The following is a 116,757-nucleotide window of genomic DNA, read 5'->3' as shown; positions in this document are numbered from 1 at the left end:
TCCAAAGCAGACTCTCAGGTGGGCTTTGGGGGTTGTTCACTTGTACGAGGACATGAGGGCCCTTGCTGATGGGATATGGAGAGGTGACAACCAGCCTATGGAGGCCTCACCAAAGCTGAATCTGAAGCTAAGTATGGCTTCAGGGGTGCATAAAAGGGGATGTTCTCCAGAATGGCATTTAAAGAAACGCTCTTGCAGCCAGGGGCAGAACATGCTGAAAATTGGCCCAAGGATCCCAGAGAAGACCTGTAGGTTTGACCGGCAGGTCTCGAGAGAACCTGTCCCAGGCCTCTCCCAGCTCCTGCTGCTACCGGCCATCCTCACCGTTACTTGGCTTGTAGGTACAGCACCCTTTCTCTGCCTCCATCTTCCGGTGGTATTCTTTCCTACGTCTGTTTGTGTTCCTACAGAAGGACACCCATGGTTGGATATAGGATCCATCCGAATCCAGGGTGACCTCATCTGACATCTTCAAAGATCCTATTTCCAAACAAGGTCACTTCTACAGATTCTAGAGTTAGGGCTTGAATTGCTTTTGAGAAACACCATTCGACTGATTATACTTGTCTCCTTCAGAATCTGTCCTGCCTTTTCCCACTGCACCCAGGACCAAGAAGTCGGACCAAGCTTCAGCACAGCCTCACAGCTGCGGGCAACCACTGACTGCTCCTGCAGGCTTGGGTGACCTGCCCTGGCAAGAACTTCCTAGGGTCAAGGGTGAGAATGGCGTGGAGGATGTCGGTGGGGGCAGGCTTATTGATAAGAAAGCCCTCACGTCTGACTGAGAGTTGAGCATCCCAGCAAGGTGGAATGATTCCTAGTTCTTGGGAGGCAGCTCTGCAAAGCTGAGACATGATGACAGCCAACACACCAGGTGGAGACGCTAGCTTTCAGTGTGGCGGTATTTGGAGGTGGGGCCTTTGGGAGGTGTTATGGAGGCCATGAGGATGGAGCCTTTGTGATGGGACTTCTAAGACGCCAGAGAGGTTTGCTCTCTTTATACCATGAGAGGGACAGTAAATGAGTTGTCCATTGGCCACCAGAAGAGGGTGCTCCAGAAGCAGACCCTGCTGGGACCCTGACCTGACCTGGGACTTCAGGCCTTTAGTGTGAGAAATAAACCGCCCAGTCTATGGTGTTCTGTTCTAATAGCCTGAATGGACAGAGACAGCCCTGAGCTCCAGTAAGCCTATTGGAAGGGGACTTCAGAACCTCAGAACTCAGCACCGGCAGAACCCACTCACTGTTTCCTGGCCTGTGGAGTAAGAGCCCTAGTGGTCAAAAGGGCCAGGTCCAGCCTGCATCTGCGCCACCTGGGCAGAGAACAGCTGAGAACAGGGCTCGCTCCACAGTCCTGAGGAGGTGGGCCGGCAGGAGTAGCCCTTCTGGTGGGGAGGCCTGGTTAGCACAAAGAGCTCATGGGGACCAGAAGGAGAAACCTATCAAAGTTCTGTGCTCCGTGGACACAGGGTGGGCAGCTGTCCCACTGACCGCTGGGTGAGGATGAGGTGGCCGAGGCCTGCCCCTGACAGACCTGGTCACTGCACCAGACACACGGAGACCTGCAGGAGTGCTGGCCAGGGATGGGTGGGGTAGAGATGAGCCCAGTGTGTCCTTGTGCTATGGGGCTACCTGCAGCCATCTGGAAAGTCCTGCCAACCTTCTGCTATCTGCGTGTGTGTGTGTGTGTGTGTGTGTGTGTGTGTGACTGAGAATGAAACCCAGGGGCATTCTACCTCCAAGCTACACCTGCAGCCCTATTTTTTTTTTTATTCTTCATTTTGAAACAGGGTCTCACTGAGTTGCAGAGGGCCTCACTAAGTAGCTGAGGCCGTCTGCGAACTGCACTCCTCCCGTCTCAGCCTCCCGAGTGCTGGGATGACGAGCGTGCCCACCACGCCTGGCCATTTTTGGTCCCCATTATTGCTATGTGGCCATCACCTTGAGAAGCCAGTCCCAGATGAGCTTAGGGGCACCTGAGTCGACCTAAACCGTGCAGGGGGTGGGGGGCTCCCAGTCGCCCGAGGGCCGCGGGGCTGCGTCTCATTCAAACAGCACCATGGGGAACAGACTGTGCTTACTGGCAGTGCCAGGTCTATCCAGGGACGACACTTAGCTGCGCTCAGTGGGGGAGAGGGGGAGCTGGGGTAGATGCCCCATGGGACTGGGCCCTCCCTGCCCCTGGTCACGAAGCGCTTCTCCAGCTATCCGCCTTCCCCGACCTTCCCTCTCTACACTCTGTGGCTGCTCCTGGGGTTGCCCTCTGGACGGAGTGAAATAGCATCCCCAGAATGCTGTCCACCCAGATCCTCAGGATGTGACTTGATCTGGAAACAGGGTCTCTGCAGATGTGGCTGTCTGAGACAAGGCCACGCTGAAGAAGGGTGGGCCTTAGATACAGTGAGAGGCCTGGCAAGAAGGGTAGTGAGAGACTGACACGGGTGGGCAGTGTGGCAACCAGCAAGGGACACCAAGATGGCTGTGATGCCAGGGGCTCGAGAGGCTGCAGATCCCCCCCAGGCATGGAGCCTGCCTGCATCTGGGGCTTCGGATCCAGGGCTCAGAGAGAGTGCACTCCCTTTGTTTTAAGCCCTCTAATTTGTGGTACTTCATTACAGGAGCCCGAAGAAACCGAGATCCCCACCCCAAATAAACTTCCTGCCCCAAGTCCTTGTCTAGGCCCTGCTTGAGGGGGACACCCCTTCTGTGTGGGCCCCATGCCTCACTTGGAGAGGAAGGGCAGGGCGGGGGCTTGTCTTGCCCTTGAAGCAGAGAGAGGCTGGGCGCTGCGCCCCAGGCCCTTACCCGCCTGCAACCCAGGGAGCTTTAGGAGCCATTATCACAGCACACCTTCCTGGCTCCAACAGAGGAAGCCAGCAGCCCCCAGAGGCCTGTTCCTGCTGGGAGGAGGTGCCTCCTGCCCACCACCCTCTACCTCAGGTCCCCCCATCAGGGAGCACCAGCGTCCTCTTCCGAGCTGGCTCCTCTCAGCTGCAAACTTTGATCCGCCCCTGGCCTTCAATCTGCTCTGTCATCTCCACCGGAATAGAAGCCAGTGTTTGAAAAGCATCCGTCCTTCCCCTCCTTCCTCCTGGCCCTGTAAATATGTGGGCAGAAATAGCAGCCTGCAGGCTGGAGGGAGTGATTGCTGGTTGCGGAATCAGGCGAGGGCTGCTGCCCGGGTGGGCCTGGCTGCGTGGGAGCCCAAGGCAGTCTCAAAGGCCGGCTTTAAATAGCTCCCCGTGGGTACACGCTGCAGAAACAGGGCAGCCTGCGGGCGGCGAGGAGGCAGGGCAGCTCCTGGCATTGGAGGGGCGTCAGCCTGCTGGCCTTGGGTCCTGGTGAGCCTAGCAGCTCCTTGAACTTGAGCCCACCCCTCTCCACACAGGTCCAGAGCAGGAGCTGACCCTGCCTGCCTTCCCTGGGGCAGAACCCTGGGTGACTCTGGGGTGGGGATGACGGTCAGCAGTCGCAGACCCCACGTGGGGTGGGGAGCTGCAGTGCGCGCCCTCTAGGGCTTGGGCCTCCAGCCCTGGGCAACTCTTAGATTTGCAGAGGTGGAAACCGTAACCCTGCAGGAGGCACAGAGCAGAGTGTCGAGGTGGAGAAAGAGCCCTGCCCCTGGACCAAAGCGGGGACGGCCTGTCCTGGCCATCAGAAGGTGCCTGGGGCTCCCGCTGACCCAGATCCGGCTCTGCTGCCGCTCAGCCACCTGCCCTCTGCTGGATCCGAGGCCCACTCCTGGTGTGCGGCTCCTGGTCACACTTGCTTCAGTGCAGCCCACAGGGCTGCCTGGGAGGGGTGTGAGGAGAGGTCCTTCAGCGGGGAGGGGTCTTTGAGCTGGAGGAGGAGGGGTAAGCACCGGGCTGTGGTCCAGGTAAAGAGCCCAATGCCTTCCTCTGCCCTTCGGGAAACAGCTCGGCCCTGTGTCCCTGGCAAAATACCCGAGCCCTGGGTGGCTTCACGACTCTATCAGCTACAACGTCCTGGGTCGTGAGAGCCGCTGACCAGGTCATGCCGTGGGCAGTGACCAGCAGGCCTCTTGCCGGTTCACAGTCGCCACTAGCTCCTCCACCCTGTGCGGTGCCGCCCTGGCCAGGCAGGTGCTGACCTGGCTGCTTGATCACCCCTCGCTGCCTCTGCAGGGCCCTGCAGCAGGGTGGGCAGCTACTCTGCTAATTGTGCCCAGCTTCTTCCAAGTCAAATGATCCAGAGCCATGGAAGAGCTGGACTCCCTTATTAAGAGCTGCCCGGCACATGTCCAGTGGCCTTGGGATCCTCAGCTGCAATGTCGTCACGGGGGCCTTGGTGGCAGCAGCAGGTAGAAGGGGCGGGGTGTTTGTGTGTCCTCGGGAGGGCCCTGGACTCCATCGGCTCAGCCGGCAAGGTGCTGGAGCGGTGCCCTGAGCAGGTGGAATGCCCAGGGACCAAGGGGTGGCGACTCCGCGAGCCTCCTCCAGGCCCCTGCACCTCTGATGTCCCTGAGGCCTGGACATGGCCGTGCGGCTCCTCCTCCCGGGCCCTGGGCCCCTCTGGCCCCAAGTCTGTCCCCAGCCTTGAGATTTCCGGAAAGTGTCTCAAAAGCTTGTGGCACCCTGAGCCAACCCTGAGCCTGGGCTCCCAACTCATGGGCTTGGGCCTGGCTCTGCGTTTGAGGGCACGGCTTCGTCACAGCCCAGAGACAGGGAGCAGAGGGTGCCAAAGGTATGAGGCCAGGATCACCCACGCTGGTCCCACTCCTTCCTAAAGCCCCCAGCCCACAGCCCTGGCCAAGACCGGCCCCTGCTCAGACCCCTACCCACATACTGCCCATGGAGCCTGCAGTGGGAGGCGTGCACTCGAGCCCTGCACAGCTGCAGCAGCAGAGACCGCCACCCTGCCAGATCAAGGCTTTATTTCATGCTGGGACCAAAGAGGGCACACATGCCCTTCTCCACCACGACAGAGGCCATCCATCCGCCTGCTCCCTCTCTCTGATCTCAACCCCACAGAGCAAAGCCCTGGAAGTCAGGATCTGTCTGAGTCTAAAAATTCATGGCCTGGCTAGGCCAGAGGGTCAGGCCGGCTCCGCCCCTCTGTCGGAAACCATCTCAGTCTGCGGGGGCGCGCTGGCTGGTCTTGCCCGCAGGGATGGGGTAGCTCAAGGAGGCCGCTCCCTCTGGTCTTGAGTGGCCGTCATCCCATCCTGGGACACAGAGAGGTCCTGGCCCCTCCTCCTGAGAGCAGAGCCGCCCCGCCTGCACCTCACATGGTGTATGCCGCCCAGTAGATGACGTTGACGGCCGCAAACGCCGCAGGAAACACGGCGCGGGCGTAGATGTCAATGGTGTCCGCATCGATGGGCTTGAACCTGGCGCGGAGGCCGCCGGGGCCCCCCGGCCGGGGCCCCCCCTCCTTCTTCGCCTCCCCCGTCTCCACCTCCACTGACCTGTAGGAGCCCATGAGGTTCCCAGAAACACGACACTGCCGGCGGGACAAGGCCAGTCCCTGGGTGACCCCGGCCGCGGAGAGGGAGAAGAGGACGATGGCGTTCCTCACGTCGATCTGCACGGGGCGGGGTGGGGGTGCTGAGGACTGAACCACAGCTTCCAGGGCCCTGGCTGGCCAGGACTCTATGCTGGACCCCCGATGGGCGGCAGCATCGTCCCTGCCTGCACTCAGCAGGGACCTCTGCGACCTACACGCTGGGCTGAGGAGCTCAGTGCAGAGCCCTGGGGCCCAGGGTCCAAGTGACCTCCCAGGGCCGGCGGGCAGAGTGGCCTGGGCAGACCCACAGCTCATTCCCCTTCCTTGGGCCAGGAAGGGGTTCCCCTTTGGTTCTTTTTTTTCTTTTTTTGTAGTATTAGGGATGGAACCCAGGCATTCTACCTCCAAGCTACACCCCCCAGTCCTGTTTTTTTAATTCTTTATTTTGAAACAGGGTCTCACTGAATTGCAAAGAGCCTCACTAAGTAGCTGAGGCTGTCCCTGAACCGTGATCCTCCTGTCTCGGCCTCCCAAATGCTGGGATTACAAGTGAATGCTGGGATTACAAGCGTGCACCACCATGCCCGGCATTCGCCCTTGGTTGTGAACCCCAGGACATGCCCACCTGCCCCTCACCTCTGCTCGGGGCTTTGTGACCTTGACTCTGGCCTTCCGCGTCTTCCTGTAGTCAGCATTGAAGTGGGCAAAGGCATACTCCACCAGGGCAGCAAACACGAAGACGTAGCAGATCCAGAAATACACGTCCAGCGCTTTGATGGCCGACGCCCGCGGCAGGGAGGAGCGGGCGCTCACCATGAGTGTGGTCATTGTCAGCACGGTGGTGATGCCTGGCGGGCACAGGCGAGCCATCATCATGGCGCTGCCCTCTCCCCTCCCGCTCCCTGCTCGGCAGGGCTGGGGCTCCAGAGAGGGAGAGCCCACCGCCACCACCCTCCACCCCACCCCGGGGGCCAGGCCCAGGCCAACTGTCCAGTACCCAGGACAGAGGGAATGGGGGCCGGGGCCAGGCCCAGGCTGTTGGAGACCTTGCTCCAGTTCGACTCCCAGCTCCCAGGGAGGAAAGGCGACCCTGCTCCCTCACCTAGAGACACCCTGGCGGGTACTGCTGCCTGGCTAATCCAGAAGGAGACCCAGGACATGGCGACCAGGAGGATGGAGGGCATGTAGGACTGGATGATGTAGACACCCCGGTTCCTCCGTAGCTGGAAGTGCAGGCTGAGCCGGGGGAACTGGCCGGCTGCAGGGACGCCCGCGGTCGGTCAGGCAGTCCGCCTCCACTGCCCCACCCAGCCACCCACTCTGCAGGACTGGGGGGAGGATCTTGGCACACACTCCGACCATGGGGAGGCTCAGAGGGAGGCTAGAACCCAACCTTCCCCATCCACCCCAAACAGCCTGATGGATGAATCAGGGATCCCTAGGTCTGGCCACAAGAGACGGTGGCCAGCCACGGGGTCACCCAGGGGGAGAAGGAGCGAGCTCAACCCTGCTTCTGAGCCTGAGTCTGCTGAGTTGGCCTGAGGACTGCTCCTAGCTGGGGAGGGTTTTTTGGTTTTTTGTTTTTTTGGTTTTTTGGTTTTTTTTGCAGTCCCCCCAACCACCACCCTGGCACAGCCAGCCTCTAGAAGGACACAGTGGCCATAGGCCTGAGCCCTACAGGCCTGGGCCCCAGGGCCCACACGCCTTCAAGGTTCCACAAGCCCAAGGAATAGAAGATGGGAACCACGTGGGACTGACTGGAGGGCAGATCCCAGTCCCATCCGGGCCTGGCCCGCACCGCTCAGCAAGCAAGCGCTACTCAGCGGTTTTCCAGCTGCACCTGTGAGCCCTCAGAGCCGGCTGGCGGCTCAGGCAGAAAGCAGGAGCGGCCACAGCTGGCTCATAGGAAGCGGCCCCGCATTACCCGATTTGAAGTTCATAGACTCCGTGGTGAAGTGGTAGCTGGTGATGGTGAACTGGGCCAGCTGCAGCCTGTCCAGCCCGTGGATTTGCTCCTGGTTTTCCGACCAGTAGTAGACAATGTCCTCGGAAGAGTAGCCATCTGCAGGAGAGCCCACAGGTCTGCGCCGAGGCCGGGCCCAGCCCCTGGCAGGCTCTCCACATAGGGAGGCCAAAGGTGGGGCTGGCCAGCGGCAGGGCCAGGGCACAAGCCCAGCCAGGATCTCAGAGGCCTGGGCTCCGGGACCACAGCCCACACCTCTGGGCAGGCAGGTGGATGGGGCCGGAGGTGTTGGCAAAGTGGAGCCACTGTGTCAGGAGACACGGAGGGATGCAGGCTGGCCAGATCCACACCGTGGGCCACAGCACAGCTCTCCCCGGCCCTGCCCAGCTGAGCATGGTCCTTCTCCTCCTGCCCGGGATGCCCACTCATAGACGGGCCCTATCCTGAGTGCCTCCCGTCCTGTGAGCCGTGCCAGCCTTGTTCAGGCCCCAGCCACAAAGGCAGCTGTTTCAGAGGCCCCTGCCCCACTGAAGAAGCCAGCTCTCCTGCGCGCCCCGGCACCCACTTACAGCTCTCCAGGTCCAGCATGCACTCCTGCTCGTCCATGGGATACTTGGCCAGGTCCATGTCACAGGCCACCGTGGAGGTGATTCTGAGCAGAGGAGAATGCTGTGAGGGGTCGGCACCTGCACCCCACAGACTGAGATGTTCCTACATCAGCCCAGGGGGCCACCTGCTTGCCCACGGCCACCCAGCACACCAGCGCCTTCTCGGGCCGTTTGCAAGCTGCCTGGCATCTGGGCAAAACCTGAAAACTGTCATCTTTAGAGATGTTTAAGATTCTTCCTTAAGGACTATTGAGAGCTGGCATGGGGTGCTAAGAGGTCTTGCCAGAAGAGGCCAGATCTTTGGATTCTGATGCAAAATCTCTTGGTTGTTAGTTTTTCTTTCTTTCTTTCTTTCTTTCTTTTTTTTTCTTTTTTTTTTTTTTTTTTTTTTTGGTGGTACTGGGATTGGAACCCAGAGGCTATCTACCTTCGGGCTATATTCCCAGGCCTACTTTACACTTTATTTGGAAACAGGGTCTCACTAAGTTGCTGAGAGCCTCACTAAGTAGCTGAGGCTGGCTTCGAACCTGTGCGATCCTCCTGTCTCAGCCTCCCAAGCGCTGGGATTACAAGCATGCGCCACCACACTCAGCTCTCAAAATATCTTGGTTTTTGAAGTCTTGGTAGCTAACTCCATTTTTTGAAGGCACAGATCTGAAAAATGTGTTCAACAAATATATGTGCATGTGTGTTCACAGCAGCACTACTGACAACAGCTAAGAGATAGAGGCAACCCAGCATCTGTCAGCCCTTGAACGGATGCACAAAACACGGTCATTTGCTGGGCGTGGTGGGCACGCTTGTCATCCCAGCACTGGGGACTGAGACAGGAGGATCGCGGTTCAGGGACAGCCTCAGCTACTTAGTGAGGCCCTCCACAGCTTAGTGAGATCCTGTTTCAAAATAAAGAATAAAAAATAGGGCTGAGCCAGGCATGGTGGCACATGCTTGTAATCCCGGCATTTGGGAGTCAGAGATAGGAGGATCACAGTTCATGGACAGCCTCAGCTACTTAGTAAGGTCCTTTGCAACCCAGTGAGACCCTGTTTAAAAAAAAAAGAATAGCCGGGCGTGGTGGCGCACGCTTGTAATCCCCGCACTTGGGAGGCAGAGACAGGAGGATCGCGCAGGTTCGAAGCCAGCCGCGCGCGCTGGCTTAGGAGACCCTGTTTCCAAATAAAAAAATGTAAAAATAGATCTGGGAGTGTAGCCCGGAGGTAGAAGGGCTTCCAGGAACCCCAGTACCACAATAATAATAATAATAATAATAATAATAATAATAATAAATAAAATAAATTTAAAAAATTTTAAAAAAGAATAAAAAACAGGGCTGTCGGGAGTGGTGAGGTGGCCCGGGCCACCCTCCCCCCTCATGCCATTTTGGCATGGGGCTATAACTATTTTCTGTATTTCTATCTTTTTAATAAACTTCTTTAAATCTTAAACAAAACAAAACAAAACAAAACAGGGCTGGGGTGTAGCTCCGAGGTAGAATGCCCCTGGTTTCCTGGTTTCAATCCCCAGTACCACAATAAAGAAGAAATGGGGCACTGCCACCCCACAACTCACGAGGACCCTGAGGACAGGGTGCTGCGCGAGAGGGAAGCCAAGCACAGCGGCCACCTAGCGTGGGTTCCGTTTGTGGGAAACGTTCAGGACGGCCAAGCCCATGGAGACAGACAGGAAGCTGGTGGTTGTCAGGGGGTTGGAATAGAGAAACGAGAGGGACTGCTTTCCGTGGCGTCAGGTCTCCTGGGGTTGGGATAGAGAAACGAGAGGGACTGCTTTCCGTGGCATCAGGTCTCCTTTTTGGGGTGATGAGACATTTCAAAGCTACAGGTAACCTAGTGGTTGTACGCCTCTGAACTGTTCACCTTAAAGTGGTCAATTTAGTTATATAAAGTGTGTGTGTGTGTGTGTGTGTGTGTGTGTGTGTGTGTGTGTTACTGGAGATTGTACCCAGAGGCATTCTACCTGAGCTACACTCCCAGCCCTATTTTTTATTCTTTAATTTGAAACAAGGTCTCACTAAATTGCGGGGGGCCTCACTAAGTAGCTGAGGCTGGTCACAAACTTGAGATCCTCCTGTCTCAGCCTCCCAAGTGCTGAATTACAGGCATGTGCCACCACACCTGATATGTTATGAATTGTGCATATGTGTGTGTGGGGGGGGGGTAACGGGAGCCACACTCCCAGTCGTATTTTATATTTTACTTTGAAACAGGATCTGGCTAATTTGTTGAAGGTCTTGCTAGGTTGTTGGGCCTGGGCTTAAACTTGGGATCCTCCTATCTCAGCTTCTCAAGTACTGGGATGTCAGGCATAGGCCACCAGGCCTAGCTATGTTATATAAATTTAACCTCACTTAAATTTAACCTCACTTAAGAATCAAAACACACTGTCTCTGGCCAAAAGCCTCTAGCTTCCTGCCAGCAGCCCTGGAGTCGGTGCCCCTGAGCAGCCGCTGGGAGCTGGAGGCTGTAACTGGCACCACGGTCTCCTGGTTCTCCGGCCTGGGAGGGCCTCGTGCGGCCGCAGGACCTGCAGCCCTGGCTCACCGGACGCTGTACAGGATCACGCCATCGGGCTGCAGGCGGATGAGCTTGTTCTCCACGGTCACGTCATGGAACCACGCAGACTTGGCGTTCACAATGAAGGTGTCCGGGAGCCAGAGCTTGTCCACAAAGCGGCTGTCCAGGCCCAGCGTCTCGTTGGTGTGGTTGTAGGAGAGCCTGCTGTCCCTCCAGCTCTGGTGCAGGAACACGGTCATGGTGTATTCCTGCCGAGGGGAGCGGTCAGCCACTGCTCCACTCCTGGGGACCCACAGCCCAGGAGAAAGTGCTGGCACTTACCATGTTCGCCTCTGAGATGTGATCAATGCTGGCCACCTCCAGGGCAAGTGCCACGTTCACGGGAGGCCCTGCGCGAAGGAGCAGGCCGAGGCGGGTCTGAGGCCACGCAGCACGGCCCGCAGCCCAGCACTCCAGGCACCCTGCAGGCTGGGCTCTCCACCCAAGCCCAGGGAGGAAGGCTGGGAGGGAGCGCTCCTTTGGTCACGACCTGGGAGATCCACCTCTCTGACTCCATGGAAACCTGAGGCTTGCGGCGCGACGGACCCTCGGGGAGCACCAGGCCCCCCCTTTACCAACCCAGACACCAGCAGGTCCACATGCATAGCTGGCGCAGGGGCGGCCTTCTCTGCCAGCCCGCACCCCCTGCCCCCGCAGCCGCCCTCACCTCCGATGCCCGGCCGGAAGTTGCGGGCATAGCCCTCCATCAGGCCGTCCAGGTTGGGAAGCCAGGATATCTCCAGGTTGGAGCCCACGTAGTCCCCGATGTCATTCATTGCTCTAAGAAAGCAAGGCCGGTGGTCACGGCGAGTCAGGGCCCTCCAGGGACGGGCCGCTGTCCTCCACATCTGGGCCAGGAGTGCGGGGAGACCAGCTGTCAGCCCCTGCGGGTGGCTTGGCTGGGCCAGACCTGGGAAGCCCGGGGCTTCAGCTCTTTTACCTGGCCTCCCGCTCTGCTTCCTGCTCCTCCTCTACCCACCCAAGGGGGCTCCCCGAGGCCAGGAAGACGGCATCCCCAGTCTCCACTCCTGACGTTCCTCCCCAGAGAGGAATCAGAAGACCCCACAAGAGTAGCCGGCCTCCATGTCTGCTTCTGAGACCGAGGCTTCCCCAGGAGGTGGCTTGGAAGAAGAGAAGTGTGTCCAGGGCCTGAGGCCTCCTACTCCATCTCCTTGGAAAGGCCCCAGATGGCCTGGCTCCGCAGGAGCTGGGGGTGAGCTAATTTCACAGCAGCCCGCTTTGGCCTTGCAGTCCCTGCAGGGCCACAGTGGACCCCAACATGGTCCAAGACAGAACACATGGAGGCACCTTGCCCCCCACACACTGCCAGGACACAGTGGCCCTAAGCCCACCTACCATCCCTCTACCCTAGAGAATCCCCCCAGGACCCATGTCCACCTGCCGCCTCAGAATGTGGCCTTGTTTGAGAACAGAGTCTCTGCAGACATCACGAGTTAAGATGGGGCCACAGTGGATTCGGATGCGCCGTCTGTGCAGTGACTGTCTTTATCAGAGGACAGATGCCCCAAGAGAGGGGATGTGAAGACAGAGGCAGAGGCCCGGGTGACGCGTGGACAGACGTCCCCCCAGACCTTCCAGAGAATTCTGGACGTTTGACCTCCAGAAGTATAAGAGAATGACCTTGTGAATGACCTTGTGTGGTTTTAAGCCGCCCGCCTGTGAAGGTTTGTTACAGCAGCCCAAGACACTCCTGGCCGTCTGCCGCCCACAGGCAAGGCCTCCCTGCCCTGGGGAGGGTGGCCTCCTGAGAGCGGGAAGTGGAGGCGCATTAACTTATCTGTGTACGTTGGCTCCTCCTCCAGCTTCTCCCCCGGCAGCCTCTGACCCTACAGACCTCTAGCCCCTCCCCTCGTTCCCAAAGGCCACCCCCCAATTCTGCATCACTGTGAGACACAGCACCGTCACCCTCAGGAAATTGTCCCCAACCTCCGTCTGTCCACAAGTATCACAGAGTGACCCCCGGACCAGGTCGCCCTCTGGGCACACGGCTGGGTGTGAGCCCAGGCCACACGGAGGCCAAGCCTTGGAAGCTGACCCAGCAAGTGGCTTCAGGTGTGACGAGAGCTCAGGCGGTCAGGACCTGGCCGGGCTGGGCTCAGAGCCAACAGGGAGCACACGCGTGTCCAGGGGAGAGGAGGGCAGAGGAGGTCCCGGCTATGGGGGAGGCAGGGACAGGCCGTGGAGGGCCCTGTGCACCGGACACACCTGGGGTCTCCACGTGGAGTCAGGAAAGGGCTTCTGGACGAGGGGTTGTGTGAGTAGATTAATGGGTTTTAGAGCTAGAGATTGAATCCAGCGTGTTCTACCTCTGAGCTACACCACCCAGCCCCATTTTATTTTTCATTTTGAAACCGTGTCTCCCTTAGTTGTTGAGGGTCTTCTTAAGCTGCTGATGCTATCCTCCCAAACCTACAATCCTCCTGTCTCCGCCTCCCACCTGCTGGGATCACAGGCGTCCGCCACCACGCCCAGCTCTAAGCCAGTTTTCTTCCGTCTCCTTCATTTACTGGCCTTTTGAAGAGGCTGTCTTTTTTTTTTTTCCTGCTGGTACTGAGGGTGGAGCCCAGGGGCTTTTCTACCTCTGGGCTATACTCCCAGACCTATTAAATATATATATATATATATATATATTTTTTTTTTTTTTTTTTTTTTTTTGGTTTGGAAACAGGGTCTCACTAAGTTGCTCAGAGCCTTACTAAGTAGCCAAGGCTGGCTTTGAACCTGTGTGATCCTCCTGTCTCAGCCTCCCAAGCGCAGGATTACAAGCGTGCGCCGCCACGCCTGGCTTGGAAGAGGTTGTCTTTGAACCGAAACTTCCTTCGCTGATGAAATTTTGCAGATCTCCGTTCTATCCTGTACCACCACTGGTGCGTCACTGCAGGCCGGACACGGCATCCGGATCCGCTGCCTGCTCCAGACAGGCTCACTGCTCCCCATCGGCCCTCGCCCAGGGCAGACCAGAACAGGGCTGGGCACAGGGCAGGCCCTAGGGTAACAAGGTGTAAGGCGGTACTAAATTAAGTCCTGGCTCCTCGCAAAGCAGGATTAAGAATGCTAGTGGAGGCACCCGAAGGCCAGGTGTCCAGGGGTTTGGGTTAGGTTTTATTTTTGGACCAGCCCAGCTGCCACAGCGCCAGCCAGGCTCAAGGTCACCGGGGGACACTGTCCTTCCTGGGCCCCGTTTCTTGTCCATCCCCACCAGTGCTGTGTGTGTGTTCTTCCTCTACCCAGTCCTCCGTCCGGTCCGCGGGGGGCTGGAAGGCAGGCGATGAGGAGGAAGCCACAATGCTCACCTTGCTGCGGCAGGGAGATAGCATTTGCCACCTGCTGGGAGTTAACAGGAAATCGCCCCTGCCCTGTGTCCTTTCTCTCCTAGGAGAGAGGTTGGGACCCCGCTGAGGGGCCTGGGCACCGAGAGGCATGCACGCCATGCCAGGTTCTGGGTCCTGGAGCCCCCACTTCCCCTCACTCCAATCAGGAGACTCAGGGCAGACGGAACTGCAGCGGGCAGGAGGGCACACACCCTGCCCCGGGAGCTCAGCATGGGCAAGAAGGTCTCCACTCAGACTGGCAAGTTACAGGGCCCTTCGGAGGCTACTGGCTCCTCTGGTGGCCTCGGAGCCCGGGCGGCCTGTGGCTGAGGTATTTTGGGGGCAGATGGACAGAAGCTCAGAGCCGCGTGCCAGGCTCAGGGTCTACACACTTGAATTTGGGAGTTCAAACTCGTGGAGAGGAGTGGGCACCACGAACGCGCAGGAGCTGCCACCGTAGGCTGCTCCTCCTATGTCTTCGAGCCTCCCTCCCCTCCTGACCCTGCTGCGGGGCAAACCTGCCTCTGCCGCTCGACTCTGCCTCTGGGGACGGAAGGGAAGGTGGGCGCAGCTGCGCAAGGCAGCGGGGTGCTCCTCCTGCAGGATCCATCCACGGTGCACACACAAGCCCACGGATCCCGACAGCTCTGCTTTTAGAGCTTCACGAGCCTCGCGAGCATCCCAGTTACCAAGGCAAAGCGGAGCCCCGCCACCATCGCATCCTGGGAGACGGAGGTGCCGCAGCCCGGGAGGGACACCCACACAGCGAGCGGACCTGAGCTCGGTGCTGCCGCGTGTGTGCGCCCCGCGCTCGGGGGCTGACCCACAGATGCGGTGCACTGCGCTCCCCTCGTATCCCACCAACTCTTTCCCACGAAATCCCACTGGGATCCCGGCAGAGAAATGAGCCAGACAGGTCCCACTGTCCCCCTATGCCACTCCAGGGACAAGGACCTGGAGGCTGGGCAGGAGGGGTAGCTGTCTAGAGTGGAGTGGACAGCAAGCTGAGGGAAGGAGGCCCTGCGTGGACCGCACCGCAGGAGGCTGAAGGTCGCCACAAGGGCGGAGCTGGCAGCTGCATTCCCAGTCCTCTCCACTTCGGGGACAGCCTTCAGCCCTGCCCCGTGCTGTTACTGCCAGGACAAAGCCCAGAGCAGGAGGTTTGGGACTGACTTTAAAATTGGCAAAAGGGTGACTGTTTTACATTAGACAATGAGAGGGGAGCTTAGCAAAGCACCAACCACCACACAGGGTGCTCGCCAAGGCCAGGCCCAAAGAGGAGGCTCAGCAGCCCCTCCCAGCTGGGGCAGGGGCTCTCGGCCTTCCTGCCCGGCAAACAGGTACACAGTCCCTCCCCCACACTCTGGATTCAGGATTCACAGCTTTTCAGATTTTAGGAAGGAGATATGCTGCATATACCCACTGGGAGCAGGTGTGGGTGGGGGGTGTCTGGAGACCTTCCCAGCAGGAAGTCTATCCAGGGCCTGTAAATGGGACAAATGGGCAGAGAACGAGTCCCATGCCACTGAAGGGTGGGAGTGCCACGAGTCCCATGCCACTGAAGGGTGGGAGTGCCACCAAGGGAGTTTTGGTGTCAAACTTGAGCTCAGAGTCTGGGGCTCAGAGCCATTTGAACATCAGACTTTCAGCTGAGTGGTGAGGGCCGGCGGTGGGCGGTGGACCTCAGGCCCCCTACACGCATCTCAGCAATACCTCCACGCTACGCCCATCCGGTCAGCTTAACGTTGGCAAAGGAGAGGGGCAAGTCCATCAGGACAGATGAAAGAACACAGCCCTCCCGGCAAGGTGGCTCAGAGGTTTGTGGTCAGTGCCAATTCTGTGGGCTGCAGGCCGATGGCTGGCCACATCTGCCATGGGTCCTAGCCAGGCATTCTGGGCCTGTCCCCCACCCACCAACAGGGAAACTCTGATCCCCCCCCCCATTATATGCTCCTGAGTGCCTGCAGCCAAAACGCAGGCTGCTGTCCAGCCCTTTGTGTTTTCTAAGCGTCTCCCATACCCATGGGTCAGTAGACCCTGAAACCCAGAAGGCTGGGGACCTGTTGTTGCCATTTTTCTGCAGGCCTGCACCAGGATGCTTTCCCAAGACTCCCCATTGCCCCTCACAACTCCCAGCCCAGTGCGGGGCCCACCCACGATGCACGGTGCCCATGCCAGAGAGGAGCAAGCCAGCCGGGGCAGGGGCTCCTTTCTCGGCCTCCTCGCTCTCTCCCCTGCAGCAAGCCCCTCCTCCCCCAGGAGTTAATAATAAATCTAGAGTCCCCCTTTCTGCTGCGGGGGGCCCCTGGCTGCCATCCCCCTGCCCATGCAAGAGTTCACCCCATGAAATTTGAAGCGGATCCTGAAAGGAGCCCCCAGTGCCCCGGCCCGCGCCCACACAGCCTGCCCTCTGGGCTGCGCCCTCGCCGGTCCAGTCCGCAGGCAGCCCCCCCCCCACCGCTCAGGTCCCCCTCCCGCCCGCCTGCAGCTCGTCCTGCCTGCCCAGCCTGGAGGGGCTCGGGCAGCCGAGGGCCGGAGGGGCGGCGGGCTGGGTGTCCCCGCGTCCAGCACCGGGCGGGCGGACAGCGCGCGGGGCGGGCCGGGTGGGGGGCACCGCGGGGGGCTCACCTGGCTCCGCGCGGCGGCCGGGCGCACAGCAGCAGCAGCGGGGCCAGCAGCCGGGCCAGCGCGTCCATGGCCTCGCGGGCTGCGCGGGACGGTCCGGCGGCTCCGCGCACGCAAAGTTGCTTCTCCCGCGGGCGGGAGCGCAGGGCTCGCGGGGGGAGGGCCTGCAGCCGCCCCGCCCCGGGCCCGCCCCCCGTCAGCCCGCCCCGCCGCGCGCCCGCCCGGCCGGGACGCCTGCACCGCCGCCCCGCCGAGCGGTCCTGCTCACCCTGGGGCCCGCGAGCCAGTGGTCCAGCCCCATCGTACCTGTGCAGGTGTCCTGAGAAGACCTCGAAGGTGGCCGGGCCCTAGAAGGATGGATGAGACCCGCCCTCCACGCCCCCAGGGGCGACAGGCCTCACACAGCTTGTTTATGGATGTGTTTCTTTATTTTTATTATTATTTTTTTTATTTTGGTGGTACTGGGAATGGAACCCAGGGGCCTTCTACCTCCAGGCTACACTTCCAGACCTATTTTATATTTTCTCTTTGGAAACAGAGACTCACGGAGTTGCTGAGGTTGGCTTTGAGCCTCTGATCTTCCTGTCTCAGTCTCCCAAGTATTGGGATTACAGTCAGGTGCCACCATGCCCGGCTTATTTTAATTCTTTAGAAAGTAAAATTTTGCACAATTTCCTGTAATGCTCTAACTGCAAATATTAATCATCCTTCCATCTCTTTTCATTTCTTCTAGGAATCCATCAGTCCACAGTATAAGATAAACTTCTTGCAAAAGTGTTGTGTGTGTGTGCACGTGTGTGTATGTGTGTGTGTGTGTGTGTGTGTGTGTGTGTGTCTTTCTAGAAATGAAAACGGGTATTCTACCTTTGAGCTTCACCCCCAGCCCAATTTTTTTTTTTTTTTTTGGTGGTACTGGGGTTCCTGGAAACCCTTCTACCTCCGGGCTACACTCCCAGACCTATTTTACACTTTTATTTGGAAACAGGGTCTCCTAAGCCAGCGAGGCTGGCTTCAAACCTGCGCGATCCTCCTGTCTGCGTCCCAAGCACGGGGTTTACAAGCTTTCGCCACCACACCCAGCCCCCCAGCCCAATTTTATTGGTCTTGCTAGGCTAATGAGAGTCTCACTACTTGCTGAGGCTGTCCTCAAACCTGTGACCCTCCTGTCTCAGCCTCCCAAGTTCTAGGACTACAGGTATAATCTTAGCTGTGAACACATTTAAAAAGAGCAAACCTGATCGCTGAGTGAGCCAAGTCCCCTCTGATGACTGGCCCCAGGCAGAGGCCAGGGCTGGAGGGACGTAGGAAGGGCTGTTGCTGCGGACCTGCAGCCCATCCCCAAGATGGAGGAAGGCAAAAGTAGGCTCCCAGCTCGATTCCCAAACGCAATAACCAGTCTCCAAGACGGGGCCGGACTCAGCCTCGGCCCCTCCGGCACGCCTGCCCCACCTGGAAGCACTCGCCTCCCTGCGAGGCTCCTGAGTCCTCAAGGGGCAACGCAAGGAGCTAATGCATGAAACAGATCTGAGCCCAGCCTTGCATCAGCAGGAGCTGTGGCGCCGGCCATGTTGTTTTTATTATCCCCCACTACAACAGGGCTTCCCCTCACAGTGCCCTCCACCTAGCAGCCCCCGGCGCCAAGAGGTGCTTAATTAGTCAGGAAGACTCCGAAGCCAGCACAACTGCTTTGGTCCGCATCTCCTTACACCGTGCTTTGGTACCACGCAGCGAGTTGGGCGTGCAGAGATCTTAGGGCCGATGGCCTCCGAGAGATGATACAGACCTCCACTCACCTGACCCAGTTCTTTCAGGGCGAACCAGACTCCATGGCTATTTTATTCACCTCCGTTATCTGGGGCAGTGAAATGACACTGAACTTTCACTGGAGCTGGACCATTTCTGCACCACTCAGACCAGGCTGCACAGACATCTCAGCCATCGATCTAGATGTCCAGGGATGTCAACTTATCAACTTGATTCTTCTTCCTTGGGTCCTGGAGGCAAATGTGTTCCAAAGCCATGTGGAGGAGCAGGTTAAAAAAAAAATCACAGACAGGTTTTTTTTTTTTTTAATTTACTCTTTATTTTGAAACAGGGTCTCACTGAGTTGCAAAGGTCCTCACTAAGTAGCTGAGGCTGTCCGTGAACCCGGATCCTCCCGTCTCAGCCTCCCAAGTACTGAGATTACAAGCGTGTGCCACCACGCCTGGCTCAGACAGGTGTTTTGGTGCACACCTGTAATCCTAGTACTGGGAGGCTGAGACAAGAGGGTCACAGATTTGAAAGCAGACTCAGGAACTTAAGGTGGCCCTCAACAACTTAGAAAGACCATGTTTGTTTTAAGATTAAAAAAAAAAAGTTGGGTGGGTGTGATGGTGTTCACTTGTCATTACAGTACTTGAGAGGCTGAGACAGGAGGGTCACAGGTTCAAGACTAGCCTCAGCAATTTAGCAACCTACGTAGGACCCTGTTTCAAAACAAAGATAAAAAAGGACTAGGGGTGTAGCTCAGAGGTAGAACGACACTGGGTTCACTTCCCAGTATCACACACACACACACACACACACACACACACACACACACACACACGTCCCACACAGACCCAGTGCCCATGATATTTACCCAACTTGAAGGAAACGCTTGATTTCCCACAGTCGGCACATTCCATCCTGGTTCTGCACCGTCCCTAATTGGCGTTTCAATCTAGAGTAAAGAGTGGGAATTTTCATATTCCTTCCTCTTCAAGATTTTTTAGGAATTAGTTTGCCTCTATTTCTGAGCTCCGGTCCCATCCCACAGCCATGCGTAACCAGACCTCCCCAGCCTCGTCTCTAGCTCTACCCAGGGGAGCTACAGCTGCCCTAGTACTGGAAGGCCAGCCAGAAACAGGCTCACCCAAGTGCCAGGACCAAAGCCTTGGTCCTACGTGGGCTGCCGGGGGCGGGGGCAAGCCCCACGGCAGGAATTCCACGCCCTTCGGACCAAAGAGCCCACCGCTCCCTCCCTTTGAAAGCTCAGGAAATGTTCCCTGCCCTAGAGGTCTGGGTGCTCCTCCCAGCTGCTCCAACCAGCTGTGTGACCTCAGAGGTGTGTTTTTCTCCTCTGTGTGTGTGTGCGTGCGCGTGTGTGCGTGCATGCGTGCGTGCGCTCTTTCTCTCTCCCTCTGTCTTTCTCATGGTATGGGTGTTGAGCCCAGAGGTGTTCTATCACTGAGCTACATTCTCAGCTCTTTTTTCCCTTTGGTACTGGGAGTTGAACTTGGGCATTTTTGGTGCTGGGGACTGAACCCAGAGGAACTCTATGTTCCAGCTATACCCCAGCCCTTTCTTAAATGTTTTAGTTTGAGGCAGGGTCTCACTAAGTGGACAAGGCTGGCCTCAGAAGCCTGTGATCCTCTTGTCTCCACCTCTGAAGTGGCTGAGATCACAGGTTTGCTCCACTGGAGCTCGGGGGCTTTGTTCTCTCCATGTACAAAACGAGGGGGTGGAAGAAGCCCACAGGGCCAAAGCCTGTTAAAAAGAGTCTCAGAAAGCCAGGTGTGGTGGGCACGCTTGTAATCCCAGCATTGGGAGGCTAAGACTGGAGGATTGCAGTTCTCAGACAGCCTCAGCTACTTAGTGAGGCCCTCTGCAACTTAGTGAGACCCAGTTTCAAAATAAAGAATAAAAAATAGGGCAGGGGGTGTAGACGGAGGTCGAATGCTCCTGGGTTCTGTCCCCAGACCACAATAAATAAATAATAAAGAGTCTCAGAGCTGGATGTGGCGATGCACCCCTCTAACCCCGGTACCTGGGAGGCAGGAGGATTACAGGTTCAAGGCCACCCTCAGAAAATTAGCAAGACCTTATTTCAAAAGAAAATAAGGCTGGGGTGTAGCTCGGAGGTAGAATGGCTCTGGGTTATATCCCTAGTACCATTAAAAAAAAAAAAAAAGAGGAATCTCGGCTGTTTTCATCAAAAACAACAGTTTACTCGCAGGTGCATGGCCGCCTCCCTCTTGGCCGACACTGCCAATCCTTCCCGTGCTCACTCCAGTCCGTGACTGTGCCGTGGGAGAACCCCACCTTCCACGAGCAACTCTGGAGAAACTGAGATCGGGCCTCTCTGTCTCAGAGGCGCGCGCCCCTCGCAGACTCGGCGATCCCTCGTCAGCTCGGCGTCGCGGAGCAGTGGTGGCCAGCTTCTGCAGGGCCTTCGTCACGCCCAGGCCTCGGGCCCGCACATCTCTCGCCGCTCCCGCGGCCTGGCTGCGGCTCGCGTGAAGCTCTGGCTCCTGCAACAGAGGCAGGGAGGCCGTATGCTCTCCCAGATGGCACCGGGCAGGAAGCATGCCCTCGGCCCTGCAGGTGTAGCACCCTGCCTCCGTGCCCCAGGAGTCGCAGGCCCTGACGGCACGGTTGACGGGGGCAGCCCGGTTCTTCAGGTAGCCAGCGCACCCTCCTGTGCCTGTTCCTCTCGGGTAGCTGCTCTGCCGACGTCCACAGCACAGGACGGCACCAGGAGCGAGGCTTGGGTGGAGAGCTGGCCGGAGTCCATGGCGCACTCTGCGGCAGCAGGCTGGGCCCCGGGAGGCGGAGGGGAGTCACGCGGGCCTGGGAGAGGAAGCTGCCTTCGCTAAATTTAAAATCCCTGCCTGCTGCATGTGCGAGGTTGCTTTGTGATTTTCCTGGGAAAGCGTACTGCACGGAGAAAACGGCAGCGACACAGAGAAGGGTTTTATTGAGCCGGGAGTGTAATTATTAGTCCTGTGATTTTCGGATGGAATCCATTCATCTGGATAAGCAGAGGAAACTTGGCAGGCAGGATCAGGAGCAAAACACCGGGAGCAGCCCGAGACCCGCCATCGACTCACGCAGAGGATGCAGCCCGCTTGGCAAACGGGCCGCCTTGTTCCTGTTTGCAGTCACCCAGGGCCTGGGAACCAAGGGACAACCGGATTTGGGCACGGAGACTGTTTTCCCTCCGCTTGGGCCAGATAGATGTCCAACACAGTTACTCCTGTTTAAGGTGGAGACGCTGGAATTCCATTCTTGCATTTTATGTTTTTGGCATTTTGAATTCTTTTGTGTGATAGAAAACGTTCAACACAATATCATTTCTAACAAAGGGCTGTCAATCACGTGAGGATGATTCCCGCGACAGACATGAACCAGCGGGACTGACCCGCCACTGAGGGTCAGGGTCAGACACCGGGCTCGCCTCGCCACGGGGTGGACCTGGGTGCGCACCATACACGCACGGCGGCGCCTGCAAGGAAGGCAGCCGGCCTCCCTCCGCCCCCCACACCCCAGTCCGGGCCGCTGAGCCTTCATGCATGTGTTTGGGAACTAACAGCAGGGCTGCTGCCAGCTTCTACATGCTTGAGACTGAAATATATCATTAACCTTCCTGAAGAAAGTGCCATACACGATCGGCGCATATAACAAATACTGGCAGATTAGTAACCCTCTATGTGACAGGAAGTGGTCTCCATGTTGGATGTGAATAAGAGATAAAAGATCGTGGCTGGGCGTGGGGGCACACACTTGTAATCCCAGCATTCGGGAGGCTGAGACAGGAGGATCAAAGGTTCAAGGCCAGCCTCAGCTACTTAGTGAGGCCCTTTGCAACTCAGTGAGAGAGACCCTGTTTCAAAATAAAGAATAAAAAAGAGGGCTGGGAGTGTCGCTTGGACGTAGAATGCCCCTAGGTTCCACCCCCAGTACCACACACACGCAAAAAAAAAAAAAAAAAAAAAAAAAGAGAGAGAGAAATAAAAGATCTCTGCCCCCAAGAAGATGGACAATGGATCACTAAACAGAAGAGAGAAAGAGAGAGGTATTTCACAAAATAATGTGCACTGTGGGGAGGACTTGGGCAAGAACCCAGGCAGAGTCCAAGAGGAAACACAGATGGTGCAAAGGCCCTGCGGCAGGAGCCTCCTGGCAAGCCCAAATGGAAGCAGAGCCAAGCTAGTGTGGGCCTGGGTTGAGCAGCCGGGGAGTGCTGGCAGATGAGGGCGGGCAGAATCAAGTCAGACAAAGCCCATTAGCTCATGGTCTGGGTTTTAGGCATGGGTGTGTTTGTGATCCTGGGGATTGAACCCAGGAACATTCTATCTCCAAGCTACACTCCCTGCACTATTTTATTTTTTAGTTTGAAACAGGATCTCACAAAGCTGTGGGGGCCTCACTAAGTAGCTGAGGCTGCCCGTGAACTGCAATCCTCCTGTCTCAGCCTCCCAAGTACTAAGATTACAAGTGTACTTACCATGCCCGGCTAAAATCACTATTTTTTTTCCAGGTCTGGGGATGGAACCCAGGGGCATTCAACCTCTGAGCTACGCCCCCTACCCTATTTTTTATTCATTATTTTGAAACCGGGTCTCAGTTAGTTGTGGAGGGCCTCACTAAGTAGCTGAGGCTGTCTGAGAACCGCGATCCTCCGGTCTCAGCCTCCCGAATGCTGGGATTACAAGCGTGCGCCACCACGCCCGACTATCACTAATTTTTAAGTCTACAATTTGGCAGGTTCTGAGACGTGCATAGGATTATAAAAGCACTACCATAATCTTGATGTTGTAGGCTTCCATCACCTTAAAATATTCCCTTCTGTTGAGTGAAGTGGCACACACCTGTAACTCCAGCTACCTGGAGGTAGGAGGATCACAGGTTCAAGGCCAGTCTGAGCAACTAGCAAGACCTGTTTCAAAATAAAAATAAACATACTGGGGGATGTAGATCAGTGGTAAAGTGTTTGCTCAATACACATGAGACCCTGGGTCAAACCTTAGTACCGCGGTACCATCGCCAACACCACCAAAAAAAAAAAAAAAAAGAATATAATGTTTAACTGCCATATACCCATCACACAACTTCAATATTAATTAGCAACATTTTTAGTTACTTACATTTTTTTGGCTGGTTCTGGTGGTATGCACCTATGACCCTAGTACTTGGGAGGCCAAGAAGGGAGAATTTCAGGTTTAAAGCCAGCCTCAGCAATTTAGCAATACTTTGCTTCAAAATAAAAGTCAGGCCGGGCGTGGTGGCGCACGCTTGTAATCCCCGCACTTGGGAGGCTGAGACAGGAGGATCGCGCGGGTTTGAAGCCAGCCTCAGCTACTTAGTGAGGCTCTCAGCAACTTAGTGAGACCCTGTTTCCAAAAAAATATAAAAAAGGTCTGGGAGTATAGCCCGGAGGTAGAAAGCCTCTGGGTTCCATCCCCAGTACCACCAAAAACAAAAAAGAAAAGAAAAGAAAAGAAAAGAAAAGAAAAGAAAAGAAAAGTCAGGCATGATGGCACTTGCTTGTAATCCCAATATACAGGAGGCTGAGACAGGAGGATTGCAGGTTCGAGAACAGCCTCAGCAAATAGTGAGATTATCATCAACCCAGCAAGACCCTGTTTCAAAATAAAAATAAAATAGGGCTAAGGGTGTAGCTTGGAGGTAGAATGCCCCCAGCTTCAATCTCCAGTACCACAATCAATCAATCAATCAATAATAAAAAGGGCTGGGAGTGTAGCTCAGTGGTAGAATGCCCCTCAGTTCAATCTCCAATATAATAAATAAATAAATAAACCATTATTTTGGAGGCTGAGACACAATGATTGCAGGTTTGTGGACAGCCTCAGCTACTTAGTGAGACACTCTGAAGCTTAGTGAGACCCTGTTTCAAAATAAAAGAGTAAAAAAAATAGGGCTGAGGATGTAGCTTGGTGGTAGAATGCCCCTGGGCTCAATCCCCAGTACTGCACAATTAACTAATTAATTAATTAATTAATTAAAATAAAAGCTTCGGAAGCCAGGCATGGTGGCACAAGCTTGTAATCCCAGCATTTGGGAGGCTGAGACAGGAGGATTGTGGTTCATGGACAGCCTCAGCTACTTAGTGAGGCCCTTTTCAACCCAGTGAGACCCTGTTTCAAAATAAATAATAAAAACTAGGGCTGGGGGTGCAGCTTCTAAGTAAAATGCCCCTGGGTTCCAACCCCAGTACCACAAAAAATAAAATAAAATAAAATCTTTGGGCTGAGGGTGTAGCTTAGTGGTAGAGAGCACTAGCCTAGCTTGCTCAAAGGTATTGGGTTCCATCCCCAGCACTGCAAAAAAAAAAAAAAAAAATTAAACAACATGTCCCTCCTGCCCTTGGCAGTCCGCCTGGTCTTCCAGCCCCTGCTGAGTGACCTCTGGCGCTGCCTTCTGCCGCTCTGTTCTGCTTCTCTGAAATAGCACCTGAATGGACTCCAGAGAGCTGCCAGAGCCCTGCCTCCTGCCTGTGCGCCCGCTTCCCTGGCACGCGGTCTGGACCCGGTGGCTCGGATGGCCGGCCGGGAGTGACCCTCAGTCGGGGTCAGTGCGCAGGCGCGGTCTCGCTCCTCTGCCCAGGCCCGCTGGCTGTGAGCCGGTGCAGAGCTGGGCAAGGACCCCAGCGCAGCGCAGCCCCCGGGCAGCCGGGAGCTACCCCCCCCCCACCATCCATCCCGATGAGCTCAAAAGCGGATCCTGCCTGGTGAAACTCGAGCTCCTGAACCTTCAGATGGAGCCTGCCTGCAGAGCCGAGACCTGCCTGCCAGCCAGTAATGAATGTGGTTTATTTATTTTTTATTTTTTGTGGTACTGGAGATGAAACCCAGGGGCTACCCCAGACCTATTTTATATTTTATTTGGAAACAGGGTCTCACTAAGTTGCTGAGAGCCTCACTAAGTAGCTGAGGCTGGCTTCGAACCTGCGCGATCCTCCTGTCTCAGCCTCCCAAGCGCGGGGATTACAAGCGTGCGCCACCACGCCCAGCCTGAATGTGATTTAAAGACCCTGAACCACCAGGCTAGTGACCAAAAGTGCATTGCTGTGTGTGTCAGGATTTTGTTTTATTTATTTATTTATTATTTATTTATTTTTGCAGTATGGGAGAATAAACCCAGGGGCATTTTACCTCTGAGCTATACTCTCAGCCCTATTATCTTTTTCTTTTCCTTTTTTTTTTTTTTTTTGGTCTGGGGATGGAACCCAAAGGCATTCGACCTCCAAGTACACCCCCTGCCCCATTTTTTAATTCTTTTTTGCGTGTGTGGTGGTACTGGGGTTCCTGGAAGCCCTTCTACCTCCGGGCTACACCCCCAGACCTATTTTTACATTTTTATTTGGAAACAGGGTCTCCTAAGCCAGCGCGCACGGCTGGCTTCGAACCTGCGCGATCCTCCTGTCTCTGCCTCCCAAGCACAGGGATTACAAGCGTGCGCCACTATGCCCGGCCTCTCCCAGATTTATTTTATGCTCTATTTGGAAACAGGGTCTCACTAAGTTGCTGAGAGCCTCACTAAGTAGCTGGGGCTGGTTCAAACCTGTGCGATCCTCCTGTCTCAGCCTCCCAAGCGCGGGGATTACAAGTGTGCACCACCACGCCCGGCTAGATACAAGTCTTTTGTTAGCTATGTGTTTTTTAAAATATTTTCACCTGTCAGGGATTGGCCTATTCATTTTCCTAACAGCACTCCCCCCCCCGGGGTACACTGGGGATGGAACCTAAGAGCGTTCTACCTCAACCCTATTATATTTTTTATTTTTGAAATGGGCCGAGCGTGGTGGCGCACCCTTGTAATCCCCGCACTTGGGAGGCTGAGACAGGAGGATCGCACAGGTTCAAAGCCAGCCTCAGCTACTTAGTGAGGCTCTCAGCAACTTAGTGAGACCCTGTTTCCAAAGAAAATATAAAATAAGTCTGGGAGGATAGCCCCGAGGTAGAAAGCCCCTGGGTTCCACCCCAGTACCACCGAAAAAATAATAATAATAATAATAAAAAGAAACAGGGTCCCACCAAGTTGCTGAGGCTGCCCACGAGCCTGTGTTCCTCCTGTCTCAGCCTCCCAGGTGCTGGGATACAGGTTTGTGCCACCAGGCTCAGCTCTGACTGCGTTTTCTGAAGAGCCAAAGCTTTTAATCGTGCTGACATAATCCATCGTATCCAGTCCGTTCTACCTGCTCCCCGTTTCTAGCCTGGCCTGGACACGTCCCCAGGCAGGAAGCTGGGGTCATCTGGGGGCACTGGCACCCTATTCCTTCCTGGGCCATTGTTCTTGGTCCCCTGATGTCCAATAACTTGAGAACTCGGTCCCCATAGGCTTTGTTTAGTTTTTTAGCTGTCTCAGAAGGAAGTAAACCTGTCCGTTACTCCTTCTCAGCTGAAAGTAGAAATTCACCTTTTTAAATTCATTTTGCAGAGTGGGACGTGTGTGTGTGTGTGTGTGTGTGTGTGTGTGTGTGTGTTACTGGGGATGGAACCCAGGGCCATCACCTCCGAGCTACACCCCCGTTTTTATTTTTAGTTTGTAAAAAGACCTTACCAAGTTGTGAGAACCTCGCTACGCTGCTGAGGCTGGGCTCGAACCTACAATTCTCCTGTCTCAGCCTCCCAAGTACTGGAATTACTGGAGTGCTTCTGCAGGGCTTCCTGGAGATCTCCTGGGATAGAACGACACCCCCAGGGCAGAAAGGTCGTCCCAGGCCTGGCTGCACACCGGGGGCCGCCCCTTTCATCCCGAGCTCGCTCGCCCGGGCCGTCAGGACCGGCCTCCCAGGGCTCGGGGACAGGCAGAGGCGCCGAGGATCCGCAGCTCACGAGGATGGAGGCGCGGGAGCAGGTCCGGAGGGGGCGCCGGCCTCTGCGCCTGCGCGGGGAGGTGTGGCCGCGGCGCATGCGTGAGCTTCCGTTGCTAGGCAGCCGCCGCGTTGCCAGGAAGCCGCCGCCGCCGCCGCCGCCGCCGCAGCCAAGGGCCACGGAGGACCAGTGGCGAGGGCCCACCGCGAGGGCCGCCGCTGCCGGGCTGCCCCAGGAACAGCCCCCCACACACAACCGCCGGAGAGGTGGGTCCCGCCTTGGCAGTGCCCGCCTGCCTTGGTTCCCCGTAGGTCAAGCCTGGTATTTATGTGTGTTAGGAGCAGAACTGCATCCCCTAAAAGTCCACAGAAGTCCTAAGCCGGTGTGTGAGAACCAGTCTTATTTGGAAATAGGTTGTTGGTTATAAGGAAAGTTGAGACTATTCTGAGACTAATCTTTCTGTATACTTATAAAAAAGAGAAATTTGTCTGGACGTGGTGGTGCACGCTTGTGATCCCAGTACTTGTGAGGCTGAGACGGGAGGATCATGGGTTTAAAGTCGGCCTCAGAGAGCCGGGCATGGTGGCGCACGCCTGAGACAGGAGGACCGCACAGGTTTGAAGCCAGCCGTAGCTACTTAGATTCTCAGCAACTTAGTGAGACCCTGTTTCCAAATAGAATATAAAATATGTCTGGAAGTATAGCCCGGAGGTAGAAAAGCCCCTGCGTTCCACCCCTAATACCACAAAATAAATAAATAAAAATATAAAAGAATAAAAATAGGGTTGGGAGTATAGCTCAGAGGTTGGATGCCCCTGGGTTCAATTCCTAGTACCGCAAAAAGTAAAATAATTAATAAATAAATAAATAAATAGGGACTCCTGAGTGTGTAGGTCAGAGGTAGAATGCTCCTGGGTTCCATCCTCATTACCAAAAAAAAAAAAAAAAAAACATATTATCAAAGAGACAGGCGCATCTCTGGAGGCAGGGTTCAGCTGTACCGCTCCACACAGGACTTTGATGGCCTTAGTACCTGCGGTTTGGGGGGAACCCATACAGGAAAACCCAGCGAGGGTCGCTGGGGGAGGCATAGCAGCTGCGACTCCGGGCTGCAGTGTGGATCTGAACGCAGTGAGACTCCTCGGTTACCTGACCTGCAGAACCGTAAGATGGTAGGTCTGTGCTGTCTGAGCCACCGAGGGCGTGGTAGTTTGTTGTAGACGCCACAGGAAAAAGAGAGGTGTGTAATTTTTAACTCGGCTGGCTCGGCCCCCTCCACGGCCCAGCGGTCTCGCCCTCGCGGGCGCCCCCTGGCATCGGCTCTTTACCCAGGCCGCTCACTGTGGCCGGGGTGGGCGTCGCCTTCTTTGCAGACCGCAGGGAGCAACTTTCCTTGCTTTACTGCCGTAGATTGTGAGCATCCAGAGGAGGCCCTGTTAGTCCTGCGGCGCGAGCAGATGCTGTTGGGCTGTGTGTGGGTGGGCTCGCGGATGGCCCTTACCGGCCCTGGCTGCCACCAGAGCCTTTCGCCAGCTCCCCTGAGGGAGTCGTCTGAGAAGTTTGTTTATGTTTTGTTTTTGTTTTTACAGTACTGGGAATGGAACCCGGGGGCATTCTATCTCCAGGCTACTGAATAAGGGTTTCGCTACGCTGCAGAGAGCCTCCCTAAGTTGCTGAGGCTGGCAGCGAACCTGAGGTCCTCCTGTCTCGGCCTCCCAAGTACTGGGATTCCAAGTGTGCACCCCCACACCCCCGCTGAAGAGAAGGGCTTTGTGTTTTGTTTTGTTGGTACTGGGAATGGAACTCTTCTACCTCCAGGCTACACTCTCAGACCTATTTTATATTTTATTTGGAAACAGGTCTCTCTCTCAAGCCAGCTGAGGCTGGCTTCGAACCTGTGCGGTCCTCCCGTCTCCGCCTCCCAAGCGCAGGGATTACAAGCGTGCCCACCACGGCCGGCTTGATTTCTGAGGCTAGTCTCACACCTATGGTCTTCTTCCCTCAGTCTCCCAAGCACTGGGATTGCAGGCTGTGCCACTACATCTGGGGTTGTTTTTAGCAAGAGTAAGAAGAAGAACATAGCAGAAGCTGGATATGGTGGCCCACGCCTGTAATCCTAGTACTTGGGAGGTTGGGACAGGAGGATCGCAGGTTCAAAGACAGCCTCAGCAAGTAGTGACACACTCAGCAACCTAGGGAGACCCCGATTCAAAGCAAAAAAATAAAAATCGGGCGGAGGAGGGTGAAGCTGGAAGGTAGAATGCCCCTAGGTTCAATCTGCGGTACCCCCACACAGAATATAATAGACCCCGCCTGCCACCCGCTTCGGCAGGTACCAGCCGTCATTTCTGTTCCAGTGTGGGCTAAGGCTCCGTAAAGAAGACCCAAGGCGTCACCCCTTCTCATGTGCACGCTTCAGTGCACACCGCTCACAGACAAAGGCTCACTATTAACATCCCCATAAAAAACCATGGACGCCAACAAAATCAACAGTCACTTCTTAATACAAATTGTTGTTTCCACTTTGTGCTGGTTTTCAGGGTTATCTCAGAGAATGTCACTTACAGCTGTTTGCTTGAGTTGGGACCAAGCTCCAGCCGCCTGGCCGTGGCCGCTGGTCCCGGAGGCCCTGTGCGTCCGCACCGAGCGGCCGCCTCGCCTGTACGCGCTCCCCTCGGGCTGATTGTTGCAGAAACTGGGTCATTTGTTCCACTTACCCCTTTGCAGGCCTGCTCCGTGCCGCCGCGGGGCTCCTCCGGCTCGTCTGGCTCGTCTTTTGTTATATTTATTCTTAAAGTCCTGTTTTTTTGATGTGATTATAAATGGTAACTTTTTCAGATCCTGCTTTCCCATGACTTGTTCTGATAAACAGGAACATATTTGGCTTTTATTACTAAAGTTTTAGTACCTAGTAGCATTAGTAAGCTTTCTCAGTAAAGTTATAGTTAATATTCATTTGGATTTTCCACATGTATGATCATATTATCTAAAAATAATGCCCTTCACCAAGCACAGTCTGAATGTATACCATTTTCAGTATGTTCCACATATAAATAAGAAATAAAAGTAAAAATATTAAAATCCAATAATGTCCTTTCCCCCTTCACTTCCAGGCCTTTTACTGCTCATGTTTGGTTGCTCTGGTTGGTGACCTAGTGAATGTCTCGCGTTAACCCAGGGGCGGCCCCAGGCCAGCATTCTATCACCCAGCCCCGCCCCAACCCCTCTTCTCAGTCCTTAAAGGGATGCTTTTATTTTTTAAATTGATTTATTTTTATTGGTGCACTACAGTCTCACATCATAACGTGGATCATTTGACAATGGCAGATATTCACATAGTACTCGGTGCCCCTGCCCCGCTTCCCCTCCCTCCCCAAACTGAGTGTCCAGGGTCCTTCTTTATAGCTGAGTAGAATTCCATTGCATGTATTTCCCATAATTCTGCAGCCCATTCATCCACTGATGGAGACGTAGGTTGGTTCCATATTTTTGCTATTGTGAATTGTGCTGCTATGAACATGGGTATGCATATGCGACTGCAGGTCTCTGATTTCAACCCCTTTGGAAAGTAAGGGCTATGATTAAGTTGAGTAAGAATTTAAGTATAATAAGGTAGTGTCTGGTTGAGATGAGGGCTAGTGGTATAGTAGGATTCTTGTAGTTAGTACAGATTATTTTGGTGTGGAGATATGAAGTAGCTTGAGTATAAAACAAGGAGATACAGAAAGGGAAAAAAAGTCTTGAGAGTAGATAGGATAGAGGAGGAAGCGTGTGAAAGAAATGGGGAGAGAGCGAAGAAAGGTGCATATAATAGCAAAGCAAGCAAAAAGCTAACAGCATAAGAGTAAATCAGAGACAAACAAACAAACAAAAACTAGCAACAGTGAGAAAGAAAAGAGAAACAGTATGGCCACATACTGTGTGTTTGCTGTAGTAGATCCTGGAGCCTGTTACAGTATCTCTCATTTTCTCTGTAACCTATTGTCAGGTTTTGGACCCACTTTAGGAGTGTTTGTGCCCCTCTCTCTGGCGTCAGGGTGGCGGGTGTCAGTGAGTTCTGCGTAAGGCAGGGCTCTGGCCTCCCGGCCCTGACCCGCACCTCCCACCCCACCCACCCCACCACAGAGGGTCCAGTGTGATCTCAGAGGACCCCATGCCCCGAGCAGCACTGCCCCGGGCACTCTGCCTCCCTGTGTGTGTAGGTTCTGACCCAGCACCTCGGTGGGCCGCGAGGTCCCCACACCACCCTGGGTGGTGTCCGCCAGGCGCGGTCACCGTACTGTCCTGTGTGGGCCCGGAGGGCACAGCGCCACTGCAGGTGCGGCTTCTGGGGAGCACATGGGCTTTGGATCCTTTTCTCCGTCCCTGAAGCATGGTGCTGGTGGCTTAGGATGTTGGCATTCTGCGCTGCCTACTTGGCTTCTTGGTTTTCTTGCCAGGATTCCTGAGGCTACGGGGCCGGCCCGGGCTCTGCTGTCGATTGTGTTCTGACGAGGGCTTTATTCCACCATGGTTCCCTTTTTTGTGTCTTTGCTGGTTTGGATCTTCTCTGCCTTGTTTTTCTTGTCAAGGAGCTGCCTTCTCTGTAGTTGATTTTTGCTTGTTACAGCTACTGAGATGTGCCGCGTCCCACAGTCGCCATTTTCTGTAGATCCACTAAGGGATGCTTTTAATGTTCATGATTAAGCTGGATGTTTAAGACTTTTTAAATTGCAAATCAATAATTTATAATTGCATAAGTTTATGGGGCACAAAGTGATGTTATTATTTATGAATACCATGTGGAAAAGTTAAGTCAAGCAGTTAACATACCCATCACCTCAAATACTTAGCTCTTTTTGTATACTCGCAGTAATTCTGAAATATTCAATATGAATTCTGTTCACATGCTCTGCACTAGAACTAAAAAATGCCTCCCTTCTAACTGATATTTTGTAACCTTGGACCCCCATCTGCCCCCCCCCCATCCCAGCCTCTGCGGCCTCCATTCTGCTTCCTGCTCCTGAGAGCTCAGTTGTTTTGGATTCCACGAATGAGTAAGACTCGGGGCACTTGTCTTTCTGTGTCTGGCTCATTTCACCTGGTGACATGTCCTCCGATTCCATCCATGTCCTCACAAATGATGGAATTTCCTTTTTTCTAAGGCTGGGTAGTATTCTGTTGTGTATATAAGCCACACTTTCTTTCTCCGTTCGTCCACTGATGGGGGCTTGGGCAGGCTCTGTAACTTGGCTCTGGTGAGTAGAATTGCAGTGGCCGTGGGCTGGCGTCTCTGGACAAACTAACTTCAGACCTATTGGGGAATGCCCAGAAGAGGGAATTCTGGATCTGCTGGAGGGGTCTTTCATATACACCCTCTTATTCATTTTTTTTTTTTTTTTTTTTTTTTGCGGGTTTGGGGATGGAACCCAGGGGGCATGTGACCTCCGAGCTACACCCCCTGCCCCACTTTTTATTCTTTATTTTGAAACAGGGTCTGAGTTGCAGAGGGCCCCACTAAGTAGCTGAGGCTGAACCACGATCCTCCAGGTCTCAGCCTCCCAAATGCTGGGATTACAAGCATGCGCCACCACGCCTGGCTCTCTTATTCATTTTTAAAAAGTTCATTTCAGCCGGGCATGGTGGCGCACGCTTGTAATCCCCGCTCTTGGGAGGTGGAGACAGGAGGATCGTGCTGGTTCGGAGCCAGCCTCGCTGGCTTAAGAGACCCTGTTCCACATAAAAAAGTTAAAAAATAGGTCTGGGAGTGTATCCCGGAGGTAGAAGGGCTTCCAGGAACCCCAGTACCACAAAAAAAAAAAAAAAAGTTCATTTCAAGCTGGACATGGTGGTGTGCGCTTGTGGCGTGCGCTTGTAATCCTAGTAATTGGGAGGCTGACACAGGAGGATCCCACAGGTTCAAAGCCAGCCTCAGCTACATAGTGAGATCCTGTTTCCAAATAAAATATAAAATAACTCAGGGATATAACCTGGAGGTAGAAGGCCCCTGGATTCCATCCTTAGTATCACGCGTGCATGAGTGTGTGTGTATATGTGTTACTGGAGATTGAACCCAGGAGCATTCTATGTCTGAGCCAGAACCCCAGCCCTATTTTTTATTTATTTATTTATTTATTTATTTATTTATTTATTGTAGTACTAAGGGTGGGACACAGAGGCATTCTACTTCTGAGCTATACCCCCAGCCCTATATTTTATTAATTTTTAAACAAGGTCTCACTAGCCAGGCATGGTGGCGCAGGCTTGTAATCCCCACGCTTGGGAGGCTGAGACAGGAGGATCGCACAGGTTCAAAGCCAGCCTCAGCTACTTAGTGAGGCTCTCAGCAACGTAGTGAGACCCCGTTTCCAAATAAAGTATAAAATAGGTCTGGGAGTATAGCCCGGAGGTAGAAAAGCCCCTAGGTTCCACCCCAGTACCATCAAAAAATAAAAATAAATAAACAAGGTCTCACTAAGTTGCACAGGGCTAAGTAGCTGAAGCTGGCCGCGAACCCATGATCCTCCTATCTCAACGTCCCAAGTACTGGGATTATGAGCAATGTCACCACACCCAGCTCCTATTTTTATTTTTATTTTTATTTTGAAACAGGGTCTCGTTAATTTGATGAGGCTGGCCTTGAACCTGTGATTCTCTTGTCTCAGCCTCCCAAATATTGGGATTACTAGCATGTGCTACCACACCTGGCTTTGTTTGTTTCTTTGTTTGTTTGTTTTAAGGTACTAGGGATTGAACCCAGAGACATGCTACTTTCAAGCTGCACCCTTCGCCCTTTTTTTTTTTTTTTTTGACACTAGGAATTGAACCCAGGGGCATTCTAACTCCAAGCTATACCCCAAGTCCAATTTTATATCTTATATTTGGAAACAGGATCTCCCTAGGTTGCTGAGAGCCTCTCTGAATTGCAGAGGCTATTTTTGAATCTGTGATCCTCCTATCTTAGCCTCCCAAGTAGGGATTACAAGTACACACCACCATCCTCTGCTCTTTTTTTTTTTTCTAGGACAAATTTTTATTGGTGCATTGTGTTAGGTTTGGCGCAGTAAAAAGGCTAGAGAGAGCTGGGCGTGGTGGCGCATGCTTGTAATCCCCACACTTGGGAGGCGGAAACAGGAGGATCGCGCTGGTTCGAAGCCAGCCTCGCTGGCTTAAGAGACCCTGTTTCCATTAAAAAATATAAAATAGGTCTGGGAGTGTAGCCCTGAGGTAGAAGGGCTTCCAGAAAAAAAAAAAAAAGAAAAAAAAAGCCAAGAGAGACCGGGTATGTGAGAAGAATTTTAATGTGGTCTTCTCTTGGGGCTAGGGGCTGGACCAGTCCTGGAGACCTCGAGCCTCTGTTTCTAAGGTTTACGTCTCATGGGTGGGGCTATGCGTAGGAACGCCGCCCCTCTCAGGACATTGCCTGTGATATCGCCTAGCAGAGGCTCCTCCGCCTTCTCCAGGGTTCCGCCCCTGCATGGAAGGACCCAACCTGTCATCCCGGCCTTTTGGTGACAATGGGTGGAGATTCTAATCTTTTTTTTTTTTTTAAGATTTAAAGAAGTTTATTAAAAAGATAGAAATACAGAAAACAGAAATACAGAAAATAGTTACAGCCCCATGCCAGAATGGCATGGGGGGAGGGTGGTCCGGGCCAACTCACCACCCCCCCAAAGGAGATTCGAATCTTAAACTACCTCCCGCTGCCAAGGGGCGTCGTAAGGGGGCCCCTCGGCCGGAAGAGGTCGGGTCCTCCAGAAGTGGGCAGGTGGGAGTACGGCTGCGGCGTGAGGCGGAGGTTACCCTGGACAGCTTGGTGATGTGTGCTCGAGGAGACTTTAGCAGACGAGGAGTTATGACAGTATGGCATCTGAAAAGGGAGAGCACCATAGTATGTGAACAAGTGGATCTGCTAAAATAAAACATCAAAGAGAATTATGCCAAGAAAAACGAAGCTTAGTAGGGCCAACACTGTGCAAGAGAATTTGTCATGGGACTGACGTAACGGAGCACTTTTTTTTTTTTTCAGTAGTGAATTTCTTTTTAAAAGTGCATACATGGATAAAACCAAAACTAGAAATATGATAAATGGTAAAATCACCTACATCTGATAATAATATGCTAAATTATAAGTTAAAAGGTACACAGAAAATTTCCCTTTCATTAAAATTTATGCTTTCCCATTTAAGACATGAAATATAAAATATATTTTGTAAAATCTTGGTATTGGTGACAATATTTTTTTCCATTTTATTTTATTTATTTATTTTTAATTGGTGCATTGTAGTCATATATCAAATCACATTGGAGTACAAGACTTGAGAGGATATACAAGCACACATCATCCAATTAGCCCTCATCCAGCCCCCATCCCATTCCCTCCCCCTCCCTTGATCCCATGCTTGTTTGGTGATTAACTTTGATACATTTGTTTATGTATCAAAAAAAACCCTGCATTTTAAAGAGGCTCCATCCTCCACTATTCCATACCCTCTGATTGGTCACCTTAGTTGCTTCACAATAGGGCCCTTTCTATAGCTCGACCTCTTCCTGTTGCCCCTTTCCTCCTAGTTTTTGCTGATTAGGGGAAGCATCTGATTTTTATTTTCTGCGATATTTCTCTGTGCATGCCGCGTTGCAAGTACCGATCCCACTCTTGACGGCCCCAGTAGTGGCCTGGCTACCCGGTGGACTGATCCAGACCTCACTGGCTCAAGCAGCAGCCTTGCCTCATGGGAGGCCCCGATTCTGATCTCGCTGGCCCTGACACCAGCCTAACCCCTCGGCTGGCTCTGATCCCGGCCTCGGAGGCCCCAGTAGCAGCCTTGCCTCACAGCAGGCCCCAATCCCAACCTCGCTGGCCCCAGCACCGGCCTAATGCCTCGGTAGGCTCCGATCCCAGCCTCGGAGGCCCCAGCACCGGCCTTGCCTCATGGTGAGCTCTGATCCCAGCCTTGCTGGCCCCGGCACCAGCCTAACCCCTCAGCAGTCTCCGATCCCGGCCTCGGAGGCCCCAGCACCAGCGTTGCCTCACGCCAGGCTCGTAACAGAGCACTTTTTAGCTGGGTAAGATGATGCCAGTTGGGGTCCCCCAGCAGTTTGGCTGCGGTAGGTGTGGTGAGGATCACTGTGAAGGGCCCAGTCCGCCGTGGTTGGAGATGTTTTGGTTGAAGTGACTTGAGGAGGACTTGATCCTCTGGCTTAAGGGCCTTGACTGCAGGGTGTGGAGCTGCTTTTTTAGTCCTGGGTTGGGGAGATACCGGTCAGCATGTTCCCTAAGAAGGTGCCTGAGAAAAGACAAGTAAGGAAGATAGGAAGGCAAAGGAGGGGAATCTGAAGAGAGAGCGTGATTAAGCAGGAAAGGGCGACCGTCCAGCAATTCAGAGGGGCTCATAAAGGTGGGGCTTTGAGGGGTGGCCCTCACACAGGCCAGAGCTAGTGGCAGGAGTTCAGGCCATGACACTCGCAGCTCTAGAGAGAGTTTTGTTAGGTGGTTCTTAAGGATCCCATTCATTTTTTCTACCTTTCCTGACGTCTGTGGTCGATATGGGATGTGGAGCTTCCATGAAATGCCAAGAGCTTGTGCCACCTGTTGAGTAACCTTAGAAATAAAAGCTGGTCCATTATCAGACTGTAAGGAATTAGGGAGTCCAAACCGAGGAATGATGTCCGAGCATAGAACATCAGCCACCGTGCTGGCTCTCGTCCTTTGAGGGAAAAGCCTCTACCCAACCTGCTAGGGTATCTACCATGGTAAGAAGATATTTTAGTTTTTTGTGAGATGGCATATGGGTGAAGTCGATTGGCCAGTCCTGTCCTGGCAAGTGTCCTCTCATTGGGTGGGTAGGAAAGGAGGGGCAAAGGCCTCCCTGGGGAGACACAGCAGTGCAAGTAGAACAGGAGGCCCTGACTTTACTAACCAGCCGCTTCAGGAGAGAAGAATGAAAGAAGGGGCTCAGGAAATGCTTCAGCGCCATAGGTCCCACGTGGAGGGAGTCGTGTGTTAGGCAGATACACGGCCTGAGCCTCAGGCAGAGCAATCTTATCCTGTATCATGAGCCAACCATTTCCTGTGCTGGACACCCCAAATTTGATCAGGTGTTTTTGTCCAGCCAAGCTGTAATTAGGTGCCATTGAGGGGAGGGTTAAAAACAGTACAGAGGCAGGTGGGTTGGTTGAGATTCTTGTGTCAGCTGTCTTGTGTATAATCAGCTTTACTGTTTCCTTTGGCAACTAAGGAAGATTCTGTCTGGTGGCTCTGACAGTGGATGATGGCCAGCTCAGATGGTAAAGAAAGGGAATCGAGGAGTTTCTTAATCAAGGTGGCATGAACAATGGGTGAACCCTTGGTGGAGAAAAATTTCTCTCTCCAAATTGAGGCATGGCAATGTGCTATTAAAAAGGAGTATTTGTGCTGGGTGTGGTGGTGCACGCTTGTAATCCCCGTGCTTGGGAGGCGGAGACAGGAGGATCGCGCAGGTTCAAAGCCAGCCTCACTGGCTTGAGAGACCCTGTTTCCAAATAAAAATATAAAATAGGTCTGGGAGTGTAGCCCAGAGGTAGAAGGGTTTCCAGGAACCCCAGTACCACCAAAAAAAAAAAAGGAATACTTGGAATCGGTATATACGTTTACCCACTTGTTTTTTGCCAGGTGTAGAGCTTGATTTAGGGCAATCAGTTTAGCCTTTTGAGAGGTAGTACCATCCAGCAACCTGGCAGCCTCAATGACTTGAGTTAGGGTGACCACTGCATAAGCTGCCCTTTTCTTACCTCTGGGGTCAGTAACAGAGATGCCATCAACGAAATAAGTAACATCTGGATTAAGAAGGGGGTGTCCTGGAGGTCCTCACGAGGTTTAGCTAAAGCTTCAATTATATCAACACACGAGTGAACATCGTTAGGTGAACACGAATCGGGGCCTGACCCCTGGCTCACTGGTAACAGAGTGGCCGGGTTAAGGGCCGGGGAATGAGACAGTTTAATATCTGGATTTTCCATGAACAATAAATAAAGTCCCTGAATGCGAGAAGGTGACAGAAGAGGGAGTGCTCGAGGAGAGAGCAAATCCTGGAGTCTGTGTGGGGAGAAAACCTGCAGGGGCATCCGGAGACAAATTTTAAGAGCCTCTTTTGTGAGCGTGGCTGCTTCCGCCAGAGCCCTGAGGCAGGGTGGCCAGCCTCGAGTGGTAGGGTCAAGCTGTTTAGATAAACAGGCCACTGGTGCCTGGGTTGGTCCCTGGGGTTGAGAGCACTCCTGTGGCTATCCCTCGCCTCTCATCAGTATATAACAAGAAAGCTTTAGTGGGATTGGGGAGTGTCAAGGGGGGGATTTAAGGAGGGCTTCCTGGAGAGCCAGGAAGGCTTGGCGAATGACTGAGGGCGAAGTGAGGAGGCCAGCCGGGGTTTCCTTAATTGCCTCATGCAATGGCTTAGCCAGAATGGCAAAGTTGGGGATCCAATGTTGGAAAAATCCTATAAAACCCAAGAAAGATTGGATCTGGTCAGCTGAGGTGGGTGGCTGCAAGTCTCGTAAGGCCTTGACCCGGTCAACAGTTAGTCCTCGGGTGTTTGGGGTGAGATGTAGGCCTAAATACCGCACCTCAGGCACTGACAACTGGGCTTTATGTGGGGCCACCCTGTAACCCCTGCTTCCAAGGAAATTAAGGAGAAGGGCAGTGTGCCGTTTGGACACTTCCAGGGAGGGACTACAAAGTAAAAGTCATCCACATATTGTAACAGAGAACTAGGCTCCAAGGGCACTGGAGGAGGTCCTGTGCTAGAGCCTGTCCAAAGAGGTGTGGGCTATCTCGAAAACCCTGGGGGAGGACGGTCCAGGTTAGTTGTTGAGCAACCTGGGTATCGGGGTCCTCCCAAGTGAAGGCAAAAAGGGGGTACGACTCAGGATGCAGAGAAATTGTATAAAACACATTCTTTAAGTTGAGAACTGAAAAGTGGGCGGTATTGGGGGGAATCTGAGATAAGAGGGCATAGGGATTAGGGACAACTGGGTGGCTTGGGACCACCGCATCATTAATTAAATGGAGATCCTGGACTAAACGATAAGTCCCATTAGGCTTTTTAACTGGGAGAATGTGGATATTATAAGGGGAATTAGTAGGAATAAACAGTCCCTGGGCCAGGAGATGAGAAATAATGGGTTTAAGCCCACGTTGGTGAAGGAGGGGTATGGGAAACTGGGAGCAGGCAGGGAAAATAGTGGGGTCATGTAGGACAATCTGGACTGGGGTCTGGTATGTAGCCACAACTTGAGCACTGGTATTCCATACTATAGGGTCAACCAAATCTATTGGAAGGGGAGTTTGGCTTCCCGGTCATCAACTGTAGCTGTAGCCATTAAAAGTATATTAGTGGAAACAGAAGCCATGGAGAAATTAAAGTTCAGCCCTAATTTTGGTTAAAAAGTCTCTACCTAAAAAGGGGGTAGAACATGAAGGGATAAATCAGGAATGGATGGTTAACCATAAAGGTCTATAAATGGCATAAAAGGGGACCTGTAGTATGTGGGCAAGAGGGCATGCCGTCAATCCCCTGAACCTTGATTTGGGAAAGGAAACTAGGTCCTGAGAAGAAAGGGAGAAAAGAGTAGGTAGCAGTCGTATCAATCAAGAAGGAGATTGGCTTACCTGATACCTGGAGAGTTACCTGAGCTCAGCTTGAAGCCATAGTATTATGTGTTTTGTCTTTTTTATTCCCTGGCCCCTGTCATTATAATCCCAGTGGGGATCCTCAGAAGGAACTGCAGCTGTTCCGGTAGGGAGCTGTGGATTGGTTAGGCTCCAAACACGGCCTCGGCCCGGAGCAGGCTCCGGGCCCAGACTCGCTGGATCCAGACTCAGCCTTGCCGCATGACAGGCTCCAGGTTCGGCCTTGCTGGCTCCAGAACCGGCCTCGCCCTGCAGCAGGGTCCAGGCCCAGCCTCACTGGCTCCAGACCCAGCCTTGTCCCGCAACAGGCTCTGGTCCCTGTCACTGTGGGCAAGACATTTACAGAGGTTCCCATTTTTCCCTCCATATATATATATATATATATATATATATATATATATATATATATATATATATGTGTGTGTGTGTGTGTGTGTGTGTGTGTGTGTGTATATTTTTCTTTAATAGCAATATATACATGCTATTAATAGCATGTATTCTTTGAGAAGCTGGGAGCCCAATTCCCTAGCAGCAGTGGATTTTATCTCCCCACTGAAAGTGGAGGCTCTCAGCCTCACCAGGGAGAGCAGGATCCGCTGCTCTAAGCATACCCTAGCCCCCAGTGCAGCGCAGACCGCCATGAGCTGAGGTCTCCCAGGACACCTGGCACAGCGAGCCAGCCAGCAATATGGGCGGGGCTCCCTCCGACTTGCCCCAGACATTTTTCTTACAGAGTATGTTGTCCAGAGTTCCTGCACATGTGTGGCAGGAACAGTCTACTTTTGGGGAGATTTCTTCGAAAATTCAAGGTGGATTGGATTGGATATGTCTGTCTCTCCCGAATACTGGCCGCCGCGGCTACCGCCATCTTGGTCTGTCTCCGCGAAACTTTTTCTTACATAGTATGTTGTCAAGAGTTCCTGAGCATGTGGGGCAGGGACAGTCTACTTTTGGGGAGATTTCTTAAAAAATTCAAAGTGGATTTGGTTGGATCAGTCTGCCTCTCCTGAATACTGGCTGCCGCCGCCGCCTTCTTGATCTCTCCTAGAGTGTGTTGTTGTTAAGTATTCCTGTGCATGTGTGGCAGGAGCAGTCTGCTTTCTGATCTCTTCTGGGATATCTCTCCAAAAATCACTTTTCTTGCAGTGGCGGGCACCGTGCTACCATCTTGCCTCTAATTCCACCATTTTCCACTCTCTCTCCTATATTTCAGGTAGGAAGTCATGACTGGAAATGTTTCTGTGTGTTGTCCCAATCAGCTATTAAATCAAAATCTGTTGTCGGGCGTGGTGGGCACGCTTGTAATCCCCGTGCTTGGGAGGCAGAGACAGGAGGATCACGCAGGTTCGAAGCCAGATGCACTGGCGTAAGAGACCCTGTTTCAAAAATATATAAAAAAAATAGGTCTGGGAGTGTAGCCCAGAGGTAGAAGGGTTTCCAGGAACCCCAGTACCACCAAAAAAAAAAATCAAAATCTGTTGTCCAGGGTTTCTCAGAGGGATGCATGTCCTATTCAGCCACTGTCAACCTACACCGCGCTGGCCATGGTTGCCTCTGCAGCTGCAGCCGCCACCATCTTCCTCCCTCTTCAATACTTTTTAATAAAAGAAAACAGTACGTGTCTTTTGCAGGAGTTGGGGGCCCAAGTATTTAGTAGCAATGTGTTTTATCTCCCCGCCAAGAGCGGAGGCCCACAGCTTCACCATGGAGAGCAGGTTCTGCTGCTCCGAGCGCACCCAGCCCTAGTGCTGCGCAGAGGAGCGCAGCAGCCAGGCGCACCCTTGGTTCTCGGGATGCGTGGCGCCAGCCCACCCGCTTATGGGGGCTCCATCTGACGCACCCCAAACATTTTTCTTTTTTCTTTTTTTTTTTTTTTTGCGGGTCTGGGGATGGAACACGGGCACTCTACCTCTGAGCTACACCCCCTGCCCTATTTTATATTCTTTATTTTGAAAATGAGTCTCACTGAGTTGCAGAGGGCCTCACCAAGTAGCTGAGGCTGTCCACAAAACGCGATCCTCAGGTCTCAGCCTCCCGAATCCCGAATGCTGGGATTACAAACATGCGCCACCAAGCCCAGCTCGAACATTTTTCTTACATAGTATGTTGTCCAGAGTTCCTGAGCATGTGGGGCAGGTGCAGTCAACTTTGGGGGAGATTTCCTCAAAAGTTCAGGGTGGATTAGAATGAAACTACCTACCTTTCCCTGATACTGGCCGCTGCCACCACCATCTTGGCCCTCCTCCCGAGCATTTTTCTTACATAGTATGTTGTCCAGAAGTCCTGAGCATGTGGGGAAGGAGCAGTCTTTTTTGGGGGGGATTTCTCCAACAGTTCAAGGCGGGTTGGATTGGATTTATCTACCTCTCCCGAGTACTGTCTGCTGCTGCCATCGCCGTCTCCGCCATCTAGGTCCATCTCTTCTCTCATATTTTGGGTGGGAAGTCATGGCTATAAGTGTCTCCATATGTTTTCCCAATCAGGTATTAAACCAGAATCTGACGTCCGGGGTTGCTCAGAGGAGTACGCGTCCTATTCATCTGTTGCCATCTACCTTTGTGCTGTCTTAGCCCCCTCTCTCCACCTGCTCCTTTTTTTAAAGTTTTATTTTGAAACAGAGTATCACTACTTGCTGAAGCTGTCCTCAAACCTACAATCATCCTGTCTCAGCCTCCCAAGTACTGGTGTTAAAGGCATGCACCACCAGGCCCTGCTGTTTTTTTTTTTTTTTTTTTTTTTTTGTGGTACTGGGGATTGAACCCAGGCGCATTCTACCTCCGAGCTGCTGCACCCCAGCCCTATTTTTATTCTTTATTTTGAAACAGCTTCTCACTGAGTTGCAAAGGGCCTCACTAAGTAGCTGAGGCTGTCCTCAAACCCGATCCTTCAGTCTCAGCCTCCCAAATGCTAGTATTACAAGCGTGTTTGTTTTTGTTGTTTATTTATTTTGTGGTACTGGGTGTGGAACCCGGGGGCTTTCTACCTCTGGGCTACACTCCCAGACCTATTTTATACTTTATTTGGAAACAGGGTCTCACTAAGTTGCTGAGAGCCTCACTAAGTAGCTGAGGCTGGCTTCGAACCTGTGCGATCCTCCTGTCTCAGCCTCCCTGGTACTGGGACCACAAGCGAGCGCCACACAACAGGGCTTCACTAAATTGCTGAGGCTGGCCTTGAACCTATGGCTCTCCTGTCTCAGTCTCCTGCACTGGGATTGCAGGGGTGCACTGCCACGTCCAACCCAAGGAGATTATCAAAGCTGCGCAAGTCCCTGGGAGTGCAGTACAGAGATTTCTCCTTTAGGGGTCGCAATTTCACTCATGGTTATTGTGCGTGCAGATCTGGAGCTGTGGCAGGGCACGGTGAACTCACTGTCGCTGCTGGCAATATGGCACCGCTGCCACGCCCTCTGCTGTGAGGCTGGCACTGCTGGCAATATGGCACCGCTGCCACGCCCTCGGCTGTGAGGCTGGTGTATTTCTTTTCTGGTTTTGAGCTCCGTTCTGAGTGTCTGGAAGGTGTGATGAGCTCGGCCACTGGGAGTTTTAGGCATTCTTTGCGCTGAAAGAACTGCTGAATTCCACCCGAATGATCCGCAGCTGCTCACTTCAGCTCCTTGCTTACCTTTCCTCTCTGGAGCCTGGTGCTGTGAGGGAAGATGGCGCCAGCGAGGCTCTGCTGCCGCATTGCGGGCTTGATTTCTGGTCTCTGGTTGTTCTTCTAGTCTTTTTTTTCTCTGTCCCTTGTGTTTACATTTTTTATTTCTCTGCTGATGGTGTTTTCTGGCTATGAAAAGCGCTGATTTTGTGGCAGCAGAGATTGAGTTTTAGCAGGGCTCATAAACGCTGCTTTTCTTGGTCGCCATCTTCCTGAAAGTCCGCTAAAAATTGTTTTTGACCCTTGGTACTGTGTGTGTGTTCTGTCAAGGTAACATTAACATGCAGTGGAATGCATGATGGTAAATGTTCAATTTCTGGCTCTCACACACACACGTGTGTGCGTATGGGTGTGTGTGTGTGAGAGGGAGAGAGGGAGACCGGGACTGAGCCCAGGGACATTCTACCTCTGACCTACACCCCCAACTCTATTTTATTCTTCTTTTTGAAACAGGGTGATGGTAGGTTGCTGAAAGCCTCCCTGTTGCTGAGGCTGTATCTGACCCTCATCCTCCTGTCTCAGCCTCCCAAGTGCTGGGATCACAGGCGTGTGCCATCGTGCCTGGCTGCCCACTGTGGTTTAATATGCTTCTTCTTGCTGACTGTAGATGATACACAAAGTGTCCGTGTTCATTGGCATCTCGGCATCTCCTTTTGTCATGTCTCTAAATCTTCTGACTTTTGAGATTGGAGTGTGGTGGCGCAGGCTCGTCATCCCAGCACTCGGGAGGCCGAGACAGGAGGATCCAGGTTCACAGGCAGCCTCAGCTACTTAGTGAGGCCCTCTGCAACTCAGTGAGACTCTGCTTCAAAATAAAGAATAAAAAATAGGGCAGGGGATGTAGCTTGGAGGTCAAATGCCTCTGGGTTCCATCCCCAGACCCGCAAAATCATATATATATGTGTGTGTATATGTGTATATGTGTGTGTGTGTGTGTGTGTGTGTGTGTGTGTGTATATATATATATATATATTGCTGGGGTGTAGCTCAGAGGTGGAGTGCCCCTGGATTCCAGATTCCATCCCCAGTACCGCCAAAAAAAAAAAAAAAATTGCACTTTGGACTTTATGTTGTTGATAACTTATGAGATTTTCTGGATACAAGACCTTTGTCAGATAGTCATGCTACAAATATTTTTTTCCTAGCCTGTGATGTATCTATTCATTTCCTCAATGTATTTTTATTTTATTTTGTGTGTGGTTCTGGGGATTGAACCCAGGGGCATACTACTTCTGAGTTACACCTCCAGCCCTATTTTATTCATTTTTGTTTTGAAACAGGGTCTCACTAAGTTGCAGAGGGCCTCACTAAGTAGCTTAAGCTGACCACAAACCTGAGATCCTCCCATTTCAACCTCCCGAGTACTGGGATCACAAGTGTGTGCTACCATGCCCAGCTCCCCAATGTCTTTTTTTTTTTTTGACATTTACTTTTATTTATTTTTTTCTGAATGGACATTCTCTAAAGATGATATACAACTGGCCAACAATTGTATAAAAAGATGTCCAACATCACAAACCATTAAGGAAATGCAAATCAAAACCACAATGAGATAATATTTCTCTACCATTAGAATGAATGTAATAAAAAGATAGAAGTTAGCCAGGCATGGTGGCAGCATCCTCCCAGTACTCGGGAGGCTGAGACAGGAGGATCACCAGCCCTCTGCAACTTAGTGAGACACTGTTTCAAATATAAAGAATAAAAAATAAATAATTAGGGCTGACAATGTAGCTCAGAGGCAGAATGTCCTTAGGTTCAATCCCCAGTACAGCAAAAAGAAAAAAAATAGATGTTGGTGAGGACACAGAGAAATCAGAACCCCTCCTACCTCGCTGGTTAGAATGGGAAATAGCACCTCTGCTGTGGAGAACAGTTTGGCGGGTCCTCAAAGGTTAAACATGGCGTTACTGTGGGACTCAGCCCTTTATTTTTATGTACTGGGGATGGAACCCAGGGACATTCTACCTCTGAGCTGAGCCCCCAGACCCATTTTATTTTTAGTTTGAAACAGGGTCTTGCCAGGTCGCTGAGAGTCCTGCTTAGTTGCTGAGGCTGTCCTCCAACCTGCGATCCTCCCGTCTCAGCCCCTCGTGCACCAGGATCACAGGTGTGCGTTACCATGCCTGGCTCAGCAGTTGGACTTATAAGAACAGACCCCAAAGAAATAAAAACAGGGAAACGTGTGTCCAGATGTTCACGGTGTGGAAGCAGAGAGGCTCGGTCTGGTCTCGCCAGCTCTACCCCGTAACTGAACCCCCCTCCCTCTTCCTGTGGTGAGCGGCAAATCTAAAGTTTAACCGCGTTCCTCCAGGAATGACCACGCTACTCCCAGAAGGAAAGAGACTACCCCTTCCCCCAGCAGGGCTCATCTCTACCTAAAATTCCTGTGTGGTGTCCCCTGCCCCAACACCTCCTAACCGGGACTTCTATAACCCGCCTGCCTACCTTTCATAAGCCCCCACCCCGGGCAGTCGGGCGCCCCTCTGCTCTGATTTCAGACGGGGGCTCTGCCGCTGGCCAGCTAATGAAGGCTTCAGTTGGCACATTCCCTGGGGCTCTCATCCCTCTCAAACTCTGCATACAACAGCACTTCTATTCATAATCGCCTCAAGTACACACAGCCCAGTGTCTGTCAGCTGATTAGTGAGATGTGGTCCATCCATACAGCGAAACAGCATTCACCAATGAACAAGAAAGAACTGCGGTGCTTTAGCAACCGCACGCTAAGTGGAAGGGGACCTTCACAATAGATATAGGTTTATTTTTAATTTTTGCAGTAACAGGGACGGAACCCAGGGGCATTCGACCTCCGAGCTACACCCCCAGCCCTATTTTTTTTTATTTTTTATTTTGAAACAGTGTCTCACTGAGTTGCAGAGGGCCTCACTAAGTAGCTGAAGCTGTCCGCGAACCACGATCCTCCGGTCTCAGCCTCCCGAATGCTGGGATTACAAGCGTGCACCACCACACCTGGCTAAAAAACATTTATTTTTTAATTGGTGCATTGTAGTCATGCATCTTAGTGGGATACAAGACGTAGAGGCACACATGCACACAGCACTCATTTACCCCTCCCCACCGCCCACCCAACCCCAGCCCTCCCCTGTCCTCCTTCTCCTGTTTGCTTAGTGATTGACTTTTTTTTTTTTTCTTTTTGTGGTACTGGGGGTGGAACCCAGGGGCTTTTCTACCTCCAGGCTACACTCCCAGACCTATTTCATACTTTATTTGGAAACAGGGTCTCACTAAGTTGCCAAGAGCCTGGCTAAGTAGCCGGGGCTGGCTTTGAACCTGCGATCCTCCCGTCTCGGCCTCCCAAGCGTTTGGGATGACAACCGTGTGCCACCACGCCCGGCTTAGTGATTGACTTTGGTACCTTGACGTCTTTTATAAGGAAATTATTGTCACAATAGAGAGCTTGCTGATCTATGTCGTGTGTTTTTCCCAGCTAGTTCCTGTCTCCCAGCATGGAGGAGGTGGCCAGCGCACTGTATAGGAAGAAGCCTGTGGACAGCGCCGCCGTCGCGGAGGATGGTACTGGAGGCCCGGCCACGAGTGACACGCGTCCCACCACGAGGCCTCGCGGCCGCCCTCACCCGGACAGGCTGTGCCCACTAAATCCATGCTTTGCCTTAGCAAGGGAGCTTCTATTTTTGTTTTTAGCTAAAAGAAAGATACATTGTGGCTGAGACTGTTGACAGTGGCAGCAGGGCTTTCTAGTTCCCAACATCACTACTGAGAAACTGGATGCCATTTTTATCCCAGTCCTTTGAAAGTGACCTATTTTTATTTTCTTTTCCTGGAAGCATTTAGTTCCTTTTGCGTTTTCTGATGATCTAAGGTCTTTCCGAGCTGTCCTTGAGTTGGGTCTTGTGTTGGGCCCAGGCAGCTGTTGTCTGCACACTTGGGTCCCTGCCCACCGCACGTTTCCCGCCCGGCCCTGGCTCCGCCCGGGCCCTGGCTCCTCCCCGGCCCTGGCCCCTCTCTTGCTCTCCTTGGGGTAGTACACAAACACCCTTTTATTTTATTTTCTTATTTATTTGTTTTTATGTGTATGGTACTGGGGATTGAACCCAGGAGCCTTCTACCTCCAAGTTACACCCCAGCCCTTTTATGATTTATTTATTTATTTATTTATTTATTTATTTATTTATTTTGAAACAAAGTCTCGCTGGGTTGCTGAGAACCTAAATTGCTGAGGCCGTCCTCCTCCAACAGCGATCCTCCTGCCTCAGCTGCCCAAGTATGGGATTTATAGACGTGCACCACCATGCCGGGCTGACCCATGCTATTTTATTTATTTATTATGCAGTATTGGGGGGGGACCCAGGAGGATTCTACCTCTGAGCTTCAGCCTCAATATACACCTGTTTTATCTTTATTTTGAAACAAGGTCTCATTAGGTTGATGAGAGTCTCACTGCTTGCTATGGCTGTCCTCAAAGCCACGATCCTCCTGTCTCAGCCTCCCAAGTACTGGGATTACAAGTGTGTGCTAGCACGCCTGGCAACTCATACCTTTTTAAATTTCCTTTCAGTCGTTTCAGAGACTTAGTGGAGGCATGGAGAGACCCCCAAGAGTTCAATTTGACATGTTTTACTAAAAGTCTGTGATACTTTCGTGTGTGAGTGTGCGCGCACGCGCGTGTGTTACTAGAGATTGAACTCAGGGACATTCTATCTCTGAGCTACATCCTCCCAGCCCTATTTTATTTTTTAGTTTGAAACAGGATCTCACTAAGTTTCCAATGGCTTCACTAAGTTGCTGAGGCTGGGTGGGAACCTGTGATCCTTCTGTTTCAGCCTCCTAAGTACTGGGATTACAGGCGTCCACCACCATACCTGGCTCTGTGATGATTTTCTAAGACAATGATTCTTAAAAGTTTTGTCTGAGAAGCTCTGTATTCTTTTGTGAGTTTTTGTGATACTGGGGATGGAACCCAGGGGCATTCTACCTCTGACCTACACCCCCAGCCCTGTTTTTTATTCTTTTTTTTTTTTTCTTTTGGTGGTACTGGGAGTGGAACCCAGGGGCTTTCTACCTCTGGGATATACTCCTAGACCTATTTTCTATTTTATTTGGAAACAGGGTCTCACTAAGTTGCAGAGGGCCTCACTAAGTAGCCGAGGTTGGCCCTGAATCTGAGATTCTCAGCCTCCCAAGTACTGGTATTACAAGCGTGCGACACCACGCCCGGCTAGAACACCTGTATATTCTTGAAAATTAATATTAGAGACTCAAAGATCTTTTGGAGCTGGCCATGGTGGCGCACACTTGTAATCCCAGCATTTGGGAGGCTGAGAAAGGAGGATCGCGGTTTACGGCCAGCCTCAGCTACTTAGTGAGGCTCTTTGCAACTCAGTGAGACCCTGTTTCAAAATAAATAACAGGGCTGGGGTGTGTCTCAGAAGTAGAATGCCCCTGGGTTCCAACCTTAGTACCACAAAAATAAGCTTTTGTATATGTTGGTTATGTCTTTCCACATTTTCTATGTCAATAAGTAAAGCCGAGCCAGGCGTGGTGAAGCATGCTTGTAATCCTAGTGCGTGGGAGACAGACAGGACGGTCGCAGGTCCTCAGCCAGCCTCAGCTACTTAGTGAGGCCCTCCACAACTTAGTAAGACCCTGTTTCAAAATAAAGAATAAAAATAGGGCTGGTAGTATAACTTGGAAGTAGAATGCCTTTGGGTTCAATCCCCAGTATTGTTAAGAAAAAAGAGTAAAACTGATAGCTAGACATGGTTGCACATGCCTATAATCCCAATACTTGGGAGGCTGAGACAGGAGGATCACAGGTTTGAAGATCGCCTCAGCAAATAGTGAGATTCTCATTAACCTAGTGAGACCCTGTTTCAAAATAAAAATAAAATAGGGGAGAGGTATAGCTTAGAGGTCTAATGCCCCTGGGTTCAATCCCTAGTACCACACCAAAAAAAAAAAAAAAGAAAGAAAAAAAGTCTGACCCAGTGTGGTGGCACACACCTGTAATCCCAGTAGCCTGAAGGTTTAGACAGTAGAATTATGGATTTGAGGCCAAGAAAAACTTAGCCAGACTCTATTTCAAAATAAAAAAATAAAAAGTCTAGTATAGCTCAGAGGTTAAATACCCCTCCATGGATTTAACCCCCGGTACACACACACACACACACACACACACACACACACACAGGAAACAGTTTAACATTTAGTCATTTACAATAGAAATAATAAACTATTAGAAGTAACATAGAAGGCTGAGCGTGATGGCGCACGCTTGTAATCCCCGCGCGTGGGAGGCTGAGACAGGAGGATCGCGCAGGTTCGAAGCCAGCCTCAGCTACTTAGTGAGACCCTGTTTCCAAATCAAACATAAAATAGGTCTGAGAGTATAGCCCGGAGGTAGAAGAGCCCCTGGGCTCCACCCCAGGACCACACACACAAAATAAGTAACAGAAGCCAGGCTTGTCAATACATGCCTATAATTCCAGAACTTAGAAGGCTGAGACAGGAGGATCGCAAGTTCAAGGCCAGCCTCAGCAACTTAGCAAGACCCTGTTTCCAAATAAGAAAATTTAGAAAGGGGTCTAGAGATCTCGCTCTGGAGGTAGATGCACCTGGGTTACAAAAAAAGAAAGTAATATAGAGCCTGGTTCAATAGAAGATAGCTGCGCGTGCACGCATTGCGTGCTCGTGCACTCACGTAGACAGTTTTAGTGTGCAGGCTCCTTGAAAGCGTCTCGGGGACCCCCAGGACTTTGAGAACCACCTGCCCGCCCAGGCTAAGCCACTCAGGATTTACCCTGAACTTCAGAGTTGAATGTTTGACTTGTTTGTTTTTAACTCTCTAGAAAGAGGTGAACCGGAGGATTCGGGGTTTGAGGTGGCTTGTTTTCCTCAGGGGGCAGAGAAGGCCGCGGAACACTGCTGGTAATTCCGGGAAGGGTCCTCATCCAGGCTGCCACTGCCGCTGCGGGGGGACAGGCCACTGGCAGGCCAGTGGGCGGCATGGGTGGCAGCTGCTGTCCTTTTTATTTCAAGTTCAGTGAAAGATGCTGGAGACAAGAAGACAGCAGCTGGCAAAGACAGGTTCCAGGAGTTTCACCTGAAGAGGAACTTGGACTTGCTAGGCACGATGCAGGAAGAGAAGGACCTCTTCATTCAGAAGACAAGGTGAGCCTGCCCACCGCGGGCGACGCCCCGCCCAGGCCCAGGGTCCCGGCTCGCTGCGCCCCTGTCAGCCCTGTGCAGGCAGGCCCTGAGAGCCCTCAGGACGGCTCCTGCCAGGGGCGGCCAGCGTCGCTCCAGGCCTCAGCCCCCTTTCCTCCCCGGGGCCCTGGAGGGGACCTGGCTGCTGGAGAACCACGGTACTCCCGGGTCCCACCGGGCCAGTGCTGTCCGTCTCCTGTGTGGGCCAGGCGTGGTGGGGCCCTGTGGGCCGCATTCTGCCCGTGTCCTGCGGGCCGGTCTGCGCGAGTGTCTGCTCGGGTCTCCCTGCCCGCTTGGTCAGCAGCAACACTAAATGGGTTCCCAGCATCTAGAAAGAAAAATAATCTCAAACAAACAGAAAAGTTGGAAACTAAGAGGACAACTGTCCCCGCACACCACCCGCAGGTGACTGCGTTCCCCTTCCTGGTGTGCTGAGCGCGGTGCCGCAGGTGTGCTCCTGTGAGCCCCTGGGAAACACACCACGGGCTCCTGGCTCCCCAGACTGCAGCACGCGAGGCACCCGAGGACACGCGCGTTTGCCCACGGTCCCTGCACCTGGCGCTGACCTGCGGCTCCCCGTCCTCCGAGTGTCCTTTAGAGGGCTGTGTTCTTTTTTTTTTTTTTTCAGTACTGGGGATGGAAACCAGGGACATTCTACCTCTGAGTGATACTCCCAGCCCTATTTTTTATTTTTTTTTTTAAACAGGGTCTCACTGAGTTGCAGAGGGCCTCACTAAGTAGCTGAGGCTGTCCGCGAACCTCAGTCCTCCTGTCTCAGCTTCCTGAATGCTGGGATTATAGCATGCATCACCACACCTGGCTTTTGTGTGTGTGTATGTGTGAGTGTGGTGCTGGGGACTGAACATGCTAAGCTAGCACTCAGCCACTGAGCTACATCTCCAGCCCTGTTCTTTTTTTTTTTTTTTTTTTTTTTTTTTGTGGTACTGAGGATGGAACCCAGGGGCATTGCACCACCGAGCTATACCCCAGCCCTATTTTTTATTCTTTTTTATTTTTTAAATTTATTTAGAGTGTGTGTGTGTATGTGTGTGTGTGTGACTAAAGGGGGAACCCAGGGGCTTTTCTACCTCCGGACTATATACCCAGACTTATTTTTATACTTTATTTGGAAATAGAGTCTCACTAAGTTGCTGAGAGCCTCACTAAATAGCTGAGGCTGGCTTCGAACCTGTGAGATCCTCCTGGCTGGGATTACAAGCATGTGCCACCAAGCCTGGCTTCTTTTTTAGTTTTGAAACAGTGTCTCACTGAGTTGCGAAGTTGCCTAAATTAAGTAGCTGAGGCTGTCCACAATCCCATCCCCGTCTCTGCCTCTGGAATGGTGGTGCACACTCGTGATTCCAGCATTCGCAAGTGTGCACCACCACGCCCAGCCCTCCCCAGCCCTGTTTGGTTTCTTTTCATTGGGGCACAAGCCACGTTACAGAAGCTGCTGTCCAGTGCAGGCCACACACCGACCGCGCCGGTCAGTCGGCGCTCAGCTGGCCCGGCTGCAGCCGTGTGTCCTCACACCCACACCCCGAGCTCGCCGGCTCCTGCAGGTCCATCCGAACTGCCGACTCTCGTGTGGCCCCTGGCTGCCCGGGCACGTCACCTCTGGGTGGCAGCCACATAGCTGGCACCCTCAGCGGGGTTTTCAAGACCCTGATGGAGAGATTGCGGAGAGATGAGGTGGGTGGGACGGGGCCTCAGGAATCCGCACTCCCGCCTCACATTTCAGGGAGGAGCTGCGCGCCTGCCGCCACAGGATGGACCTCCTCGGCAAGCAGCAAGAGAGCGTGGCGGCCGAGATGGCCGCCGAGAGGAAGGCCAGCAACACGTAGGTGACCTGTAGGGAGTCCCGGGCCACCGGGCTTCATCTGCTCAGCAGGGCCGTGTCGAAGCACCTACTGTGTGCAGCAGGTGGGGTCGCAGCCAACCTCACTGCAGGGTGGCAGGCAGACAGAACAGTACAGACAAGGAACACTAGGCCAGCAAGCCCCGCCCTGGCCTCTGCAGGAGTCTAAGCCCTCCGGAGTCCATGGGAGCCAGCGGCCCGGGGTCCACGGCGATCCCTGAGCTGACCAGGGGCCACATCCCGCTTCCCGCTCTATCAGCACCGGGCTCTGATCCGGGGTCTGCAGGGCCTGGCTCTGCCCACCTGGAGAGGGGCCCCTGCTCGCCATCCCAGGAAGGGTTGTGTCTGGCTCCCCAGCTGGAGGACACGGGGAGAGACACAGGTGCCGGAAAGGAGAGGGACGGGTGAGGAGGCCCAGGGCCTCTCAGGAGTGTGCCGGTCCTTCCTGGGCCCCCGCCGGGCTACCAGGAATGTGGCCCCCGCTTCCTAAAAGGAAAAGCCAGCCGCAGAGCAGGTGGGCTCCCTGGGAGTGTTAGAGGAGCCTCCCGAGGCGCCACCTCCTGGCCGCTGGCTAACCAGTTCTGGCAGACTTCTGTCCCAGGCTGCAGGGACGGCGCTGACCTGGGGTCCTGTCTCCCCGCCCATGTTCCAGGGCAGCCGTGGGCCGCCTCCAGGCCGCCTCCAGACGCCTGTGCAGAGAGCTGGAGAGGGAGAGAGACCTGCGGACGAGAATCACCGCCACACTGAAGGACAGCGCGTGAGCGGCGGGAGGCCGGGAGCGTGCGGTCAGCTCCTAGCTGGAGGACTAAGAATACGATCGAGTGTATGCTTGTGCTTCTTCATGAGGCTTAGAAATCACCAGGGGTGGCCGGGCGTGGTGGGCACGCTTGTAATCCCCGCGCTTGGGAGGCGGAGACAGGAGGATCGCGCTGGCTTAAGAGACCGTTTCCATATAAAAAGTAAAAAAATAGGTCCGGAGTATAGCCCATGGGAGTGTATCCAGAGGTAGAAGGGCTTCCAGGAACCCCAGTACCACCAAAAAAAAAGAGAGAGAGAGAGAGAGAGAGAGAGAGAGAGAGGGAGGGAGGGAGGGAGAGAGAGAGAGAGAGAGAGAAATAAAAATATAAGAAAATAGGTCTGGGAGTGTAGCCTAGAGATTCCACCCCCAGTACCACACACACACACACACACACACACACACACACACACACATTACCAGGTGTGGTGGCGCACACTTGTAATCCCAGCATTCGGGAGGCTGAGACAGGAGGATCGCGGTTCACAGATAGCCTCAGCTACTTAGTGAGGCCCTACGCAATTCAGTGAGACCCGGTTTCAAAATAAAGAATAAAAAATAGGGCTGGGAGTATAGCTTGGAGGTAGAAAGCCTTGGGTCCCATCCTAATTCTGAAAAAAAAAAAAAAAGCAGAAAAAGAATGAAAAATAAGGCTGGGTGTAGCTCTGAGGTAGAATGCCCATGGGTTCAATCCTCAGTACTGCAAAAAAAAAAAAAAAGTCAAAAGTAACCTGCTAAATGAAGTAACGGGAAGGAGAACTTTTACACTGTTAGGTGTTTCCATTCTCTCCATGCCTGTTCACATTCTTAGGAACTGCAGAGTCTATTTCTTTTCCCTTTTTTATATTTCCTGGTTTTTGTGCTTCTGTAGAACAATCAGCACCATTGTTAAAAAGTGTTTCCCAGCAGGTGTGGTGGCACACACCTCTAATTCCAGTGCGTGAGGAGGCTGAGGCAGGAGGATCACAGGTTCAAGGCCAGCCTCAGCAACTTAGCAAGATGTTTCAAAAACAAAAAAGGGTTGGGGGTGTAGCTCAGCAGCAGAATGCCTGTGTTCATTCCCTAATACTAAAAAAAAAAAAAAAAAAAAAAAAAAAGAGCCCTCTCTTCTGGGTGTGTTTGTTTGTTCACCTTGTGGGCTGTGGTTTCTCTTTCCCTTGGTGGGTTGCAGCCCATTCTCTGACCACCTCGGTGTCCCCCGCCATCCCTGATCCCACAAGAGCCCTCCCTGCTGGGGCCCCATCACTCCGCAGCACTTCTGCTGCTGTGAGATGCCCCGCCCCTTGTCAAGGAGCCTTGCAGCTCGGCCTTCCCAGCCCGGCGCTGCCTGCCGCAGAGCCTGCGCCCCCTCTCTGCTGTCTGCTCATAACCCACGGTTCCCGCGTGTCGCTCGGTTCCGTCAGACTGCTGCTTCCTTCTCCTGCTTCACCCTCCAAAATGAGCTCCGGCTCTCACCACCTGGCCAGTGTCACACCGCAGCCTCCGCCAGGCTGGACTTGACCCCATGGCTACTCCCGGGGCGGGGCTCCGCCTCCGGGGTGGGTTGAGAGGCTCCCTGGAGGCAGGGGCCAGCCTCCTTGATGGCGACCAGCAACTGCGGAGTGTCCATCACAGCTCGGCGCCAGGGCTCTGCAGCTCTCCGGGGGCCGCTCCACCGAGGGCTGGCCAGGGCTCCAACCCCCTTGCCACCATAAACAGCAAGTGTCCTGTCGTTTGCAAGGAGCGCCATGTGGCACATCGAGGTCAAGAAGGGGCACTTGGAGGCCATCCAGAAGGCCAGCCAGGAGCAGGCAGTGGCCAGAGACAGGCTCCGCCAGGCGCACGCAGCTCAGCAGCTCTGCAAGGAGAAGGAGGCCTTGGGGAAGGCGGAGAGGAACCAGCTGCTGAGGGTGCGGTGAGTGGATCGATGCCGGCCGGGCGCCAGCCCGCTCGCCAGCTCACCATGTCCTGCCCAGCTCCCCGCCCCCTTCCTGGCATGCGGTGCCCTCCCCTGGCCTGCGGCCGTGCCCCGGCCAGGCACTGGTGGCCAGCCCACCGCTCTTGCGTTCCATCCCACCTCGGCCGCTCTCAGCCCACCTGCGCCCTGGGGTGCAGGTTCCTCCCCACTGGTCCCCTAAGTCTAGGTCATTGGTGGAAGCCCCGCCCGCCGCAGCCTTTGAAGCAAGCCTGCCTCCTCTGGACCGCCAGCCCTCAGACTCCCCTGTGCCCTGGCCTCCCTCCCCTCTTCAGGCCATGCCTCCACCTTCACCCAGATGCCCAGCTCTCTGCTAGACCCTCTGCTTCTGGGGGACCCAGGCCCCCAGCTGTGGACACCCGGTCCTCGTCCCCCACCCATTTCCTTCTCCTCCCTCCCTTCCCTATGATGCCACTGTTGCTGGTTCCTGCCCAGCCCAGGCTGGACCTTGCTTTGAAGGCTCCCTCGTCCAGGGCCCCGGTGGTGCCTCACAGGCACCTCTGTCGCCTGCATGCCGACCCCACCTGATGCTCCCAGCATCTGCAGAGCCCGTGCAGCAGAGCACTGCGTGGAGCCACAGCGACGTGCTGCGGCGACGTGTGTCCCCAGACTTGACTGATGATGCCACTTGTGCTCCCTGGCCCATGCCACTGCAGGAAGTCCCTGCACACGCAGAGGGAGCTGGGGCTCCGGCACCGGAAGCTGGCAGAAGACGCCCAGAAGAACCACAGGGTCGCGGTGAAGTTCCTAAAGGCCTCCTTGGGACGGTGGGTTGACCCTCCATCTTCCTGCAGGTGCCCTTGAGGAACCCTAGAACGGGCAGCCCTTGCTTTGGTTCTGAAATTTCCCATTTCATTAAGTTATTACCTAATCATCAAAAAACAACTGATCAACCAGGTGTGGTGGCGCACGCTTATAATCCCTGCGCTTGGGAGGCGGAGACAGGAGGATCGCAGGTTCGAAGACAGCCTCCCTGGCTTAAGAGACCCTGTTTCCAAATAAAAATATAAAAAATAGGTCTGGGCCGGGTGTGATGGCGCACGCTTGTAATCCCCGTGCTTGGGAGGCGGAGACAGGAGGATCGCGCCAGCCGCACTAGCTTAAAAGACCCTGTTTCCAAATAAAAAGTATAAAATAGGTATGGGAGTGTAGCCCAGAGGTTAAAGGGTTTCCAGGAACCCCAGTGCCACAACAAAACAACAACTGATCATCCAGGCATGGTGACGCACGCTTGTAACCCCAGCATTTGGGAGGCTGAGACAGGAGGATCCAGGTTCACGGACAGCCTCAGCTACTTAGTGAGGCCCTTTGCAACTCAGTGAGACCCTGTTTCAAAATAAAAAATAAAAAATAGGGCTGGGGTTGTAGCTCAGAGGTAGAATGCCCCTGGGTTCCATCCCCAGTACCACACACACACACACACACACACACACACACACACACACACTGATCTGTTGTTTTAGTTCTGAGCTGCTGTATATTTTGGGGGAAAGACCATGAGGTATAGGACCCTGAAGTCAAGGGAACTTGCGCGGCTGCTGGCCTCCCCACCCGGCCTCCGGCTCAGAGCCGTCTCCGGCCCTATTCTGTGGTGGAGGTGACCAGTGCCTGACGCTCACAGCTTTGTCATTGCACGTCACACCAGCGTCACCCACGTGCACCCCACTAAAAATGCACTGTCCAGGCCAGGCATGGTGGGCACGCTTGTGATCGCCGCGCTTGGGAGGCGGAGACAGGAGGATCACACAGGTTCGAAGCCAGCCACGCGGGTGTAAGAGACCCTGTTTCAAAAATATAAAATAGGTTTAGGAGTGTAGCCTGGAGAAAGAAGGGCTTCCAGAAACCCCAGTACCACCAAAAAAATAAATAAATAAATAAAAAATAAAAATGCACTGTCCAGCCCGGTATGGTGGTGCAAGCCTGTCATTCCCGTGCTTGGGAGGCTGAGACAGGATCGCAGGTTCTAGGCCAGCAAGTTCAGCAAGTAGCAAGACGCCCAGCAACCTTGTGAGATCCTGTTTCAAAAACAAATAATGAGCTGGGCGTGGTGGGCAGGCCTGTAATCCCAGCACTTGGGAGGCTGAGACAGGAGGATCACAGGTTCGAAGCCAGCCTCAGCTACTGAGTGAGGCCCTCTGTAACTTATGCCCTGTTTCAAAATAAAGAATAAAAAATAGGGCTGTAGCTCAGAGGTAGAATGCCCCCGGGTTCCATCCCCAGTTCCACAAAAACAAAACAAAAAAATAATGAAAAGGGCTGGGGGTGTAGCTGAGAGGTAGAATGCCCCTGGGTTCAACTCCCAGGACCATAAAATAAAAAAGAATAAATGAATGATTAAAATAAAGTAAAATCCACCTTCCTCCAGGGTTCGGAAGCAAGAGCAGGAGGAGGAGATGCAGGCCCGTGAGCACTTGAGGCAGCGCATGGACGCCGTGTTGGCGCTGAAGCACAACATCGCAGCCCACCGGGTAGGCGCGGCCACCACTGCCTCAGGCCACCCCAGCCTGAGGGTGGGCCGCAGGGCTCCTTCCCCTGGGCCTGCGCCTGGGGGCTGGGCGCCTGTCCTCAGCAGCCTCTCCCCTGGCTCCCGGCAAGAGCACTGATGGCTGGGAGGCGCAGGGCCCCGTGCGGGGGTTGGGCCAGGACGGTGGTGCAGGGCAGCCGGGGAGCACCTGCAAGAGCAGGGGGCAGCTGTGCAGGAGGCCGGCAGACGGCCCTGGGGAGGGCATGGTGGCCACCAGCGTCAGCATTGACTTCAGGACAGCATTCAAAGGTCTGCCCCTGAGTGTGTGTGTGTGTGTGTGTGTGTGTGTGTGTGTGTGTGCGCGCACGTGCACACGGCCAGATGCTATGGCTTCAGAGTTCCCTATTTCCAGGGCGCGCTGCGGAAGTTTCAGGCCTGGGGCCAGGCCAAGGCGGAGCTGACGGAGCAGAAGGCCCAGGCAGAGAAGGAGGGCATTCTGGCCCAGGGTGGGGATGCCTTCAAACACCTCTTCCACCAACGCCGGCGCCAGGAGCTGGAGGCCCAGAGACGGTGAGGGCACAGAGGCACAGAGGCCCCGCCTGGACGCTGGGCACAGGGAGAACTGCTGAGCTAAGTGGTCACTACAGATGAGGGACATGGCAGGGCTCCAGCACGACCCGCCTGCCCTCCTCACCTGCCTGAGCCCTCCCTCCAAGCCCCTGCACCCAGGGAGCACGCGCTCCCCCAGGGGCAGGGCAGCGGGGCCCCTCCCGCCTCACTCCCTCTCCCTGCTCCCTGGTGCCCAGCTGTGGGTCCCCCGCCCTGCAGGCCCCTCCTCAGGAACTGCCTGAGCCCGGCCCTCCCGCACAGCCCCCTGGCTTCCCTCTCTCATCGGATCTCCCCACACAGGTGCTTGGTGCCACCTCCCCAGGACTGCCGTGGGTGGGTTTCCTGGGTTTGGGATTTCTACAGATGGCCGCCTCTCCCGCCCCTTGCCTGGCCTCTTTCCACCTTGCCCACAAGGCTGCAAGAAGGCCCTGGAAGCCCACCTCTCAGAAAGGGCTGGTCCTCCTGGTCAGCCCTGACCCACCTGGTCGCAGCTCAGGACCCACCTGGCTGTGGCTTCCTGACCCTCTCCCTGCCCACCTTCCTGCCCTCCTTTGGTCTGGCCTAGGCCTGGTTCCTGGCCGGCACCCAGCAGAATAACTGGAGTGGAGAAGCGATATCCTGCTTTGTGCCCCAGCTGTGCCCAGCTGGCAGCCAGGAAGCCCGGGGTGGGGCAGCTCACAGCGCCAGGGCTGGGGCAGGCAGACCTGGACGCAGCAGGGAGGCCGGCTGCGGTCAAGGCCCGGCTCCATCCGCCCTGCTCCCACGGGCCGTAATGCTCTGACCTGACCCGCGGGTCCGGGCGCCGAGGGTCCTGACCGGGAAGCCCCCCGCAGGGCCTTCGAGGAGGAGCAGAAGCTCCGCACGCGGGAGATCGTGAGCCGGATTTTGAAAGAGGAGATGGAGGAAGAACGCCGGAAGAAGAAACAGCGCCCTCGCACCAAAGCCACAAATCGACGGACTCTGAGAGACAAGACCTGGAACTACATCACCGACTTCTGTGAAGGGAAGACGACCCCCGTGACCACCAACTACCTGCTGGTGAGCAGAGCCTGCCGTCCACGGGAGCGTGCGGACACGAGGAGGCCTGGCCCGGCACCCCTGGTGGGGAGCAGGGTCCGCCTGGCCCCTGAGCACCCGCCTGGGCCGTTCCCACCTCTCGCCTGTCCTCAGTGCAGGGTGGGACGGTCACACAGCCGGGCAGCCCCTCGGGCCACACTGGCCAGGGTGCCGCCGGCCCCTGCAGCCAGCAGCTCCCTCGACTCCCTCACTCCTGCCCGCCAAGCGCGTGCGGGTTCCAGCTCCTCCGCCCTGAGGGTGTGCGGGGCACAGATGTTGCCAGCACTGCACCAGCCCCGGCCTCGCTCTGGCCCCGTGGGACCTCGCCCAGCCTTTGGAGGGCTTTTCCTTCCGCTGCCCCAGCTGCTCCTAGCCTCGGCCACCTCCCTCCCCAAAGCGCACTCTTGTCCACCCTCCGCTCTCCTGAGAGGCCGCCCTGCCACCCGCGGCTGCGCTCCTTGCCCGCCCTGCCACCCGCGGCTGCGCTCCTTGCCGTGCTCCTCTGCAGCCTGTTCTGGGAGCAGGTCCCAGGGCTGAGCAGCACCCTTTGCCTCCCGGGGGAGGCCTTGGCTCACCGTGGTGCCCACTGAGGCACAGCAAAGCCAGAGCACCTGCACGAGGCCCGGTGCCCAAGCCCGTTGAGAAAAGGCCGTTAAGCCGTCCCGCTCCCTCGGGCTTCGCTGTGCTGTCAGAGCTGGGGGAGCAGTGGGGGGGTCTCAGCACACCCTCAACAGAAGCTTCTTGCAGCCAGAGCGACTGTCCTGTGCACTCTGCCAAGCACTGTGGAGAAGTGTTTAGTAATATATAAAAGGTATATGTTGAGCTGGGCATGGTGGCGCACGCTTGTCATCCCAGCATTCTGGAGGCTGAGACAGGAGGGTCGCGGTTCGAGGACAGCTTCAGCTACTTAGGCCCTTTGCAACTCACTGAGACCCTGTTTCAAAATAAAGAATAAGCCGGGCGTGGTGGCGCACGCTTATAATCCCCGCGCTTGGGAGGTGGAGACAGGAGGATCACCGCAGGTTCGAAGCCAGCCATGCTGGCTTAAGAGACCCTGTTTCCAAAAAAATTAAAAGTATAAAATAGGTCTGGGAGTGTAGCCTGGAGGTAGAAGGACTTCCAGGAGCCCCAGCACCACCAAAAAAGAAAAAGAAAAGAAAGAATTCTGGACAAAATAAAGAATAAAAATAGGGTTGGGAGCCGGGCATGGTGGCGCACGCTTGTAATCAATCCCCATGCTTGGGAGGCTGAGAAAGGAGGATCACGCAAGTTCAAAGCCAGCCTCAGCTACTTAATGAGGCTCTCAGCAACTTAGTGAGAACCTGTTTCCAAATAAAATATAAAAATATTGGTCTGAGAGTATAGCCCAGAGGTAGAGAGGCCCTGGGTTCCACCCCCAGTACCCCCCCACACACACACACACACAAGGGGGGGGGCTGGGAGTTTAGCTTGGAGGGAGAGGAGTGTCCCTGGGTTCCATCCCCAATACCAAAAAAATAATTTTTTTTAATAAAATAAAAGGCATATGTTGTCTTTGAAAGTGGAGAAAGTTGTGAAGCCGTGTGGGCCACCATGTCTGTGTGAAGAGTAAAAGAACTGGAAGGGTGGGCTGGAGGGCAGGCGCCCAGCCGAGCCTCAGGGCGGGGCTCCAGCAGCTTCTCTCTTCCTGTGACCTGTGTTTTGGTCACAGCCTTACTCCATCTCTCTCCTGTGTGAAGGAGACCGAGGTGTCCATACGCCCCAAGTACTCTCGGCTACTGTCAGTCCTCTCCAGCGAGTCCATGCAGGGGGACCCTTCAGGCCCCAGTCCAGAGGAGGAAGTACTGGTGGAGCCAGAGATCCCTGGGCTTTGGAGCGAAGACCACAGGCAGTACCAGGTACAGCCCCAGGCCCTCCCTCGCAGGGCACCCTCGGCCCAGCCCGCGGCTCTGACACCCCCTTTTGTCTGCCCAGCTCCTCTCTCCTCCAAAGCCCCAGGGAGCGGCGTGGGCATATGATCCCGAGCCCTGGCAGCGCAGCTCCCGTCTCCAGGGCCTAAGTGGCCAGCCACATGCTGCATGTGGCCAGCAGGGCGGAGGGGCCAGCAGGCCAAAGCTCCGGTCCTCCATCACTCTGCTTCCGCCAGGGACACGTTTCTAGAAAAGGGCACGAGTTCAAATGCGCGTTGGCTCCCTTTATCAAGAAACATGGCCGTCCGGACTGCTGAGGAGAGGCCCTAGCTTGCCGTAGGCCACAGGCTGCGGTTCCACCCAGGAGGGCGTCACCCACCCCTCGGCCCCTGACTGCGAGCAAGCCGGGCCCGGCCAGCCGTGGGCACCGCCAGGCAGCTTTCCTGCAAAGCTTTATTTGCCGAGGCCACACTGAGAAAATTGTTTCCTATAGAACTTCTCAGAAACCCTCTCTTGTCCTGACTCTACAATCTAGAAAATTCCCCTGCCGCTGTTTCCCAGAAGTCTGCCCGAGCCCTGCTCTGTCTGCTGTCCTTCCTTTCATTTCTCTGTTTGTGAGGCACAGACTGCTTACACATGGGCCAGACAGGGTCTTGGTGTGCAACTCCTGGGGTGCTGGGCCCCCTGTGCTGTGCCGGCTCTTCACCCGTGACCCCCCACGGGCCTCTGTCTTTGTGCACCAAGGAGCCCAAAGAAGACCTGGACCGGAAGCCCGTGGGCGGGTCCAAGATGGACAAGGACATCCTAGCCCGCACGATGCGACAGCTGCGCAGCGGACTGGTCCACAAGCAGGTGGTGTCGGGGCGGGAGTTCAAAGGCTGCCCCTTCAACAGCAAGCCTGAGGTCATCCACTTCAAGGTGAGCCTGTCCTACGCCTCAGTTGCAGGAGAGGGGAGGTGCTCCACCCACCGTCCTCCTGGGGCCTTGGGAGCCAGAGGCCTCTGCAAGGAGGCTGGGTGTGAGGGAGCAGAGAGGGCATCCGAAGGATTAGGGGTGTGTGGGGGGCTGCGCAGTGACCAGCCAAGGCGCCTTCTGTGGGCAGAGGTGGCCTGAGGAGTCCAGAGCGTCCCTCCTCTCCTCCCTGGGCGTCCCCTGAAGCCATGGCCTGCCAAAGGTGGCACTTCACCCGCCCTCCGCCCCAGGGCCCTTGTCAGTCTGGGGGAGGCCTGGGGATCAGTGCTCCCCAGAGAGCGGCCTTGAGGACCAGCTGCTGGGGATTCCCAGCCACTGCGCCACCCGCTCCGAGGACAGACACCTCCTCCCGCTCCTCCAGGACTTCGACATTGGCAAAGTGTACAAGAAGAAGATGACGCTGGTCAACGCCACGTACACCATCAACTACTGCAAGCTGGTGGGCGTGGACGAGAGCCTCCGGGACTTCATCCACGTCCAGTGAGGCCCGCGGGCGTGGCAGGGCCTGCGCAGGGCGGCGTCAGCGCGCTTCAGAGCTCTGTGGAGGGTCGGGGAGGGCGCTCCTCTCTCCTCCTGTTGAAGTCACTGCCCCTGAATGGACGGCCAGACTTCTCCTGCCCCTCCGCCTCCGCTTCCTCTCTTGACCGTTTCGTTTGACGTGGACCTTTTGGTAGTTCTTCCTGGCGGCGAGTGGCCTGTTGAGCATGAGGAAAGCCATCTCTATCCCGAGACTTTCCCTGACTCTAGGTGGCGACTTTTCCCTGGTGCCAGTGCCTCGTTTTCCTCTCTCAGGCTCTGCGTACGCACGTGGTGGGTCTGTTTTCTCTCTGTGGCCTTCAGTGCTGGCTTCTCTCGGGGTTAGCTCCCCGGGCTTTCTGAGGCCCTTTTCTCCTGCTCCTCGGCGTCTGGCCTTCCTCTGCGGGGCTCTGCAGCCTCTCCTGCTTCCTTTCTCTTCTCTGCCAGGCTCCGTGACCAGGCTTGGATACCCAGACAGAGAGCCCACTTCCATTAGTGTGTGATGTGCAGATTGTAAAATGGGGTTCAAGACCCTCAGCAACTTAGTGAGACCGCTTTTTTAAAAAAAGTGCTGTACGTACTGCTGATGTAGCAGAGAGGTAGAATGCCCCGGAGTTCAATCCCCAGTCCCCAAAAAATAAAACGGGCTCCGCACAGGCTGGCTGCTGACTCTCCTCTCTCTCCCCAGCCGCCAAGGCTGACCCACCGGCCTCCGCGGGCTCTGATCAGGATTTCCCACTAGGTATTCTGTCTTCTTTCGGGAGCCGAGAGGGACCCGACCGTAGGCTCTGTGCTCCCCACTTCTCTTTCCTGCGCTTTTTCAAAGCCTAGCTGTGTGCAGAGGCTCGGCTGGGGGCAGAGTTGCTGGGCATGGTGTTTATTTCCCAGTGGTTAATCGACGCCGAGGCCCCTGACTTTGGTCATGCTGTAGGCACGGGATTTCTGCGGCTCGCTGGCTCTTCCTGGAAGGTGTGTGGGGTGAAGCCACCCCAGAGCCCCCTCCACGGCCGGGGTTAGAATGTCCTACTGACAGGTGCACCTGGGAGCACCCCGAGGGCACCACTCCTGTCCTCTGGCTGCTGCCGCGGCTGGAGCACTGATTCTCTGAGCGGTGCCGCTTTCTACCTGGTGACCTCCAGACCCCGTCCTGGTGCCCTGCAGCTGCGGTTGACTTTTCTAGGACTCACCGTGCCTCCTGAAGTGAAGGTTCACCCGGCAACAATTTGGAGATTTCTCAGCCCCTCAACCGCTGCCCCTCGCCGGGTCCTTCTGCTGCTCCTGTCCGAGCCTTTCCGCTGCCCCCCATCCTGAGGGCAGCACCCGGCCCCCGGCCCGTCCCCAGCGCTGGCCTCCCAGCTGTGTCTGCCGCGCGCTGGGCTGCCGGCGGTGCACCTCGGTGCCGCGTTCTCGTTTCTAAAAGCTGCAGGTTCTCTTTCAGATGAGCTGGCATTTCTTGGCTGCGTCGTCGTCGTCTTCTCTCGTGTCTGTACATTTCTACTCCTCTACTTATGTCTTTAACGTGTGTGTGCGTGTGTGTGTGTGTGTGTGTGCGTGTGTGTGTGTGTGTGTGTGTGCGTGTGTGTGTGCGTGTGTGTGTGCGTGTGTGTACTAGGAATGGCACCCAGGGACGCTCTAACATTGGGCTCTACCTCCAGCCCTTTTTATTTTAATTTTTTGGTTCTAGGCCTTGAACCCAGGAACATTCTACCTCTGAGCTATAGCCCAGCCCTGTTTTATTTATTTGTTCTTTTTGTGTGTGTGTGTGTGTGTGTGTGTGTGTGTGTTTTTTACAGCGCTGGTGTTGGAACCCAGGGGCATTCTACCTCCAAGCTACACCCCCAGCCCTATTTTTTATTCTTTATTTTGAAACACGGTCTCACTGAGTTGCAGAGGGCCTACTAAGTAGCTGAGGCTGTCTGCAAACTGCGATCCTCCTGTCTCAGCCTCCTGAATGCTGGGATTACAAGCGTGCGCCACCACGCCCGGCTTATTTACTTATTTATTTATTGCAGTTTTAGAGATTAAACCCAGGGGCATTCGACCTCCAAACTACACCATCATCTCTTGTTATTCTTTATTTGGAAACAGGGTCTCACTAAGTTGCAGAGCCTCACTAAGTACCTGATGCTGGCCTTGAATGTGAGGTCCTCCTGTCTCAGCCTCCCAAGTACTGGGATTATAGGCATGCGCCACCACACTTGGCTTTATTTATTTATGTACGTATTTATTTTTGGTGGTACTAGGGGTGGAACCCAGGGGTTTTCTACCTCCGGGCTATACTCCCAGAACTATTTTATATTTTATTTGGAAACAGGGTCTCACTAAATTGCTGAAAGCCTCACTAAGTAGCTGAGGCTGGCTTCGAACCTTTGCAATCCTCCTGTCTCAGCCTCTCAAGCACAGGGATTGCAAGCATGTGTCACCATATCTGGCATATTTTATTTTTTTAGACAGGGTCTCACTAAGTTGCTGAGACTGGCCTCGAACTGGCGATCCTACCTCAGTCTCCAGTGAACTGGAATCACAGGCCTGCTCACCTGACCTGTCTTTAACCTTTTTTTTTTTTTTTTTTTTTTTTTGCAGGTCTGGGGCTGGAATCCAGGGGCATTCAACCTCTGAGCTACATCCCCAGCCCTATTTTTTATTCTTTACTTTGAAACAGGGTCTGAGTTGCAGAGGACCTCACTAAGTAGCTGAGGCTGGCCTCAGACCACGATCCTCTGGTCTCAGCCTCCCGAATACTGGGATCACGCTTGCGCCATCACGCCCGGCTTTGTCTTTAATCATTTTGTTTAGATTTTTTTTCTTTTTCGGTGCTGGGGATGGAAGCCGGGACCTCACGTGCCGGGCAGTGTTGTTCCATGTGCTGCCTCGCGGTCTGTACACGTCTTTCCAAGGCCCGTTCTAGCTCCGCCGTCCTCAGCCCGGGCTCGGCCCGCTCTTCTCGGGGCTGCTTCGCACGCTGCCCTTTCACAGTCCTAATTCTGGTTCTCTCATGGCAGGCACCAGCCTTCGGGGTTCTGCGTCAAGTAGCAACAAAATGCCTCTTTCCCGTCAGAAAAGCTTGGGGTTTCCTTCCGCCCGGTGCCATGGGGACGTTGCCGGCCTGGGACGCGTTTTTATATTCAATTTTTAGCTTGTGCACCTCTAAACTAAGCAAATTAGGTCAAATCAGTCAACAGACTTAAATGCCAGTGCACTCTGTCCCCCAGATGCTGGGGCAACATGGCACTGGGCCTGCGCAGTGGAGAAGGCCGGGGGCCGCCCCTGCAGCGGCCTCACCACCGCGCTCTGGACCCTTCTGCTTGCAGCTTTGACCCCCCGGGCCCCTTGTCGGCAGGGATGTCCTGCGAAGTCCTCGTCACCTTCAAGCCCATGGTGAGTCAAAGGCCGCTCGGGGCCCCGTTGGCACGGTTTTATCCAGAACCTGTTCGCGTCATTCTGAACTGCGGGCGGGGTCACGGGGAGGATGTGTGCCCTCACTCTCGGGGTGGGCGGGGAAGCGTGCCCCTGCAGGGTCTGTGTGGGCAGTGCTCCCCAGCCCTGTCCTGGGCTCCCCCTTGGCAGAGAGCCGGCCCGGGCCCGGGCCTCGGTAACACGGCCCGTGGGGCCTTGGTATGGACGTTCATGGTGGTCAGGGTGGTTTTGTTTTGTTTTTTAGATAAATAAAGATCTGGAAGGAAATATCTCGTTTTTGGCTCAAACAGGCAGCTTTTCTGTTCCATTGAAATGTTCAACAAAGAAATGTTCCGTAAGTTGAAACCATCTGAGCCATTTCTCGGGGTCCCTGGTTAAGAATCAGTGGGGCTACGCCCGGAGCGTGGGTGCAGGAGGGCGAGGGGGCACAGCGCCTCCCAGGCTCCATCCTGCCTCTGGCCTGGCCGGGGTACGCAACGTGAGGTGTTCTAAACAGTGAGTGCTCAGAGCACCCAGAACACCCAGACGGAGCCTGCCGTGTGGGGCTGCAGGAGACCTTGAGGGTCCGCTGAGAAGAATCTGGGCCTTTCGGAAGCTCTCAGAGTGCCCCTTCATGCTTTTATTCTGATTAAGAAATCTTTCACTGGGCAAGGTGGCACATGCCTGTAATCCTGGCACTTGGGAGACTGAGGTAGGAGGATTGCGGGTTCACGGCCAGCCTCAGAAACTTAGCAAGACTCTGTTTCAAGATAGAAAATAAAAAAGAGCTGGGCATCTACCTCAGAGGTAGAATGCCCTGGGTTCAATCCCCAGTTCCAGAGAAAAGAAAAGGAGGAAGGAAGGATCGATTTTAAACATAATGAAAAGCAGAAGGAGCAGTGGCCTCTATGTACCCACACCCCACGTCCAACAGTGTCAGCCTCCGCCACCGTGGCCCATCTCTCTGCCGTCAGCTCAGGTCAAAGTAAATTACCGATATGGTACCATTTAGCTCCCCACTCTTAAAAAAGCATGGCCTCTCCCCAGCCACAGTGGCGCACGCCTGTGATCCCAGCGCCTCAGGAGACTGAGGCAGGAGGATCCCGAGTCCAGGCCAGCCTGGGCAACTTAGCAAGACCTGTCTCAAAATAAAAATGAAAAGGGCTGGGGCAGAGCTCGATCTCCAGGAACAAAAACCAAAATGCAAAGGGCTAGGAGTGTAGCTTAGTGGCAGAGCAGCCCTGGTTTAATTTATAGAACCACAAACACCAAAAAAATGTGGCCCCCCAGTGATCAGGGAGCCCACATCACCGCCTCCCGCCACAGTGACGCTGTGCGCCAAACACCTTCGACCCTCAGCCGCTGCAGCAGCCGCGAGACTCCAGTCTCAGCCACGGGCCTCGTGTCTGCCTGCCAGGCCCGGCTGGGCCACGTCAAGGGCCCTCTGGGCACGGCTCCAGCCCGCAGGGCGGCAGTGTCTGAGGTGAGCTTCTCATGGTGGACGACCGGGACTCAAGAAATGAAGGCCAGCGGCCAGCCTTTGCTCACGTCCCACCGCCCAAGAATTCACAGCCAAAGCTGAGCACACCAGCCGGGCGTGGTGCCGCACGCCTGTAATCCCCGCGCTTGGGAGGCTGAGACAGGAGGATCACAGGTTCAAAGCCAGCCTCAGCTACTTAGTGAGGCTCTCAGCAGCTCAGTGAGACCCTGTTTCAAAATAAAGAATAAAAAACAGGGCTGGAGGTGTAGCTCGGAGGTAGAAGGCCCCTGGATTGAATCTCCAGTACCACAATAAAAGCTAATCAGCCAGGCGTGGTGGCACAGGCTTGTGATCCCCGCCCTTGGGAGGCTGAGACTGGAGGATCACATAGGTTCAAAGCCAGCCTCAGCTACTTAGTGAGGCTCTCAGCAGCTCACTGAGACCCTGTTTCCAAATAAAATATAAAATAGGTCTGGGAGTATAGCCCGGAGGTAGAAAGCCCTTGGGTTCCACCCCCAGTACCACATACACACACACAAAAAGCTAATCAATTACACGTCCAAGTCCAATATCAGTGGGGCAGGGAGAGACCCACTCCACTGTAATCAGAGGGACATGGCCAAAAGCAAGAAGAGTTGTGAACATAGCGGGCGTGGTGGACACGCTTGTCATCCCAGCACTCGGGAGGCTGAGGCCGGAGGATCGCGGTTTGCGGACAGCCTCAGCTACTTATCGTGGCTCTCCACAACTCAGTGAGACCCTGTTTCAAAATAACGAATAAAAAATAGGGCAGGGGTGTAGCCCGAGGTCGAATGCCCCTGGCTTCCATCCCCAGACCCGCAAAAAAAAAAAAAAAAAAAAAAAAGTTGCAAACAATAGCATCGTACAGTAAGCAATACAGCAAGTCCTGATGACCACCTGACACCAACCCACATGCAGATGTGCCCGTGCTCCCAAACGCCGCACGAGGTACAGGGTGGAACCCAGGGGCCTTCTTCCTCCAGGCCACACCCCACACCTGTCTTATTGTATCTTTATTTGGAAACAGGGTTCCACTAAGTTGCTGAGAGCCTCACCTAGTTGCCGAGGCTGGCTGGGAACCTGCGATCCTCCTGTCTCCACCTCCCCAGCACTGGGATTACAAGCATGCGCCAAAGCATCTGGCTCCAAACCTTCTTTTATAAATGTTATTTTTAGGTCTGGGATGTCATGGAGATTGCATTTGATTATTGCATTCTTCAGTCTCTTGTGACCTACATACAGTAACAGCCCCCTCCCCACTTGGGGTCATGAAGCTGCCTGGGCCTATTCTCTGTCAGAACGTTCTAGAACGTTCTGGATTCATTCATGTAATTGCTCCCCACAGCTCTGTCTAACCTGTCCCTTGTCCCCTACATCCCCTTAGACTGGCTGCTAGATTAGCTTGGACTCGGGAGACCATTTGGGCCTGGCCGCGCGTGTGCCTGCCGCCCCTCGCTCGCCTGTGCCTGGGTGAAGCTGCTTTGGCGTAGACTTCTGCCCGCTTCTGTCAGGCAGGGCCCGGGCTTGGGTGTGAAGGCCATGAGACTCCTGCGGGCCTCCTGCGGGAGCTGGCCTGCCCTCTGGAGAACGCTTCCCTTGCCCCGGAACCCCAGCGTGCCTTGGAAGTAGGGCACAGAGGTGGAGGCCCAGCCTCAAACAGTGCCCCAAACAGGGAGGCAGCCATGGCTGGGGCTGGGGCACTGGGAGTGCAGTGGCCTGCGTCCAGGGCAGATGTGCAGAACAGGCTCCCATTCCGAAGGAAGCACCCTCCTGGCCATTCTCTTCTGGGAACGACAGCCTTCGCCCGCTGGCCCTCCCAGGCCCAAGCCCCTCCTACTTGGAGTTCATGGCCCTGAGGAAGGGGGCTGCTGAGTAACTTCCTTGAAACTGGATTTGGGAGGTAGGCCAGGTAACACACACATGTGATCCCAGCATCGGGGAGGCTGAGATGGGAGGATCATGGTTCATGGCCAGCGTTAGCTACTTAGTGAGGACCTTTGCAACTCAGTAAGACCCTGTTTCAAATATAAAGAATAAAAAAATAGGGCTGGGAGTGTAGCTCAGAGGGAGAATGCTCCTGGATTCCATCCCCAGTAACACACACACACACACACACACACACACACACACACACACGGATTTGGGAGCTGGGCTTGATGGCGCACACTTATAATCCCAGTACTTGAGAGGCTGAGACAGGAGGATCACAGGTTTGCAGCCAGCCTCAGCTACTTAGCGAGGCCCTTCCCAACTCAGTGAGACCCTGTTTCAACAAGAACAACAACAACAAAAAAGTAAAAATTAGGCCTGGGGTGTGTACCTCAGAGGTAGAATGCCCCTGGATTCCATCTCCACTACCACAAAAACTAAAAAAAAAGAATAAAAATGAGGGCCAGGTGTGGTGGTGCAAGCTTTTAATCCTAGCATTTGGGAGGCTGAGACAGGAGGATCATGGTTCTCAGAGTCTCAGCTACTTAGTGAGGCCCTTTGCAATTCAGTGAGACCTATTTCAAAATAAAGAATAAAAAATAGGGCTGGGGGTGCAGCTCGGAGGTAGAATGCCTCTGGGTTCCATTCCCAGACCCGCAAAAAATAAAAAATAAGAAAGATCCAGGTGCCCCAGGTCATTGTGATCACAGAGTGTGACTTTGAGTGTGGACTGCGCCCTGGGTGTGCGCCACACTTCTGCAAACACCCAGGGCATCCTTGTCTCTTCTACCTACCCATGACGAGGAAGAAGGGCCAGGCCCCTCCGGGCTGCAGGCGACAGCTGGGAAGGAGACCCTGCCTCAGGGCCCCCGGGTTGTGGCATCTGCAAGGACCTGCCCTCCTCAAGCTGGGCACCTGCCAGGCCTGGGCAGCCACCCTGGCTCACTCTGGTGTCCTTCGGCAGCTGTCTCTTGACAAGGAGATCATCAACTTTGGCAGCTACGTGGTAGGCGAGACCACCTCCCGGATCATCACGCTGACCAACACCGGAGGTCTGGGCACGAGGTTCAAGTTTCTTTTGGCTTCTGAGCCCTACAAGATGGGTGATGACATCCAGTCCGTCCTGAAAATAGTGAGTGGGCCGCGGCTCCCCACCAGCGGCCGGGCTGCTGTGGCCCCCGTGGTGCCGCTGGGCCTCGCCTGCCTCAGTTCAGATCCCACAAGGGTCCAGAAGCATGGCGGCAGTGGGCCTGGGGAGGGAAGGTGGGCAGCCTCTCCTGAGTCTCCTCCAGAGGGCGCTCCCAGGAGGAAATGTGTGCGCTCAGTGGCGTGGTTGCAGGGTGCTGCTGCCCTTGGGCATGGTGGCAGGGCAGCAGCCAGGAGCACCAGGGATGCCCCACCAGGCAACTCTGCGGGGGGCAACTTAGGGGGGCAGGAGTCCAGCCTGTCAGGAAAGCCCTGCCGCCTGGGGAAGCCTGAGGTGGGCTGTCTTTCCCGAGAGGCTGCCCAGGTTTCATCTGTGTGTCATGGGGTCCCACTCAGGAAAACGGCTGCTGCTACCCTAGTGGGTCACGGGGATGAAGGAACTGGCCTTTCCATACACATTCCGAAGTCCTTGAGCGTTCCTGCCAGGGCACTGAGCTCCTCACCACAGTTCTGTCGGCCCCTGGGGTCCCGGCAAAGGCCCTTGGAAGGGTCTCACCCAGGGGAGGACAGAACCAGGTGACGTGGCCAGCATGGGCTGCTGCGGCAGGAAGGGCAGCAGGGTGGGGACCAGAGGGAGGGCAGAAGTGTGGGTGCTGGGGAAAGGCTCTCGGGCAGATGGGGCCAGCTGCCCAGGGCCCCTCTGCGTGCCCAGCAGCAGTTCTGCCTCCAGCCAACTGAGAGGGTGGGAGGCTCAGCCTCCCCCAGGCTGGAGAGAGCCAGCTCCTGGGCAAGGGGCCCAGCAGGGCCGAGATCATGGGTGGATCTAAGGCGGGAGGGGCTGCCTGGCCCAGATAAAGGAGGCACAGGGTCAGCCCAGACCTGGGCGGCCACAGCCCAGCTTTCAGACCCGAGGGGGGGACGTGCAGAGACCAGTGCTCCCCGGGCCAGAGGCGGCCCATCTCCACCTGCGCCCTCTAGACGGCCAGGGCCCAGGGAGCCTGCAGGCCAAAGGCGGAGAAGACGTTGAGCTCCCTTTCAGAGCAGCCTGTTCACCTGCGAGGATAAAAGTGTCTACGAGAAGGTCATCACCAGTGTGTCTGAGCAGCAGCTTGAAGGCAACGAGACCTCCCCGCTGGACATCCAGAGCCAGAGGGAGCTGGGGCGGCTGGAAGGTGAGGGCGGCGGGCCCAGGGCGCGGTGCGGGGAGCTCCAAGGTGCCAGGCTTTCTCGGGCCTTGGATCTCAGCAGTAGTAAAGAGGAAAGTACTTGTATGTTCAAATAGAGGCTGTCGGGGCCTGCTGAGAGCTGCATTCACGCTAAGGAGAACGCTGACAGATGCCCCAGTGTCGCACTGCCTGGCAGCGATGGGGCACACAGGCGGGGCTCTGCCCTGCTGAGCTGCCTGCGCCACCTGGTTTCTGTGGCTGAGATAGATGGTTGTTTCGTATCAGCTGTGCAGAAGTGTAGATAACACATAAGCACAGTTTACAGTCAGTGGTCAGCTGGACGTGGTGGCGCACGCTTGTAATCCCAGTACTTGGGAGGCTGAGGCAGGAGGATCTCAGGTTCAAGGCCAGCCTTTCTTTCTTTCTTTCTCTTTTTTTTTCTTTTTTTTCTTGCAGTACTGAGGATGGGACACGGGAGCATTCTACCTCCAAGCTACACCCCCAACCCTATTTTTTATTCTTTACTTTGAAACAGGGTCTCACTGAGTTGCGGAGGGCATTACTAAGTAACAGGCTGTCCGCGAACCACGATCCTCCGGTCCCAGCCTCCCAAATGCTGGGCTTACAAGTGTGCATCACCATGCCGGGCCAGCCTTTCTTAAAGTTTCTAATCTTTAAGATTTCCAGCCAGGCGTGGTGGCACAGGCTTGTAATCCCAGTACTTGGGAGGCTGAGACAGGAGGGTCACGGGTTTGAAGATAAACAGCTTAGTGAGGCTCTCAGCAACTTGAAGGCATAAATAAAATAGGTCTGGGGGTGTAGCCTGGAGACAGAAGGCCCCTGGGTTCCATTCCCAGTACCACACACACACAAAAAAAAAGAATAAAAAAATAGTTTCTTTGCATAATTCAGGCTCTGGATTTCCATGTAAATTTTAGAATCAGCTTCTTGATTTCTTAGTGGCACTGGGGATTGAACTCAGGGCCATTCTCCTTCTGAGCTTCACCCCCAGCCTATTTTATTTTGTTTTTTATTTAGGAGCAGGGTCTCACAAGGTTGCTGAGAGCCTCACTATTTGCTGAAGCTGTCTTTGAACCTGTGACCCTCCTTTCTTAGTCTCTAGGCATGGGCTACCATGCTAGGCTCGGCTTCTTGATTTCTTTCTTTCTTTCTTTTTTTTTTTTTTTTTTTTTTTTTGCAGTACTAGGGATGTAACCAGGGGCATTCTACCTCTGAGCAATACCCTCAGCCAAATTGTGTGTGTGTGTATGTGTGTGTGTGTGTGTGTGTGGTACTGGGGGTGGAACCCAGGAGCTTTCTACCTCCGGGCTACACTCCCAGACCTATTTTATTTTATTTTGAAACAGGGTCTCACTAAGTTGCTGAGAGCCTCACTCAGTAGCCGAGGCTGGCTTCGAACCTGCGCGATCCTCCTGTCTCAGCCTCCCAAGCGCGGGGTTTACAAGCGTGCGCCACCACACCCGACTCTTGTTTTATTTTCAAACAAAGTCTCACAAAGTTTCCCAGGCCGACCTCAAACCTGCAATCCTCCTGTCTCAGCCCGGCAAGTACTGGAATTCCAGCCAAGGCCGCCTCGCCCAGCTTCTATCTTCCTTTGTCTTCCAGAAGTCGAGTACTCACCCATGGCTGGCGACATAATGTTTTCCAGCGAGGAGCAGGAAGAGATCACGCTGGGGGAGGTCAGCCGGGGGGAGGTCAGCCAGGCTGCCCACACACTGGCCAGGGGAGGTCAGCCGGCTCCTCCATCCCAGCGCGCCCTCCCCATCCACTGGCCCCCTCTCAGGAGGCCCTTCCAACTGGCCAGAGCCAGGCTGGAATCCTGTGGTCTTCGCAGGCACCAGGGGAGCCCTCCACACTAGGGCCGGGCAGGACCAGAGCACAGGGCTGGGGCCAGCTTGGCGAGGATGCTGAGGGGGCCTCCCCTGGCTGGGGGCGGTGTGCCCTGGCCCTCGGCTGGGGCCCCCGAGACACAGTCCTGCCACACTCGTCCCTACAGTGACGGGCGGTCACAGGGCCCATGGAGGCACGCAGCAGAAAGCACGCTGACCATGGCTGGCCCGGCCTCTCTCCCCATGCAGATAACAGAAGGGGAAATTGGCCCTTTTAGTTCCATCCGAGTACCTGTCAACTTCACCCCGGTGATCCCAGGAGAGGTCCAGACCAGGTTCAAGGTCATATTTAACAACGCGCAGTGCCCCACGGTGAGTGTGCCCCGTGCCTCCTGCGTCTGTCACCGCGGGCGCAGGGCAGTGCCCCGTCCCACGAGCTCGCCTCTGCCCATGGTTGACTGCTGGCTGGTAGCACAGATGGCTGGCACCTCAGTCCACACACGCGTGCGTGTGCATACACACACACACACACACACAGGAGCACATACACAGTACACTTGTGCACATGCAGAGCCTGCCTCCTGATCACTAGAAATGTCCTTCTTAACTTCCAAGGAGTTAAATGTCTATGTTACTTTTTATTATTTATAAGTTTAGTAAGTTGTGACCTATAAACTGTGTGTGTGTGTGTCTGTTGCTAGAGACTGAAACCAGTGTGTTCTATTTCTGAACTACACCCCAGACCCTGTTTTGAGGTGCTGAGGCTGGTCTCAAGCCTGTGATCCTCCTATCTTAGATTCTCAAGTACTGGGATTACAGGTGTGTGCCCCCACACCCAGTTTACAAACTCTCTTAAAAAAAATTTCAATCTGCTTGTGACCAGAGGCAAATTTTGTCTTACAAATGTGGAAAGTGCTTTGACAGCCACAGACATGTCTATGAACAGAGCATTCTCTCCTCTTTCGTCCACGGTGTCTGTCTTCCCTGACTACGAGCTTCAGAGAGCCTCCTTAAGGCTGATGCGTTAGGTCCACACCTGCCGCTTTGTTGGGAGTTATGCCTTTCATCAGATCCAAACACCATCGCCCTCCCGCTTCAGAGCCATTCCCGTGTTTGTGTGTGCACACGCGTGTGCGTGTGTGTGTAACTTTCCATCTCCTTTTAGGACCCAGGTTTTTTTCTGTCTATCCAAATTAATACTCCCTGCCTTCCCTTCCCAGGAGAATCGGCACTCACAGCCGGGCAGGCGCTCTCGTCCCTCCATTTAGCTTACGGTACTACTTAAGACACGGTTTCCTGCTTCCCAGTTTTCTCGTGTTCACTCCTTTAATCAAATTGCTACTTGTCCTATTTTCCCCTCTGTTACTGGACTCCTGCTCCCTGAGTCTATGAACAGTCTGTCCCGGCCTCACACTTCACCTGGCTGTCTCCAGTGGAAGGAGGAAAGCCTCCAGGATGCCCTGTTACTATCAAGGCACACGCGCTGGGACACCCTAACAACCAAAACAAAACTGCAGCTCCTACGCTGGGCACGGTGGTGCACACCCAGAGCCCCAGGCCTGAAGAGGGGCAGCCTCAGCAACTTAGCCAGCCCCGCTCAAAGCACAAAGATGCAGCCGGGCGCGGTGGCGCACACTTGTATTCCCAGTGCTTGGGAGGCGGAGACAGGAGGATCACAGGTTCACAGCCAGCCTCAGCTACTTATGCCCTTCACAACTTAATGCAGTCCTCTTTCAAATAAAGAATAAAAATAGGGCTGTAGGTGTACCTCGGAGGTAGAATGCCCCACAGCTCCAATACTGCAGAAAAGTAAATAAATAAATAAAAAGATATAAAAGTATTAGCTGGGCGTGGTGGTGCACACTTGTAATCCCCACGCTTGGGAGGCTGAGACAGGAGGATCGCATGGGTTCAAAGCCAGCCAGCCTCTGCTACTTAGTGAGGCTCTCAGCAACTTAGTGAGACCCTGTTTCCAAATAAAGTATATTTAAAAAAAGGTCTGGGAGTATAGACCGGAGGTAGAAAGCCTCTGGGTTCCACCCCTAGTACCACCAAAAAAAAAAAAAAAGTATTGTGATGGTGGCCATGGTGGTGCACCCCGTAACCCAGTACCTGGAGGCTGGGACGGGACACTCGCACAAGTTTTTGTTTGTTTGTTTGTTGTTTTGTTTTGTGGTGCTGGGAATGGAGCCCAGGGGCATTCTACCTCCGAGCTACACCCCCAGCCCTTTTTTTTTATTCTTTATTTTGAAACAGGGTCTCACTAAGTAGCTGAGGCTGGCCACGAACCTGGATCCTCCTGTCTCAGCCTCCCAAGAACTGGGATTACAAACATATACCACCACACCCAGCTTCTCATAATTTTTTAAGATTGACCTCAGTAACTTAGCAAGACCCTGTATTTATTTATTTATTTATTTATTTATTTATTTATTTATTTATTTATTTATTTGCAGTACTGGGGATGGAACTCGGGCATTCTACCTCAGAGCTACGACCCAGCTCTATTTTTTATTCTTTATTTTGAAACAGGTCTTACTTAGTTGCAAAGGGCCTCGCCAAGTAGTAGCTGAGACTGTCCTCAAAAGGCTATCCTCCTGTCTCAGCCTCCCAAATGCTGGTATTACAAGCATGTGCCACCACGCCCGGTTGCAAGACCCTGTTTTAAAAAGATAAGAAAAAGCTGTGTGGCCCATGCTTGTAATCCCAGAGCTTGGGAGGCTGAGACAGGAGGATCTCACAGGTTTGAAGCCAGCCTCAGCTACTTAGTGAGGCTCTCAGCAACTTAGTGAGACCTGTTTCCAAATAAAATATAAAATAGATCCGGGAATAGCTCGAAAGTAGAAAACCTCTGGGTTCCACCTCCAGTACGACCAATAAATAAATAAATATAAAATGATAAGAAAGTAAATAAAGCCAGACATGGTGGATCATGCCTGTAATCCAGTATTTCGGAGGCTGAAATAGGAGGACTGAAGGTTCAAGGCCAGCCTCAGTAAGTAGTGAGACTTTTAGTAACCTAGCGAGACCCTGTTTCAAAATAAAAATTAAAAATTGGGCTAGGGCTGTAGCTCAAAGATGGAGTGCCCCTGGGTTCAATCTCCAGTATCACAAAATAAAAAAAATAAAAAATAAAGAAATAAAATGGGCTTCAGGAGCCAAGTGTGGTGGCACACACTTGTAATCCCAGCTATTTGGGAAGCTGAGACAGGAGGATCGCGGTTCATAGACAGCCTCAGCTACCTGATGAGGCCTTTTGCAACTCACTGGGACCCTGTTTGAAAAAAAAAAAAAAAAAGAATAAAAAACAGGGCTGGGGTTGTAACTTGGAGGTAGAACACCTCTAGGTTCCTTCCCCATTACCCCCCCCCAAAAAAATAAATGGGCTTCATGTATAGCTTTGAGGTAATAAACACTCATGTTTTTAATTCTCAGTACCAAAATAAATAAATAAGTAAACAAATCATAGAAAGGGTTGGGTGTCGCTCGAGGCAGATGCCCCCGCGCTCAATCCCCAGCACCACAAAACAGAGTCTGTGCCGTCCCTGTTTGCCCCACATCACCCTCACCCCTAGGTCTGCTCTGCTCTCGGTAGAATTATTGGAATTCCCTCAGCCGTGTGCACGGTCACAGGAGTTCTCACCACTGTGCCCAGGCCACCCGTGAGGCAGGCGGTCCGTCCTGAGCCCTCGGGAGGCCGGCCCAGTGCCGCGGGCCCTCTCATGAGGAGCTGTGCTCTGCTGTGACGAGGAGTCGTTGGGGTGGGGAGGAAGCAGGTGGAACACAGAACCGCTCTGCGCAATAGAGAAGGAGCCCAAGAGCAGAGCACTGCCCGCCAGGACCCACACGACCCCAGACACAGCGCCAAGCGCGGAATGGCCCAGTGCCGACAGCACCCAACATTGCCATGGGTCCACGGTGCACACGGCATCCAAGACCCACGGCCCACGGGCACTCGCCCGGTACCCACAGGACACAGGACCCAGGCGCCAGATCACACAGTGCTGTGTTCCCATAGCTCCTCCTCACAGTGCTCGGAGCGCCTGGAGTCCCCACGCTGCCCTCAGCTCCCAAGGTGCCACAGTGCCCACAGTCTGCACAGCACCTGCAGTTCCCACAGAGCCACAGTCCTGGAGGGTCCGCCTTTCCCACAGTTCCACCTCCCACGATTTTACCATCCACGATTTTACCATCCCACGGTTCCCACAGTGTCATGGTCCCCACCCTTCCCACAGTTCCCACGGTGTCATGGTTCCCACCCTCCCCACGGTTCCCACGGTGTCATGGTTCCCACCCTCCCCACGGTTCCCACCCTCCCCACAGTTCCCACGGTGTCACGGTTCCCACCCTCCCCACAGTTCCCACCCTCCCCACAGTTCCCACAGTGTCACGGCTCCCACCCTCCCCACGGTTCCCACGGTGTCATGGTTCCCACCCTCCCCACGGTTCCCACGGTGTCACGGTTCCCACCCTCCCCACGATTCCCACCCTCCCCACAGTTCCCAGTGTCATGGTTCCCACCCTCCCCACGGTTACCACGGTGTCACAGTTCCCACCCTCCCCACGGTTCCCACCCTCCCCACAGTTCCCACGGTGTCACGGTTCCCACCCTCCCCACGGTTCCCACGGTTCTCACGGCCCACATGCTGCCTCTCTGGTGGCCGTGTGTGTTCAAAGACAGCAACAGTGCCAGACAGAGACCTGTAACTTTGGAGGGTCTATGCTGCAGGTCAGGGATGAAGGCGTGTATGCTGAGCCTGGGGATTGAACCCGTCCCTGGCCCTCATCCCCCTCCACCTCTCATTAAGAGCTCAGCTGCCAGCCTTCCATGCCGCCCGCCTTGCCCACAGTGGAGTACTCCTGACCGGCCCTGCACCATGAGGCCAGCCCTGTGCCCGCCCCACATCTGCAGATGCGGCCCATTCCCTGAGCACAGAGCAGGTGCAGGCTGGCCGGTACACATGGGTAGTCCACACACAGAACACGCAGGATGAGCCTTTGGGCTCCATCCTGGCCAGACTCCTGAGCCCTTTGGCTTCATGAGAACCCCGGGTTCCCCTCCCTTGCCCCAGCACCTGTACCAGGCACAGGCCCTCTTGGCCCCGCTCCTCCTCCTCCTACTGTGATGGGCTGGCATATATCCTGTGTGCTGATACCTGAGTGGTCCTGCCCACTGAACAGGCTGGGGTGACCAGGCCTCCCAAGGCCACTAGCCCATCCCATCTCATCTTGGGCCCAGAAATACTACATTTATTAGCAACCCTTTGACCTCTGACCTGGTAGGTGTGTGTGTGTGTGTGTGTGTGTGTGTGTGTTACTTAGTATTAAACCCAGGGGCCCAGAGGCATTCTACCCCCCAACCCCCCCTTTTTTTTGTACTAGGAATGGAACCCAGGGGCATTCTACCTCCGAGCTACATCCCTAGCCCTAATTTTTTTCTTTATTTTGAAACAGGGGCTCACTGAGTTACAAAGAGTCTCACCAAGTAGCTAGGGCTGGCCATAAACTGCAATCCTCCGGTCTCTGCCTCCCAAGTGCTGGGATTACAAGCGTGCACCACCACGCCCGGCTCCCCAGCCCTATTCTTTATTTTGAAATAGAGTCTCACTAAGTTGCAGAGGGCCTCACTAAGTAGCTATGGCTGGCCACAAGCTGCAGTCCTCCTGTCTCAGCCTCCCAAATGCTGACAGGCATGTGCTACATGCCTGGCCGAACTGTGATTTTGTCTTCCAAGTACTGGAATTGCAGGTGTGCGCACCACCCCCGGCTGGTTGGGGTATTTTAGGCAGGACAAATCCTATAGGGTGTAGAAAGGGAAGGGGCCTGCCATTGCTCCCACCCTGTCCCTCCACGCCCTTCCCCACACTGGTCTAGAAGGCATGCTCACCAGTCCCAGCCGGCCCTGGGGTCCACCCCGGTGTTCGGGGTCTTCTGCTCAGCCCACTGTATGCGGCCCATGCCCACCGCCCAGGTGGCTTCACTTACATGGCCACTTCCGTCCTGCTCCCTGCCGGCTGGACCCCGCTGCTACCTTCAGGTTCTTCCTGCAGGGTGCAGGAAGCCCAAACCTCTGCTTATCTTACCCAGCCTCCCCCGCGCTGGAGTCGGAGTCTGGGGAGAAACTGGCAGATGGGGTGGGCCGGGGGCCCTTCTTCTGGGGTCCCTGCAAGATCCCCGAGCTCTTCTGTAGCCCCCAGTTTGTGTTCTTGTGGAAGTTCTACTCTTTACATGCACACGTTTCTGTATAATACAATCTTGTGTAGTTAAACGATGTTCTGTTTTTTACTTTTTGTATTCTTTGCTTTTCTAGGATCAAACCCAAGGTCTTGTGCACACTAGGCAAATGCTCTACCACTGAGCTTACATCCCCAGCCCGTTCAAAACTTTGGGACATGCTGGGCGTGGTGGTGCAGGCTTGTAATCCCAGTATTCGGGAGGCTGAGACAGGAGGATCGCGGTCTGAGGCCAGCCTCAGCTACTTAGTGAGGCCCTCTGCAACTCAGTGAGACCCTGTTTCAAAATAAAGAATAAAAAATCGGGTTGGGCATGTAGCACGGAGTAGAATACCCCTGGGTTACATCCTCAGTTCCACACACACAAAAAAAAATTGGGGACAGTGTCTTGCTTAAGTTGCCCAGGCTGGACTTGAACTTGTGATCCTCCTGCGTCAGCCGCCTGAGTAGCTAGGATTACAGGTGTATGCCACCACACCCAGCTCTATTCTAGTTTTTATGCTTAAAATTTTTGACAATGAAAAGAATTTTTAAATGGCAATGATACTGGAAAATGCCACGGAACTCCAAAATATGACTTGTTGAAGTCCAGTCCGCAGAACAAGGGTTATGAAAGTCAGCACACGAAACCCCTGCTAAGCTGTGCCAGCACTGGCATGGCCGGGTGTGCACGAAGGGCTGCCGGTGAGCTTCCGTCTCCACATTCAGCTGTATTTCAGAGCCACCGGCATTGCCATTGACGTGCCGGTCTGGGTGCCAAAGCCCATCGTGGACCTCAAGATCTGCATTTACGACCGGCTCTACCAGGACTCCATCACCATCCACACGCGGTGAGCCCCCTGGTGGCCGGCAGGAGCGCTGCCCCTGGGGAAGGCTTGGGTCGAAGCGCTGGGCAGGGCGGTCGGACAGAGGGCTTGAGGACACAGGTGATTCTGAACACCCGGAGGCCTGTGTCCTCGGCATTGTCACGGGGAGGCAGGAGGGTCGGGGGCGCAGACAGAACTGAAGACGGAGGAAGGGGCCTCCAGACACTAGAAAGGGTGAGAAATGGGACCTCCCCGGGGCCTCCAGGAGGAATCAGCCCTTCCACGTTGACCCGTTTGGGCTTCTGACCTCCAGGAGGCTAAGAGATTAAGTTCGAGTTTGCAGCGAGCTGTAGTGGCAGCCACCGTGACCACCAGGGCAGTGCGAGGGACCTGAGCACCCGAGGGCACAGAGTGTGTGCTACATCCGGGGACACAGGCGAGGTTCTGAGGAAAGAAGGCGGTTTACGGAGTCCTGCAGGGACACAGACATCAGAGCGAAAAACTCCCCAAAGTGCAACTGGCCTGGATAACCGGGGCAGTCCTGAGATGGGAGTGCCCCAGATTTAAGGACTCCAACACCTCGGGGCGGCCAGCACCCTGGCCGACACTCCAGCCATGGATAGGGAAGGGCCTGTGGCCTGCTCCCCGGGGCCCTCAGTCACGCCCCAGCAGGGACTCTTAGACCCTCAGGAGTGGCGTTGCCTGGTGGAAAGAAAGCTGTTTCCATGAGGGAGGTGGGGTTGGGAGGCTCAGCGTGCCTGTCAGGGACTAGGATTAGACAGGGCTTATCTCAGGATGCAGGGTGCCACCTGCACACAGGGCAAGGGAGTGGGGAGAGGCCAGGGCTGCTGCTCCCACCCCACCCCAGGCACACAGTACTGGAGATGGAACCCAGGGACATTCTACCTCAGAGCTACACCCCAGCCCTATTTTTTATTCTTTATTTTTAAGCAGGGTCTCACTGAGTTGCAAAGGCCCTCACTAATTAGCTGAGGCTGTCCTGGAACTGCGAACCTCCTGTCTCTGCTTCCCAAATGCTGGGATTACAAGCGTGCGCCACCATGCCGGCTTCCCTTTTTCTTTCTTTCTTTCTTTCTTTCATTCTTTCTTCTTTCTTTCTTTCGTCTTTTTGTGGTACTAGGGGGTAGAACCCAGGGCTACCTACCTCTGAGCTATGCCCCCAGCCCTACTTTTTATTTATTTATTTATTTATTTATTTATTTATTTATTTTTATTCATGCATTGTTATCATACATCACATTGGAATACCAGACTTGAGAGGATATACAAGCACACATCATCCAATTAGCCCTCATCCAGCCCCCATCCCATTCCCTCCTTCTCCCTCGATCCCATGCTTGTTTGGTGATTAACTTTGATACATATGTTTATGTACCTCCTGCGTTTTAAAGAGGCTCCATCCTCCCCTATTCCATACCCTCTGATTGGTCACCTTAGTTGCTTCACTATAGGGCCCTTTCTATAGCTCGACCACTTCCTGTTGCCCCTTTCCTCCTAGTTATTGCTGATTAGGGGAAGCATCTGGTTTTAATTTTCTGCGATATTTCTCTGTGCATGCCGCGTTGCAAATACCGATCCCACTCTTGACGGCCCCAGTTGTGGCCTGGCTACCCAGTGGACTGATCCAGACCTCGCTGGCTCAAGCAGCGGCTTTGCCTCATGGAAGGCCCCGATTCTGGTCTCGCTGGCCCCGACATTGGCCTAACCCCTCAGCTGGCTCCAATCCTGGCCTCGGAGGCCCCAGAACCAGCCTTGCCTCACGGCAGACTCCGATCCCGGCCTCGGAGGCCCCGGCACCGGCCTGACCGATCAGAGCCTGCCGAGGGGTCAGGCCAGTGCCAGGGCTAGTGTGGCTGGGATCGGAGCCTGCCGTGAGGCAAGGCTGGTGCTGGGGCCTCCGAGTCCGGGATTGGAGCCTGCCGAGGGGTTAGGCCGGCGCCGGGGCCAGCGAGGCCGGGATCGGAGCCTGCTGTGAGGCAAGGCTTGTGGTTTATTTTTATTTTGAAACAGGGTTTCACTGAGTTGTAGAGGGCCTCACTAAGTAGCTAAGGCTATCTGCAAACCGTGATCCTCCTGTCTTCGCCTCCTAAACGCAGGGATTACAAGCCCGCACCACCACTCCTGGCTCCCTTTTTCTTTTGAGACAGGACCTCTCTAAATTGCTGAGGCTGGCCATGAATCTGCAATCCTTCTGTCTCAGCCTCCCAAGTATTAGGATTACAGGTGTGTGCCACCACACCCAGCTTTTGTAGTGTTTTTTTTTTAACTCTAATACCAGTCATTTGAAACTTTGCCTAGTGTGGGCTTTACCCACACGGGTATAGAAGAGGTGTTATTTGTGAAGAACCTTGCTGTGAGTGCCCAAGGACCAGAGCCAGCCAGCGAGGGGAGCCAGTGCAGCTGGCTGACTACTGAGTGGGGTCCTACTCCCCGAGCACCGAAGCAGCCAGCTTCTGGGAGGCTGGGTCCCCAGCAGCAGGAGCATGAAGGGCCTTGGCAAGCTGTGGTGCTGGGCGCACATTTTGGGGCCCACCTCCGGGGTACTGATGGCAGGGCAGTGGGCGGTAGGCGAGCCTGCCTCGGCTTTGGCAGCATCCCAGAGCAAGAGAGAGGAGAGGCTGATTCCTCTGGTCTCTCGGCCCCTCCTGGGTGACCCGGAAGCCTGTGCAGCCGGGAGCTCTGAAGAGCAGGCGGCTGCTTCCCTCATTCCAAAGGCTCTGGAAGGTCCTGGAGTCGCCTGTGATTCCCAGGGAGACCAGGGAACAGCTCCCTGAGCCCTCAGGCCACTTTCCCTCACTTGGCCTAAGGTGTCTCCTCCTATGGGGACAAAGGGAGGCGCCACGGGAGCGCTGAGGGGCGGTGTGCCTGGAGCTGGCGCTGCAGAGGCCTGGCACCGCCGCTGCCGGGGGCAGAGACCCCGAGGCAGGCAGGACCACGAGCGCACTGGGAGGGGAGGCTGCGGGGCTGCGGGGCTGGAGGCAGCTGGCTGCTAGGCTGGCAAGTCCTAGGCCGGGTCGACCACGCCCCAGGCCTCTGAGCTCCCCAGCAGCCGCGTGAGTTCTTCCCAGAAGGGACGCTGCTCTCTAGGATCCGACTTGGGCCGTAGTTTAGTCACAGTGGTTATTTTCCTTGTTAAGAACTGTATTTCAAAGAGAGGCATGGTGGTGCATGCTTATAATCCCAATACTTGGGAGGCAGAAATAGGAGGATCCGGGTTTATGGCCAGCCTCAGCTTCTTAGTGAGGCCCACCACAACTTAGCGAAACCCTGTTTCAAAATAAAGGATAAAAAATAGGGCTGGGGTTGTAGCTCAGAGGTAGAATGCCCCTGGGTTCCATCCCCAGTACCGCAAAAAATAATAATCATTTCATTTCAGAGGAAGCAACCCTTAGGAGGGGCTCTGAGGACTGGCGCGGGGGAGCATCCAGCACCCCACCGGCTTGCTCCTAGGGATACCTTAGGGCAGAGCGGGCCTCCTGACCCCCGCGGGCACCCTGTGGCCTTCTGCAGGTCCAAAGCGGCCCTGCGCCTGAAGTTCGAGGTGTGCAAGGAGCTGCGAGGCCACATAGAGCTGCTGCCGGAGACGGGCTACATCCAGGCGCGCTCCACCTACGCCGTGCAGCTCAAGTTCCTGCCCCGGTGAGCCCCGCGGCCCTGGCCCCAGGCTTCTGCCTGAGCCTGCCTGGCCCCGCTCTGGCCCTTGCTGGTGACTCCCTGAGTGGCGGGCTCTGGCGCCCACTTGAAATGTGTGTGTGTGTGTGTGTGTGTGTGTGTGTGTGTGTGTGTGTTAGTAGAGATTGAACTCAGGGGCATTCTACCTCCAAGTTACACTCTCAGCCTAATTTTATTCATTATTTTGAACAGGTCTCACAAAGTTGCGGAGGGCCTACGTAGCTGAGGCTGGGAACAAACCTGCAATCCTCCTATCTCAGCCTCCCAAGTACCAAGATTACAGGCATGCCCCACATGCCCAGTTTCCAGCTTTTTTTTTTTTTTCAGTAATGGGGATTGAACCCAGGGCAATCTACCTCCAAGCTACACCCCAGCCCTATTTTTTATTCTTTATTTTGAAACAGGGTCTCACTGAGTTGCAAAAGGCCCCACTAAATAATAGCTGAGGCTGGCCGCGAACCATGGTCCTCCTGTCTCAGCCTCCCAAATGCTGGGATTATAAGCATGTGCCACCACACCTAGCTTATTCTTCATTTTGAAACAGGGTCTCACGTAGTTGCTAAGTAGCTGAAGCTGTCCTAGAACCAGGAGCCTCCTGTCTCAGCCTCCCAAATGCTGGCACCATGCCCAGCTCTGTTTTGGGGGGGCTTGTTTGGGTTTGGTTTGGTTTTATTTTTGGAAACAGGGTCTCACTAAGTTGCTGAGGCTGGCCACAACCTGTCATCCTGTCTCAGCCTCACAGGTCCTGGGATTACAAGCGTGCGCCACCACACCTGGCTCTCCAGCTTTTTTATTTTTATTTTTTTCAGTACTGTATTCTACCTCCGAACTACACTCCCACTGCAATAAATAAATAATAAATAAATAAATAGATGGAGAAGAGCCGAGGGTGTACCTCAGAGGTAGAATGTCCCTGGGTTCCCATCTCCAGTACTAAAATATAATAAATTAATTAAAATAAAATTAAGTACAACTGTTCAGAACCATGTCCGTGTCTCTTAGTAACAGTGCATGTGTACCACCCCGGAGCGACTCGCTGCTAGTGCCCGGCACACGTGTGAGCCCCTGCGGCTGCAGGAGAGCCGGGGGCGCCCTGCAAGCCTCAGGGCGCCTCTAGTTAAAGGCACCACCTGCGGGTCAGGTGTTCATGCAGGTGTGCCATGCCCCTTGCAGACACTCCCTCCCGGAAGATGCCGGCAAGTATTTTGACAAGGAAAGCCGAGTTCTGGAGGCGCCAATGACCATCTGGGTGGCCGACCAGGTCTCTGGGGCTCTTCCCCGGGATGCGGGGGAGAGAGGGCTCCAGGACGGCCCTGCACCCAGTGACTGCCCAAGAAGGTGGGGCCTAGTTCCAGCCCATCTTCGCCTGCCTGGGGAGGAGCGTCCAGGGGCCTGAGGGGCAGCTTGGCTGCCTTCCCGCAGCCTCTGCGCCGCAGAAGGGAGGGCAGGACGGAGGCAGGCAGGGTGCTTCCTCCCACACAGGCACATGTGTGTGCATGCGTGTACATAAACAATGTAGCACATGTAGTCTGAGTGTACGCACACTGCATACCCGCTGGTCTCCCATGCGTGCTCTGCAAGCCCGGCCCATGTACTCATGTGGCAGAGAACACGGGAGATGGACTGATCAAAGACACTCATTCGCTTTCTTTTTTTTTTTCTTTTCTTTTCTTTTTGATTTTTTTTTAAGTGCTGGGGATGTAAGCCAGGACCTAGGGGCACTCTACCTCTGAGCTACACCCCCAGCCCTCATTTTTATTCTTTTTTTTTTTTTTTTTTTGTGCTGGGGTTCCTGGAAGCCCTTCTACTTCCAGGCTACACTCCCAGACCTATTTTTTGCATATTCTTTCTTTTGAAACAGGGTCTCACTGATTTGCAAAGAGCCTCACTAAGTAGCTAATGCTGTCCATGAACCACGATCCTCCTGTCTCAGCCTCCCAAATGCTGGGATTACAAGTGTACGCCACCACACCCTGCTGCCCCCTCTTTTTTTGGTGGTACTGGGGTTCCTGGAAACCCTTCTACCTCTGGGCTACACTCCCAGACCTATTTTTATGTTATTATTTGGAAACAGGGTCTCTTAAGCCAGCGAGGCTGGCTTCGAACCTGCGCGATCCTCCTGTCTCTGCCTCCCAAGCACGGGGATTACAAGCGTGTGCCACCACCCCCGGTCCCATTTTTTTATTATTATTCTTTATTTTGAAACAGGGTCTCACTAAATAGCAAAGGGCCTTACTAAGTACTGAGGCTGTCTGTGAACCGCGATCCTCCTGTCTCAGCCTCCCAAGTGCTGCCACCACACCCGGCATCAAGAGACCCTTTAGAAACAGCATGGCACTGGGCTCAGAGGCCAAGCGCCGCCTCCTGCGGGCACGCTCACCCCTAACCTGCTTTGCCCTTGTGCTCAGATGAAGCCAGTGGAGTTCATCGTCCAGGCCATCGTCACCACCTCAGACCTGGAAATTGTCCCCTCCAAGGTGGACTTTGGCCACTGCACCATCTACGAGGCCGTCAGGGCCGAGGTCAGCCTCCACAACCACTCTCTCCTGCCTCAGGAGTTTGGGTTCGTCAAACTCCCCAAGGTACTGCCTCGCCCAGCTCGCTCCCTGCTGCGGGGCCCCGCTCCCTCCCCTCCTGCCTCCTACACCTTCCCTCCCAAGGCCTCCCACGTGCCCACAACCACTCCACCCCGCACAGGGGGAGGAAGGGAGGCACTGGTGTCCCGCTCACACCCGCCCTGCACACACGCCGCCCCACTCTCCCAGCACGCTTGCCCTTGGCCCCATCCCCCAGTTCGTGGACATCCAGCCCAACGATGGCTTCGGGACGATCCTGCCGCTGGAGGCCCTGCATCTCGATGTGATCTTCCAGCCCACCAAGGCCAAGGATTACAGCTTCGAGCTCATCTGCAAATCCGAGATCAACCGGTGAGCCCGTGGGCGGAGGCCTGCGTGCCTCCCCTCGCCCCTTCAGCCCCACGAGCACGGGGCCAGCTCCCCTGTGAATCGGCGTATGGATGAGCCCGTAAGCACGTGGTTGTCTTCAGTGGGCATGAGTGTGTGTGGACATGTGAACAGGTGTGTGAGCGTGTGCCGTACAACCTGCATGTGAGCCAATGTGAACAGGTGTGTGAGCGTGTGCTGTACAACCTGCATGTGAGCCACCGTGAACATGTGTACCAATCTGAGTGTGCATGCATGGATTCACACAAGTACATGGAGTGGGAGTCTGCTGTGGGTGTGCAAGAGTGCGTGTGAGCATGTGTTCTGCAAGCGTGCATGGGAGTCATCGTGAGCATGTGTGTCAATGAGTGTGGTGCAGGTGTCTGAGTCTGCTATGGGTGTGTAGAAGGCCCTGTGCATGGGCCTGGATGTGCGTGTGCGTCTGTGAGTTTGATGCTGGGCACGGGGAACTGTGACCTGCTGCTGGTGGGCACGAGCCACACCCCAGGAGCACACACTCACAGCAAAGCCTCCGGGGCTCCCCGGGAAACGAACAACACAGCCCCAGACAGCGAGCGGGCCTCTGGAACCAAGAGCCAGCTTTCTTGGCTCCCAGTGCCCTGGGGTTCAGAAGGGCGCTGGGCCTGTGGGGCGCTGTGAGGCCAGCATCCCTGCCTGGGATAAGGGCGAGGGTGGGTGCCTGGCGCGTGCCACGCCGGCCCTGCTTGAGGGACAGGAGAGCCCATCGGGTGTGGCAGCAGAGCAAAGGCAGAGGGCAGCTGAGCGTGTAATGCACATGTAAGTGGGAGTCTGAGTGCCCTTGGAGTGCTCCACACGTGCACACAGTGTGGGTGGGTATGGGCAGCCCTGCTGGGCACGGCGTGCCAGGCTCAAGCCTGTGAAGTGAGTCAGTCCCAGCAGCCTGCGCTCCCAAGCTGCGAAGCTGGGGGACGCTGGTGGCCCTCGTGCTGGGGCCCCCACCTCCATGTCTGTTCTGGGGCGGAGGCCCCGCGACTAGTGTGCCACTCCCCAGTGTCCCCGCGGGGCCTCGCCTCCCAACCCCGTCCTTTCTCTTCTCTCTTGTCCTGTCCTGTCCTGTCCCCAACCCTGTGTTGTGATCTGATCCCACCGCCCTGTCTCAGCCTCCCAAGTAGCAGGACAGGCACGCACCACCATGCTCAGGGGCCGTGCAGGCACTGAGAGACCAGATTCCAGAGTTCTGTAGCCTCCACAGCTGGAGTCAATGAACGCGGCCCTTGTTTGGCCAGAGGACTTGGTCATGGGCCCCGCCACACTGTAGTTTGGTGTTTCCAGGCCGACTTCGGGAGCGGAGTGGGGCCCCACACACGCTGATGGCAGCCATGGTGCTCAGTGCCATCTGTTGGGAGTTCTGCGCCTGTCCCTTCTGCTCACGTGCTGCTGGACTAGACTCTAACAGAGAAAGCCCGCTGTTGGCCACTTGGCTGCGGGGGCATGGGGCACAGAGCAGAGGAGGGCAGAGCCCCACTGCGCCCCGGCACAGTCTCTAAGTAGGAGCTGGTTGTCCAGTGTCCACCAACACGATCAGTTAGTTTGGAGGAGGCCGTCGTGCGGCTCGTGGGTGAAATGTGTCTGATGGAGCTCATTCTTACAGCACGGTTCTGGTTCGTGGGCTCCCTGGTTCTCCTCGCTGGGTTTTCTGTCTGTGTGTACTTTGCTCTGTCCCTTGCTCCTTTCTGTCTTACAACGACTTTTTATTTTTTTTGGGGGGGGCCTGGGGATGGAACCCAGGGGCATTCTACCTCCGAGCTACACCCCCTGCCCAATTTTTTATTCTTTCTTTTGAAACCAGGTCTCACTGAGTTGCGGAGGGCCTCACTAAGTAGCTGAGGCTGTCCGCGAACTGCGATCCTCCGGTCTCAGCCTCCCGAGAGCTGGGATGACAAGCGTGCGCTGCCACGCCCGGCTTTTACAATGACTTTATCTGTGATTTGACCTCTCTCTGCTGCTGCTGGTTCTCCTGCGTGATTCTTTCCGAACCTTTTGAAAGGCCGAGTGTGGGCAGCATTGCTAGCTCCAGGCCCAAGAGCCCTCTTCTGCTTCTGCACCTCCAACTTTTTTTTTTTTTCAGTACTGGGAATTGAACCCAGGGGTGTTCTACCTCTGAGCTACACGCCCAGCCCAATTTCTTTTTCTTTATTTTGAAACAGGGTCTCATTGAATTACAAAGAGCCTCACTAAGTAGCTGAGGCTGGCCGTGAACCTGTCTCCACAAGCACCCACCATGCCCGGCGCCAGCTTCCTCAGCTGTGCCCTGCTCGCTCTCCCTCCCTTCTGTTTTCAAATAATCCAGGAGCTCAGATGCCCAACACTGTGGACCCTGCACCCAAGACGCAGATCTTAGATTCTTAGCATACTTGCCTCAGCTGTCTCTTTATTACAAAAGTAACCTCCAGGCGTGGGCGCATGCCTATAATTCTAATTCTTAGGAAGCTGAGACAAGAGGATCATTGGTTTGAGACCAGCCTAAGCAATTTAGGGCCTTCACAACTTAGTGAGACTCTGTTTCAAAATAAAAATAAAGTAGCTGTGCGTGGTGGCGCACACTTGAAATCCCAACACTTGGGAGGCTGAGATAGGAGGATCGCACAGGTTCAAAGCCAGCCTCAGCTACTGAGTGAGGCTCTCAGCAACTTAGTGAGACCCTGTTTCCAAATAAAGTATAAAATAGGTCTTGGAGTATAGCCCGGAGGTAGAAAAGGCCCTGGGTTTCACCCCCAGAACCACCAAAAAATAATAATAATAAAAATAATAATAATAATTAATAAAAATCAAAACCTGGCTGGGGGCATGCCTCCGAGCAGAATGCCCCTGGGTTTAATTTAATTAATTTAACTCTAGCACCCCACACACATACTCACACACACACCATATGCTAAGAGTGTGGCCAGCAGCCGGGATCGCTGCAGGAGTGAGTCCTGTACCTGCGCGGTCCTCGTGGCTGCAGAGGGCTGAGCGCCGCCTCGTGGGTCTCTTCCAGGTGCTTCAAGCTGTCCTGCCGAGCCGTGGGCGTCCACCCACCCCTGGAGCTGTCCCACTACCAGATCAAGTTCTCGGCCACGGCGCTGTACGACACGTCCGTGGCCATGGTGCACGTCGTCAACCCCCACCTGAACCTGGTCCCGCTGGCCCACTCCAAGCCCCACGGCAGGCCCAGGGTCGCGCCCCCCGTGGGACCCATGTCTTTCGAGTTTCTGCTGCCCCCCGACTCGCCCATCACCATCTCGCCCTCAGTGGGGACCGTGCAGCCAGGAAAGGTTAGCAGGGCCCCCAGGGCCGCCCTCGGGCCTGGCGGTGCCATGCTCAACCCCAGCACCCCTGCGCAGGCCGCGCCCGCAGCCCAGCCTGACCCCAGAGGCGGGGGCCGAGCCCAACAACGTCCACTAAGTGCTGCACAGCGTCAACTAAGTAGCTGAGGCTGACGTGAAAACCAGTACTTAAGTAGTATCTGCCCAGTTTCATGAGATGCAGTGTGTGTGTGCGCGTGTGTGCGTGTGCATGCTACTGGGCATTGAAAGGGCATTCTACACGTCCAAGTGGGCTGCTGCTCTGGCAGCTCTCTCCCTGCGTCCCCCTATTTCCTTCTCCCTCCCTCCCACCCTCCCTCCTGCCTTTTCCCCTTCTCTCTCCCCACCTTCTCTCCTTCTCTGGCCCTCTCCTTTTCTCCCCTCCTCTCCTCCTTTCTTTCCTCCTCCCCTCTCCCACCCGCCCCTCCCTGAGTGCTGGGGTGACGGTCAGCGAGCCTCTGTGGAAGCTGTTCTAGAAACACCTTCTCATCCAGGCGTGGTGGGCATGCTTGTCATCCCAGCATTCGGGAGGCTGAGACCGGAGGATCACGGTTCACGGCCAGCCTCAGCTACTTAGTGAGGCTCTCTGCCACTCAGTGAGACCCTGTTTCAAAATAAAGAATAAAAAGTAGGGCTGGGATATAGCTTGAAAGTAGAATGCCCCAGGGTTCCATATCCCCGGCACCGAGGAAAAAAAAAAAAAAAAAGAATAAAGACCTGGGTGTGGTGGCACACACTTGTCCCCCAGCATTTGGAAGGCTGAAACAGGAGGATCAGGGTTCATGAACAGGCTCGGGTACTTAGTGAGGTCCTCTGCAACTCAGTGAGACCCTGTTTTAAAATAAAGAATAAGCCGGGCGTAGTGGCGCACGCTTGTAATCCCTGTGCTTGGGAGGCTGAGACAGGAGGATCGCGCAGGTTCGAAGCCAGCCTCAGCTACTTAGTGAGGCTCTTAGCAACTTAGTGAGACCCTGTTTCCAAATAAAATATAAAATGGGTCTGGGAGTATAGCCCGGAGGTAGAAAGCCTCTGGGTTCCACCCCTAGTACCACCAAAAAAAAAAAAAAGAATAAATTGGGTGTGGTGGCGCACGCTTGTAATCCCAGCATTTGGGAGGCTGAAGCAGCACGGTTCGCGGACAGCCTCAGCTAATCAGTGAGCCCCTCTGCAACTCAGTGAGACCCTGTTTCAAAATAAAGAATAAAATGCCGGGTGTGGTGGCACACACTTGTAATCCCCGCGCTTGGGAGGCTGAGACAGGAGGATTGCACGGGTTCGAAGCCAGCCTCAGCTACTTAGTGAGGCTCTTAGCAACTTAGTGAGACCCTATTTCAAAAAAAAATATATATATATATATATATATATATATATATGGTCTGGGAGTATAGCCAGGAGGTAGAAAGCCTCTGGGTTCCACCCCCCAGTACCACCCCAAAATAAAGAATAAAAAATAGGGCTGGGGGTATAGCTTGGAGGTAGAATGCCCCTGGGTTCATCCCCAGTACCGCAAAATAAAAAGAAAAAAGAATAAAAAATAAGACTGAGGTATAGCTCAGAGGTAGAGTGCTCCTGGGTTCCATCCCCAGTACTACAAAATAAATAAATAATAGGGCTTGGGATATAGCTTGGAAGTAGAATGCCCCTGGGTTCAATCCCCAGTACCACCACAAAAAACAAAAAACCATGGAGGCACTTGGGGAAAGTTGGCGTGTGAGGGTTAGGGAACAGGACGTCACCCCTGACATCAGTAGCTGGATAAAAAGGTTCCTTTCTCACTTGGTCCTCATGGGCGGTAGGGGACACACTGGTCCCTTCAGGACCCTGCTCTCAGCGCCTCTCATCACTGATTCCCCCACGTGGCAGATGGTCGGACATCACACGCTGCAGCCCAGTCACCGGCCTGGGCAGCGCTCAGGCAGGCCTTCTGCAGGGAAACATCTAGTGTAAAATCTCAAAGCGGTGGCCTGGAGGAGGGGGAGGGAGCAGCGTGCTGAGGAGGCGGCGGGTGCCAGCAGGGCCACCTCTGCCCTCTGGTCTCCCCACAGAAGTGCCTGGTCCAGGTGGCCTTCCGGCCCGTGCTGCCCCAGGGGATGATCCACGAGGAAGCTCTCCACATCCTGAGCAAAGAATCTGTGCTCAGACTGGTGCGTGGGGTGTCCCGGGGACGGGCACAGTGGCCAGAGGGAGGGCTGTGGGGAGGGGCAGCTGCCGACGTGGCCCAGGGCCAGTCCACAGGCAGGAGAGCAGAGCAGGCTTGCCTAGCCTTGCATGTCTCTGGAGGGCGAGAGGTGTCCTTGCCAGACCCCTCCATCCTCCCTCGAGCACCACCGGACAGCGGGAGCTGAGGGCATCCGGAGGTGGTTAGGGCTTCAGCACAGGCAGGACCAGGAGGAAAGGTAAGCGCGGCTTCCCACCACTGCCTGAGAAAGCGCAGACACCAGCTCCCAAACTGGCCCTTGAACAGGGGTGTCCTCTGTGATTAGCCCCACAAACTGCTGTCTGGGTCTTCTGGTCACCAGTGTGGGGCTGGAGAGTGTGGGGCCCTGGCGAGCTGTGCGATCTCTACACACCCTTCTCCTGCCCCGGCCTCACGTGGGTGATAGTGCCCACACATGGGTGATGCCCACCTGCAGCAAGGCAGAAGCGATGAAGAAGGCCTCGGGTGTGGACCCTCCACAGGCTCCTCTCTCTTCCTGCCTCCATTTCCCGGATCAGTGGGCAGACCTGTAGGGGATCTCCGCACTGGGGCCGCATGAACCCCTGGACACTCACCTTCCTTCGTTGCCCAATCCCATGGCACCTGCTTCCAGTCTTTCTTGGAGGCGGATGGTTCTTGGGTCTCAAAGCTGAAGCCCTGGCTCTGGCCACTCAGCTATTGGCCAGGCCTGCGAGGCTGAGCCCTTGAGAAGCCTCAGGGGCGGGGCAGGGCCTGTGGGTGGACAACAGAGGCCCTGGGGCTTCCCACAGCCAGCTTCTCTTCCTCACAGTTCCGAAAGGAAACGATGCCGCAGAGGAAGGACCTGTGGAAACAGTCCCTCTCCGTGGTACGACTGCGGACCCGGGACCGGGTGTTACCGACCTCTGGCTCCCAGACCCGGCAGCAGCACAAGCCCGAGCACAGGGTCAGGTGGGTTGGGAGGAGGTCGACCGGCCTGGACCCCACCGGGCCCCTGGGATAGGCCCACCAGCCCAGCAAGGCTTCCTCACACCCAGCCCGAGCACAGCTGCCCAGCCTGTGTGGTGGAGGCCCAGGGTGGCGGGTTTCAGGCCTGGTAGGCCAGACATTCCTTCGGGCATCTGCCCACCCCATCCTCAGCCTGGGCCCCTCTGAGATGACTCCTCCATGCCGGACTCCAGCCCACCCAGAGCACAAGCGCGCCCAGGGAGGCTCTGATGGGCCTGGGGCACTGGCCAGCTCTGGAGTCACGGGCTGCAGGAATGCGGCTCTCCAGTTGGGTGCCACGGCAACCTGCTGGCCCTGGCTGCCCAGGGACCTGGGACGGGTGAGCACATCCCCACGGGAGCTGGCGGAGGTGGGAAGCCAGCTTGTCAGACAAAACGGAGAGGACTGTTGCCGGTACCCGGGCTGCCCGTCCCCAGAGAGGCTGCTCTGAACCCAGGGCCCTGGAGATTGGCTGTGGCCTGGAAGATCCCAGTGAGGCCGGCAGAGCCTGGGGCGGCCTAGCCGCGGGGCCCTGGGAGCAGGCGCTGAGCCCGCTACGCTGCCCCCCCCCCCCAGTTTCAACGAGTACCAGATGGCCCAGGCCAACCTGGCCAGAAGTTTCCAGGGGAAGTTCGAGAGATTCGTGATCCCCTGTGTCGTGGCCAGTGGTGACATCAAAGACAGGAAGACATCGGAACCCCTGAGCTTCAGGTGCGGGGCGCTCGGGGCAGGTGGGCCACGGGTGCTCACGGGCTCGCTGGCCCTCCGCGGGGCCTGGGCGGGCGCGGGCTGCCTCTGTGCCCTCAGAGCACCCTGCCTGCCCCCAGCCCCCACAACACCCTGTATCTGGAGATGTGGTGTCCGACAGTGGCTCCGTCTGTTGTGGTGATATCGGACAAAGGCAGGACCACCTTTAACTTCGGCGAGGTGGCTGTAGGTGAGTCCTGCTGGGACCCAGCGCCCCTCCTGCAGCCCCAGCCTGCAGCCCTGGCCACCAGCCAGCGCCAGCTCCCCTGCTCCACCAGGGCAGAGGCTGGGGGCGCTGACTCTTCCTGCCCGTTTCAGGACACCGCACCATAAAGAAGGTCTCCCTTCAGAACATCTCCCCCGAGGACCTGGCCGTATCCTTGTCCATGCCTGGCCCGAGCCGCTCAGGGTGGAGCGGGGCTGTGAGGGGCCGTGGCCCCGCCTGGAGAGGCCCGTGTCCCCCCTCCTTGACACTGGAACCTCAGGTGGAGTTCTCAGTGCTGGACCCCAGTGGCCCCTTCTCCCTGCTGAACCCGTCCAACAAGATGTGCTCAGGAGAGATCCAGGTCCTGGCGCTGTCCTTCTCTCCCCGCGAGAGCATCCTGGTGAGTGCCAGGCCGCAAGGCACAGACCGGCGCCCGGCGCGCTGGCGGGTCTGTGAGCCTCACGCCCTCCCAGGCCCTTCCACTGCCAAGTCAAGTCCGAGGTGGCGAGGGACCGAGTTGCCTCAGCAGTGGGCCTGCAGGCAGACGGCGGCTTCCTGCTAAGGAGCGTGGTCTTCCCAGGCTCAGGAAACACTGGACATCAGCACCAGAAGAGGCACACTCACCCTCACCCTCATGGGCACCGGCGTGGCCTCCATGATCACGTGCTCCATTGAAGGCAAAGTCCTCAACATGGGCTATGTGCTTGCCAGAGAGTCTGTCTCCTCAGTCTTCAAGGTGAAGGGCGGCCTGGGCCTGGGCCTGGCACGGCCTCCCAGGAGGGGCCCCACGGGCTGCACACGCTGCCCCCGCAGCTGTCCCCTCTGCACCCTCCCCAGCAGGGACACTGGACCTTTGCTTCTGGGCGGGCAGGGGTGTCTGCCCTCCACCTCCAGTGCCCCGGCCGGGCAGGGGGGCCCAAGCCTTGGTGCCCCCAGCCCCCGCCACTTGAATACTTGCCTCTGCTGTTTCTTCTGTGCCCCTTGAGTGTGTGCGGGTCTGGGGATGGAACACAGGGCCATTCTACCTCTGAGCTACACACCCTGGCCCTATTTTCTTTTCTTTATTTATTTTGTGTGTCTTTGTGTCAAAAGACTGAACCCAGGGGCATTCTACCTCCAAGCTGTACCCCTAGTTTTATTTTGAAACACAGTCTTGCTAGGTTAATGAGAGTCGCACTACTTGCTGAGCGTGCTACTATGCCCAGTTTCTATTTTATTTTTTATTTGGAAACAGGATCTCCAAATAAAAAAGTGTGGAGGGCCTCACTAAGTTGCTGAGGTTGGCCACAAACCTGCAATCCTCCTGCCTCAGCCTCCCAAGTGCTAGGATTGCAAGTGTGCCACCATGCCCAGTTGCTTGGCTCTTTTGACCTCAATTCAGACACCCTGGACAGGGGGAGTTTGCTGCCCTCCAAGAAGAGGCAATGCTTTCTCCAAAGGCAAAGCTAGCTCCTGCTGCCCCTCTAAGAGAGGCCCAGTCATGGGCTCAGGCAGCCTGCAGAAGGGCCCTGAGCCAAGCCCAGCGTGGTGGCGCACACTTGTGATCCCAGTACTCGGGAGGCTGAGACTGGAGGATGGCAGGTTCACGGCCAGTCTCAGCTACTTAGTGAGGCCCTCTGCAACTTAGTGAGATCTGGCTTCAAAATAAAGGGAAAAAAAGGGCTGGGGGTATAGCTCAGAGGTAGAATGCCCCTGGGTTCCATTGCCAGTACTACATAAATAAATGAATGAATAAATAAATAACAGAAGGATCCCTGCATCTGGCCTGCTCAGGCGGGGTCCTGGATGCAAAATCGGACTCATGGGGGCTTTGGGAAGGGCATTCTCAGGGGAGAGGACTGAGAACACACAGCAGCCCAGCAGCCCAAAAAAGAGCTAGGGTGAGGGGGCGTGGGAGCCGGCAGCCCCGGCGCGGCCAGTGCTGAGGCACAGCCCAGCGGGGCTTGGAGGCTGAGTGCCACTTGGTCCCCGTCGGGTGTGAGCCAGTAGCAGGTGCCAGTCATGGCGCCAAGCAGAGGCCGGGCAGCAGGGTGGGGCCGGCACGGTGACCCTGGCCTCCTGGCAGCTGCAGAACGACTCGTCGCTCCCCATCAAGTTCTCCTTGCGTCTGGACAGCCTCTCCAAAACCAGGGCCCAGGCCCGCCAGCAGCTGCCGCGCTTCCTTAGCTCCTCTTCTGAGAGGGCAGACATCGTGGGTGAGCTGGCTGCACGTGCAGCAGAGCGGGGCCTGGAGCACAGCTTGAGGGGCCACACGGCGCGCGAGGGGGCAGAGGGGGCAGGTGTGCAGGGTGGGCCTAGGGGAGCCGGTGGGGCGGGGCTGGAAGACGGGCAGGCAGCAAGGCCAGCGCCCGCCTTCAGGCACGCAGAACTACAGCGGGCAGAGCGTGTTCAGCGTAGCCCCGGTGGAGGGCGTCATAGACCCCGGGAAGACGCAGGACTTCACGGTGACCTTCAGCCCAGACCACGAAAGCCTCTACTTCTCTGACCAGCTCCAGGTGGTGCTCTTTGAAAAGGTGGGGCTCGGACACGGCCCGCACAGGGAGATACGGCGGAGCATCCCTCCGCCCTCCTCCCCTGCACTGTCCCACTTCAGAGGCCTAGGGCCCCACCCGGGGCCCATCGCATGGAGAGACCAGCAGTCCTGGTCCTGGGGGTCACCCCTGCTGGCCTCGGGACAGGCCTCTGTGCTTCTCCTCCCCAGAAAATCTCCCACCAGATCCTCTTGCTGGGATCAGCCCGAGAGCACATGATGTTCGTGGAGGGCGGAGACCCGCTGGACGTGCCCGTGGAGTCTCTGACCGTGATCTCTTCCTACGACACTGAGCACAGAGAGGGTGAGCCCGCGCTGAGAAGGGGAGGGGGAAGGGAAGGGGGCAGCGTCAGAGTAGGCAGAGGTGCCCAGGACACAGGAGCAGACAAGAGGGTGCGCCTTGGCAGAGAAGGGCCAGGCAGGGTCACCGCTGCTAACCAGTGTTCAGGGGGCTTCTGGCCCCAACCTCCACCTGCGTTCCTCTGCCCCACCCTGGGAAAACGCCCTCACGCCCTAGCCAGGCTCTCCTCCAGAAGCTGAGGAGCTGAAGCCCATCCTGGTGACTCTGGACTACATCCAGCTTGACACAGACATGCCAACCCCACCTGCCACCCGGGAGCTGCGGGTGGGCTGCATCCGAACCACCCAGCCTTCCCCAAAGAAGGTGACCTTGGGGGCCTTCTCTCCCTGAGCAGGCCTCCTCCTTCGCTGGGTTTTCCTGGGGTCGCCTACATTGCTTGTGGGCTGGGGGTGGGCAGGGCTAAGCATCCTGTCCTCTCAGTCCCACTGCCCCCGGGGGTACCCGGCCGGCAGCCTCCAGCGGCATTGACACCCCACAGACTGTGGAGTTCAGCCTGGAAAGTGTCTCGTGGCTACAGCACAAGGGCTTCTCCATCGAGCCCTCCAGGGGCTCCGTGGACCGCGGCCAGACCAAGACCATCAGCATCTCCTGGGCGCCGCCCGCCGACTTCGATGTAGGTGCCCGGAGCACAGGTTGGGGGCCACATTCCTGTGAGGGCCCGCGAGCTCAGGCTCCTCTCCCTCCCACCCCAGCCAGACCACCCCCTCATGGTATCGGCCCTGCTGCAGCTCAGAGGGGACGTGAAGGAGACCTACAAGGTCATCTTCGTGGCCCACGTGGTGACTGGCCCCTGAGGACACAGAAGCCGCTCGCAGAGTCCTGAAGACCCCCCGTGGCTGTGGGCAAGCTTCACCCAGGGGCTGAGACCTGCACCTCTCTTGCTGTCAAATGAGCAGCCCCCTGCGTGGCCCACAGCCACAGCCCGGTGGTCCTCAGACACAGCCTGCTACCCTGGACCCACAAAGCCCAGGGCCCAAGGGCACCCCCTGATCCCACACTCCGAACCAGCCTGTTCCTGGTAGGAGCCCCTCCCCCAGCCCCCAGCCCACCAAGACCCCCCCCCCCGGAAAGCCACCCCTACAGACTTTTCAATAAACATTCTGTACACCAGCCCCGTGCAGCCTGCAGTAGGGAGCAAGCACAGAATGAGAGGTGGGGACAGAGCCCCAGGGAGTGGCCGCCCACGCCAATCCTCAGAACAGCCCACCGTGGGCTCCCTCCTGGAAGGTGGGAGTCTTGCCAGACACCCGAGGGGAGCCACTCTGGCCTGAAGCACTGGGCAAGAGCAGACCGCAGAGTGCCAGGCTTCGGGGCTGGAGCCAAGACTCCAGGGAAGGGGAGATGGGGATGAGGGCCCCAGCAAGGGGCCGGGGTGAGCCCAGCAGGTGAGTGTGGGTTCCGCTATCTGAGAAAAGTCTGGGTTCTGCTCTCTGGGCCTGACCCACGGTTCAGAGAAGACTACTTTCTTGAAGGTGTTCCTGCACCCATCCCACCACTGAGCCGGCTCCTGCCCCCGGGAGCCTGGGGCCATTCCCTCACAAGCCCACCCAGCCTGGCCCTCCGCCAGCTCACCCCCACCCAGGGCTGTCACAGGAGAGTTTGGCCGCAGGGTGGAGGGTGGTGCGTCTGCCCCACCCCCCTCAATCCCTGGGTACCTAGAAGCCTGCCATTGCCCCTAACTGAGCAACACGGCGTCTGCGGCGGCATTCCACAGGATTTCCATCCCGTGGGCCTCAGTGGCACAGACCCAGGCCCCTTACTGCCCCCACGGAGGCCGACCAGCCGTGGTCCCCAGGCCCTGGATGCTTCCTGGCCAGATGGGAGAAGGCAGGGTCCACCCGGCATCAGGAGGATGTGCTCCGGGGAAGACACTGCCCAGGCAGGCCTCCCCCTTCTAACCGGGCCTGGCTCTCCTGGCCTCTGCCTTCCCGGCCCTCACGGGGGCCTTCCAAAACCACTCCTCCCCAAACCAAGAAGTCAGCGCCCGAGGCGCGCCTAGCCCGCTACAGGCCCGGCGGGCGGGGCTGGGGGCGGGGCCTCGCGGAGCTCGCGCCCGGGGGCGGGGCCTCCGCCGACCCGGCCTCCGGTGGGCGGGGCCTTTTAAAGGCCCAGCCCGCGGCGCGCTCCGCGGTGCGCACCCAGCATGGCCCCGCGGCCGCCCGCCGCCTGCGGGCTCTTGCTGCTGCTGCCCTTCCTGCCACAGCCGCAGGTGGGTCGGGCCGCACGCGGGGTTCAGGCGCGCGGGGCGGGCCTGCGCTGCGCCACGCCCCTCCCGGGCTCACCCCTGTCCCCACAGGTGGCGCTGGGCTCCCCGGATGGTGGCTGCGACCCCTCGGACCAGTAAGTGGGGGCGGGGAGGGGGCGGGGCTTGGCCCGCGCCGCGGGGAGGCTCGGGTGGGGTCGGCGAGCCGTGCCCGGCCGCCCACTCCAGGTGCCGCCGTCCCCGCAGGTGCCCACCCCAGGCCCGTTGGAGCAGCCTGTGGCACGTGGGGTAAGTGGAGGCCGCGGCGCGGAGCCCCCGATCCGGCGCTTCACCTGGGGGGAGACGTGGCCAGGCCCCCCGGTCCCACCCGCTGCCTCTGCTGGCGGCAGAGCGGCAGGGTCTGGGCCACCGCGGAGCAAAGCCTGGTCAGTCGCCAGAAGGCACAAGGGTTCTGCAGTCTACTGGGGACAGTACGTCCTGGGAGTGAGCCCAAGGCCACCCTGGCCAGCCCTGGAGACACGGCCAGGGCAGGCCAGCTCCGGCCAGGCGGGCATCTGTGGGGTGACTTCTCCAGTCTTCTTTTCACCTGGGGCTGCCACGGGCCCCAGGTGCGGGTGCCCAGTGGCGGGGGTCGTCCAGCCGTAGGCCTTGCCCCCCTCAGGCTCATCCTGCTCGCTGTCCTGTTGCTGCTGCTGTGCGGGGTCACGGCCAGCTGCGTGCGGTTCTGCTGCCTCCGGAAGCAGGCGCAGGCCCAGACCCACCTGCCCCCAGCCTGGCAGCCCTGCGACCTCACGGTCATCCCTGTGGACAGTGACAGCCCTGTGCACAGCACCGTGACCTGTGAGTCCCGGGTGGTTCCGCCGCCAGCTGGGGTCACTGGGCACGACGCCAAGCCCGCCTCTAAAGCCGTTCAATTCTCTGCAGCCTACAGCTCCGTGCAGTACCCGCTCGGCGTGCTGCTGTCCTGGCCCCTCGGGGAGCTGGACACTGACTCCATGGCCCCTCCTGCCTATAGCCTGTACGCCCCTGAGCTACCACCCTCCTATGATGAGGCCGTCAGGATGGAAAAGCCCAGAGAGGAGCAGCCGGCTCTCTCCCAGAAACCCAGTCCTCTCCCTGGAGCCCCGGCTGTAGAGACCACCCCTGGGCCCCAGGAGCCAGGCCCCAATGCCCAACAGCCCGGCTGTCACCCTGGCGCCCCTTGAAGGAGGCGAGAGAGCTCTCCCGGAGCGGAGGACCCCCAGCCCACCCCACCATCCTTCCCCAGGGAAGGTCAGCCGTCCAGCACATTGCTGCAGACCCGGCCTCGTTGCTATGTAACGCCGGCCAGCCAGCCAGCCCTGTGCTGGCCACCCCCAGGCAGGCCGATGCTTTCAGCCCAGCCCCTGGCCTGGCCCTGTCAGGCCCTGGGCTTGGAGGAGGCCCCTTGGGCCAGAGCCTTGGAAGCTCAGGGCTGGCGGTGGCGTCCACAGCTTTCTGGAGAGAGAATAAAGTTCATGTCTAAGTGGTCTCTGCCTGTACGGGGAGGGCTCCCAGGGCAGGAGGCAGGGTAAGTGTGCGGCCTGTCTGACCTTCACAGTGGGAGGGTCAGATGTCTCAGCAGAAGTGACAGGGCCTTGTGCTGGGCTGCCCCAGAAAACCCTCCTCCAGACCCCCCCCCCCACGCTGGAGTCAGGGAAGCACAGGGGAGCCAGGCTGCAGCGTTCACTTGACACAGAGCGGGGGCAGGGCGGGAGTGGCCTTCAGGCTCCCGTGGCCGCAGCAGCTGTTCCTACTGGACCAGCTTGAAGGACTCTCGGTCATCATGGCCACAGACTCTGGGGCCAAGGGGTAGGTCAGCAGCCTGCAGTGGCCAAGCCCCTCTGGGGCCAGCGCCCAGCCCCGAATCACCCTCGAAGTCGATGGTCCCGCCCTGTCCTGGCGGGCCTTCCCCATCGTGGCTCAGCCCCCACCTTGTGGAGAGGCTCGCCTGCACTCACGAGCACGTATCTGCCAGCTGCTCACACTGAGCGGCTCCCCGGCCCTGCCCCACAGCCCAGTCCCCAGCCTACCTGGGGGCGCTCCAGCTGATGTAGCCTTGGTCTCCTTCTCGAAGACCCAGAAAGCCACCCTCAGCTCGCCCTCCGGGCTCTCGGCCTTCTCGTGGTAAGTCCTCATCAGTGCCAAGAAACCATCGCAGCTGAAGAACCCTGTGAAGGAATTGGCACCCCGGGCTCCAGTGAGGGGCAGGCTGGGCCCCCAGCCCCCCAGACACCTCCATTCCCCACTCACACCCTCCCCAGGCCGGCCGCCCCCGCCCCCGCGTGCCCCGCTCACTGTCTCTGTTCACGTCCTTGGCCATAGAGGCCAGCTCGCGCTCCGTGGGGTTGATGTCCGGCAGGGTCGGGAGCCGGTCCAGCTTGCCTGTCTCCACCTGCCCGTGCCCTCTTCGTCGGACATCTCACAGCCCCTTGTATTCCTGATCTGCCCGGTCAACAGGCGCTCTGTCTGCGGGGAAGTCACACCCAGCCTCACCAGCAGCGGTAGGGCACCCCTGGGGCTCCATCCTCAGAATGGCAAAAAAAGGAGGAGGCCCCCAGCGCAGAGCAGGCTGCCAGGACAGATGACAGGAAGAGGGCTTCGGGGGAGTCGGTCCCTCGAGCAGCAAGAGCAAGGCAGGAGGTAGGGGCAGGCACAGGTCCGCCACACGAGGGCAGCACGGGCCAGGCCCTGGGGCCAAGGCAGTGGACACCGAGGACCAGCGTGGGAAGGAGCCAGCCAGGCCAGGGTGAAGGCTACCAAGGAGAGGTGTCTGGTCTGTCCCGCACGCAGCTGGGTCCTGGGGCACGGTCCAGTGCCCAGCCACCTCTGCCCTGCGTACAGCAGGCAAGCCAGGCTGCCCTTCAGAAAGGGGTGCTCCACCGGGGAGGTGGGGCTCCCGGAAGAGCGGAGCACAAGGACGCAGGGCAGCAGACGTAGCAGGGCTCTGCTCAACCCCTCCAGCATGGAGGCCTGAAGCAGCTGCTCCCAGGTCTGGCGCAGCCCACCCAGCCAGCCCCCAAGGCTCCCGGGCTGGAGCAGCCTCTTCCAGTCTGTGGCTGGTCAAGAGGGCAATACCAGGTGGAGGCTCGGGTGGCGACTGTGGTGACTGCCGGCCTCTGGCTGGGCCCTGCTGCCTGGGGCCCCTGGGGTCCAGGTTTTTATGGGTGGGAAGTTCTACCAGCCCTATTTTGGGACAGGCTCAGGGCCCCTCCTAGGCCTCCTTGGTCAGGGCTTCCCCTTACCTTGAAGATGCAGGGCCAGGATGTGAGCAGGGGAGGGGCCAGCAGTGACTCGTCCTCACGGGACACCGCCTCAGCGTGCTGCGACCTGTCCTGCTGCCAGACCCTCGTCATAGGCTGCCATCATTGATTTGTGAGACTTTCTTGATTGTGTGTGTGGTACTGCGGATGGAACCCAGCGGTAGTCTACCTCCGAGCTACACCCCCAGCCTATTTATTTATTTATTTTTTTGATGGTGCTGGGGATAGAACCCAGGGGCATTTGACCTCCAAGCTACACCCCCTGCCCTATTTTTTATTCTTTATTTTGAAACCGGGTCTCACTGAGTTGGAAGGGGCCTCACTAAGTAGCTGAGGCTGTCCGTGAACTGCGATCCTCCAGGTCTCAGCCTCCCAGACCTATTTTTATATTTTATTTGGAAACAGGGTCTCACTAAGTTGCTGAGAGCCTCACTAAGTAGCTGAAGCTGGCTTTGAACCTACGCAATCCTCCTGTCTCAGCCTCTCAAGCGCTGTGATTACAAGTGTGCACCACCACACCCAGTTCTATTTATTATTCTTTATTTTGAAACAGGGTCTCACTTAGTTGCAAAGGGCCTCACTAAGTAGTAGCTGAGGCTGTCCATGAACCGCATTCCTCCTGTCTCAGCCTCCCAAAGTCTAGGATTACAAGTGTGTGCCACCACACCGAGCTTGTGAGACTCTTTGTGAAAGGCTGCCCAGCCAGCGGGCACCCAGTGGCCCTAATCTGCCTGCCCTTCCTTCCCCATGGGCCCAACGCCGTCCCAGTGCCAACACGTGGCAAACATACTACAGACAGGTTGAAGGAGCAAGTACGAGGAGGGGCAGAGGGGCAGAGTCGGGGTGGGGGACCGCTGGGCCCCCGCAGAGGGTTGCCAGGGGGAAGGCCCAGAGCCAGGTCTCCTTCAGCAGTCAGGCTATTCTGGGGTTTCTCAGGGAAACCCGACCTCCCTTCTACTCAGAACAGCAGAGCTGGCTCCCTCAGGACCCACGTGCCCAGGCTGGTCAGTACCAAGGCCCCACAGCAGCGCACAGACCCTGTGCCCACCTGCTCCCACTTCAGACATGCGCTGGCTCTTCCTGTCCAGGTCTGACCTCCAGGCAGCGGTGCTGGCCCCCAGAGCCTTGCTCAGGTCCTCTCTGCCCCACCCACACGGTGGGCGTGAGACCCACTGGCTTGGACATAGCACACAGATTTGCAGTTGCTATCTGAGCCCTTGCAGGCGGCGGGGTTCCTCCCATCCCCCCGCTGGCAGGGGTGGTAATGCCCGGGTCCCCACCCAGCTCCTGTGCACAGTCCTCTGGGTTTCACACACCCACACTCCACAGTTGGTGTCCCCCCTACAGACCAGCCATAACTGCAGGACGCTTCCTGCTCAGGCCCAGGCCATTACTGGGCTGGAAGATCCGTGCCAAGACCTTCTCCTGGCTGAGCTCCTGGCAGGGACTGGACAAGCGGCTGTGGGATGGGTAGGTGAAGAGTGATCCTGTACCGTGGTGGTACACACTTGTAATCTCAGTACTTGAGAGGCTGAGAGAGAAGGATCGCGAGTTCTCAGCCAGCCTCAACTGCTTAGTGAGGCCCTCCACAACTTAGTGAGAACCTGTTTCAAAATAAAGGATAAAAAACAGGACTAGCTGCATATAATCCTTATGCTTGGGAGGCTGAGACAGGAGGATCACATAGGTTAGAAGCCAGCCTCAGCTACTTAGTGAGGCTCTCAGCAACTTAGTGAGACCCTGTTTCCAAATAAAATATATATATAAAAAAAATAGGTCTGGGAGTATAGCCTGGAGGTAGAAAGCCCGTAGGTTCCACCCCCAGTACCAGGGGAAAAAAAAAAAAAAAAAAACAGGATTAGAAGCTGGGCAGACAGCCTCAGCTACTTAGTGAGTCCTCTGTAATTTAGTGAGACCCTGTTTCAAAGTAAAGAATAAAAAATAGGGCAGGGGGTGTAGCTTGGAGGTAATGCCCCTGGGTTCCATCCCCAGACCCACACACACACACACAAAAAAAAAAATCAGGACTAGGGGTATAGCTAGGAGGTGGAGTCCCCTGTGTTCAGTCCCCAGTACCATAAAAAAAAGTGATCCTGTACTCCATTCTGGTGCAATGCGGCCCTGTTGCATGAGGTGGGGGTACTGTGTGTGCACCACACAAGGTTACAGGATGCAAGGGTACAGGATGGAGTTTTACACCCAGGTAGGGTCCTGGAGCAGAGGCCAGCAAGTCACAGAAGCATCCCCATGGCCCTGGGTGCTGCACCCAACACCTCTCTCCCATCTGTGGCTCAAAGCTGTGGACAACAGACCCAGCTGCCTGCACCCCAGACACCTGTCTTCTGACACCCTCAGGCTGCAGTGCGGAAGGCCCGACCTCCTGGTGGCCAAGGCAGAGCCACTGTCCCCCACCACCCCCAAATCCAGGAGGGGCAGCACCCAGGACGCGGGAAAGGCCCTCGCCCTCATGGGCCTCCGTGTGACCTCCACCCGTGCTGTGCCGAGCCCAACCCCGGGCCTGTGGGTAATAAAGCCTTTACTTTTCATCTTGGACCTCTTCTGATCGCCTCACTAAGTAGCTGAGGCTGTCCGCGAGCCTCCATTCTCCTGTCTCAGCCTCCCAAATTCTGGGATGACAAGCGTGCGCCACCATGTCCGGCTTTATATTTTATTTTGAAGCAGGGTCCCGCTAGGTTGCTTTGGGTCTTCTAAATTACTGAGGCTGCCCTCGAACCTGCGACCCTCCTGGTCTCAGCCTCCAAGCACTGGGATTAGAAATATGTGCTACCACGCCAGGCCACCATACACTGTCTCTTGAAATAAATAATCGCGCATCCCGCGAGCCGCGGGTCTTCTTAGCCAGTGGAGATCAGCGTGGCGGCCCCACCACCAAGCAGGGCCCGCCATCGGGGCTACCACGCGGCTCCTCCAGGCCACGCTCACGTCACTTTCCCCTGCGCGAGGTGGGCGCACGCCCCTCTGCCCCCGCGTGGTGGGGTCTGAAACTGCTTTTGATCACGCTTTGCCACCGACTGTGCGCGCTCAGGTCCTGGCGGCTCAGGTCCTTGGCTAGAAAGGTCAGAGCCCGCCCTCGTCACTCGGCCCCGCCCCGCAGCCCGGGCCCCGCCCTCACCCCGGGCCCCGCCCAGCACCCGGCCGGGCCCCGCCCAGCACCCGCCGGGCCCGGAAGCGGCGCCGCCCGCGCTGGCTCCGCGCGTTCCCACCAGAGGGCGCTCGAGGGCCGCGAGGAGCGGGCCGGGCGAGGCCGGGCATTTGGGGTCGCGGGCTCTGGGTAGAAGCCGAGGCAGATCACTGTCCAGGCCCAGTGGGAGCTCAGAGCCCGTCCGTGCGAACTCGACCGCATTCGCTGGCCGCTCTCTGTCCCGGTTTCAAAACGCTGCCCTTTAAGTCTCACTTTCAGGTTCCTACAAGTGCAAGAGACAAAAACAGACTTAATATTCCTTTTACCTGCCTGGCAGGCCGGCGACACAGCTTCAGCCCACAGGTGGAGCCCACTCTACACATGGCACCCAAACCCAGCGTCCAGGCGGGGTCCGCGCAGGCGCCAGGCTCCCCAAGAAGCGCCATCTCCAGGTAGCCCTCCTCGCACCGCGCACCCGGCTCTCCCACCCGGGGAGCCAGCTAGATCCAGCACCCCATGGGTGCCAACCCCACAGTCTGGTATCCCGTGCCAGCCTGCTCTCCCAGCTCCGCCCAGCCCCAGAGCCCACCCAGTGGCCCAGCCTGCAAGCCCATGCTCCTGCTCATCCGCGGCCATCGGGGGTTTACTGTGCTGGAACCTTGGTCAACTGGCTCTTGTTTGTGAAAAAGTCTAAACATCAAGTGCCCGCACGCTGCTCTGCAGCCCGGTTGCAGTGTGCCCGGCCACCAGGGCACTTGTCCTGCCCCTCCCTACAGGCTGGAAGAGGGAAGCCCCTGCACACGGGGACTGGCACTACCCAGCTTCTCTGCAGAACCTTGGCTCTGGGTCAGCAGTGACTCTCAGACCCCCTCTCCGGTCCTTCTGGGCAGGGGCCCTCAGAGGTCAGGAGCACCGACCCTCAAGGCCTCAGTAGCTGCCAAAGGGGCAGGAAAGACCCTCCAAGTCAGATCAGGCAGGCAGGCGCACCCCAGGGGACTGCAAGTCAGGGCTGGCACGGGAGCCCCAGGGGGAAGGCGGCGGGGCACAGCCTGCCTCCCAGGGACGTCACAGGGAGAGGCTCCAGGGGCCCTGGCTCCCAGCAGCCGCCCCATGTGCCTGGCCGTGCCACCTGGTTTCCAAAACACTCAGCCTTGCCAGCACAGTCTCCAGGAGGGGCAGCCCCAGGGTCTGTGGTGATGAGGCTCTCAGGGCACCTGCTTCCCTCGATCTCCTCAGGCCCGCCCTCATTGCTCCTGCCAGGCACCCCTTGCATCACCCCCTGGGGGCTGGTGACCGAGCCGCAGGGAAGGGACCCGAGAAAAACAGTCCTCAGGCCCCAGGGCCACTCCCAGGAGCTCCAGAGCCTAGGCTCCAGTGCTGTGCGGTGGAGCCCGCTGAGTGGGACAGACTCACAGCTGCAGCCGGGAAGGGGGCGGGGAGGAGACCCTCCCCCTCCAGCTCTGAAGACTGACCTGAAGCCTGGCTGGGGTGCTAGATGGGCACAAGGGCTCAGCAGGCTTGGGGGTGTTTGGCCCTCCATCACCCAACTTCCCACCGGCAGCTCCTGGGGCCATGTTTATTCAGTGCGCATGCCCGTGGGACCCTGCTCCTGGGACAGCCGTAACAGGAGCCCAGTACCTAAGTGGAAGGGTGGGGCCCTGCAGAGCAGAGGAGGGGGCCAGCCAGGCACAATCGAAGGCCTTCCTCTGCCCTGCCTTGGGTGGCCACTCTGCACTGCTGGCTTGCAGGGCAGCTCCCCGTGGGCCCCTGCCCTTCCTGCCCCACCCCAGCCCCTTCAAGGCCGCCTCTAGGCCCTGTGTCTCCTGGGTCCCTGTCTGTGACTGCTGCCTGGTGCTCTGCCCAGCCTTCCGGGAGACTGTCTCCAGCCTGTCTCCGACATTCTGCAGAACATAACCCTGAGGCTGAGGCCAATCACTCCCAGGACCCCCAAAGAGAGCCTCTCATTCACATCAACCCTGATCTTCAGCTCCTCCCACCCACCAGCCAGCCAGGACTGTCCCCTAACCCCAGCATCCCAGCCAGCCAGCCCTCCTGCCCCCTGCCCAAGGTGGTCCTCAGCCATCCTGCTGCCGGCCTGTGGTCCCCAGGCCCACCTCTCCACCAGACATCTAGTAGTAAGCACCTTGGGCCTCAGAGGGACCAGTAAAGCCCAGACAGCCACCCTGCCACCTCCATGTTCTCCCAGCTCTGCCACAACAGTGACTGCACAAACCCCTGAGCCACCCTGGCTGCCTCCGTGTCCCCACCCCACGCCATCTGCAACACTGTATGAGGAGGGACGCTGCCCACCTTCGCGCCCTCTCCTGCCTTCTCCCAAAAGCTAGACAGTGGAGCCCCTGCTTGAGCCTGGCGGCTCCTGTCAGGGGCCCCACAAGACCACCTCTGTGCGCCGAGCCCTGCTGGCTACTGCCCGTCACAGGACAGGGAAGCCTAAGACCCCACCTGGCGGCCCAGGCATCCGCTCAGGGCGCCGCCTCATCTCCCCAGCCTCCCTCCAATTCACCTCCTATCAAAAAAAGTAGTTGATACCCAGTCAAGACCTACCTGAATCTGTTATATGGCGCCTGCACATGGCTGGGTTGGCGTGGCTTAAGCCAGGACAGTCACTGGGCTGGGAAACCCCACGGAAAGGTCCAAGAAACAGGAGGAGACTGTGAGAGAAAAGGGTCTAGGGACAGAGAACGCGTGCCAATGGTCACTCCTAAGCCAGAGGTGCTGGCGCACACCTGAAATCCCGGTACTTGGGAGGTTGAAGCAGGAGGATCACAGGTTTGAGGACAGCCTCAGCAATTTAGTGAGGCTCTAAGACCCTGTTTCCAAATTTTATTTATTTATTTATTTATTTATTTATTTATTTATTTATTTTATTTTTGGTGGTACTGGGGTTACTGGAAGCCCTTCTACCTCTGGGCTACACTCCCAGACCTATTTTATATTCTTTGAAACAGGGTCTCTTAAGCCAGCGCGGCTGGTTTCGAACCAGCGCGATCCTCCTGTTTCCGCCTCCCAAGTAGGGGGATTACAAGCGTGCGCCACCACGCCCGGCCAAATTTTATTTTTATGTATTTATATTTTTAGTTTTTGTGGTACTGGGAATTGGATACTGGGGAAGTCTACCTTCAAGCTATACCATCAAACCATTTTACACACACACACACACACACACACACACACACACACATTTTTTGTGGTACTGGGGTTCCTGGAAACCCTTCTGCCTCCAGCCTACACTCCCAGACACCTATTTTTTATATTTTTATTTGGAAACAGGGTCTCTTAAACCAGCGAGGCTGGCTTCGAACTGAACCTGCGCGATCCTCCTGTCTCCGCCTCCCAAGTGCGGGGTTTACAAGCGTGCACCACCACACCCAGCCCTCCAAACTACACCCCCTGGCCTATTTTTTATTCTTTATTTTGAAACAGGGTCTCACTGAGTTGCGAAGGGTCTCACTAAGTAGCCTAGACTGTCCACGAACCGCGATCCTCTGGTCTCAGCCTCCCAAATGCTGGAATTACAAGTGTGTGCCACCATGCCTGGCCAGTCTTTTTATTTTTGAAACAGGGTCTCACTGAGTTGCCAAGGGCCTGGCTAAATATCTGAGGCTGTCTGAGAAACACCATCCTCTGGTCTCAGCCTCCTGGATGCTGGGATTATAAGGGTGCGCCACCAGGCCAGGCTATATTTTATTTTTGAAACTGGGTCTAGCTACTTTGTCCTTACTGGCCTTGAACCTGTCATCCCAGTGACTTGGTAGACTGATGTGGGAGAATTGCAAGATCAAGGCCAGCCTGGGCAATTTAGCAAGACCTTGACTCAAAATAAAAAATACCAGCCAAGCTTGGTGACACATCCTTGTAATCCTAGCACCTGTGAGGCTAAGACAGGAGGAGCACAGGTTTAAGAACAGCCTCAGCTACTTACTGAGACCTTCTGCAACTTAGTGAGACCCTGTCTTAAAGAATAAAAGAGCTAGGCACGGTGGCGCACGCTTGTAACCCCAGCATTCAGGAGGCTGAGACAAGAGGATCACGGTTTGCAGCCAGCCCCAGCTACTTAGTGAGGCCCTTTGCAACTTAGTGAGACCCTGTTTCAAAAGAAAGAATACAAAATAGGGCAGGGGGTGTAGTTTGGAGGTCAAACGCCCCTGGGCTCCATCCCCAGATCTACAAAAAAAAAAAAAAGATAAGAAAAAGAAGAAAAAGAAAAAAGAAAAAAAATAGGGCTGGGAGATGGACATGGTGGCGCACGCTTGTAATCCCAGCATTTGGGAGGCTGAGACGGCAGGATTGTGGTTCACGTGGTTTACGGGCAGCCTCAGTTACTTAGTGAGGCCCTTTGCAACTCAGTGGGATCCTGTTTCAAAATAATAAAGAATACAAGCTGGGCGTGGTGGCGCACACTTGTAATCTCAGCGCTTGGGAGGCTGAGACAGGAGGATCGCGCAGGTTCGAAGCCAGCCTCAGCTACCAAGTGAGGCTCTTAGCAACTTAGTGAGACCCTATTTCCAAATAAAGTATAAAATAGGTCTGGGAGTATAGCCCAGAGATAGAAGCTCCACCCCCAGTACCACATACACACATACAAAAAATAATAATAATAATAAAGAATACGAAATAGGGCTGGGAGTAGCTTGGGTGGGGATAGCTCAGAGGTAGAACACCCCTGGGTTCCCAGTACTGCAAAAAAAAAAAAAAAAATAGTAAAAAGGAAAAGAAAAAGAATAAAAAATAGGGCTGGGGGTGTAGCTCCCTTCAATCCCCAGCATGGTGGCAGTGTGGGGGTGAATACCAAAGTTCAGGGGTGTGGTTGTGTGATCCCCTGGGTTTGATCCCCAGAAACAAAGGGGGGGAAAGAGTTGTTGATGAGGTAGACCCCAGGTAGGGGAGCCATCAAGTCACTGGGGACGGGGGGGGGGGGGGGGGGTGTCCCCTACTGTTTGGGGATTTGTGGGGCCTTCCTGCTGAGACCTGTGCGGGCTACTGAGCCAGGGCAGGGAGAGCAGGTGGGGACATTTAGACCCTAGCCGCAGTCTCCCGGGAGAGAGGCTGAGTCCCCAGCCCCTTAGAGGGAGGGCCTTGTGAGGGCCCTCTCTCAGACCTGACAGAAGCCAGGGTCTGTCGGCCTTGAGGACAGCCTGGGATGGGAGCCCTGGGGCCAGCACCACCACATTCACACCTAGGCTACAGCCCAGGCGGCGCTGCCTAGGAGAGCCGCAGGCCTCAGCAGCCAGGGAAGGCTGCTCCGTGACCTCCGCCCACGGGAAGTGGCCCTGGATGGCCTCTTCCTGTCAAGTGACTGGGGCTGGCTTCCTGGGGTGAAGGATTGAGGGCCGGGACCATCTGTGGGCCACCTCTTCCCAGGCAGGGCCCAGCGGGGCTGTGGGCAGGGCCCTGGAAGCCTTTGCCCTGAGGCTTAGGCTTAGCTCCCGCCTTAGCTGGCACCCTGGGGCCTTGGCCTCCTGAAGGGGGACTAGAGCCTGAGCTGTTTACCTGGCAGGTGTTGCGGGAGCCTTGTCCCGGGGGTATGATCTGTGGAGACAAGAGTTCCCAGAACAGCTGGAGCTCCCTTTCCCCAGGGAGCACAGAGGAGGGGGAGGGAAGGCCAAGAGAGTTGGCAGCAGGTGGCAGCCCTGAGAGCAGGACTCCAGGCTCCCGGGCCAGCTGTGACCCTGGAGGCCACGCCCCTTTGCCCCTGCCCCTTTCTGCAGCACGAGGCTGGGGATAGGGCCAGGGCTGAGCTGCCGGGATGGGGTGGGAAGCCTCGGTCACCCTGCCCTGGCTTATGGCCAGGTGTACCCTGCCTGGGATGGGGGTTCAACTCATCAGCCCTAGGGACCCCTCTCTGAGTATGCCCAGGTCTGCAGGTGTCTGCCTGGCGCCTAGCCCTCTTCCACAGGCTCCCGCAGGCCCCTGCCCTCTCCTCTCGGGTGGTGTGGGCCTGGGCTTGGGCCTCCGCCCTTCACTCCTCCGTCTTTCTGGGCTCCTGCATGGTCCCTCTCTCCCAGTCTCCATCTAAGTGTGTGTAGAGCAGGCTGTGCCAGGCGTGGCCGCCAGCTGTGCCCTGGCCCGAGGCCTGGTGACCTGGGGGAGGTAGCCAGACACCAGGAGAACAATCAGCTCCTGGGTCTCCCAGGCCCCGGGCTGGGGGCAGGGTGGTGGGCTGCTGACGGCCCCCCAGTGGCCAAGGGACCCACACTTTCGGCAGGCAGGGACACCTGTGAGGTTTCCTCCAGTTACCCCACAGAGCCCACTAACTATACCCGGCCCCCTCCCTGCCCCCAGGGCCACATGAAACCTGACAGAGGCCTTTCAGGTTTTTTTTTGTTTGTTTGTTTGTTTTTGTGGTACTGGGGATGGGACCCAGGGGCCTTCTACCTCCGGGCTCCACTCCCAGACCTATTTTATATTTTTTTATTTGGAAATGGTCATTTAAGCCAGCAAGGCTGGCTTCGAACCTCTGCCATCCTCCTGTCTCTGCCTCCCAAGCGGATTACAAGCATGTGCCACCACACCCGGCAGGCCTTTCAGATTTCCCTGGGGCGGGGAGGGGGGGGCAACAACATACCCATTCACTAGTCTTCCGAGCTCTGTGGGGCTGGGCTGGGCCACAGGTAGGTGGTCCCATAGCCACCATTTCCCCACTGGGCCTGGACCCAGCTGTGCCTGAAGCCCAGTGGTCGGCTCACGGACTCCCTGCTTGCACAGGGCTTCTGGGCTTGAGGTGAGGGGGATTCTTCCTTTCATGGGCGCTTCTTCCTCTTTTAGAGGGGTTTATTTGTTTGTTTAAAAAAAATTTTTTTTGCAGTACTGGGGGTGGAACCCAAGGGCCTTCTACCTCCAAGCTACACCCCCAGCCCTATTTTTTATTCTTTATTTTGAAACAGGGTCTCACTGAGTTGCGGAGGGCCTCACTAAGTAGCTGAGGCTGTTCGTAAACCGTGATCGATCCTCCGGTCTCAGCCTCCCGAATCTTGGGATTACAAGCGTGCACCACCACGCCTGGCAGGGTTTGTGTTTTAAACCATGAATGAGGGTGGCACTGGAGAGTCCCTTAATTAGGTTTATCCATGGCATTTTGGGCCACTGGACAGAGCCAGGATTTCTCTTTCTGACATTCTGCCATTTCCAGGATATTGTACCCGCTGTGCGGTGCCCTAGAGAGGAGGCTGGACCACCCGGGTGCTTGCCCCCTAGGAAGGCAGCCACCTCCTGACACGCAGGGTATTATGGGAGCTGACAGTCTGAGCCACTTGCCCATCTCCGCTCCCCCAGGCAGCCCTCCTCAAGGAGGCTTCCTGGCTCTCCTCAGGTTTCTGGTCCAATTCTGGGGACAGGGAGCATGCTCCCCAAGGCACCTGCTCACCTGCAAGTGAGTCCTCAAGTTTTGGTGTTCTGCACAAGGTATGTTCCATTATTTTTTATTTTTATTTTATTTATTTATTTGGTGGTACTGGAGTTCCTGGAAGCCCTTCTACGTCCGGGCTACACTCCCAGACCTATTTTTTATATTTTTATTTGGAAACAGGGTCTCTTAAGCCAGCGAGGCTGGCTCCAAACCAGCGCCATCCTCCTGTCTCCTCCTCCCAAGCTCGTGGATTACAAGCGTGTGTCCAATCCCGCCCAGCGCTATTTTATCGATTGATTGATTGATTGATTGCGGGTCTGGGGATGGAACCCAGGGGCATTCTGCCTCCGAGCTATACCCTCACCTCAGCTCTCTTTTTGATTCTTTATTTTGAAACAGGGTCTCACTGAGTTGCAGAGGGCCTCATTACGTAGCTGAGGCTGTCCGCGAACCCTGATCCTTCTCAGCTTCTCAAATGCTGGGATTACAGGTGTGTGCCACCTCACTGGCTCTCCCATTTGTGACTGAAGGTTTGTGACCAGGAGGGTCGGGCCAGAGGCATGAGCCAATCCCCAGGACCAGTGGGGCAAAGCCCTGGGATACTCCCAGGTGTGCTGGGGCCAGTGGGCACCAACCGGCCACCTGGCCCGGCAGAGGGGGCTGTCCAGGCGCACGTTCCCTGCCTCCACAGGCCTGGGGCTGTGGTCCCTGTGACCTCGCAGGGCATGGCTCCCTCTTCTGGTCCGTGGCTGCCCACCCCTCAGGGCCCTCCAGGCTGGCCCCTCATCTACCAGCTCTGCTCCACTGTCACCGACCCACTGGACACACTGACCCTGAGCACTGCCAGCCGGCTCCCCAGGGCCCTCCAGCCTTCTAGCAAAGCTGCCCGCAAGGGGCCTAGTTACTCAGTGAGAAGGAGGAGGAAGGCGGGCGTGGTGTCCTCAGGAGTGCGGCTGCTGGCTCGTTCACCCCGCCCCACCTTTAGAAGCCTGCAGGAACTAATTAGCCTTCCTCTCTGTCACCTACATTCTGAATCCCATCCCCCCAGCGAGCACCACCTCCTCCCTGCCTCCTTCCCGCTCCTCCGGTGGGACGAGGAGGCAGGGCCAGGCTCCTGCTCAGCTCCTGGAAGCAAGGCCGGATGGCTGTGTGTGGAGAGGCTGGGCTGTGTTCAGCAGGACTGAAGCCAGAGGGAGCAGGAGCCCCGGGCAGGACCCAGGGGCCTCCCTGCCACCGCCCCACCCTCTCCTGGGATTCAGAAATCAAGAAACACCCCCTGCCGTCCCGAGCCCCTTCAAAGCCTGGCTGGAGCGAGGCACCCGGGGCGCGGCCAGGCCCAGCTCCGGGTCCCAGTCACATGCACAGATTGTTTGAATAATTCAGATTTAAAAAGACCTACTTTCCCGTTAGGCCATTTCCTGCTAACGAGTGGGTGGGGGAGGGGCGTCTGACTTATACCTCGGTGCTTTTGGGTCTTTAGAAAAGGCCTGGCGCCGAGCCAGACTGGGGCAGCGGCTCCACGCTGGGGCCCTGCTCAGCGCTGCAGCAGCCCGCTGGCCTGGCCGCACTGGCCGGGTGTGGCCGTGGACTCTGGCCGGCTGATCTCCAAGAGCCTTCCTGAGAAGGGCGTGTCGCTGGAAAATCAGGAGAGGCCAGAGCTCCAGGCTGTGGAGCAGGGTGTCCCCGGGTTTTTGCCCCACTCTGGCGGAAGAAGGCCGAAGGGGTGGAGGGCTGGGGGAAAGGTCGGCCGGGGGCCACGTCCTTATCTTCTCCAGGGAGGGGCCCTGGATGGAGGAAGGAAGCATCTGTGGATTCCCAGTGAGTTTGGCCAAGGTCCAGGGCATCTGTCCCCAGGGCCAGAGGCCCCGTGCTGCCCATCTGGAGGGGTGAAGCCAGGTAGCCCGGGTCAGGGAATCAGAGTCCGGGGCCCCTGCTCCTTCCCTCAACCTTGCCCCTCACGCCCTGCCCATGAACACGTAAATGGCTCTGCCTCACCCGGGACACCTCCAGATTCCACGGAGGTTGCTGAAGCTGCACCCAAACCTCAGCGGGCGGGCGCCACTTGGCCTGTCCCTCACGGCGGTCGGCCCCAAGCTCTGGCAGTAACGGGGGTGGGCCCAGCCCTGCTGATGGCCTGTGGGCCCACCGCAGCTCCAGCCCTGTCACGGCCCGTGCTGCCAAGCATGCCACTGGGTAGAGGGGCACAGAGGTCTCTGCAGACAACACTAGCCCTGGCCCACTTTGGGCCCCTGCTGCTGCCGCCTCTCCTGCCCTCTGCCCCTTCCTTGCCTCCTTTTCAACTTCTTTTTCTTTCTTTTTGTGGTACTAGTGATGGAGTCCAGGGTCATATTACCTCCAAGCCACATTCTCAGCCCTATTTTATTTTATTATTTATTTATTTATTTTTTTTTTTTTTGTGGTCCTGGGGATGGAACCCAGGGTTAAACTACCTCCAACCTATACCCCCAGCCCTATTTTTTATTCTTTATGAAACAGGGCCTCACTGAGTTGCAAAGGGCCTTACTAAGTAGTAGCTGAGGCTGGCCGTGAACTGCGATCCTCCTGTCTCAGCCTCCCAAATGCCAGGATTACAAGTGTCTGCCACCACCACGCCTGGCTTTTTTTTTTTTTTCTTCCCTGTGGTACTAGGGATGGAACCCAGGGGCATTCTACCTCTGAACTGCACCCCCAGGCCTATTTTTTGTTCTTTATTTTGAAACCGGGTCTCACTGCGTTGCAGAGGGCCTCACTAAGTAGCTAAGGCTATCAGTGAACCTTGATTCTCTGGTCTCAGTCTCTGGAATGCTGGGATTACAAGTGTGCGCCACTACGCCCAGCTCATCCTGGCTTTTACATCCCTCTTTTGAAGACCGCTGTGGGATGCTGGTGCCCAGGGCTCTCCTGGTCCCTGGTCCCCGCCATTTTCAGGGCTGAGGTTTGGATGGGTTTCAGTCCCTCACTCTGAAGGCAGAACATCTCCCAGGTCCCTTCCACCCACACTGTAAACATTCCTCAGGCCCGTGCG

General features: G+C 55.8%; 3 protein-coding genes across 4 annotated transcripts; 2 read left to right on the top strand and 1 right to left on the bottom strand.

Annotated features, from left to right (window-relative positions):
• Window positions 1–5,244: 5,244 nt before the first annotated feature.
• Window positions 5,245–16,635, bottom strand: GABRD (gamma-aminobutyric acid type A receptor subunit delta; the record flags this gene model as incomplete). Of its 2 annotated transcripts, XM_080692654.1 has the most annotated exons (9): window positions 5,245–5,544; window positions 6,103–6,314; window positions 6,569–6,724; window positions 7,391–7,528; window positions 7,999–8,081; window positions 10,596–10,816; window positions 10,890–10,957; window positions 11,275–11,387; window positions 16,568–16,635. In XM_080692654.1, the coding sequence occupies 9 exons, from the start codon at window positions 16,633–16,635 to the stop codon at window positions 5,245–5,247; spliced, it is 1,359 nt and encodes a 452-aa protein (XP_080548780.1). The 2 variants fall into 2 exon arrangements, with proteins under 2 accessions (XP_080548780.1, XP_080548781.1); XM_080692655.1 differs by lacking the exon at window positions 6,569–6,724.
• Window positions 16,636–27,169: 10,534 nt separating this feature from the next.
• Window positions 27,170–98,534, top strand: CFAP74 (cilia and flagella associated protein 74; the record flags this gene model as incomplete). Its single annotated transcript, XM_080692717.1, has 39 exons — window positions 27,170–27,410; window positions 28,555–28,702; window positions 50,465–50,596; window positions 52,374–52,472; window positions 53,143–53,247; window positions 54,766–54,824; window positions 54,985–55,180; window positions 55,897–56,007; window positions 57,606–57,708; window positions 58,117–58,274; window positions 59,147–59,351; window positions 61,088–61,246; window positions 62,003–62,176; window positions 62,592–62,710; window positions 66,058–66,124; window positions 66,408–66,497; window positions 70,537–70,704; window positions 71,758–71,890; window positions 73,511–73,584; window positions 73,984–74,106; window positions 80,676–80,797; window positions 84,305–84,433; window positions 85,640–85,727; window positions 86,875–87,048; window positions 87,260–87,393; window positions 90,428–90,704; window positions 92,780–92,878; window positions 93,722–93,861; window positions 94,474–94,608; window positions 94,725–94,834; window positions 94,963–95,018; window positions 95,130–95,249; window positions 95,430–95,585; window positions 96,915–97,044; window positions 97,208–97,362; window positions 97,551–97,683; window positions 97,913–98,043; window positions 98,219–98,353; window positions 98,433–98,534. 39 exons carry the CDS (start codon window positions 27,170–27,172, stop codon window positions 98,532–98,534), a joined length of 5,190 nt encoding a protein of 1,729 aa, XP_080548843.1.
• Window positions 98,535–99,883: 1,349 nt separating this feature from the next.
• On the top strand, window positions 99,884–101,148 carry TMEM52 (transmembrane protein 52; the record flags this gene model as incomplete). The annotated part of the gene is made up of 4 exons (XM_080692716.1): window positions 99,884–100,080; window positions 100,190–100,231; window positions 100,605–100,783; window positions 100,868–101,148. The coding sequence occupies 4 exons, from the start codon at window positions 99,884–99,886 to the stop codon at window positions 101,146–101,148; spliced, it is 699 nt and encodes a 232-aa protein (XP_080548842.1).
• Between the last annotated feature and the right edge of the window lie 15,609 nt (window positions 101,149–116,757).

Source organism: Muscardinus avellanarius, assembly GCF_963383645.1.
Source record: "Muscardinus avellanarius genome assembly, chromosome: 3".
Lineage (NCBI taxonomy): Eukaryota > Metazoa > Chordata > Mammalia > Rodentia > Gliridae > Muscardinus > Muscardinus avellanarius.
This window is presented reverse-complemented; position numbering and strand designations above follow the sequence as displayed.